We start from the raw sequence: 144179 nt of genomic DNA on the forward strand, positions 1-144179 counted from the left end.
TACAGTCAGTCCCACTGTCGGCACGCTTCCCTCAGCATCCTGCACAGGTAAACTTAGAATCCCTGTCATCAAGAAAATCCGGGGACTGAGCCATGAATTTTTCCTGAACTCTCCCTGTAATTTCACTCTCATGTTTACCTGATCAACTTTGTTCTCAGACGATGTCTCTCTTATTTTAAACTAAATGCTTCTCTCTTGATCTGTGTTTTCCATACAAGAGATGCTAAAGGAGTTCTGCAGGCAGCCCTAAATGGTAACTGGAATCCACGCAAAGAAATAAAGCACACGCTAAAGGTAACTACATAGGTAAATACAAAAGACAGTATTACTGTATTTTGTGACTCCTCTTTTTTAATATAGGACTTAAAACATGACTGCATAAAACAATACAAATCTGTCTTCATGGGCACACAATGTATAAAGGTGTCATTTATGGCAGTAACAACATAAAGGGGGTGGAGCTATACAGGAGCAAAGGTTTTGTATACTGTTGAAATTGTTTGTATTAATCCAAAATATACTGTTATAATTTAACATGTTAGTTGTAATCCCCAGAGCAACCACTAAGAAAATAACTAAAAAATATACAGAAAAGAAAATGAGCAGGAAATCAAAAAGGTAAACTACAAAAAAAAAAAAAAGAAATCAATGAAACCCAAAACAAGGCAGTAATGGAGGAATGGGGGGAGATATAAGACATGTTAGAAAACAAATAGCAAAATGTCAGAAGTCCTTCCTTATCAGTAATTATATTAAATGCAAATAGATTAAACTCCAATTAACAGGCAGAGATTGGCAAAATGGATACTTTTTAAAAAACATGATCTAAATGTATATTGTCTACAAGAGATTTATTTTGGATTCAAAGACTTGAATTGGTTGCAAGTAAAAAGATAGAAAAGGCTATTCTGTACAAACAGTAATTAATTAAGAGCTAGAGCAGCTCTCCAAATATCAAAGTATACTTTAAGACAAAAATTAGGATTAAAAAAGAGGATATTATATAATGTTAAACAAAGGGTCAATCCACTTAGGAAACAAACTTTTAGTTACCAAAGGGGAAAGACAGTGAAAGGGAGGGATAAATTAGGAGTATGGGATTAACAGGTACACACTATCACATATAAAATAAACAAGGATTTACTGTATAGCACAGGGAACTATAATCAATATCTTGTAATAACCTATAATGGAAAAGAATCTGAAAAAAGTATATATATATAACTGAATTGCTTTGCTGTATACCTGAAACTAACACAATAGTGTAAATCAACTACACTTCAATAAAATAAAATAAAAAATTTAAAGGGTCAATCCATCAAGAAGGTATGTCAATTATAAATATATGTGCACCTTATATATGCACCTAACAACAGAGTCCCAAAATACATGCCAAAAGTAGACAGAATTGAGAGGAGATAGAGGCAGTTCTACAGTAAGAGTTGGAGACTTCAGTACTCCATTTTCAATAATTTATAGAAAGACTTGATAGAAGATCAAGAAGGAAATACAAGACTTGAAAAATACTATAAACCAAATAGACTTAACAAACATCTGTGGAACAGTCAAGCCAAAAACAGCACACTACATATTCTTAAGTGCACATAAAAGATTCTCCAGGATAAACCTTTTGTTAGGCCACAAAACAAGTTTCAATAAATTTATGAAGATTGAAATCATACTAAGTATGTCCTCTGACCACAATGGAATGAAATCAAAAATTAATAACAAGGAAATTTGCAAAATATACAAATATGTGAAAATTAAATAACTCTACTAAATAACCATTGGGTCAAAGAAAAAAATAACAAGGGAAATTAGAAAATATGTTGAGATTGATAAAAACAAAAACACAACATACCCAAACTAATGGGACTCTGAAAGCAGTGTTCAGAGGGAAATTTATAGCTACAAATGCCTATGTTTGAAAAAAGAAACATATCAAATTAATAACCTAACTAGCCCACCTTAAGGAATTAGAAAAAGGAGAGAAAACTAAACCCAAAGCAAGCAGAAAAAAGGAAATAAAAATTAGAATGGAGATAAACAAAATAGAGAAGAGAAAAAACAATAGAAAAAAAAGGAAACAATAAATGGTTCTTCAGAAGGATCAACAAAGTTGACAAACAAACAGACTGTTCAAGAAAAGAAAGATTCAAATTACTAAAATCTGGAATGAATGTGGGACATTTACTATCAACCTTACAGAAATAAAAAGAATTATAAGAAAATACTATGAACAATTATATGCCAACGAATTAGATACCTAGATGAATGGACATATTCCTAGAAACACAAAAACTACCAAAACAGATTCAAGAAGAAATAGAAAATCTGAACAGACCTATAAGAAGTACAGAGATTGAGTAAGTAACCAAAAACCTGCCAACACAGAAAAGCCCAGGACCAAACAGCTTCCCTGGTGAATTCTACCAAATATTTAAAGAGGAATTAACAGAAATCTTTCTCAGGCTCTTCTAAACATATAAGAGGAGGGAACACTTTCTAGCTCATTAATGAGACTAGTATTATGTTGTTACCAAAACCAGACAAAGACATCACAAGAATAGAAAACTATAGACCAATATCCTTTATAAATATAGGTGTAAAACTTCTCAACCAAATACTAGCAAATGGAATCCAGCAGCATATTAAAAGAATTATAAAACATGACTAAATGGGATTTATCTCAGGAAAACAAGGATGGCTCAATAAATATTGGTGTAAAACACCGTATTACTAGAATGAAGGAAAAAACCCACATGATCATCTAATAGATACCAAAAAAACTTTTGAAAAAATGCAACACACTTTCATGAGAAAAAAAAAAGAACTCAAAAAACAAAATAGAAAGGAATGTCCTCAACCTGATAAAGGGCATTTATGAAAAACCCACAGCTAACATTATACTCCACGGTGAGACTCAAAGCTTCCCCGCTAAGATCAGGAACAGATAAGAATGCCAGTTGTACCCCTGCTATTCAACATTGTCCTAGAATGTCTAGCCAGAGAAATTAGGCGAGAAAAAGAAAAGCTATCCAGATCGGAAAGGAATAAGTAAAACTGTTTCTCTTTATAAAGGACATGATCCTATATAGAGAAATTCCCAAAGAATCCACAAGAAAGTTACTAAAACTAATAAATTCAGCACAGTGGCAGGGTACGGGATCAACATGCCAAAATCTGTGGTATCTTTGTACACTAGCAATGAGCGATTTCATTTCCAGAAAATTAAGAAAATGATTTCACTTTCAATACTATCAAAAGAATAAAATACTTAGGAATAAATTTAACCAAAGAGGTACAAGGCTTATACACTGAAAACCACAAAACATTGCTGAATGTGAAGGAAACGTTAAGTAAATGGAAAGACATCTCATGTTCATGAATTGGAAGATGTCAAAGTGATCTACAGATTCAATGCAGTGCCCCAACAGACTCTTTTCTTTTCTTGCAAAAATGTAAAAGCTGATCCTAAAATTAACATGGAATTTCAAGGGACCCTAATAGCTAAAACAATTTTTAAAAAGAAAAATAGGGACTTTCCTGGCAGCCCAGTGTTTAAGAATCCATGCTTCCACTGCAGGGGACCCAGGTTGGATCCCGGGTCAGGGAACTAAGATCTCGCATGCCGCGCAGTGCGGCAAAAAAAAAAAGAATAATGTTGTAGGATTCATGCTTTCATGCTTCCTGATTTCAAAACTTACAAGGTTAGAGTATCAAAACAGAGTGATACTGGCATAAAGATAGACATGCAGATCAATGGGATAGAGTTGAGAGTCCAGAAATAAATCTGTCATCTCTGGTCAACTGATTTTTGACAAGGACACCAAGACCAGCCAATGGGGAAGGAATCGTCTCTTCAACAAATGGTTTGGAGATAACTGGATATCCACAGGTAAAAGAATGAAGGTAGACTACTACCTCAGCTCATATACAAAAATTAACTCAATTTTTTGGTTTTGTCTGTTGTTGCTACTTTTTATTGTCATTTTAGTTACTTTTCTAAATTATTTTTGTAAAATTTCCATTTATCATATGTGGCCACTGAAGTCTGTGTTCCATTAGTTTAGTGGTCAACTAGTGAATTGACAGAGTATCTACAAACACCTAAAGCCCAATAATATTTTTTAAAAGAATTTTTAAAACTCTCCCCACTCCCTGAAGATTGTCTGTGTTGGGACATGCCTTCAGTGCTTAGCCAGGCCATTTACAATACTGCCCTCACCTTTACTTCCTGCTTGTGCAGAGCCTGAAGGTTAGCCAGAGGTGAAAGTTTAGGATCTCTTCTGAGGATTAGGCCTTTTCTGAACTTGTGTCCAGTCTTGGGCATATGCATGGCCTTCTCAATTCCCTGACTTAAGCAGGAGCTTTTAAAAACTCTCACTCCCCTGTAGATTTCCTTTCCCAAATTCTTTCTTACCAGGCTTTTTGATCTGTCTCTTGCTTGTCCTGACTGCTATCCCTTGCCCTAAGCTGCTCTGGCCAATACTTTTGCCTTCAAGTGCTTTTGGCAAATGCCATTTGGGAAGCCACCCCAGACCTGGGAATGCTCTGAACCGGGTGAAACAAAGGCAAGCCCTTGTGTACCAGTCCTTCCAGGAGCCACTAGACAGATTGAAATAAACAACCACAATTCTTTGAGAATAAGGTCTGTAATTGCTCCCTCAGGTGCTTGGCAACCTGCACCAGGGGTACAGGCTGCTGTCTTCATGGCTGCCTCCCATCTGGTATGTGGGGAAGGGTTGGTAGACAATTTAAAACACCAGAGAACTCTGTTGCTGCAATGCAGCAGCTTCTTTCTTCATTAAGCTTTCCCCTGGTTGTTATAAGTTTTCAACTAGACTCCAGAGTTCTGTAAAAGTTGATTCTGACAGGTTTTGCCAGCTCATTAGTTGCTTTAATGGAGGGATGGAGCCCTGGGGTTCCCTACTCTGTCATCTTTGGTATAAAGAAAGCTATCATAGCCCCAAACCATTAATAATCCAAGTAAGATTAATTTCATCTCCTTGTCATCTCTCATTCATCCTTCCAGCTCAGCTATCACCTCCTCCAGGAAGACCACTCTACAAGCCATACTGTAATTAGTTTTTTATTCTTCTTTTTCACCAACTAGACCTAGTCGCTCCAGGGCAGAAACTGTATCCTTTCATTTCTGGATCGCTAGCACCTAACATAGTCCTACTTACATGATAGCGCTTATAAATGCCAAAGGGAAAGAACACCAGAATAATGGAAGATGGGGGGAAAGAAAGAGGGAGAAACAGACAATTCCATGACTTCTATAATCCTGTTTAAAATTCAAACTGAAACCTATAAAGGGATGTCCTTGTCATGGTTTCAATTTTTTTAAAAAGTAATTTTGGGAATTCCCTGGTGGTCCAGCGGTTAGGACTCTGTGACGCGACCACCGCCCCCCCAAAAATAGTAATTTTGTTAAAGACATACACATCCCTAAAGAAAAAAATTCACCATAGCCAAACTGATGCATGTATCTTGTGAGGAAGTGCTTTCATACAATGTTAAACTTTATAACAACGTCAAACTATTTTTAAATTAATGCAACAACACTTCATAAATGCCAAGGTATTTTAAAATTATTAAATTTAAGATACATTTGACCTTTAAGACCTTTATGGAATCAATTTCCACTGTATTGAAACAGGAAAGTGATAGATAATGGCCTGTAAAGTGAGATTTTAAAAGTAACCTGACTGAGTTATCATTCTTGATGAAACAATGATAACATCACAAATACCACCACACTTTACTTTGCAGGTGTGCAAGTTTGCAAAGTGCGAATATATGTTTACAAGAGAATAGAACAATTCAATTGCATAAATTAATCAATCTGAGAAACCACATTAAAAACATAGCTAATTTTTACATGATTTTCAGTACGTTCATATACTTTCAATTTTAGTGTAACCTCTGTCACAAAGCCTTCATAACAACTTTAAATGATAATCATTGATGATAAAGGAAGGAAAATAACATTTTAAAGTTCATCATATTAGTATGTATCTACGCTTGTGAAGATTTAATCTCCCAGGAATCAGAGGTGGTAAACAGAATAGAGAAAAAGCATATACAGTAAATATAAGCTATATATGCTGAGTACTGAGGAACAGTTTTATACGGCTTTAGGAAAATTTACACCTTTTATTACATAGGCTTTCTTTTCTTGTACTTTGCACCCACAGTGACCTCTGCGATATAGCTGCCCAGAAGATGCCAAAAGAAAAGAGAGGAGGCACCTGGGCAGTTAATCTCAGAAATACTAGAGCCACGTTCCCTGAATTCTTTTCCCCATGTGAGCACAATACATGGGCAGGAAACCATAGTAGATAATCAACCCAAGTGTGAGCATAGCTGAACACAATATATCACATTGTAAGTAAATATAGCTTACAATTAATTTCATCTGACCCATATTGACAACTTGCATAGTTATTATTGTCTATATGGTAAAATTAGCCACGAAGAGTAAGCAGATTCTGTAAATTCATTTTACACAGACAAACTGGATTTTTGTATTTCCTTTCTCCATGTTAGTTTTCAAGTATCGGTAAGTAACATCACTATTGAACATTTTCCCTGAAATCACTCACAATTTTATGTCTTCCTACCCCCATTCCCACCACAAACACACTCATATACACAACCTCTTACATCTGCTCACATTCCAAGGTGCCCTGGAGAACTCAAGGAGGCAGGAACTCTGGGGCATTAAGCTCCAGCTGACTAACTGACTGGCAAGTCATGCTTGGATCACCACACTTGGAGGAGAGGGCAAAGACAGATGAGCCATCAACCAAGTGCCGCAGTGTGAAACAAAGAGGGATGGACTCTCAATCCCCAAGGATCTGAGAGTCTTAAGGTTGGTACAGAAGGTAGGGGGCTGAAGCAGAAGGGGAGGAACCAAGTAAGTGGCAGATCTGTGAGCAGCTAGTTATCTCAGGACAAGCATAGGCTGACTGGTACAGAAAAACTGGGGATGCAGCCTTTGGGAAAAATCACTGGACTAGAATTGGAGAAAACTGACAGGCCCTTTTTGCCCTAGCAGTTCTTAGAAATAGCTTACCAATAGCACCATCTCCAAAATACATTTATATTATTAATATAAATTCATTTATACTAGAGTGTAAAATGACTACTGCTCTGGTTTTGATCTGAAGGCAAGGAGGAGACTTTTGAGGGCACTGGATACCTAAAGGTCAATAGGCTATAGCTGATGACTGAATAACAGGAAGAGGTGAAGTCAACTTCTGTTCTTCTCTGGTGAGGGTAGCACTGACAAGCCTAACCCCACACCACCTCACAGCCTTTTTTTTTTTTAAATGCCACTTAAGGTATCCCTGTGATTTTTCCATAACCTTTTTGACCCTTGCTCAGTGGATTCCATTTAGCTATTAGAAAGGAATGGGCAACAGGCAGTGCTGATAGGACTTTATCCAGAGTTCCCGAACCTGAGAAGGACATAAAGCCATTGGTAGAAGAAATCAGTTATCCTTCCAGACTTGCCTCAAGGCTGAGAAGAGAGGATGGTGACTTCTTCACCAGCTCTGCCAGGGTCTGAGTTCCACACTCCACTACTGTCCTGCTCTTCACAAGTCAGTGGCTAGGAAGACAGCAGACCACTCTAGAGGCACCACCTCTTTCTATGGAAATTTGAGATTAAAACCTTGTACCAGATAGGGGCACTCATTACCCACCACCCCAAGAAACACAGACTTATACAAACGCTTCAGGGGAGACAGACACTGTACCCAACAGAGCAGCACAATGAGAGGGCAACATTCCTGCCTTGCTCTCTCTGCTCAAGGGCACGCTCGGCACTGTACACTCACCAGAGGTGTTCGTGCTCTGAAGTGCCACCCAGCATCTCTCTCCGGAATGCACTTTTTCCCATCTGCTCTGACCAAAGCTGAGTGAATGCTTTGGACACTTTCTTGCTGGTAATAACAGCTGTGATTTAGGGAATGCTCACGTGGTGACTATGCAAAAAAAAAAAAAAAAACAACTATATATTACCTCATTGAATCCTCATGACAACTTTATGAATTACAGGTACAATTATTATCCCTTTTTACAGATAGGAAACTGGGGCTCATAAAGATTAAGTAATTTGCCCAAGATCACACAGCTAGGAAGTGGTGGATCTAACACTTTGGTGAAGATGGCATACTTGTTTTCAATCTTTTTCTTTAAAGAACTTTAATGTTAGTGATACAACTAAAGTTCTCCTCCATCACATTTTCTCCCTCTCTCCCTTCCTCCTCCTTTCTCTGAAAGTAACCCAAGGTTGGTGTATATCTTCCTGGGTATGCTTTTATAAATATGTATTTACCCATAAATAATATATAGTATTACCTCTGTGGTAAATGATATTAACTGTTTTCAAACTTGCATTTTTCACTTTACGTGATGTTTTCTAAATCCTCACATGTTGATAACTATAAATCAGTTCATTCATTTTTAACTGCTGTTTAATAGTTCACTCTATGAATGTGCATTTTCCAGTTTTTTCACCATTAGCAACAGCTGTGATCAACAACACTGTACAAGTCTACTGGTGTATATATGTGAGTATATGCCTAGAAGTGGAATTTTCCCCATACAGGCACCTCCAATTTTATTATACATTGCTGAATTGTTCTCCAGAATGGTCTTAACAGTTTATAGTTCAGTCTGATTACAAATACAGAATTTCTGCATTTCAGAACTTACTAAACAGAGTCATCTTAAACATAATAGCAGAGCTGAGACAACTGATGCCTAAGAGAAACAGTGTAAGACAGTGGTTCCCAAGCCATTGGTTCCCATCCCAATGTCCAGTAGAATTATCCAGTGGACTTATAGAATGCATATCTCCAGGCCTGGCCCCAGACAAAATGCTCCCAGGTGATCCTGATGCAGTTGATCTGTTAATTAGAGTTTGTAGACCACTGGTCTCAGCTACATTCTGACCATACACTCACTATTCAAGATTTTTTTCACCTTTAACCATATGTTAATTTAGACTATTAGAAAGCAACACATATGGCTGCATTAGCTGCTCCCCTTTACACATTACCACAGAATATGTGTTTGGCTTTTACTAAGGGCTGTCATAGAAGAACCATGTAAGAATTGGGAGGGAAGAGGGTTGAAATTAGGTAATTCTGCTTCATTCTGCTGTATTCTGTATTAAGATTGCTAATTAAGAAAAAACAGTCTTGTTTTCACTGCCCCAAATTCATCAACAGCAGCCAGACAAGGAAAGGAGAAGAACCTTATGCTGTAAATTTTCAAAAGAGATAACCAGGGGAAAAGAGTATCTGGTGCTTCCAAACCCACCTCCATTCCCATAATTAGTACTGAGGAAAGAAGGAGTGTTCACAAAAACCTGACAACTTTTCATGAATTTTCTTCAATTTATAGAGACACGGCATGCAAGGATGAGTAGGAGTAAAATTGCCTAATTTTTCCTGAGTCAGTTTTGATAAGTAATATTTTTCTAGGAATTTTCCAATTTCATCTAATGTTTTCCATATAGTCTTTTATAATACACTCTTATCATCTACTTGATGTCTGTGGCATATGTAGTGATGTCTCATTTTTTGTTTTCGTATTTTCTTGATCAGTCTTGCTACAGATTTGTTAACTTTATTGTTCTTTTTGTAAGAACTTTTGGTGTTGCTGGTCTACTCTGTTGTATTATTATTTTATATTCTGTTTCATTAATTTCTGTTCTTACTGACAATGTTGAACATTATCTGAGCTTTGTGTTCCCACCCTTTAGTACTCCTGCTAACTTGCAAAGGACCACCCTGCCCTCACATATCCCTAAAGAAGACATACCTTCTCCACTCTTCCTCAACACCTCAAGTAAGATCCATCTTCCTCACTCCTCGTGAATCTCATAAGACTTACTTACAATTCCCTTATTTACCTGCTTCTATAAAACCCCAGACCCCTTCCTTTTAAGACATTCTTAAGGAATATTCACCTGATTGCAATAGCTTGTATAAAATTATCTCCTTAAATGTCCAGTGATTTTGTCTTTCACATCATCTTTATTGTTTTCTTCCTTCTGCAATCTTTGGACTAATTTTTTTTAACTTTATGAGCGTAGCTTTTTAAATTTCAAGCTTCTTCTTTTTAATATATACACTTAAGGCTGTAACTTTCCCTCCAAGTACTACTTTAACTGCATCCCACAGATTTTGATATGTAATATATTCATTGTTGTGAAGTTCAAAATATCTCTTAATTTCCAATGTCTTATTTGATCCAAGTCTTATTTCAAAATCTATTTCTTAATTTCCCAAATGTGAGGGTTTTCTGGATATATTTTTGTAATTCATATCTAATTCAATTATGTCAAAGTTGGAAAGTATATTCTCTGTGATTTTAATTATTTGAAATATTAGGCATATCATTACAGCCCAGTTCATGATCATATTTGATAAGTGTTCCACATGTCCTTGAAAAAAATTATATTCTGCAGTTTTTGGTATAGTATTCAATATCCTTTCATTAGCTCAAATTTGTTCATTGTACAATTTGAGCAACAAAGTAAATAATAATATTGGATTATAACTCAGAATAAAATAAATATCCATGAGTCTCTACACATATAAATAAATAATTGAATAAACATATAAATGGGGGAGAAGAAACAAATCTCCCATGCAAAAGAATTTGAAATAAACTATGTAGATACCCTACCCTAAAGGAGGGGGAGCATAACACCCCATTCCTTGAGTACAGGCTGGACTTAATGGCTCAATTCCAAAGAATAGACTATGAAAAAGGGAAAATAGTAACTTCACAGTGGAAAAACCTGGCAGACACCACCTTAACCAAGTGATCAGAGTTAACATCATTGGTGATGAGTCATATTGAAATCACATACCCCCCTCATAAGATGCAAGAGATGGGTACTTCACTTCTATGGTGTTCTTTCCAAAAACCCATAACCCCAGAGAAATCATGAAATTTCAATCATGAGAAAATATCACATCAAACAAACCCAAATTGATGGACATTCTACAAAATACTTGATCATTCAAATTTAGCCAAGGTCATGAAAGACAAAGACTGACAAATTGTGACATACTGGAGGAGACTAAGGACACATGACAACTAAATGCAATGTGGTATCCTGGATTGGATACTGGAAAAGAAAAAGGACATTAGTGGAAAAATAGGTGAAATCTGAATAAAGTCTGCACATTAATTAACAATATATCTACCAATGTTAATTTCTCAATTTTTACAAATGTTCTATTGTTACTTAAGATGTTCATATGCATAGAAGCTTGGTGAAGAGGATATGGGAACTCTCTATACTATCTTTGCAACTTTTCTATATATTTAAAGTTATTCCAAAATTAAAAGTTTATTAAAAACACATTTATTTATTGTATTGTCCAAATTTTATACACACACACACACACACACACACACACACACACACACGGAGAGGGAGAGAGAGAGAATTTTTTTTTCTGCCTGTACTGTCAACTATTGAGAGAAGTATGTTGAACTCTACCACCGTGATTGTGGATTTGTTTAATTCTCCTTGTAGTATTCTCAATGTTTGCCTTTATGTTTTGAGGCTATGTTATTAGGAACATAAATGTTTTATATTTTTATATCTCTTGGTGAATTGAACCATTTATTTGTATGAAGATTCCCTTTTCATCTCTAGTAATGATTTTTACCTTAAATTTTGTATTGTCTGTTATAATATTGAGCTTCCATGCTCTTTACCATTTTCCCTTCATTTTTGACATGATAATTCCTTACTGTGTTGTCAGTTTTCAGTGTTGTGGAGAAGCTGTCATTCATAATGTCAAGACAATTCAATGGGGAAAGAATGGTCTTTTCAACAAATGATGCTGGAAAAGCTAAACACGTGCCAAAGAATAAATTTGCACCCCTACCTCACACCATATACCAAACTGAACTTAAAATGGATCAAAGACCTAAATGTAATAGTTAAAGCTATAAAACTCATTTAGGATCCAATGGGGTGGGTAAAGATTTCACAGAACACAAAAAACTTTCATCATAAAAGAAAATATTGATAATTTGGACTTTGTTTAAATTAAGAACTTCTGTCCATCAAAAGAGACCATTAAGAAAAGGAAAAGACAAGCCACTTGTAGTACATATATACCAGCGGTCCCCAACCTTTTTGGCACCAGGGACTGGTTGTGTGGAAGACAATTTTTCCACGAAAAATTGGTGGGGGTTGGTGAGGATGGTTCAGGCAGTAATGTGAGCGATTGGGGGGATGGTTCAGGTGGTAACGCGAGCTATGGTTCAGGCAGTAATGTGAGCGATGGGGAGCAGCAGATGAAGCTTCACTCGCTTGCCTGCTGTTCACCTCCTGCTGTGTGGCCCAGTTGATATATACAATAACAGACTCATGGCAGACTAAAGAAAGAACTTCTACAAATCAACAAGAAAAAGACAGACAACCCAATTTTTTAAATGGCACGTCACAAAAATACTGAATAAGCACTTCACAAAAAAGATAGCCAAATGACTGTTAAACACGTGAAAATATGTTCAGCATCATTAGTCATCAAGGAAATGCAAATCAAAACAATGATATACCACTAAATACCTATTAGAATGGCTGAAATTTAAAAGTCTGACAGTACCAAGTGTTCACAAGGATGTGGAGCAACCAAAGCTCTCATACATTGCTTATGGGTGTGTAAATTAATGCAATCACTTCAGAAAACTATTCGGCAATATTTTCTAAAGCTTAATACTAGCCTACTCCCAGATCCAGTAATTCTATTCCTAGGTACATAGCCAAGATAGTTGATACCCAAGATAGTTGAGTGCATATGCCCTTCAAAAGACATGCACAAGAATATAATAGCAGCTTTTTTATAATGGCCACAAACTAGAAACAAGTCAAATGTTCATCAGTAATAGAATGAATAAATAAATTGTGGCATATTCATACAATGGAATATGAGCAGCAGCAATAGAAAAGGACCGTCTACTGCCACACACAAAAACATGGTTGGATTTCAAATACATAATGTTAAACAAAAGAAGCCAGAAACAAGAATACTTTCAGTATGATTACATTTATCTGAAGTTTAAGAACAGGCAAAATCAACGAATTGTAATGTGATGGAAAAAAATGGCCACAAGCTTTTTTGCAGCTCCTGCCATCAGGAAGTAGAGTTTATTTCTCCACTCCTGGAATCTGGGATGGCCTTGTGTCTTACTTTGACTGAAAGAATGCAGTGGGGGTGATACTGTACAACTTCTGGGCAATTTGCTGTGCCTTCTTGCTGCCCTGAGATCTCCATGTGAAGCAGCCCAGTCTAACCTCTTTGAGGATTAAATACCCATGTGGAGAGTGGGGCCCAGCTGACAACCAGTACCAAACCACCAGATACATGTATGACACCATCTTGGACCATCCAGCTCCAGTCAAGCTGTCAAATGACTGCAACCAAATGAGTCACCACAGGTGAGACCAGCAGAAGAATTTTCAGTTGAGTCCAGCGTAAATTCCTGACCACAGAATTATGAGCAAATAAAATGGTTGTTTTGTTGTATTGATCCACCAAGTTTTGGAGTGGTTTGTGATAGACAACCAATACATTGATATAAGACAGAATACCGGTTACCTCTTGGGGGTGGATATTGACTGAGAAGGAGCATGTGATAGCATGGTAGATTTATTTCGTATCTTGATTTGAGTGGTGGTTATGCAGGTGTATATTTACACACTACACAGGCGTATATTTATATAAAGTTCATCGAGCTGTACACTTAAAATTTGGGCATGTTTTATATGTTAAAACCAATAATTTGTTTTAAAGGCAAGGTCCAGTTTGGTTTGGATCTCCCTGAGTTTGGTAGGCAGGATAATGCCCCAAAGATGTCCTAATCCTTGGAACCTGTGAATATGATAGGTTACCTAGAAAGACGGAATTAATGTTGTGGATGAAATTATATTTGCTAATCAGCAGATAGGGAGATTATCCTGGATTATCCAGGTGGGTCCAATGTCCTTAAAAGGGGAAGCAGGGGTTTCCCTGGTGGCGCAGTGGTTGACAGTCTGCCTGCTGATGCAGGGGACGTGGGTTCGTGCCCCGGTCCGGGAGGATCCCACATGCCGTGGAGCGGCTGGGCCCCTGGGCCGTGGCCGCTGAGCCTGCGCGTCCGGAGCCTGCGCGTCAGGAGCCTGTGCGTCCGGAGCCTGTGCTCCGCAACGGGAGAGGCCGCAGCGGTGGGAGGCCCGTGTACCGCAAAAAAAGAAAAAAAAAAAGGGGGGGGGAGCAGGATGCCGAAGAGTAGAGTCAGAGGGAGATGTGACTACAGAAGAATGATCAGAAAAATGCAACATAATCTGGCTTTGAAGATGGAGGAAGGGGACCATGAGCTAAGGAATGCAGGTGGCCTCTAGAAACTAGGAAAGACAAGGAAATGCATTCTCTCCTAGAGTCTTCAGTGGGAACTAGCCCTGCCAGTACCTTGATTTTAACCCAGTGAAACCTATTTCAAACTTCTGAATTATAGAACTGGAAGATCCTAACTTCTTGTTGTTTTAAGTCACTAATGTTTGTAGTAATTTGTTACAGCAGCAATAGAAAATGAAGGAACTGACCTCAGTGGATCTAGTTATAGCTCTTAGTGGCCAGCAATCTCATTTTACACCTAACTCCTTCCTCCCTAGTAAGGCAGCTCTAGAGGAGCCAGGGCAAGAACAGTTCTCTTGTGCACAGCCTCAGAAAACCAAGACCATGGGCTGGCTTCATGAGTGTACAACCTGTGCAGTTGCACAGGGCCTTATGCCTAGAAGGGCCTCGCCCTTGGTTTAATGCTTTGCTGTTACTGTCTTGAAATTCTTAATAATTTTTGAACAAGCGGTCCTGCATTTTCATTTTGCACTGGGCGCCACAAATTATATTGTCAGTTCTGCTGCCACTCCCTGCACTCCTCTTTACTCAGTGCCAGCGACAGCCCACCAGACCAGCCTCTCTTTAAACTGTTGGTAAATTTATTTCATGGGTCCTATTATCCTTCCCTGGCATTAGGCCTTAAAAATGGCCACTCTCTCTACCTTGATAGATCCTCCTAACTCCAAATCTCAGGACAGAGAGGCTGGACATATAATTCTCTTCCCTCCCTGGACTTCTCATCGTGACTGGCCCACCCTTGCCCCAGACATATGTACATCTGTCTGGTGAACATCTGCATAACTGAGATGGCCTCTCAAAGATCTGCTCCAGGGTGCCCTTCTGACTGCTTGTACGGAAAGTAACTGGCAGCTTCTTTCTCTGAAGAGGAGAAAATATAATTACAGTCAGCCCTCGGTATCCTCAGGGGTTTGGTTCTAGATACTAAAATCTGTGAATACTCGAGTCCCTTGCATAACTGCCATAGTATTTGCGCATAATCTACACACATCCTCTCATAGACTTCAAATCATCTCTAGATTACTTGTAGTACCTAATACATTGTCAGTGCTATGTAAATAGTTGTAAATACAATGTAAATAGTTGCTGGCATGGCAAATTCAAGTTTTGCTTTTCGGAACTTTCTAGAATTTTTTTCTAATATTTTTGATCAGTGGTTGGTTGGATCCATGAAATTGGAACCTGTGTATACAGAGGGCTGATTGTATATTGGATAGGACACCCACTACATGTAGAACAGTAGTGCTTGGTGATGTTAGTAAGTGTGACAGAAAAAGGAGTTATGTGGCCAAGGAATTTTGTCAAACTGAGTTTAAAAATTAAATAGCTTTTTTTCCTGGAGGACTTCTCAGCTCTCTTAATGTGCTAAAGGACATTATGACTCTCCAAAGTGGGGATTGAGAGAGAACTAAAGTATGTAGTGCTTCACGAACTTATTTGACAAGGGACCTCTTTTCTCCTAGGGAATCATGCAGGACTAATTTTCCACAGAAAAAGGTTAGGGAAATTGTCTCCTAAACAAATTAAGCCCTTACCAGGCTGAAGCTTTAGTTTATCTCCTTTTGCATTAACTATAACCTTGCAAACAAACACATACCTACGTGAGAAGACTTTCTTTGTCTGCAACTCCTCCCTTCCACTGCCCCTCTGCTCACATATATACTCTATACAGAAGGACAGCAGCCTAGAGAGTAGAATTCAAATTCATGCTTCTTGAGTGGGGTGATGATGGTGATAGTGATGGTGATAATGACGATGATAGCTAACGTTTATCAAGCACTCATTCTGTACCAATAAGCTCTGTTCTAAGCACTTGTCACGTATCATTTTATTTAATACCATGGCCTAGTTTTAATTAATACCCTGCAGAAAAAGAGAATACCCAGGACTTCCCTGGTGGCGCAGTGGTTGAGAGTCCGTCTGCCGATGCAGGGGACACGAGTTCGTGCCCCGGTCCGGGAAGATCCCAGATGCCGCGGAGCGGCTGGGCCCGTGAGCCATGGCCGCTGAGCCTGCGCGTCCAGAGCCTGTGCTCCGCAACGGGAGAGGCCACAACAGTGAGAGGCCCGTGTACCGCAAAAAAAAAAAAAAAAAGAGAGAGAATACCCTGCATTTGTAATGCAGGAGCCTCAGTTTACAATTGATAAATCTCAGTGGACACCGCTGATGGTAGACCCGGCGTTTTTCTGTCACAGGGTAGCAGCATTTCCAGTGGCACATCTCCACCCAAAGGATTAGAGAATTCCTTTTCTGTTCATAAAACGAACAAACCAAACCAACCAAACCTTATAAAACCAACAGCAAACTACTGACAGCTTAATTGTAAACCTGCAGGGGATGAAGTTGAAACACCTGGCATTTTTTCCATTCAAATATACATCAGTGAATGACTGATGATACTGCCGTTCAAGAAAACTAAGATTTGTTCTGGAAGCTGGGAAGTGATTACTCGAGCGAGCTCTAAAGCAACTGCTAGGGGAAATATGCTCTCAGCCTCTGAAGTTACACTCAGGTCATAAAATATTTCTGTGAACACATGTAGAGGATGTTCAGCTAATGGAATATTGAACACAAAAAGGAGACCTCGCTTGGTTTTTATCTTTTATATAAAAAAGTAATAATAAAAGCCAACATGATGGCTGTTACTCTTACAACAAATACCTTTAGAACACAAATTTCTTCAGGCCCCTCTAGCCTGTGGATACTACACAACTAAATGTAATCACCAAATTTTACTGTTTCTTCCACTCAGTGCACCCAAAACCCCAACTTCTTCAATTAAGAGCCCTCTAGGCACTCCTGGGGAATGGGTATCACCTGCGAGCACAAACAACTCTAACCACTGTCTAATCAACTGCCATGTGGTTTCTGCCATTTCTTCTGCTTCTACCTTCCGTACCCACTCTCTTCGCTGGGCATTATGGCATCAGCCAGGCACCACTGTCCCCCTCTAGTCATCTTCTGCCATCTTCTACCAGGCTTCTCGATGTCTCATTGAAGCTGAGGCACTGGAGTCTAGAGATGTCAGATCTGCATGGTGCTGTGTGGACAAGTGGGGAAGAAGGCTGCTTATGCCCTATTATTTTTAGTGAAAGGAGGAAGAGTGGATACTATAAGTGAACTAAAAGCCTCATCATTCTTATTGGGAGCATGCAGATATCGTTTTCATCATAAGCTACCAAAGGGGAGCAGAATTTGCAACATGAAACTATACCTCTTTGGCATAAGGATTATTTTAAGTTGGTTTTTTTTTAAAAAAAAACAGCAGACACAGGAGAAGCCCTGAAAACCACGTAGAAGTTACCCTTTTATGAGAGAAATTTACATATATTAGAATTTATTAGGGAAATCTCCATTTGTAAAGCACTCACGTCTCTCTTTCTCTCTGTCTCTCCCCCAAGAAAAGGAGGGGAAGGTGACTAAATCTTTAGAAACTCTTACCAATGGAGAGGGCAATGACTTAAAGTGTCATAACAACCTTACCCTTGTTTACTGTGCTTTTCCTGGCAACCTCCCATAACTTCCCCTGCCCCCAACATCTTTTGTCTTTAGCTGGAGATGGTATTTAAGGTGTTGACTTGGGCCATTTCAGAGTTACTTTGTTTTCCTGGGTCTCTCCCATGTATGCAGGAGGAATACATGCTACTAAACTTCTGTTCATTTTTCTCATGTTAATCTGTGTTTCATTACAGGGAGGAGTCGCAGCCAAGAATGTAGAGGGTAGAGGGGAAATAATTTTTCCTCCCCTACAGTACTCAGTCTCACATTTAAATGGACAGGGAGACAAATCTGAGTGATTCTATTTTCCTTAAATAGGAATTCCTGACCTTTTTGTATGCCATGCACCCCTTTGGCAGTCTGGAGAACTCTATGGACCCTTTCTTAGAATAATGTTCTCATATGCATAAAATAAAATACATCAGATTACAAAGGAAACCAATTATGTTGAAATACAGTTTTTCAAACAATTTGGGGTTTTTTGTTTGTTTGTTTGGCCTCGCTGCGTGGCATGTGGGATCTTAGTTCCCCAAACAGGGATTGAACCTGCGCCCCCTGCAGTGGAAGCACAAGTCTTAACCACTGGACCACCAGGGAGTCCCTATCAAACAATTTTTAAACACAAATTTTATATGGTAATATATATGCTTTTTATTAGCTTGTTAAATAAATGATCTAGCAGCAAGTCTAACACCACAATAATTCAAAGTAGTGCATGAGTAAATAATATTTTGAGACATTTGAAAAAAATCGCAGTGTGGTATAAAAATATCTATGATTTGTTTCCATGACAGAGTGACAGATACTGCTACTCCATTGTGGTTTGTTGCCTATGTTCATAATTGGGGGAAAATGCTAAATTTCAAAGCTGTAATTGTTTTCCCTTCCAAGTTCACAGACCCCATGAATTCTATTCCTGAAGCCCAGGTTAAGAATCACTGCCTTAGAATGAGTTCTCTTTAAAGAGTACTCATGCTAAAAGACTTATAGCTGCCCATCCCTGCAGTTCATTGCATAAGCCCAGACAAATCCAAATCCCAGCCAGGACTCAAGCTGGGAACCCTACTATATTTAGATGAGATGTTTTTAAAACTAGATGGGTCTATTATTAGGATATTTGTACATAATCAAGAGATCTCCTTGACTGGGTCAGTTTTAACCTGGCATTGCTTCCCAGTATCCACAGTCCCTACCAATCTACCCACCACACTGTGACAAGAGTGATCATTTAAAATGCAAACATGATCGTGTCACTCCCCTACTTAAAATACTTGGCTCTTCTGGCCCTCTGTCGCTTTCAGAAAAAAGGCATTTCATAAGCATGTTTCCACATGTTAGCCTACCTCCTTCCCTACCCAACCACAGTTTATACTATAGTAATTCAAAATCACTAAACCACATGCAGTTGCGCATATATACCTACATTTGTACATACCATTCCCTTTTCCTGGAATGTCCTCCCACCCCATCCTCACCCAGAAAATTCCTTCTTGTACTTTAAAATCCAGCTCAAGCACTAACTCCTCTGAGGGAAGGTGTCAGGCCTTCCCTGGCCTCCCTGGGAAGAGTTTATTACTTTCTCCTATGTGCTACCACTCACTGAACCTTGACTATACATATAGTGTGGCACTTAATATAAACTAGTTTATTGAATGAGCTAGACACAGTAGGGTGTAAGCAGAAAGCAATATAGTTCTTTCACACCACTGCTTCACACCACAAGCTCTGTGGAATCATTTTTCCCCACCCCTGCATGAAATTTCAGACAGAGCTCATACCTTTTTCAGTCACTCTCAGATATTAAAAAATAGTTTTGTTTTTTAGGCATTAAAAATTCCAGTCCAGTCTAATATATCACAGCTTCAGTCTGTCACCTATTTCCAAGCTTCTCCCCTCTCCCAGCTCAGGTCTAACTCAGCCAGGAAACTTGCAGTGGGGGAAGGGTATGGAGTGTGGCTGGCTTCCCCCCTCATCCATTTTTCTCTTTTATCCCTCCTCCCCCACTCACTGTACTGCCTCAAACCCTGCCTCCAGGGTTGAAGCACAGGGAAGGACTAGAAGGAAGGACCTAAACAAGCTTTCCTTCATTGGTTCAATTTTAACCTGGCATTGGAGAGTGTCGCAGATGTCCAAATCTGATACTTTCTCCAGGGGGTTACTTGGAACTCCCCTGTCACTGGAGATCTCTCACCTGCAGTTTCCTTGGCCTGGGCAACACCTCCTCTGGCTGGCCTTGAGACTGAGCAGGACCCTGTGGGGCCTTCCTCGGTACAAAAGCCTCTCTGTGTCCTGTTTCTTGTTTGCAGGAAAAAGGTTTCAGCCTCCTAGACCTTCCCTGAGTACCAAAGGGCAAATTCAAACAGTTGCTAATCAGGGAAGGGAAGGAATGTAGTCAAGAGCAAAGGAGAAGCAGTCAAGAAGCAATAGCACAGCAATAAAGCAGAATCCTAGTTCCTCCTCAAGGACTATACATAACAATGTCTTTGAGGGAGTTCCCTGGAAGTCTAGTGGTTATGACTCCACGCTTTCACTGCCATGGCCCAGGTTCAATCCCTGGTTGGGGAGCTAAGATCCCACAAGCTGCCCGGCGTGGCCAAAAAGTATGTATATATATTGGGTTGGCCAAAGAGTTCGTTCGTTTTTTTCCATAAGATGGCTCTAGTAGCGCTTAGTTGTCTTTAACTTCATTCGAAACAATTTTGTTAGATTGTATTGTGACAACTGTCATTTCAGCATTCATTTTTAAAAAACGTATCAAAATTGGTGAATTTTTATGTAGCCATTTTAATATTGAAGATGAAAGAGAAAAAGCAACATTTTTGGCATATTGTGCTTTATTAAAACGCAACTGAAACACAGAAAAAAGATTTGTGCAGGGCTTCCCTGGTGGCGCAGTGGCTGAGGGTCCACCTGCTGATGCAGGGGACACGGGTTCGTGCCCCGGTCCGGGAAGACCCCACATGCCGTGGAGCGGCTGGGCCCGTGAGCCATGTCCGCTGAGCCTGCGCGTCCGGAGCCTGTGCTCCACAAAAAAAAAAAAAAAAAAAAAAAAAAGATTTGTGATGTCTGGAGAAGGTGCTGTGACTGATCGAACATGTCAAAAGTGGTTTGCGAAGGTTCATGCTGGAGATTTCTCACTGGACGATGCTCCACCATCTGGTAGACCAGTTGAAGTTGATAGCGATCAAATCGAGACATTAATTCAGAACAATCAATGTTATACCATGCGGGAGAGAGCCAACATACTCAAAATATCCAAATCAAGCACTGAAAATCATTTGCACCAGCTTGGCTATGTTCATCGCTTTGATGTTTGGGCTCCACATAAGTTAAGAGAAAAAAACCTTCTTGACCATACTTTGCATGCAATTCTCTACTTAAACGTAACAAAAACGTTCCATTTTAAAAACAAATTGTGACGGGTGATGAAAAGTGGATACTGTACAATAATGTGGAACAGAAGAGATCGTGGAGCAAGCGAAATGAACCACCACCAACCACACCAAAGGCCTGTCTTCATCCAAAGAAGGTGATGTTGTGTATATGGTGGGATTAGAAGGGAGTCCTCTATTATGATCTCCTTCCGGAAAACCAAACGATTAATTCCAACAAGTACTGCTCCCAGTTAGACCAACTGAAAGCGGCACTCGACGAAAAGCAACCAGAATTAGTCAACAGAAAACACATACTCTTCCATCAGGATAACGCAAGACTGCACGTTTCTTTGATGACCAGGCAAAAACTGTTACAGCTTGTCTGGGAAGTTTTGCTTTATCTGCCGTATTCACCAGATGTTACACCTTTGGATTTCCATTTATTTAGGTCTTTACAAAATTCTCTTAATGGAAACAATTTCAGTTCCCTGGAAGACTGTAAAAGGCACCTGGAATAGTTCTTTGCTCAAAAAGATAAAAAGTTTTGGGAAGATGGAATTATGAAGTTGCCTGAAAAACGGCAGCAGGTAGTGGAGCAAAAGGGTGAATACATTGTTCAATAAAGTTATTGGTGAAAATGAAAAATGTGTCTTTTATTTTTACTTAAAAACCAAAGGAACATTTTGGCCAACCCAATATATATATATCTTTGAGTTCTTCTGCAGGAACTAATGTCCCCATCCAGGTGGAGGATGGTAACTTCAGGCTGAGCACAGGATTCCTGGAGCACCGCCCTGTTACCTCACCACCAACCAATCAGAAAAAAGTGATTCATCCTATAGCCCTCACCCCAAATTTTGCCTATAAAAACTATTTCCCCAAAAGCACTGGGGAGTTAAGGTCTTTTGAGCATGAGCCACCCATTCTCCTTGCTTGGCCCTGCAATAAACCTTTCTCTGCTCCAAACTCCAAACACTTTGGTTTGGCCCCACTGTGTGTTGGGCACGTGAACTTATTTTGGCAACAGCCTCTTTCAACTCCTCTGTCCCTGGTTTCTGTCAGTCCATTCCTCTGTTGCAGTCACTTCACACCTCTGAGTATTCTTCTTAGGGGACATCCCTTATAAGATGACCCAACTCTAAATTCCTACCATGGGGACTATTTCTGGCCCCTCAGAAATAGACAGCTTTGCCCATATGTTGGTGGAAATACAGCTCTCTGCAAGTGCAGCCCTTTCCTCTGTTATCACAGGCTGATTTAGCCATAGCCTCTCTCACCTTAAGATTTTGTTTTCAGATGTAAGTCAGTAGCCAGTCCCTGCAAATGTCGATCCCCAGAGAATACATATCAAGCCATTGGATTGTTTCTCTTGTAGTCTCATTCCACTTAAGTGAGTAGGAAGTACCTCCTCCACTCCCCCAGGAGCAGAAAAGACTCCAAGGCATTCTTAAAATTCTCTTCAAAATCATCCTTTCTACTACTTTTCTCTCAATCAATTCTCTGGCTAAGGGGCCACAGATCATGTTTTGGAAGTCATCCTTCAGCAAATTCCATAAAGATGGTGTGTCACCTTGCTTTAAATATGTGATCCCTTTGTTTTCAACTTTGCATTCTCATCTAAAACCGAAACAGGAAAGTTCTATCTTAATATTTTTTGCATAGGACTGCATTCACTACTACACTATGAGCTCTTTGACACCAGGAAATAAGTTTAACTCACTTTTATACCCCCAGAACCTAGCATAGTGTCTGGTATAGGGAAGGTGCTCAAAACTATTTGTAGACTCCAGTTCAAGATATTGACCTATGTATATGCATTGTTCACAATCCCTCCTACAGTCCACTAAAATAAAAGTACAGCAGTACATAAAGGACTGAACCTCTAACAGGAAAAAGAATGAGTTGAAGGTGAGGGGACTGCCAACAAAAGAGGTTCCAACAAATTTCTGGGAGAAGGAAAGTGGATATGAGCAAGTTGGCAGGTGAAACAGATGGATGAAACCACAGTCTAGAATATATTATGAGGAAGCTACAGAGGAGATGGGAGCCAGCCAGCCTGGCAGAACCCTGGAGATACTCTGGGCTCTGAGTCAGCAAGTACAGAAGGGAGCAGGAATGCGAAGTGGGGATTTAAACTGGGGAATTAATTGAAGATTTGTAAAACAGAACAGCTGCATCAGTCTCCACCACCAAAATCTTCCCCGAATTCTTTGCCCAGAGTACCAGTTACTGGCATCTGCCAACAAGCAAAAAAATTAAAAACAAAACAAAAACTAGAGGGCTTTTATCTAAAAACTAATGAATGCCACAGAGAAAGTTAAGACTTCTAGTTTGGATATCAGTTTCTCAGAGAAGTGCCCTTTTCACTGGGCATTTAGAGAGCTCATAGCCAGACAATCAGTTCCCAGCTTACCAACCCTGAAATAAAGCTTGCCAAGCCTGCCTTACCTCATAAAGACTTCCCTGTCAGAATTCCCAGTCAGCCGTTAGAGAAGAGAGCTACCTGGAAAACAGACCTGCTTTACCTGGGAAACAGACCTGGTTTCCAAAACAACAAAAAGGAAACCCACATCAGCTACCCAGTAATTTTTCTTTAAAAACAAATGGACAGGGGAGTGACAGCACCAAAAACTGCAGAGTGGGGGACTCCACTGCTCCATCCCTTCACAAAAGCAACTATTGAGCTTGCAAAAACTGTCAGAATCAACTTTTGCAGAACTCTGGAATCTACTCAAAAACTTAAAACATACAGAGAAGGCTTGGTGAAGAAAGAAGTGACTGCTACATGGTAAAAGAAAGAGATACAGCATTTTAAATTGCCTGCCTATCATCCCCCAATCTCCAGATTGGCGGTGGCTCCAAAGATGGCAGCCCACACTCCTGGAGTAGGTCGTTAGTACCAGAGGGAGCAACAAAACTTATTCTCAAAGACTTGTCCATTTCTACCTATCTGGCAGCCCTTTGAAGAACAGGCACAAAGGCTTGTCTTTGTTTCACATGACTCACAGTATTCTCACAACTGGGACAGCTTCTTAGGTAGTATTTACCAAAAGCAATTAAAGGCACAGGTATTGGCTGCAGCAGATTGTGGCAAGGGGCAGCAATGGGGACAAGTAATAGACCAAAACATATAGGAAGGCAGAGGTTATGAAAGGAGCTATGTGTGGATATAACAGATTTTGAAAGCTCCCAGATATTCCAGGGAATTGAGAAGGCCATGCACATACCCAGGGCTGAATGACTAAACATAGAAGGCCAGAGAAGACCGTAAGTTTCACTTATGGCTGACCTTCAGGCTCTGTATAAGCATGAAGTGAAAGCTGAGGCAGAGTTGTAAACAATGTGGCTAATGTTTCAAGGAGTGCCCAAGACAAAGCTAGTATGTCAAGAATGGCAGCAGATTTTTTTTCCTTCTCTGGCCCCAGGCATTTAAGAAGACTGTCAACACACTAGCTTACCACCAAGCTCATAGATTGTAGACTTCATTGGCCACACAAAACAAAGAATAGAATCCATACAAAAATAGTTTAGAAAAGTCACTAAACAACCAAACAACTATAACCCAAAGCAAGTAGCAACAAAAAGCCATGGGAAGGGGGGAGAATCTGACCTCCAGATGTACCACATTAATATTCAAAATGTCCAGTTATCAACAAAATATTTCAAGGCATGCAAAGAAACTAAGTATGGCCCATTCCCAGGAAAAGATGATATCAATAGAAATTCTCCCTGAGAAAGCCTAGACGTTGGACTTAACTAAACAATGACTTTAAATCAACGTCATAAATATGCTCAAAGAGCTAAAGAAAATCATGGACAGAGAGCTAAAGGAAACTAAGAGAATACTGTGTCAAATAGAGAATATCCAATAAAGCAAAATAAATTATAAAAAAGAAACAGGGAGGGTGGCAGGGAGACGCAAGAGGGAGGAGATATGGGGATGTATGTATATGTATAGCTGATTCACTTTGTTATACAGCAGAAACTAACACACCACTGTAAAGCAATTATACTCCAATAAAGATGTTTGAAAAAACAAACAAACAAAAAAAGAAACAGATAGAAATTCTGGAATACAATAAAACAAAAAATTCACTAGAGCAGTTCAACAGATTTCAGCAGGCAGGAAAAACGGTTGAGAGAACTTAAAGATAGGTTCTAAGGAGCAGAAAAAGAAGAATGAAGATAAATGAACAGAGCCTAAGGGACATGTAGGATACCATCAAGCATGCCAACTTAGGCATAATGGAAGTCCCAGAAAGAAAGAGAGAGAAATGAGCAGAAAGAATATTTGAAGAAATAATGGCCCCCAAATTCCAAAACTGGATGAAATATATGAATCTAAACATCCAAGAAGCTCAACAAACACTAAGTAGGATAAACTCAGAGACTCACACCAAAACATATTATAATCAAATTGTTGAAAGATAGAGAATCTTGAAATAAGAAAGAGAGAAGTGACTCATTATGTATAAGGGATTCTCATAAGATCAACAGCCAATTTCTCTTTAGAAACCTTGTAGGCCAGAAGGCAGGACTATAAAATATTTAGAGTGCTAAAAGAGAAAAATTTGTGAACCAAGAACTCTATATATTTGGCAAAACTATCCTTCAACAGTGAAGAAGAAATTAAGACATTTACAAATAAACAAAACCTGAAGGAGTTCATTGCTAGTGCACCTGCCCTCTAGGAAATACTAAAAGGAGTCCTGCAGGCTGAAATTAAAGCACACTAGACAGTAAAAGCCCTATAAAGAAATAAAGAACACCAGTAAATGTTCTTTACATACAGAGGTAAATATAAAATCCAGTATTTTGCATTTGTAACTCCTCCTTTTTTCTTATATGATTTAAAAGACAAATGAATAAAATAATTATAAATCTATGTTAATGTGCATGCAATGTATAAGATGTAATTTGTGCCAATATCAACATAAAGGGAAAAGGACAGAGCTGTATGAGATGGGAGTTTTATATACAACTTTTGCATACTAGTGAAGACAAGTTAGTATTAATTCAATTTCTTTGTTATGCATTTAGCATGTCAGTTGTAATCCTCAGGATAACCACTAAGAAAATAACTAAAAACATAGGGAGAATAAGTGGGAAAGGAATTAAAATGGTACACTGAAAAAAATCAATGAGACGTAAAAGAAAGCAGTAATAGAGGAATTGAGGAGGAAAAAGATATATGGCATAGAAAACAAAATGGCAGAAGTCCTTCCTTATCAATAATTACATTAAATGTAAAGAAATTTAACTTTGCAATTAAAAAACAGAGATTGGCAGAATGGATAGAAACACATGGCCAAATTATATGAAGTCTGTAAGAGACTTACTTTAGATCCAAAGACACAATTTGTAATTGAAAGGATGGGAAAAGACATTCCATACAAATAGTAACCAAAAGAGAGCTGGGTTGGCTATATAAGTATCAGAGAAAATAGTCTCTAAGTCAAAATTTTATGAGACAAAGAAGGACTTTATATGTTGATAAAAGAGTCAACCCATCAAGAAGATATAGCAGTTATAAACATATCATACCTAACATCAGAGCCCCAAAATATATAAAGCAAAAATTGACAGGAATGAAATGAGAAACAGTACTACAATAATAGTTGCAATCTTCAGTACTCCCCTTTTAATTACGAACAGACAAAAGATCAATAAGGAAATGAGGACACCATAAACCAACTAGACCTAGCAGATGTATACGGAACATTTCATGCAAAAGGAGCAGGATGTATATTCTTCTCAAGTGCACATGGAATATTCTCCCAGATAAACCATATGGCAGGCTACAAAATAAGTCTCAATAAATTTGAAAAGTTTAAAATCACACAAAGTATCTTCTCTGACCATAATGGAATGAACCTGTAAATCAACAACAGAAGGAACTTGGGAAAATGTACACATTTGTGGATACTCTCAGATAACCAATGGATCAGAGAAGAAATCAGAAGAAAAGTTAGAAAATATTTTAAGATGAATGAAAATGAAAAAATAACATAACAACTTACAGGATGCAGTGAAAGCAGTGCTCAGAGGGAAATTTATATATGTAAACACCTACAATAAAAAAAGAAGGAAGATCTCAAATTAATAACCTAGCTTCCCACCATAATCAATAAGAAGAAAAAAAAAGAGGAAACTAAACTCAAAGCTAGCAGAAGGAAGGAAATAAAGTTTACAGCAGATATTAATGAAATAGATAATATAAAAACAATGAAGTAAATCAATTAAATCAAAAGTTGGTTTTCTGAACTTTGAAAAAAGATCAACAAAATTGTTAAACATTTAACTCGATTAAGAAAATAGAGAGAAGATGGAAATTACTAAAATCAGAAATGAAAGTAGGGAAATTACTACCAACCATACAGAAAAAGATGCTCAACATCAGTAGTCATTAGGGAAATGTACATCAAAACCACAAAATACCACTTCACACCCACTAGGATGGCTACAATCAAAAAAAGAGAAAATAACAAATGCTAATGAGGATGTAGAGAAATTAGCACCCCCATACTTTCCTGGTAGGAATGAATATGGTGGCCACTGTGGGAAATAGTTTAGTGATTCCTCAATAGAGTTAAACATAGAATATGACCCAGGAATTTCCTCCTAGAAATATACCCAAGAGAACTGAAAACATATGTTCACACAAAAATTTATAACAAATCTTCATAGCAGCATTATTCATAGTAGCCAAAAAGTGGAAACAACCCAAATGTCCATCAACTGATGAATGGTTAAACAAGATGTGGAATAACCATACAATGGGATATTATTCAGCCATAAATAGGAATATAGTCCTGATACATGCTACAACATGGATGAATCTTGGACTCAAATGCTGAGAGAAAGAAGCCAGATACATAAGGCTACATATTATATAATTCCATTTATATGGAGTATCTGAAATAGGCAAATCCATAGAGACAGAAAACAGATCAGCATTTCCCTGAGGCTTGGGAGAAGGGGGAATGGGTTGTGACTGCTCAGTGGTATGAGGTTTCCTTTTGGGGTGACAAAAATTTTCTAAGACTAGATGGGGTGATAATTGCACAACATTGTAAAAGTACTAAATATCTTTCTCAAATGGTAAATTTCATGTCATGTGTATTCCTACCACAACTAAAAAAAAAAAAAGAATGGGCAACTTAACCAATTGATCAAAACTAATATTACCATGGATACAACATAGAAATGAAAATGAACAAATGACAGCTATTCACAATCGTTTGATGAAATCTCACAAAGATTGAATATAAGAAGCCAGACATAAAAATATATTCTGTATGATTTCACTCATATAAAGTCCCAAAATGAGCAAAATAGTTTTTTTTTCAGTTTAACCATACTCATTTATAATTTTTCAAGTATACTGAACATTAATTTTTTTAAAAAACTGCTGGTGGTTGAGGGTTTTTTGAGCAGTGTTTTTTCTGTTTTAACTGAACTAATCATTTTATTTATTTATTTATTTAAAATTGAGGTATAGTTGATTTATAATATTGTATAAGTTTCAGGTGTACAACACAGTGATCACAATTTTTAAAGGTTATACTCCACTTTTAGTTATTGTGAAATATTGGCAATATTCCCTCTGCTGTACAATATGTCCTTATAGCTTATTTATTTTGTGCATAGTAGTTTGTACCTCTTAATCCCCTATCCCTACATTGCCCCTCCCTTTTCCCTCTCCCCACGGGTAACCACTAGTTTTTTCTCTATATCTGTGAGTCTGTTTCTTATATACATTCATTTGTATTATTTTTTAGATTCCACATATAAGTGATATCATACGGTATTTCTCTTTCTCTGACTTATTTCACTAAGCATTATATCCTGCAAGTTCATCCACGTTGTTGCAAATGGCAAAATTTCATTCTTTTTTTATGACTGAGTAGTATTTCCAGTGTGTGTCTGTGTGTGTGTGTGTGTGTGTGTGTGTGTGTGTGTGTGTGTGTGTGTGTAGTATATACCACATCTTCTTCATCCATTCATCTGTTGATGGACACTTAGGCTGCTTCCATATCTTGCCTATTATAAATAATGCTGCTGTGAACATTGAGGTGCATGTATCTTTTTGGATTAGTGTTTTAGTTTTCTTCAGATATTGCCCAGGAGTGGAATTGCTGGATCATACATACAGTAGTCCTATTTTTAGTTTTTTGAGGAACCTCCGTACTGTTTTCCACAGTGGCTACATCAATTTACATTCCCACCAACAGTGTACAAGGGTTCCCTTTTCTCCACATCCTCACCAACACTGGTTATTTGTGGTCTTTTTGATGATGGCCATTTTGACAGGTGTGAAGTGATATCTCATTGTGGTTTTGATTTTCAGTTCTCTGATGATTAGCAATGTTGAGCATCTTTTCCATGCCTGTTGGCCATCTGTATGTCTTCTTTGGAAAAATGTCTATTTGGGTCTTCTGCCCATTTTTCAATCAAGTTTTTTTTTCTTTTTTTTTGATGTTGAGTTGTATGAGCTGTTTATATATTTTGGATATTAACCTCTTATCAGTAATATAATTTGCAAATATTTTCTCCCATTCAGCAGGTTGCCCTTTCATTTTGTAGATGGTTTCCTTTGCTGTGCAAAAGCTTTTAAGTTTAATTAGGTCCCATTTGTTTATTTTTACTTTTGTTTCCTTTGCTTTAGGCGACAGATCCAAAAAAATATTGCTACAATTTATGTCAAAGAGTGTTCGTTCTGCCTGTATTTTCTTCTAGGAGTTTTATGGTTTCCAGTCTTATATTTAGGTCTTTAATCCATTTTGAGTTAATTTTTGTTTATGGTGTTAGAAAATGTTCTAATTTCATTCTTTCACATGTAGTTGTCCAGTTTTCCCAGCACCACTACTGTACTGTTTTGATTACTGTAGCTACAAGCAAAATAATTGTAACGCTAGATGTCTGGACAGTGATTATTTTGGAGGAAGATGAGGAGTGGTAATTGGGAGGCTATATGATGGAAACATTTGGGAGATTAGTAATGTACTTTTTGTGACCTGGTAGTAGCTATGTGGGTTTGTTAACTTTGTAATAAATTTATGATCATTTTACTTTTCTCTACATGTGCTATATTTTAATAAAAAGATTTTATTTATTTATTTATTTTGACCACGCTCTGTGGCTTGTGGGATCTTAGTTCCCCAACCAGGGATTGAACCTGGGCCCTTGGCAGTAAAAGTGTGGAGTCCTATCCACTGGACCACCAGGGAGTTCCCATAAAAAGTTTTTAAAAATTAAAAAAAACCTAACATTGCCAATCATGGGAAGGAAGGAAGGAAGGAAGGGAGGGAGGGAGGAAGGAAGGAGGGAAGGAGGGAAGGAAGGAAATAAAGCCAATATAAAATACCAGAAAAAAATTTTAAATGTACAAGAAACCATATTACAAACATCAAGCAAACTAAATTAGTATAACTTTTATTCAACTGATGTAAGAAAATACTATAAAATACACACATACAGAAAATTCATTTCACCTTGATAGTAGGATCCATAGAGAATGTGATGTACTTTTTTTTTTTTTTTTTTTTTTTTTTTTTGCGGTACACGGGCCTCTCACTGTTGTGGCCTCTCCCATTGCGGAGCACAGGCTCCGGACGCGCAGGCTCAGCGGCCATGGCTCACGGGCCCAGCCACTCCGCGGCATGGGGGATCTTCCCGGACCGGGGCACGAACCCGTGTCCCCTGCATCGGCAGGCGGGCTCTCAACGACTGCGCCACCAGGGAAGCCCAATGTGATGTACTTTTAACACAGATTGGCTTGGCATTTCTTGGCCCAACATTACATGACTCAGTATCGAATGATAATTATATGAACATATGTAATTTTTTACTTAGTTTTCTAATTTTAGAGTTGGCCTACGGACAAGGAATGAAACGTGGTTGTATTTGCAGAAAGGATTTAGTCAAGAAAGCTGAACAATTATATGTATTATGGAATAAGAGATTTGTTGTAGGAATATAACTTTACATAATTGTGAAAGAGGCTGGGACAGTAAGGATCAGAAAGAGAGTTGGAAGATTGGGGAAAGACACAAAACATCCAGGCATGTCCTGCTGTCAGAGTAGGAATTCACAGGATTGATGATGGAGAAGTCTATGGAAATCTGTGTGTGTAATGTGTATAAAGACACATATGTATATATATGTATGTTTTGAATATGTGTATAAAACATACACATATGTGCATGTGTGTATATGTATATATACATATTTTACATCGAAATATATTTTATATTTTTAAATTACATATATATACATATATAGGTAGTGTGCGTGTATACCATGAGCCATACTTATACTAAAAAATTATCCATTGTTTTTCTGAATTCAGTTTAACTGGTGTCCTGATTTACCTGGCAACTCACAGCCCTAGCCAGGGATAGCCCTTAGTCAGCAAGTCTGGCAGTTGGGAAGACGAGCAGGACTCTGAGTTGGGGGAAAGCAAGGACAAGCTGGAACTGGCAGGCACCTCTGCATCTGGCTCTCACTGCATGTGACAACAGCCTTCAGAGAGTGAAATAGCTGCTTCATCTCTCCCTTCCAAATCTCAAACAAATTTCTCTTTTGGCCAATTCTAACCTGGTACCATAAAGGGAAGAACATTCTAAAAAACATAGTTCCAGCTTAGCCAAGCTGATAAAAATTACAGAGAATTGAAACAGGTCTAATATGTTTAAATCACAGGAACTATGCCACTGGTTAACCCAATAGTAGATGAATGTGATTGCTCTTCATAAATCTATTCCAACTAATGAATGGAAAAGAAATTATAAAATTAAAATATCACCATTTTGCAACTTCTACGGCTTAATAGATATAAGCATTAAGCATCAATAGCTGCTAACATCACAAAAAGAGAGACGGCCAGACACTATATGCCTCCCATATTCTTGCCAAACAACACCTATAGTTTTGCCAAAGGAATCAAACCTGAGTTTGATCCAGTCTCTGCATTCACCTGCCAATTTTCCAGAAACACAGAGGACGGAGAAACACGTTGGATTCCACCATGAGTGTGAAATCAGCAAAAACCAGACTGGGAAACGACAGATTTTATTCTCTGAGTTCATTGAGAGTTAAATTGTAAAGAAAAGAGAGGGATAAAGGGTGAGCCTAAAGATTAAACAAACTTAAAAGATATATCAAAATGTGCATATTTTAATGATAAAACTATTTTTAAAACACAAGGAAGCAATTACTCTAGAAGTCAGCACAGTGGTTTCTTAGGACAGGAATGAGGGGGTTGCGGTTGGGATGGGGATCATGGAAGGGCTTCTGGGGGAGCTGGCAAAGTTCTGTTCCTTGATCTGGGTAATAGTTACAAGAATGTTCTCTTTATAGTAGTTCATTGAACTATATGTTTGTTTTGTTTATTTTCTGCATCTTTTGATTTACAATAAAATATTTTTCAAAGAGCAATTTGGAGGAAACAGACTATTTGAGGGAAACTTTAAGAAATATTAATATCTTAATAGAGATAAGAAAGGAGATTGCATCCACAAAACAAAACATGGCTCTATAAAAAAGGAACATTTGGAGAACAAAAGGAAAGGCTGTTAGAAATTTAAAACTGGGTAACAGAGTGAAAAAAAATAATTAGAATGAAAATAAAGCTCAAAAATAAAGCTGAAGAAATTAGAGCAAAAAGATAACTAAGTTCTGGCCAATGAGATATCAGTGGACTATATCCTTTGAAAAGGAAACTGGCTATCCTCCACCCCTCATTCCTTCTTTCCATGGCTAGAGTGAAGAAGTCATGCTCATTATCCAGTTTGAACCATGTAGACATGGACTACACTATAGGCTAAGAATCAGCAAACTTTTTCTCATAAAGGGCCAGAAAATAAATATTTTAGTCTCTGTGGGCAATGTAGCCTCTGTCCCAACTACCCAGCTCTGTCACTATAGCTCAAAAGCAGCCTTGGACAATATGGAAACAAATGGATATGGCTGTGTTCCAATAAAACTTTATTTATGGACACCGGAATTTTAATTTCATCTAATTTTCACATGTCACAAAATAGTCTTTTTTCCCCAATCATTTAAAAATATAAAGACCACTCATAGTTCGTGGCCAAAACAAAGAAAAACAAAACAACAAAAAAACAAGTGGTGGGGAAAAATAAAACAACAAGTGGTGGAGACAGGATTTGACCTAGGACTATAGTTTGTGGCTCCCTGCCCTAGGGAATGTCAGAGCATTATGACAGAGGGACCTGGGGTTCTGAAACAACTCATGGAACAGAGCCAGCTATCTGAACTGAGCTCTAGACTACTACATGAGAGAAATATACTTCTATTTTGTTTGGCCAGCATATTTTGTATCTCCGTTATATTGATTTAGTCTAAACTCTAATACAAGGCACTCTTATAAAGTCTCAGAAAAACTGAAGTTAAATAATTGTTAATAAGCTACTAAAGCATTTGATGAGAAGGAGGGGGAGGGAGCACTAGCAATTCCACTTCTAGGTAAATACTTTAGAGAATCTCTTACATATGTACATAAGGAAACTAGTATAAGAATGTTCATTGCTGTATTTCTTACAATAACAAAACTTAGAGCTACCTAAATGATTATCAGCAGGATAACGGATGAGTAAACTGTGATACAGTCATTCAGTTGAATACTACAGATAAGTCAACATGAGTGAACTAGAGCTATGTGTGTCAACGTGGAAAATTTCTCAAACGACTGAGCAAAAAGCAAGTTGCAAGATGATAAATACACGATGATGCCACTTATGTAGTTTTATAGAAAACTAATACTAAATATCATTTATGGATATGTATACATTGAAAGTATATACTATGCATGGAAATGTTAAATATGAAGTTCAGGATAGTGCATGGGGTGGGTTGGGGGGGCAGGGAAGGATGGAGGAAAATGGGGCCCTGGAAGGGTACAGGAGGTGCTTCAACCATATCTTCCAAAATGATCACCATGAAAAATTTAGTTACCATGTGTCACCATACAAAGATATTAGATAATTTTTTACTATATTCCCTACACTCTACATTTCATACCTGTGACTCAGTTATTTTGTAACTGTTAAGTGTGTACCTCTTAACCTCCCTCACCTATTTCTCTCATGCCCCACCTCCTCCCCTCTGGCAACCACCTGTTTCTTCTCTGTATCTATGACTCTCTTTCTGTTTAGTTATGTTTGTCTACTTTGTTTTGTTTCTTGGGTTCCACATATAAGTGAAATCATGAAATATTTGTCTTTCTCTTTCTGACTTATTTTACTTCTCTAGGGCCATCCATGTTGTTGCAAATGGCAGGATTTCAGTTTTATGGCTGAGCAATATTCCATTTTGTGTGGTGTATATAAATATGTCTCTTACAACTTCTTTATCCATTTGTCTATTGATGGCCACTTAGGTTGCTTTTATAGACCCTGTCCCCACCCTCTTAGAGCTCACAGTTGAGTGAAATGATACCAGGTAATAGTCACATTGAAGGTGGGATAAAACAGAAATGCAAAGCAGAAGGTTAACAGGAAAAGAAAAAGAAGAAATCAAAATGACAGTTATTAAATAGAAAAACAAAGATAAAAATGGAAACCTTCCAGTTTATTTTTCAAAGTAATCATAATCCTTATTCCATGCTGATAGCGTGTGTGCACACAAACATAAGACCAATTTTAGCTATATGTGCAAAAATTCCATATAAAGTACCAGCAAAATGAATCCAACAGCATATAAAAAGAATATGTTGCTAAATATGGTTTATTTCAGGAGTATAACGAATATAATGAAACCTATCCATACTATTCATCACATCATTGAAGCAAAGGAAGAAAATATTGTGTTTATAAACACAATGGCAATAGTACATTTGATTAATTTCACTTCTAAAAAACAGAATGAAAAAATCTCTTGATAAACTTGAAATACAAGGCTGTTTCTTTATTAAGATAAAAATGTTTTTTAATCCAAATGCCAAAATCTTACTTAAGGGTAGAACACTAGAAGCATTTCCTTTAAAGTCAGGGACAAAACAAGAATTCCCCCTACAATCAGCATTATGTACATTTTCTAAAATTGCAATTAGTAAAACATGAAAATGAAGTTATAGTATTTATTTAAGTGTAGTTGATTTACAATATTATGTTAGTTTCAGGTATACAGCAAAGTGATTCAGTTATATATATATATTCTTTGCCATTATAGGTTATTACCAGATATTGAATATAGTCCCCTCTGCTATATGGCAGGACCTTGTTGTTTATCAATTTTATATATAGTAGTTTGTATCTGCTAATCCCAAGCTCCTAATTTATCCCTCCACCACCTCTTTCCCCTTTGGTAACCATAAGTTTATTTTCTGTGTCTGTTAGTCTGTTTCTGTTTTGTAAATAAGTTCATTTGTATCATATTTTAGATTCCACATATAAGTGATATCATATGATATTTGTCTGACTTACTTCACTTAGGATGATATTCTCTAGGTCAATCCCTGTTGCTGCAAATGGCATAATTTCATTCTTTTTTATGGCCTAGTAGTAGTATTCCACTGTATGTATATACCACATCTTCTTTATCCATTCATCTGTCAATGGACATTTAGGTTGCTTCCATGTCTTCACTATTGTAAATAGTGCTGCTGTGAACACTGGGATACATGAATCTTTTCGAATTAGAGTTTTCTCCAGATGTATGCCCAGGAGTGGGATTGCTGGATCATATGGCAACTCTAGTATTAGTTTTTTAAGGAACCTTCATACTGTTTTCCATGGTGGCTGCACCAGTTTACATTCCCACCAACAGTGTAGGAGGGTTTCCTTTTCTGCACACCCTCTCCAGCATTTATTATTTGTAGACTTTTTAATGATGGCCATTCTGACCAGTGTGAGGTGTACCTCATTGTAGTTTTGATTTCCATTTTCTAATAATTAGCGATAATGATCATCTTTTCATGTGCCATGGACATCTGTATGTCTTCTTTGGAGAAATGTCTACTTAGGTATTCTGCCCATTTTTTGATTTTTGTTGTTGTTGTTTGTTTGTTGTTGTTTGCTGCCCTGCATGGCTTGTGGGATCTTAGTTCCCTGACCAGGGCCCTCGGCAATGAAAGCTCAGAGTCGTAACCACTGGCCCACCAGGGAATTCCCAGCTTGTTTGTTTTTTTGTTATTGAGTTGTGTGAGCTGCTTGTATATTTTGGAAATTAAGCCCTTGTCAGTCACATCGTTTGCAAATATTTTCTCCCAGTCCGTAGGTTGTCTTTTTGTTTTGTTTATGGTTTCCTTGCTTTGCAAAAGTTTATAAGTTTGATTAGGTCCCATTTGTTTATTTTTGCTTTTATTTCTATTGCCTTGGGAGACTGACCTAAGAAAACATTGGTATAATTTATGTCAGAGAATGTTTAGCCTATGTTCTCTCCTAGGAGTTTTATGGTGTCCTTTCTTATATTTAAGTCTTTAAGCCATTTTGCATTTATTTTTGTGTATGGTGTGAGGGAATGTTCTAACTTCATTGACTTACATGCAGCTGTCCAGCTTTCCCAACACCACTTGAAGAGACCATCTTTTCTCCATTGTATATTCTTGCCTCCTCTGTTGAAGATTAATTGACCGTAGGTGTGTGGGTTTATTTCTGGGATCTCTATTCTGTTCCATTGATACATATGTCTGTTTTTTGTGCCAATACCACACTGTTTTGATTACTGTAGCTTTGTAGTATTGTCTGACGTCTGGGAGGGTTATGCCTCTGGTTTTGTTCTTTCTCCTCAGGATTGCTTTGGCAATTCTGGGTCTTTTATGGTTCCATATAAATTTTAGGATTATTTGTTCTAGTTCTGTGAAAAATGTCATGGGTAATTTGACAGGGATCTCATTAAATCTGTAGATTGCTTTGGGTAGTATGGCCGTTTTAACAATATTAATGCTTCCAATCCAAGAGCATGGTATATCTTTCCAAGAAATAAAGTATTTTTAATAAAGAAAACATCACATGGAAACTAAGTGGTACAGTCCAAATTAATGTATTAGAAACAATTCCCTGTGCTCTATCCAATTTGAAGATTTGGAAGCATAGGCTGCATTAAAGATAAGAAAATTCAACTTCTTCAGTGGCATGTGCTAAGTGAGGTCTGGACTCCCAGTTGATCAAGAATGTGAGTATATCTTTGTTTATAATGAACCTGGATCTATGGAAGGAGCATCTGTCTAAAAAGCATGCTGCATAAGCTAGAAATGGTCAAGAACATGCAACCTATGTGTGGCACCTCCATGGGTGGATTTTACTTATAATGTTTGATTTTACACAAATGTTTAATATAACAGGACTTTTTATTACATGTAATTATCATAGCAAGTAATAATTCTCTTTATATCTAATTCTAAAGCACAAATATCCTTTATTAATATTCATTTTATTCCAGTGTTATTTGTAAATTACAGATTTATTTAGAAAATATAGAAGATTCATATATACATTATAAATCTACAAATAAATTATTTATTAAATGTATATTTTATAAATCTAATTTATTCCTAATTTATTTTATAAATAAATTTGTAATTTTTATAAATTTTATTTGTAATATTATAAACAGAATTTGTTTATAAAATACTAATTTTAAGTATAAATATATTTTTAACAGATATCATATAGCTTATTTATAGAATTAATTTCTGAATATTATTTCTAAAATAAATTATTTTATAAATGGTTGATAAAAGAGGGAGAAAGGAGGCATTTTGAGGCATTTCTTTCTGGATTCCTGGTTTCCCATTTTGATCTCCAAAAATCAAAGGAAAGATTCAATCACTAAGGAAAGAATAACTTCCTCATTGTGTATGCTTCAGTGGAGTGCATGCCTGATTAGTTCACAACTGTTTTAAAGCCATAGGAACTAGATTCATTCTCGGCACTCACTAAATAGCAGGGGAATGGGGAACCAAGGCACAATTATTTATTACATTTAACTGCTCTGTTCCTTCCACACTAATAGTTGAGCCTCTTTCAGTTGCAGTAATAGAAAGAAGTAACAGCATATATACAGTAGGATAATATATCATCACTTCTCTAAGATTTTGAAGCTCATTAAAAAATATATTGTCCAAATAATCTAGCAATTGTTTTTGTGGTGCATGCATGGAATGAGACATATTCTGACAGCACATCAACAAAGTGTCAGGCCCTGTGAGAGATACTGGGGAATTATTCACACCATTCTGTTCAGTTTGCTGGGGTTTTTTCTTACAAGTTTTTTTTTTTTTAATTTGATTGTAAAAGTTTGCTGTTTCTGAAGGCTCCTTCTGGTTCATAAAACTATGTCACCAGCAGAGAAGAAGGTGCTTGACTTACTATGCGTTTATTCAGTATATTCATTATCAAGTTATTTAAATGGAAGGTAGAGAGAAGGGCATCTAAGACAAAGCCCTGCTTTATTCTACTTCCAATTACAATTTAAACTGTCAGGTATTTCTACTCACTCTGATTGTTGTTAGATTGTCTTTTTTTCTAAGAAATTTAAAATGTATATAAAACTTCAGAGGATAATAAAAAAATACATATATTTTCATTATACAGAACTGAGGATTGTTAATATTGTCATCAATGCTTCAAGTTTGCGCGCATGCACACACACACTGTTGCACTGCAGCCAGTTCATAACTTATTCTCAAGAGTTTTTTGTTAAGTTTTGGGGAATTTTGAGAGCTGACTGCTAAATCTTTGGTAGGTTGAAATTTTCCATGGTGGGAGTATTATACCACAGAAATCTACAAATGCTATAAATCAGGGTTTTTTTAATTCCTGGAGAACCAGTTGTTAGACATTTATCAGCACACTACTGCTTATATATAAAAGAAAGAAAGCCCGTACAGGTAAATTCAGCTTGTCTTGGACCCACACTCCCAATACCATTATCCTTCCCCCTCCTCAGAGGCAACTGCCATCATAAATTTGGTGTATGTTATTCCAGAACATCTTCTATACTTTAAATACATTTACATGCATCCATAAATAACAGAGTATACTTTTGGTATGTTTTAAAATGTACATATATGGCAACTTGCTTTTCTCATACAACATTTTGTTGCAAATGGATATAGATCATTCCTTTCATCTGCTATTTAGAAGTCTACATATGAATATACAGGTTGTTTCCAATTTTTCACCATTAGAAACAATGCTAAAATGAATGGCTTTTGTCCATATGTACATGAGTTATCTAGGTATTTACCCAGAAGTATAATTGCTAGGTTATGTGCACAGTGTCAAGTTTACTATGTATTGTCAAATTCCTCTCTCAAGTGTGCAAAACCAATTTATGCTCCTACTCAACAGGAGTGAGTGAGAATTCTCTTTGATTCACATTCCAGCCAATAATTGGTACTGTCAGACTTTCACTTTTTGTCAGTCTGATGGGTACAAAATGACTTCTCATTGTGTTTAATTTTCATTTCCTTGATCACTAGTGAGGTTGAGCATTTTTTCTCCTATTTATGGGCCATTCGTGTTTTCTACTCTATGAATTCCCTTTCATTTGCCCATTTTTCTATTCGGTTGATTGCCTTTTTGGTCTTGATTTATAGTTCTCAATATACTCTGGATACTAATACTTGTCTTTTCACTTTGTTTATGGTAAGTCATTTTGTTTTTGGTGTTTTGTATGGGGTGAGAGGCAGGTGCATTTCATCTCTGTGAGCTCTTTGAGGACGTGGTCTGTGGGCCTAGTGGTCAGAGGACCTGTCTCACTTTTGGGTGATGACACACCCAAAAGACATAGTTTCCAAGGCCACAAGTTCTGGCTGGCGGCAGATCTAAAAACAATAGACTTACTGTCAGCTCCAACCAGTTTTTTTTCAATTGCTCCACATTGTCTCTCCTCTAGGCCTTTGCACATGCTGTTTCCTTCACCTGGAATGCTCTTTAGTCTCCTGTCTGTGCCCCAGAGCACCTTTTACATTCCCTCTCTTAGCACTCACCACATTGTACTGCAATAACCTGTTAGCTTGTCTGTCTCCTCCACTATCTGCCTTTGTAGCTCTAGCGCTTAGTAGAAGTCTTGATAGAGTTCATTGCTTAAAAAAGAGAAAAAAGGTTGTTGAATGAATGAGTGATTGAGTGAGTGGGTATGGTAAGACATTGTGTGCCCCCCCACACACATATATACACATATATAGGGGCAGCTATATAGAAGTTCAGAGAATGTTTCATTCATTCATCCAGCAACAAATCCCTAACACTTGCCAGGCACCTGCTAGTGATATGGACCCTTCCCTCACCAAGCCCACAACCAGATGGGGAAGACAGACTCATACCTGCCAAGCACAGTACAGTGACATGAGTGTCTTGTTGGAGAGAAGCACAGAGTACCGTGAAGTATGCAGAGGAAGGACACTTATTCCAGCCATGAGTGGGAAGGAGTTTGGAAAAAGATCTCTCAAAGATGGAGATCAGCCAAGAAGAGATGATAATTCAATAATCAGCCTCTTAATTAAAAATGTAAATGAAATTCTCCCTAGCAATCCCAGGGGCTGCTATTTGGCTTTCTTAGATTATGTCAATAAGTGAGTCTGACCAGGTGTTTTACTCCTTGCTTCAGGTTATAGCAGCACCTATCAGTGAATTCCCAGTACTAGAACTCCACCCGCCTTGGATAACAGAGTAAACCCAAGGATCGCCCGCTGCCCCTCCCCTGCTCACTCTACTCTCTCCATTTGTTCCTTCTAGCTACAAATTGCCTCACAGCCCCATCTTTATCTTCATTCTCACCCGCAATCCTGGCCCCTCCACCAACTCTCTGCAGCCCCTTCCTATCACCAGGCCGAAAGAAACACAGTCATCCCGCTACAGTCTGCTCCCAATCAGTGTTTCCTCGGTGCCAGGTACATACTAAGCACTGGCTAGGCCCTGAAAACTGAAGAATGAGTAGGAGCCAGCCATCAAGGATCTTAGGGAAGAGCTTTCTAAGCAGAGAAAAGAGCTAGTGCCAAATCCTGGTAGTGAGATAAAGCCCGGCGTGTTCTAGAAACTGATAGAAAGCCAGGGAGACAAGAGCATAATAAGTGGGGGGTAGAGTGGTATAAGATGAATCTATAGAGATGGGAAAAAGAAAGGAAATGGTAGGTTTTCTACTAGGTTTTTTTCTTTTTTTTCTTTCATGGCATCTGCCAGTTCTCACCATAAAGTGTGTAGTCCAGCCCTTAGGGATAATCTGTGCCCTTAGGGACGATCTGCACACTGTCGGGGATTTCTAGGAGAAATCCACAGATAAGAAAAGTTCTGGGTCTTATCAAAGGGGAACTTCAGTCCAAGGAAAGCAGGGTAAGAAAGCATAAGACTGGGAGAGCTGGAAACCTGTTGCTCAAGGTCTGTCACCAGCCCTCTCCAGCCCTGGTTCGTGGGCTCTTCCTGAATCACATTGCAAAGCTTTCTTCATCTCTATCCCCAGAGTAATCAGCATCCAAGCGTTAAGACCCAGACTGGGCCGAAATGACATACACAGATTGGAGCACGCACGAGTTTATTTGTGACTTGCTGTCTGGGACTTAGGAACGTGCACCTGCATGGGAACAGTCTTTACTCCCAGGACAAGGGACAGCTTGCACATCTCTAGTTAGGAGTCATTTCAATTGAGCATTACATCATTGACAAGGCATAACAGCCTCCTGGGTCCCTTTGCTATTATTCAAACATCTGTTTCCTCCCACCTCCCCTTGCCTTCTTCTGGGGTCCTGGAGCCCTCTTTTGCACATGGCTCCCTTCCTGAAAAATCAATCATTCTTATTTATTTTCCTGGAACTGGAGAAGAGTTGAAAGGTCTGGCCCTCTCCCTTCCCGGCTCTGCCTCTCAACTCTTAAGGCCTCTACAAAGGTGTTGGAACCAGAGGGGGCTTGTCTTCTCTCAGGGACAAGAAACACTGTCAGAACTTTGCTTAGGCTTCTACTGTGCTCACAATCCTACTGTTTGCTTGAACACAAGGTTCCTTGTCCAGGGCCTCATTTCTTGATCTCTGGTCTGTTGAGAGACGCAAGAGCATGTGTCTCTGATGGCCATGTTTTGCAGCCAGCTGAAGTCTCTACTAGTCCAGGGCAGGCAGTCTGCAGCGAGGTGGAGTGCCCCAGATGACCAGCCCAAAGAACCAACCTTCCTCTCAGAAGGAGCCGGTGCTTTGCTGTAGGAAATGTGCCAGAAACCTCTGAGACCTCCTTCTCAGAATTTAGAAAAGGCAAAACCAATCACTGGGTCTTTATTCCTAATAGACATCCATCACTAGAATAACAAAGCTCATACAATTTACCATTGAAATGGAATGTTTAAATCAAACAATAAAAGATGTTTATCTATATTCAATTTTGGATCTCCTTATATAGAAGGAATTATATTTTCATCAGGTGATTTTTTTTCACGTCGGTGCATAGCTCCCTCCAACTTTTTCTAGATCTGATATGAAGCCAATACTTTTCAATACTACTGGGAAAAACAAAGGAAGAGGAAGTCTGAAAAGCATCAGTGGATCAAATATGCATTTGTTTGTGATTCTATGTAGGTAAAATTCTACCTCACCTCTCCCTCTAATTCCTGAATCTGCTGGGAAGACAGATGGCATCAGAAGGAAAAAAATGTAATAGCATGCCCAAAGCATAAAACCCCCATTTGCCTTTCTTTTTCTTATTTATATAAAATAACTTGGTCTAATACTAATGAAAAGGATGTACTCCAAAGCCTTTTTTTCCCCATAAAGAGCTGAAAGAGCCACCTAAACTCCCAGTATGGAATTTGAGATCACTCAAAATACATTTCATTTCAAAGTCCCTTCAATCAATGTTTTTCTCTTCACAGGCACATTTCTTCAAGTCCCTCTACACCCACACATTCTCATAGTTCCCTTTAAGAAATGTGTCATGAAAGAGAAAAGTTATCAAGATTGCATTTTATTTTTTCAGCTTTATTGAAGTATAATTGACAAATACAATTGTTAAGATATTTAAAGTGTACGTTGTGATGGTTTGATATACATGTACACTGTGAAAGGATTCCTCCCATCTAGTTAAACATCAATCACTATATATATGTGTATATATATATGTGTGTGTGTGTGTATGTATATATATATATATATATGTGTATATATATATATATATATATATATATATAAAGTTCCACTCTTGTAGCAAATTTCAATTATACAATACAATATTGTCAACTATAGTCACCATGTTTCACATTAGATCCTCAGACCTTATTCATCTTATGACTGACAGTTTGTACTCTTTTACCAATCTCTGCCTATTTCCCCACCTCCCAGCCCCTGGCAACCACTTTTTTCACTGTTTCTATGAAACACAGTTTTTAAACCTGGGCAATTCTACTTCCTCCAGTCTGCTCCCTTCTCCCTTGGTGGAGCCTCTGTTGGATCTGTCCGGCCTTTTTTTTTCCTTTTAACTTATTGATTGAAAGTCATATAATATAAAATTAGCCATTTCAAAGTAAACAATTCAGTGGCATTTAGTACATTCACGATGTTGTACAACTACCTTCTCTGTGTAGTTCTAAAACATTTCCATCACTCCAAAAGGAAACCCGGTACCCATTAAGCAGTTTTCCCCATCTCCCCTCCCCCAGCCTCTGGCAGCCACCAAGCTGCTTTCTGTCTCTGTGGATCTATCTATTCCGGATGTTTCATATAAATGAAGTCATACAATATGTGACTTTGTGTCTGGCTTCTTTCGCTTAGCATAATGTTTTCAAGATTCATCCACAGTGTAGCAGGTATCAGTACTTCATTCTTTTTAAGGATGAATACTATTTCATCATATGGATGTATCACATTTTATTTATACATTTAGTGGACTTTTGGGCTGGCCTCTCATCTTGAGCCTCCTCCTCTTATAATCATGAAAGTCTTTGGATCCTGTCTGTCAAAGTAAGTGTGGCAGAACCTTGTGATCTATACAGAACTATAGTCAACTTATGGAAACCTGAACCTTTACCATCTTCTAACCCAGTGGTTTTCAAGTGGGGGCAATTTCAACCCAACCCCTTGGCCCCCTGGGGATACTTGGAAGTATCTGGAGATATTTTTGGTTGTCACAGCTAGGGGTGTGCTACTAGCATCTAGTGGGTAGTGGCCAGAAATGCTGTTAAACATTCTACAATTCAAAGGACAGGACCCACAATAAAGAAATATCTGGCCCAAAATGTCAACAATGCCTAGGTTGAGAAACCACGTCAATTTAATCTAAGAGATTAGCTGAGTTGCCAGAGGCTCCAGAGAGATTTGGTAGGATAGACAACTGCTCATAGATCTAATCACTTTGTCTTGAAACTGCAGTTATGTATAAGACATTCATGGTCAACATACATGTACTGAGCACGTATATATGAGCCCGATTCTGGCCTGCCTCAAAGTATTCACAACCTAAGCTTCATATAACCATTCATTTATGTAATATATATTATACACAAGATGTTATAAAGCTAATAAATTTGCTTCCTAAGGGTGTGAGGTTTTTGATTCTAGCTTTTTAAATTGTGGAAACACTGAGAAACTAGTTACTACATCTACAATATATTGTATTAGTATCATTTCAACACAATAAACCAACTTATTTAATTTGGCATCCCTCAATTTACCCATTCCCACTCCTGTGGTGTAGTGCCCCAGGCCTCAGCTACTTGTGTAAGAGGTTTCACAGTGGACTCTGTAAACCTCAAATCCCATCTTTTTAGACTACTGAGTAATTCTTTCATTTCTTTTAAACAGAAAAGCCACACTTTTTCTTGCCTTCTTCTTCTTTTTTTTTTTTTTTTTAATTTTTTGGCTGCACCACATAGCATGGGGGAATCTTAGGTCCCTCACCAGGGATTGAACTCACAGCCCCTGCATTGGAAGCGCCTTATTCTTGTTGTGGTGGTTGTTTTGTGTGTTTTGAGTGTTTTGGTATTTGTTTATTTAATGGCAAGAGGGAGAAGTTTAATGGCAAGGAAGAACAAGACATTATTTGAAAACCCAAACTGTTAACACAGGACACGTCAAAACCGTCTCTCCACTCTCCACCACTGTGAAAGACCATATATGGTCCCCAGGAAATGCAGAATGTTCACATCTATCACCCTCCCTTTTCCCAGCCCATGCCACACTGGTTTATGATTAAGAGGAAATCTTGACTGTCTAGGCCATACCCTAAAGTGTTATTGCAAAGCAGACAGTTGGTCCTGTTGAGATTTATATCATTTATTTTACTGCTGCCATGGGAGATTAAAAATTAAATCATAATTTAAAATATTTTCCTAAAGGTTAGGTAGGCATGTTTGATTTCTTTATTGCTCTATTGAATGTCAGAGGCTAGAGCATTCACAGAGGACTGACAGTGAGGAATGATGGTATTTATAAACCAAATGTCATTAAGTTTACCTTTGAAGAAGATGCATTCTTGACTTTACCTAGAAAATTATGCACAAATTAATTCCTACAATAAACTAGTTTTTTCCACACTAAGATTGTTATACTCTACTTTAAAAACCATAGCAACAAAATATGTCTAAAGCAATGAATGATTGCCACTACAGGGTTTCATCTAAGCTGGGCACATATGCGGTCAGGAGCACACAACCTCAGAAGGCTCCTGAACGGCCCTGGCTTGCTCACACAGCTGAGGATAGCAGCAAGACCCTAAGCCAGACTGTAAAATTTTTCTTCAGGGCCCACATCTCAGGTTTCTGTGCTCTTTGTACCCATGAGGAAAGGTAAAGTCAGCCAGTACAAAACCTGGCCCAGTGACAGAACCAAAACTTTCAGCAAAGCTGGTCACATGACATGAGGATGGGAATCTGATAAAGTTCTTATAATATTCTTGTGAATACTATAGAGTAATGAGAACTGGATGAAAACTGGAGTGTAGGGTTGCCACGTAAAATACAGGACACCAAATATTGCATGGTACATACTTATATTAAAAATGTATTCATTGTTTATCTGAAATTCAAAATTCAAACTTAATTAGGCATCCTGGGTTTCCTGTTTGATTTTGTTAAATCTGGCAACCCTACACTGAGGAGGTTCATGAGTCTCCTAAACAAATCTATTTTTTCTGTCTTCACAAGATACATTTCATCCTTAAGCAGAAGCCTCATTGTTCTACCATGAGGCACAGTCCAGAAAATTAGATCCTGCTCAACATCATGAATGTGGTCAACTGTTAATTTCTTGTATCTTCCATTCTCTGCCAAGGTCATCCCTTTCACCCTATGAAAGAAATAAAAATGCTACCTATAACTCCCAAGCCCTTCAAGTTTCACATCCAACTTCAGAATCACTAACAAACCCGTTCAGTCTCTTGATTATTTCATTTGTTCCCACATGAATCAACAAATGTGGATAGAGGTCAGTGAGCTTGACAAATCTTGGCAGAATCTCTGTTTTGTGGCTGTCCACTCCAGGAAGAAGGAACACTGTGGCGATCCTGCATTGCCCTCTGTCCTCCTCATTCATTCATTGAACAAACAATAGCTCCTGATCACCTAGAATGCACCAGGCACTGTGCTAAGCATTGGTTATACACAGCAGCTAAACATGACAGACATGGTCCCTGCCTGCATAGAGGTTATAGTCTAGTGGGGAGGGAAGAGGGGAAAAATAAGTAATAAACTAGATTATTTCAGATAGTGATAAGTTGCTTCGAAAGACATTAGAGGAATATGATACAGAGAGCGAATAGGCTGGGGAGAGACCAGCTACATTAGAGGGGATGGTCAGGGTAGGCCTCTTTGAAGACATAACCATACATATAACCTGAGGAATGAAGAACTAGGAGTTCAACATGCCAAGAGCCAAAGGAAGAGCAATCCAAGCAGAACACAGGCCACAATGCTTGTTCCCAGAGTTAGTAACACAACCAATGCTGATACGGCCTGGTAAATGCATCCTGTAACCCCCAAGATATCAATCCTCACCCCATGCTTGCTTTCACACTCTTTCCACTAAAGGACAGCAACTTAAAAGGCTGAAGTGAAGGAAATAGCACCAAAAATAGGTCAAGAGAGAACAGAGAGGCAAGTGGCATTTTGCCTCCGTTGCCATTTAATACAAGAGAGAAAACACAGAGGCAATGGCTGGAAAACAGTATTTTTATCACATGTAACCTTTATTTTCGAGGAAGTTCTGGAAGTTCTCACCTAAAACCTACTGTGATCTTTCAGATTCTCTCTCCCTGGCTTGTTCCTTGGGGAAACTATGCAGCAGTGTTTTTTTTTGAACTCAGCACACAAACCAGATGATTTGGCTCTGAGCAGTGGAATGAAAATGATTCCCAAATCATTTTGGGAACTTTCCCTCCCTAGATTGAGTAGCAAAAACAGCAATAGTAATTAGTCCTCAAGCCCATCTTGGGCTCGAGTTTTTTACATGTATTTCTAAATGACTGCCAAATGACCTGCCTTCTGAGGTGACAGAATGAGCAACTGTTTTCTCATATTTTGGTGTGGTTTACTATGAGGTTGCTAAAAGTGAAGAAGGCGGCTAACTGAAAATTTTTGAGTGTCAAATACCGCAAGTAAGAGATACACACTGACTAAGGTAGGTTGTTTCAGAGTGGTACTTACAAAATGTAACACAGTGAATGTAGGCCAGATATGGAAAAGAAGATAAACTAAGATCCAGTGTTTTAATTATGTATGAAAAATATATCAAGTTACTTTAGTTCGCAGATGAGAGGAAAAGGTGTTATTATTGCCAAAAGGTGCTTTTAAGGAAGTTTCAAATAGAAAAGGACAGATTGGGGGCCCTTTAGCAACCTGGCTGGGTGTTTTCCAAGAACTCTTTTGGGGCAACGGCAACTTAGTGAATTTACCATTGTCTGACTTTCAGGCTTATGATCTCGGGAGCCTTATTTTGTCAGCGTACCCAGAGTAAATTGAATCTCCCAGAAGTCTCACCTTTAGTCATTCAACAGTGTTCCTTAAGAGCCTTCTGTGTGCCAGACTCGGTGTTCTAGGCAGTAAGATGTAATGGTGAGTAATACAGATATTAACAAATCCCTTCTGATGGGTGCATTCTTTTTTCAACTAGGTTAGTACATTTACAACCTAATTATCTCTTTTTTTAAAATAAATTTTATTTATTTTTGGCTGCATCAGGTCTTCGTTGCTGTGCACAGGCTTTCTCTAGTTGCAGAGAGCGGGGCCTACTCTTCGTCGCAGTGTGCGGGCTTCTCATTGTGGTGGCTTCTCTCATTGAGGAGCACAGGCTCTAGGCGCGCGGGTTTCAGTAGTTGTGGCACGCGGGCTCAGTAGTTGTGGCTCACGAGCTCTAGAGAGCAGGCTCAGTAGTTGTGGCGCACAGGCTTAGTTGCTCCGCGGCATGTGGGATCTTCCCGGACCAGGGCTCGAACCCGTGTCCCCTGCATTGGCAAGTGGATTCTTAACCACTGCACCACCAGGAAAGCCCCCTAATTATCTCTGATTTAACTGATCTGTGAGGTCACACAACCTTTTAATGACCAAATCTGAGCATTATCCCACTTAACTACAGAAAATCTAATCTTTTACCAGATTTCCCTCTCCGGAGTCTTTGAGAGTCCCTAAGGAATACTTACACATTCCTTAGATCTATCCTACTTATCCAGCACAGCAAGTGTCCAGTAAACCATTATTATATGCGTGAATGAATTTTGATATATATGTAGGTTTACAAAGCACTTTCGTGGTTCTTTCATCTTAATCAATCACTTACTATGTGCTCTGCAGAATACATGGCACTATGGGCAATAGATAACTCTCCCTGCCTTCAGGGGGGGTCAGATCTCATTTGTGGAAAACAAATATACAACATACAACACTTAGCTAAGAATCCGAGCAGTATAGCTAGTGAGCATTGTACAAGAACTCAGTGGGCATTCAGTAGCTAGGCAGAGTGTCACATTTGGAAATGGGAGATCCCTCCCTAGCAAAAGGAAAAGATAAGAATTTGGGTTGTGCATAGTGCTTAGAGCCCAATGGCAAGGCCCATCTGGCTGGAGCAGGAGGCATGGTAGGACACAGATTTGGATAGGTCAGATGTGGCCAGGTTAAACATCAGGCCTTCAGTGCCAGATTCAGGACTTTGGGCTTCACTGGCAAACAGGGAAGATGGTGTTTATGCAGAGAGAAGCATAATGATATTGCTAGCACTGGCCTATTAGGGTTGAAGGAGAGGATAGAGCCAAGTATTTCAAACTTTACTAATAAAAAGTGATACCACTGATGGAAATGGGAAGCTTTTTGTTTTTCCCCTAAAGGGATGAAACGTATAAATCTATGAAAAGAGATGCTGCACTAAGATTTGAGGTTAGAAAAAATTCAGAATGCTGTCCCAGAAGAAGGTATTTTGGTGGGCTGAAGGAGGTAAATTGATTGAAAGTTTCTAATCTCAGCTTGCACTAGATTCCTAAATCAACCTTGTCCTGATATGTCTTTCCCACTATTTCTATTCAGTTCAGCAAGTACTAACTGAGCACCTAGTGTACTCTGATCTCTGTGTTAGGCAGTGTGGGGATAGGAAAGAAGCATAGAGCATCTAGCATGGTCCCAACCATCAGGAGGTAACAATCTGGGGGATAATGCTGTTGTTCTTAAGTACCTGCTCTGTGCCAGATTCGTTACTAAATGCTTCCCATGAATTTACATGAATTTAATCCTCTCAACCACCCTGTAAGATAGGTTTAGTACAGTCGGCCCTCCATATCTGCAGTTTCAACCAGCCATGGATCGAAAATATTCAGGGAACAAAAATTCCAGAAAGTTCCAAAAAGCAAAACTTGAATTTTCTGTGCGTCAGCAAATATTTACATAGCGTTTACATTGTATTAGGTATTGGAAGTAATCTAGAGCTGATTTCAAGTATACGGGAGGATGTGCGTAGGTTATATGCAAATATTACGCCATTTTATATCGGGGACTTGAGCATCTGCAGATTTTGGTATCCATAGGCATCCTGGAACCAACCCCCCCATGGATACCAAGGGACAACTGTATCTTCATTTTGTGGATGAAGGAACTACGATTCAAAACAAAGATTAACCAAAAAATTGGTTAAATTACTTGCCCTAAGTCACAGTCAGCAATCAACCCGTGGAATCAGGATTCAAATTAAGGTCTGTCTGATGTTCTTGCTTTTAACTATTACTCCATTATCCAGGGCTTACGTGCATAAAACAATTAAGGAACAATACCAGATAATACTGCTCAGCACTTCTCATTCCTCTTTGTGGTCTTGTGTGCTTTGTGTGACTGGAGGCAGGTTCATAAGGAGAATGAGACGTGCTGTAGAATATTATCTTGGGATGACCTTTCTAAGGATTAAAGGTGGGTCAAACTGGAGATGGAGAGCGTCAAAAAATTTCAGTCTCACCATACGGCGGTACATTTCTCCGTCTCTGGTTACTGACCCATATTCATTCTCTAGTACCTTCCCAGCTTCTACTCTTTCACTTTAACCCATCTTTAGACCTCCTAGATACGTAGCCTTTCAGTGGTCTACCTTGAGCCAAGGATAGAACACATAATACCTATAGGAGTGGAGGGGGTGGGAGTGGGTAACATGTCCCTCACCTAATGTCAGTTATCTCAACCAGGCTCTTGATAAGGGCTAGGGCAGACAATTCAAGGTTATGTTCCCTATCGAGTGTCTGGAGCAAGTAGGTAGTCTAGTTAGTCTAGTTCAGTGGCCTCCAAATTTTTAACACAATTAAGTTAAAAAAAGGTGTATAGTCCAAAAAAAAAGTAAATATAAATTTATTTACAAATTATATATACATACTACAACTATACTAATGGATTGCATATATCATGATATAAACATACACAAAATATGAATTTTAATAGGATGAGAAAAGATAAAATCAGTCGTATTTAAAATAAAACTTTAGGAGGGAGGGGCAAGATAGGCATAGTATATTAAGAGGTACAAACTACTATGTATAAAGGAAATAAGTTACAAGGATATACTGTACATAGGGGATATAGCCAATATTCTGTAATAACCTTAAATAGAATATAATCTATAAAAATTTTGAATCACTATGTTGTACACCTAAAACTAATATAGCATTGCAAATCAACTATACCTCCATAAAAATAAGTGAAATAAGACTATTTTTATTAATGGTACAAAAATAATTTCTTTCTCACTTAAAAGTATTATTCAGCTTAATTTATTAAATGAGAGCAATATGACAACACAGTTTCTTAATTTTTAAAATCTTATATCCATTTGAAGGACTGGTTCTAAATTTAGGTTATTTCAATACTAGGTTTTACTGGATATCTTGGTTGAAAAAGAAAGGACACAAAGATACACAGATCCAAAGAGAAAAAGTACATCATTGTCTGTGCTTAATGTATCATCACAAAAGCAGTTTTAAAGATTTCATACTCCAATCATTCAAGTGTTTTTGTTGTAATTTGTCTAGCAAATTTCCATATTTCCTGATATTATGCCTGCAAAATTCTTCATCTGGAAGTTTTAAAGAGGTTAGAAATATTTTTTCAATTTTTAAAAATTATGCAGATACCAGAGATCTTTCTTAGGTGACAAAGCAACAAAACCACTTAAAAGACACTTTTTTTTAAAAGCAGTTACTTTTCACTCATTAAAAGTCACCTTGAAGGGATAGATTAAGTCTTTTTCTTTTTAAATAATCTCTTCTGGATATCATATTATATTATTATATATTATATATATAATATTATATCATATTATTGCCAACTACTTAGCAAGTAAAAGTCAGCAAATGTGGAATACTTGTTTTTGTTTAAAAGAAAAGAGTATAACATCTCTAAGTTCAACTACTTTTCAAATCTTTTCCTCAAGATAACTCGTGAACCCTCTGGGTGGTACAAAAGATTTCCAATGGTCATTCTTCCTACAAAGTATTCAAAAGACTCTATTATTTAAGATTATTTGAGCCATAACCTTCTCCCTGCACAGGTGGACCACAGCGTGTTGTAATACACTGAAAGCAAGAACAAGTGAGGCCACTGCTGAGAACCACTTTGAATTGTGAAGCACTCATTCTTCCTTCACGGTGCTGATGGATATATGTGACACATCTAACTCAGAGATCCAAGTGAGGGGAGCAGTGTCAATCCAAAGATTAAACTTTAGTAAGGCTTAATTTCTTTCTTTTTGAGATAAAAATTCAATATAAATTTTAATGTTTTCCTCATACTCAAATAGGTCATCTTGCACACCCCCTGGGGGTCCATACATCTTTCTTCCACTTTGGAGACCACTGGCCTAGGTTACTGATTAAGTGCAAGCCATAAACTTTGAAGCCAAATGACTAAGTGGGTGGTAGGGTGAGTAATTAAGAGAGTTGAGTAGCTCACACAGTGTCCTTAACCAGGGGAAGGCCATCCTAGGTCTGCTCAGAAGTGGGCTGAAGGAGTAGCTAAGACAAAATAGGATCAGTGGCTAAACTTAATAGTATCAGGTGCTAAAACAATATTTTCAATTCCATAGTGTGAGACACTCTTATGAAAGTAATAGACATTTCTGAGAAAGAAAAGCTAATAAAGAAATTTCATATAGAATACAACGTATCTAAAATATAATTGTTAGTAATTACTAACATTTCTAATGCTTCCTATAGACTCAAAGCAGTCTCCCATTTATTAACCTGTTTAATCATCACAGCAAGCCTATGAGATATATGTAGTCTCATGCCCACTTTATAAGTGAGGAAACTGAGGCCCAGAGGGAAGACTTTACTTGCTCAAGGTTGCACACTTACAAAATGGCAAAGCCAAGCTTAGGATTCAAGTGTCGCTTCTCTTCCTTCTGCCCCCAGCCTAACATGGCACACAGCAGCGCCAATCTGGGGCCAGCAGCTCAATTCCAATACAAAACGAATGAATTCCACTTCAGGAACTCCTCTAATCCTCCTTGGGTCCTTGCCTTCAAATCCTAAACAGAATGGCTTATCCTGGACCCCTGACTTCCCAGACACTATTAAACCCCCTGAAAATGTCCACTTTGCTATCTGTGTTCCTCAGTCTTCCAAGGACCAGGAGCAACTCTGGAAATATACTTAGTGCACAAAAGCCACATGCAGCGTGGGATGTTTTCACCTACAGTGTATGCTTAAGTTTATTCTTCCTACCAGACTATAAAGGGTTGCAAAGTGGCCTGTGGTCCATTCACTGGGGCTACGCATTGGTTCCTCTTAGTTACCACATGACATTTCCTAGGACTGGGAGGCAATGCACAGAGTAGGAGCTACTGCAAAATTTTATCAACTATGACATATGTGGATAGAATAAAGGTGAAAATATTAAAATTCCTTTGGATTTAGCACTTTGAAACTTAATGTAGCATCCTTCATAGAACTAATTTGTTCTTCAAGGCAGCTTATTAATGGAAAAAAGAAATGGAATATTCCTGAGGGAATAATTTCAGTACAGATGAAGGTCAGCTAGTCTTTCCTTTAAAAAGTGTTAATACCTCAGCATGGCACAAAGTAGCGTGGCACTCATTTAGCAAATTTACATACATACTTACATATGCACATATATGTATGTGTTATGCATATACACACAAATATATATATATTTGAAAAATTAACATACAAGAAAACCAGAGTACTCTTAATAATCAGAGAAGCTACAGAGCATCACAGAAAGATATGGGTTAAACTGAGTATGTGAACCTGGGCAAATTAACTCTCAGTCTCAGTTTCCTAATCTTTAAAATGGCAAAATAATAATATCTACCCCCATTGGATTATTGGAAGGATAAAATGAACTAATACACGTAAAATCCTTAGCACACTACCTGGCAATTTGCACTCAATAAATGTTAGCTTTTTTAAAAATGATGATTATTAGCTATTATTATTATCATTATTATTGTAAAAGCAAGAAACCTAAAGATTCATTTCTTCTGGAGTGAACTGAGAAAAGCCTATGTTGTCACTACAGAAAGTTATTTAGCCTAGAGAAGGCTTGAGGAGTATGGTCCAATGGTCCATGAAGGGGTTGGATGGGGACAGCACTGAGAAGCTGTTCTCATTGTAAATGAAACACTGATCAAGGAGAAATGAGCAAAAGTCAAGTAAGAGGGACATGGTTGGAAATAAAGTTTCCTGACTTCCCCGGAAATGGAGCAGGCTGCTGAGAAAGCCAGCGGGGCCCCAACCCTAGATACCGCCCAAAAGTTACAAACACCCATTCATCTGGCAGAAAGTAGGTTTCAGGTCCCAAGAACTGTATTTATGAATCGCTTATACATCACATGCCCACCAGCTGTAATGGGAAATTTCCATTATCAATCTACTGGGAAACCATACGGGAACCCTGGCTTCTGCCTTTGACAAAGCCCATTCACATGACCGCAACAGTAGTTCTCTGCCCCGGCACCATAAAGATCATGATCGCCAGGCACCTTCCCAGCACCATTATCACTTTCACCTTTAAATGTCATCATCTGAAGAAATTAATGGGCACATTAAATTTTCCACCTGCAAATGAGCAAATCCAATTTTTTCAGATGACTCATGGAGAAGTAATCTGAATTTTCCATCCAACATTAAACTCAGAAAAGCCAACACCACACCCACATGGGGTTTTGTTGATTTTCTGCACCCCAAACCATTCTGAAAAGTACATGTCTTTCTGAATACAAAAGGCTCAGTTGTAGAATTAACAAAGTGAGATGGGATTGTGAGATGATAAATTAACTATTTTAGGTCAAAGAGGTGTCGATGAACGTGCCATTCCTTCCCCCCCCCCATGGCATTCCTTTTGGCCTTAGATTTTAAGTTCCATAAAGTTCCTTCTTTGTAGGTCCAATGCTCCTTCTATATTCTGAGGGTTAGACAAGACTCTGGACTGATTTTACTTGTACATTTCAAGTAGTCAAGTCCAACATCTTCATAGCTTCTTAGAGTACATTTTCCTTCACTTTCAAACTGGGAGCTTTATGTTTTCCCAGCTTAGTGAGGTTGGACTGATTGCTAAAAATAGCTTGGAAAGAAGACCCAAGAGGCAATTTTGTTTTAAGAAGTAAGGTCAGTTTTCAGGATGCAAGGCTGGGCCATACCTAGAGTACAGAGTATAGAGGACACAATCAGAAAGCTTTGCTTTCCACATCACTTCATTTGCTTAGAAAGGGTGGGGCGTCTGGCAGGCATCACACACACCAGACAGTCCTGCTTCTAACCTAAATTATCTAGGTTATTTGTAGAGAAGTGACAACTTCTGTAATGGCTAATCTCTCCATTCACGTCATGGGCTTCACACTCCTAACTTTGCCCCCACTTTCTGGAAATCATTGAGATAGGAAAGAAAGCACTCATGCTATAGCCACATGGAGAGTGTGAGTTACATATATAAATTATGGAATCTCTTACCAGGTATATTAGTTTGCTAGGACTTCCATAATATATCACCATGGGCTGGGTGGCTTAAAGAACAAAAATTCATTTTCTCACAGTGCTGGAGGCTAGAAGTCTGAGATCAAGATGTTGGCAGTGTTGTTTCTTCTAAGACTTCACTCTTTAGCTTGTAGATAGCTGTCTTTCCCTGTGTCTTTACAAGGTTTTTTTCTGTATACATGTGTGTCTCTGTGCTAATTTCCTCTTCTTATGAAGACCCCGTCATACTGGATTCAGCCCCACTGTAATAACCTCATTACAGTTTAATTACCTCTCTAAAGACTCTGTCTCCAGATACAGTCACATTCTTTGGTATTAGGGGTTAGGACTTGAACATATGAATTCTGGGGAGACAATTCAGCCCATGACCAGGCTTTTAAAAAATGTGTTTTATATGTGTGGGTTTAATAGATAGCTTTACTGAGGTATAATTGACATACAATGACTGAAAGTAATATGTATAATGTTATAAGATTTGACATATGTATATAGTCATGAAACTTTTGCCACAGTAATCAAGATAATAAACTTCTTCCTCATCCTCAAAAAAAAAAAGAAAGCCCCTTGAGATGTTCAGGACAGTGACGCTTCTGTGGGCCATCTTCTTGATCAATTCTTAGCAGATCTCTGCAATCAACCTAATATCTCAGAGAGTAAACCATTGCAGACACCAAACATATGGTCAATGAGTTGAGATATATACATGTGCACTAAATACTATCATTGTAATCTGTATGGGGTCAGCTTTTGCGAACACACTGACTCTTAGCATGCACACACGTGCACACAGATACAGACAAACACACACACACACACACACACACACACACACACACACACACGCCTACCCTATCCCATGGGTCCTATTCTTCCCTCTAGTTCTGCTAGACTAATTAGATAAACCCCTCCCCAGCAAGTCTCTGATAACTGTTTCCACCTTAATGTATTGGTGTCCCTCCCCATCCAGCTCCCTATATTTTTGAGAGGGGCTCCAGAACAAACAATATTTTGTTTCTTTCTCTAATGGGAAGTTCAGGCCTTGGGGCTTGCCTGTAGGGGAAGAATCTGACAAAGGAAGATCCTTTCCCCACACCCTACAAATCACGAGGCTTAGGTGACTGCCTATGCCCTCGACATAAAGCTGGCTCCAAGTCCAAACACACACATATGGTGTCCAGCTGCCTCTCACTTCAGAGTCAGAGACTTGGCCTTCCTCTTGTCTTCCCCAACCTACATTCCATCACCTCCTCATAGATCACTGATGGGAGCCATATGTTCAGAATTTACATGTACTGTATTCATAATGGAAAATTCTAGTTAGACTTCTGCAATAGATATCTGGATGTCAGCTTTGTTAAATTTCTCTGGACACAGAGCAAAGCCATTTGGCAGTCATATGTCTCTCCACGTCTTATAAAAGTAAAATAATAATCTTTTGTACTTAGGTAGACTTCCTTGACTGTAGAGTCTGAAGACTTTTGTAAATATTCTCACAAGCATGTGATTCCCTTTCGTCTGTTTAGACTATTATATCACTTTCAGAGGCAAAACTTAACTCTGCATTTCTAAATACATTCCAACCTGTCCTCACACAGAAAGATACATACATATACAAGTTGTGTGTCATCAATTGCAGAAGCCTTTAGTCCAGCCTAGACAGATGTTTCCCCATCTCCTGATCTGTGCCAGATTTGCACTTGCTTATATAGTGTCTTCTATGGTCCTCTAATTGCTTCCAATGTGTTAAGCTGATCTTGCCAACCATACTGTAACATCCTTGAAGCCCTGGTCTGCATATGATACTTCTTACATAGCCTACAGAACTTACCATGGAGGTGAGCATCTGGTAGGAACTCTAGAGTAAATGAATGGTTGAATCAAATTCATCTTCTTAATGTATTCTCTTAAAATATTGGGTAGAACATTTTAAAATAAAATCAAGGCATATGGGTGGGAGGAGAGTGTGAGTATAAAATGATAGCACAAGGAAGGTTTCTGGGGAGATGGTTTACATAAATCTATACATGTGCTAAAATTCATGTAACTGTGTACTTCCCCAAAAGTCAATTTTACTGTCATACATACAGTCATACTGTATGTATGACTGTATGTATGATAATTTGAAAAACTAAAAAAAATTTAAATCAAATAAGTGAATATATTTTACTTTAAGTACTGTTCTCTAACTAATCTTGAAACTTACTCTAATCCTTGTTTCCTATCCAGAATTGAGTAAAAAGTTTCTTTCAAATCACACACACCTTTTATAAATCAGGGACAATCATCACATAGGTTTCAGATACCTCTCCTCTTTAATAATCAACTGAATGATGCCAGGGGTTACACTATCCAAACTGATCAAAGGGAACTGAAGTTCTAAGAAGTCTATTAAAATGATAGCGCTTAGACTAGAAGCTATTTTAAATCCAGTGCTTTTTCACTATACCACAGAGGTAAAATAATATAGGATTCGTCTGTTTATATGTTAATGTCCTTCCTCATACCACAGAGGATTTGAGGCAACTTATACATACTTATGTATACAAACTTATACATACAACACATTACATGTAAAAATTATATTAACTAAATATCAAAATTGGGAGGAAAAAAAAGCAACAAAGCCAGAGGGCAGAATAGGACATAGATGTTCAAGCCATAGAATCCTACATGGTTAATAAAGTTGGAGCTTCAAATTTGGCTCTGAACATCCTGGCAGCCAAAGCAATATGATCATGCATGGTTATTTACCAGATTTGTATTGTCCATGAGGAATAAAAGCATACCAGTTCCTCAGGATAAAAAAAGATTTTCCTGGCACTTAGTTCTAAAATTTCTCATGTGGGGATATCATATGGAGGACGCTGAATAATAGAGTGGATGGAGTCTTCAACAACATCCTTAAAATGTATTTAACTGTTTCTGCAGGATTCTAAAAAAAAATCCTGTAAAAAATGTTCCCGGGTCAAACAAGTTACACCTTTAGCAAATTAACTGCCCCCCTCTGAGCCTCGGTTTCCCCATCATTCCCTACCAGCTCTGACATTCCTAGACTGTGACTTAATTAAATATTGGCCTTCCACCAACTTATGTGGTCTTTTCCAATCCATCTTCATTGCATGTGTGTATGTTTCTATGCTGGATATATCTTCAGTGGTCCAGGTCATTCAGTTTCTCTTTCATTTCATATCCTCAAACAGGGCCAACCTCAAATGTAGACATAACAGACAGCTTGCAATCTGATATAATTGTTTAGCGATTAAAAAGTCCCCCTCCCAGTCTCCCCCAGTACTACTCCCCAAACAACCCCAAAACAGTAAAACCTTCTCCACAGGCCCTGATGCTGGAAATTCTGCTATCCCTTGGCCAAAGGGTAGGAGAAAGGAAGAAAATTGACAACCCACTATGCGCTAGATACTTTTACACAAATTTTATCTCATTAATTTTTTTACAACAATCCTATGAGTTAGGTATTATTATCCCAATTAAGAAACAGGCTTGTGGTGGATTCGTATTCTGTCAACCTAGCTAAGCTGGAACTAGGGTCTCTAGAATTTCCTTCCTTATTCCAAATAATTTTATCAGGGCCATGAGAGAGATTTTGCATGAAATTTGAAAGATGTAAGTGAAGTGGCAGCCATCATTTTCTTACGCCCAGATGGTAGGGGCAGGGCGCCAGGTGCTATTCCAGCCTAGGCACGCTGCCTCTTCTCTACTGGCTCTGCTTTTGGAGTGGGGCAGTGTCTGAGCCCCCAGCGACTGCTAAGCCTCCTCCTTCAGCCCGTCTGACTCAGGGGCCAGGTGTGAGTTTAGTTCCATAATGAAGCACACCACCTTCTCCTGCAGGACAGCCCCATCTTTGAATTTGGAGACTTAAAAGACTATGAGAGATTGATGTGGATTCCAGTTTGTTTCATGGGTTCCAGCTGGTCCTTATAAGTTCTAGTTTGACCTTGCTGTCCTCTACTTCACATTCATCTTTCCTGACTATCTGTCCTGCTGACTTCAGGCCCAACACCAAATGCAGAAGCAACGGCCTGATGTGAACTGTTTAATCCACTCCCACAATTGTCTAAGGTCAAATCCCCATGATAGATCCTCTGTTTTATATCACTCCTAATGGTCCTGCTTCTCTAATTCAACACTGAGTGATACAAGGCTCAATGAAGTAAAATTATTCGCCCAAGGTCGTAAAGCTGGGAGCAGAGTTGTGAATTCAAATAGGTTTATCTGACTCCAAAGTCCACGCTTAATTGCCTAGGAATTAAGAATTTCCTGTTACCTAACAGAATTTCCTGTTACCTAAGCCCTGATGAGAACCAGCACTGATTTTTCCAGGGAGATAGTAAGCAACTGTACTCAGAACTCCAAACCCCCATCGTGCTTTATTTTCTGCCATAGAACTTATTTAACACACTGTACAATGAACTACTATATTTTGTTTATTGTTTGCCCAGTCCACTAAAATATAAGCTCCATGAGGGCAGAAATGTGGGGGGGGGGGGGGTTTGTTGTTCATTGATATATCTCCAGTACCTAGAAAAATATTTTGCACATAGCAGATGCTCAATTAATTTGTGTGGCTGAATGACTGAATCTATATCATACCAGTCAACAAGGACAGCACTTTGGGGTAATAAAAGCACTAAAGGAATCCAAATTTAGTCAAGAAAAAAGTTATTATAAATGTTGTAAGTGTCCATCTCTCTTAAAACAAAAGCTAATGGTGATAACAAAGCATTTTAATAGTGTCGAGAACTCATATCAACATAATGAAAAACCACCGCTAATAACAACACAAAAACCTAAACAAATATATTGTCCATGGTAACCTGCTGTCTCTGACACTAGCTCAGTTGTACAGTAAAGCTACATTTTGAAATATTCCTACTTGCAAGTCGGTCATTGTTGACTTCTGGCCTTTGTCTCTTTAGGAAACAGCCAGAAAACAGTAGAAAGAAGCGCAGGTGCAGAATCATAGGCTGTCACAGCTAAAAGTACTTAAAAGATAATCTTTCATTTTACAGGTGAGGAAACTGAAGCCCTGAGAGAAGTGATTTTCCTAAGGTCACACAGCTGGATCTGGGTCTGGGTCTCCTGCGACCTAGAATCAAATCTCTACTGTACTGTGACCTCTCTAAGCAGCAAAAGGAGACTGATTGTATATACCTTAGAGTTGACATCAGAATTAAATGAAATAATACATGAAAAGCACTTAGCACGGTGCCTGGCAGAGAGTAAACATGTTAGTTACCTCTCCCTGCCAGACAGGCACGCAGACACACACACCCCGTAGCCCATCAGCATAAATCTTTCCTCTTCTCTCCTTCTGGGTCCCCTACAACTCACACCATCTAAACAAGCTTTTGTACTTATTTTAACTCTCTTCTGTGATGACAGTTCTGAAACCACTTTAAGAATCTAAAGAACCCAAATAAAAATGCAAATTTCAGAAACAGGGACACTTATTTGCTGAATAAACAGATTCATAGCTGCGTTTCTTTAGCTAGCATATTCCACTGGCATATTTAAAATTTGAATTGTTCACCAAAAGTGCATTTACTGACTACCATTTCAAGATGAAGAGCAATGGCAGAGTTCCAGGCACACCTGCATTCATTTCAAGCCATCTGGAAAATTCCTGACGTCCTCATTTCCCTCAGTGTAAGTCTGACAATCCCTGTGCTGTTGTCTGCCCTCCAAAAGTTGATGGAAAGGAAAAGAAGTCACTTTTCGGGGGTGGGGGGGTCTATTCTGAAAAGGCTTTAGTAGAATCTACCGAATTTGGCATTTTGCTAGGTGCAAATTGAGAAATGGTGGAACGACTGGCAGCAGAACTGGGGGGAGTAATGCACTGCCAGCTGTTTCCTCAAATCTCATTTTGTAGATGACCACGTCTTCTGCCACTTCTTAAAGTTAACTCTGTTGGGGTTAACTTGAAGATGTTACCAGAAAGCTGAATATGCTCTCCACAGTCAGTGGAAAGTCCATTCAGAAAACCATAATGAGAACACATACCTGTCTGATACTTCAAGAGCAAAACTGAATTCATGTTCCTAACTATTTCCAGTCAACAATCACTAGTAGTCTGTCCTAAAAGACTGTCCTTCTCCATGTCTATCAAACATAAGTGCATCTCATCTTGTGTATGCTCCTAGGGCCCTGTGACAGGCCAGAGGAACAAAAATTCTCAGCAAGCACTGCAGTACTCTAGTGGCAGGGCAGAGGGGAAAAAGAAAGTTATGCTCCAGTCCAATTCCTCGTCCATTGCAGGACGACACAAGCACGAAAGCCATAACTAGATCCTCCCAGACACCCCCCAATAGAGGTCAGTGCTCCCATTTCCCATAATCTTTCTTTGGACCTGAGACTTGCTATGTGGCAAGCATGTAAGAGGACCAAAGGCAGGTAATGAGGCCAGGCAACCATATTCTACCTATGGGCTAGCCTCCAACCATTAAAAACATTTGGTGTTCAGAAGTTTTTAAAAGCATTCTTCACATAACCAAAAAAATACCATAAAATAGATGCTTTTGGACATAAATACTTAAGATATGTAGAGTCTCAAGGAGCTGGGTTAAAATCCAACTTCTAGCACTACTAGCTGGGCATTCTTAAACAAATAACTTTATCTCCCTAAATTTTAGTTTCCTACTCTATGACATAGGGATGATAATTATACTACTACTTCATGGGATTGTTGTGAGTATTAAACATAATATATGTGGTACGATGTCTGCCATCTCCTTTATAACACTTCTGCATACACAGTGTGATATTACATATGGGACAGTAGGTTTTAGCTTTACTTCTAGGGTCAGTCATTTGCCCTCATCAGGATATAGACGGGGGAAGGGAGCCAGAGCTATAGCAGAAAGGGCCACAATACAGAGCTGATGACCACAAGTGTTTCTGTTACCTATATCTCCGACACGGAACCTATACTTTGGTAATTAGCATAACAAGTGTCAAAAGTTTGTTTCATTGATGCCTGCTAACTTGAATGATAAATATAAAAATTGGCTCTAACTGGTTAAAAAAAATATCTTAGAGACACTCCCACCCTTGCATGAACAGGGTATAAGAATCTAACGAATCTCGTAACCTCTCTGTACCATTAATGAAAGACTTGAAAATATCTAAAGAGCCTTATTCCAGCCATTGATTTAAAATTTTTTTCTTGGTTGTCTAATGTCTACTATAAGGCACAAAAATCCTGCTTCTGGGAGGAATGTCACTGAATATAGAAGAACAGAGGACTACAAGAATCCTCCCTAAATAGCAACTAATGACCCAGCAAAAACTGCCAAAATCAACTTTTGAGGAACTCTTGAATACAAAATCGAAAACTGACAATAACCAGGGAGAGATGTGAAGAAAGAGGAGGTTGCTTTGCGGTAATAGAGTGCAGTGTTGTTTTAAATCACCCACCCACCCCCCCCACACACATCAGACTAGCAGTGGCTGTGCAAACCACAGCCTGCACCTCTGATGCAGATTGCTAATGCCAGAGGGAGCAATACGGACCTTATTCTCAAAAAATTGGGCCTTGACCTGTAAGGCAGTTCTCTCAAGAACCAGAGCCCAGCTACCCTTTGTTTTGCCCAACTCTGAGTTCCCAGTGCTAGGGCAGTTTACTGGGCAAAAGCATTCAAAAAGGTACAGGTATTAGCTGAAGCAGTCTGGGAAAAGGAACATTTGCAACAAGAAAGAGACCAGGAAGTCTTGGAAGGAAGAGGTTGGGAAAGGAGCTACATGTGGGAATAAAGGCTTTAACAAGCTCCCATGTATACCAGGGAATCGAGGAATGCATACACATGCCCTACGTGGGATGCATATTCATAGAAGGCCAGAGAAGACCCTAAGCTTTAATGTCTGGCTAGCTTTCAGGCTCTATACAAGTAGGAAGTAAAGACTAAGAGTTGTAATCAGCCTGGCTAAGCATTGAAGGAGAACCCCAACACAGAATCAACCCGCAAAGACTAGGAGAGCAGTCCTTTTTCTTTCTTTATTATTTTTTCTTCCTTTTATCTTTTGTTGGCTGTAGGCATTTAAGGTAACTCTGTCAGAACACCAGCTGACCACTAAACTAACAGAACAGAGGCTTCAGGGCCACAAATAACAAAGAATACAGACTTTATGAAAAGTTTAGAAAAACCCACAACAGGCAGCAACAACAAATTCTGGGTAGAGTGGAAAATCTGTTTTTCAGAACTGCCACACTATAATATTCAAAATGCCCAGTTTTCAACAAAAAAAATTTCCAAGGAATGCAAAGATACAGGAAAGTATGGCCCATCCATAGGGAAAAAATTGAAACCATTCCTTAGAAAGCCTAAGTGTTGGACTTAATAGACAAAGACTTTAAGTGAACTGTCAAATATGCTCAAAGACTTAAGGAAACCATGGACAAAGAACTAAAGGAAACCAGTAGAACAATGTCTCAATAAATAGAGACTATCAATGAAGAGATAGAAATTATAAAAAAACAAATGGAAACTGAAATGAAAAATCCACTAGAGGGGTTTAGCAGCTGATTGAAGAAGTAGAAGAAAGAAACAGCAAACTTAAAGATAGGTCAGTTGAGATTATTCAGTCAGAGAAGCAGAAAGAGAAAAGAGTAAAGAAAAATTAATAGAGCCTAAGAAGCCTGTGGGACACCTTCCAGTACGTACCAACATATGCATAAACAGATTCCCAGAGGGAGAGTAGAGCCAGAAAGGAGCACAAAGAATGTTGGAAATAATAGCCAAAAATTTCCCAAATTGGATGAAAAACATGAATCTGCATATCCAAGAAGCTTAACTAAACCCAGTCGTGATAAATTCAAGGAGCTTCACAGCAAGAAACATAATAGTCAAATTGTCAAAAGACAAAGAGAGAATCTTGACAGAAGCAGCCCATCACATATGAGGGAGCCTCAAAAGATTAATAGCCAATGTCTCTTCAGAAACCATGGAGGAAGTAGGATGACATATTTAAAGTTTTGAAAGAAAAATAATGTAAACCAATAATTCTACATCTAGCAAAACTATCCTTGAAAAGTGAAGAAAAAAATTAAGGCATTTCCAGATAACAAAAACTGAGGGAGTTCATCACCAGTAAACCTGCCATACGATAAATATTAAGGTGAATCCTACAGAATGAAATGAAAGCGCACTAGACAATGATCCAAAGATACATGACGAAATAAAGAACAATAGTAAAGGAAGCTACATAGGTAAGCATAAAAGCCAGTGATATTGCATATATGATTTCTAACTCCTTTTTATCATTCTTTTCTGTCCCCATATGATTTAAAAGAAAAATGTGTAAAATAATAATTACAAAGCCATGTTAATTGGCACACAATATATAAAGATGTAATTTTTGAAAACAACACAACGCAGGGGCACAAAAATGTAAAGGAGCAGTTTTTGTATACTATTGATTTTATTAATACTAAATTAGGATTAATTCAAACTTGATTGGTATAAAATTTAGATATTAACTGTAATCTCTAGGGTAAACTCTAAAGAAAGAAACTTTAAAACATACAGGGGAAAAAAAGCCAAGAAGGGAATCAAAATTGTACTCTAGAAGAAAAACCAATTAACCATAAAAGAAGGTAGTAATGGAGAAATTGAAGAACAAGAAAGGCCTAACCCAACAACCAAAGGAGAAAAAACCAATGAAAAAAATGGGCAAAGGATCTGAATGGACATTTCCCCAAGGAAGATATCCAAGTGGCCAAAAAGCACATGAGAAGGTGTTCAACATCATTAATCATTAGGGAAATGCAAATTAAAACCAAAATGAGATACTACTTCATACCCACTAGAATGAGTATAATTTTAAAAATATATTAATAACAAGAGTTGGTGAGGATGTGGAGAAATGGGAACCCACATAGACTGCTGGTGGGAATGTGAAATGTGGCAGTCCAGTGGAAAGCAGTTTGGCAGTTTCTCAAAAAGTTAAACATAAAATTACCATATGACCCAGCAGTTCCACTACTGGGTATATACCCCAAAGAATTAAAAACAGGAACTTAATCAAATACTTGCATGTGAATGTTAAAAGCAGCACTATTCACAATAGCTAAAATGTAGAAACAATCCAAATGGCCATATCAATAGATTAAAAAATGTGGAATATACACAGGGAGCTACACTCAATATCCTATGATAAACCATAATGGAAAAGAATATTTAAAAAAGAATGTAGCAAGAGGCAGGAGATATGGGGATATATGTATATGTATAGCTGACTCACTTTGTTATAAAGCAGAAACTAACACAGCATTGTAAAGCAATTATACTCCAATAAAGATGTTAAAAAAATTACGTATAACTGAATTACTTTGCTATACAGCAGATATTAACACATTGTAAATCAACTATACTTCCATAAAAATTAATTTTTAAAATGTGGAATATGTATACAGCAGAATATTACTCAGCCATAAAAAGGAATGAAGTACTGACATATGCTACAGTATAGATGAACCTTGAAAACATTATGCTGACTTTCTGGACCAGCGTCCTGTGAAGAAATCTGTGCCTTAGTTGTGCCTGTGCAGAGCAATGATTCCTTCACCTTTTCCTTTTCTCCAGTTACCTTTCTCCATGCTTCCCAGTCTCAGCTTTATCCTAACAATATTATATAGCAAATAAAAAGACTGTGACAACAGAGGGAAAACAGCAGAAGCAAGAAGAACTACAATCCTGCAGCCAGTGGAACAAAAACCACATTCACAGAAAGACAAGATGAAAAGGCAGAGGGCTGTGTACCAGATGAAGGAACAAGATAAAACCCCAGAAAAACAACTAAATGAGGTAGAGATAAGCAACCTTTCAGAAAAAGAATTCAGAATAATGATAGTGAAGATGATCCAGGACCTTGGAAAAAGAATGGAGGCAAAGATCGAGAAGATGCAAGAAATGTTTAACAAAAACCTAGAAGAATTAAAGAACAGACAAATAGAGATGAACAATACAATAACTGAAATGAAAACTACACTAGAAGAAATCAATAGTAGAATAACTGAAGCAGAAGAACCAATAAGTGACCTGGAAGACAGAATGGTGGAATTCACTGCTGCAGGACAAAATAAAGAAAAAAGAATGAAAAGAAATGAACACAGCCTAAGAGACCTCTGGGACAACATTAAACGCAACAACATTCGCATTATAGGGGTCCCAGAAGGAGAAGAGAGAGAGAAAGGACCAGAGAAAATATTTGAAGAGATTATAGTCGAAAACTTCCCTAACATGGGAAAGGAAATAGCCACCCAAGTCCAGGAAGCACAGCGCATCCCATACAGGATAAACCCAAGGAGAAACATGCCGAGACACACAGTAATCAAATTGGCAAAAATAAAAGACAAAGAAAAATTATTGAAAGCAGCAAGGGAAAAACGAAAAATAACATAGAAGGGAACTCCCATAAGGTTAACAGCTGATTTCTCAGCAGAAACTCTACAAGCCAGAAGGGAGTGGCATGATATACTTAAAGTGATGAAAGGGAAGAACCTACAACCAAGATTACTCTACCCAGCAAGGAACTCATTCAGATTCTATGGAGAAATCAAAAGCTTTACAGACAAGCAAAAGCTGAGAGAATTCAGCACCACCAAACCAGCTCTACAACAAATGCTAAAGGAACTTCTCTAAGTGGGAAACACAAGAGAAGAAAAGGACCTAGAGAAACAAACCCAAAACAATTAAGAAAATGGCCACAGGAACATACATGTTGATAATTACCTTAAATGTGAATGGCTCAAATGCTCTAACCAAAAGACACAGGCTTGCTGAATGGATACAAAAACAAGACCCATATATATGCTGTCTACAAGAGACCCACTTCAGACCAAGGGACACATACAGACTGAAAGTGAGGGGATGGAAAAGATATTCCATGACAATGGAAATCAAAAGAAAGCTGGAGTAGCTATCCTCATATCAGATAAAATAGACTTTAAAATAAAGAATGTTACAAGAGACAAGGAAGGACACTACATAATGACCAAGGGATCAAACCAAGAAGAAGATATAACAATTATTAATATATATGCACCCAACATAGGAGCACCTCAACACATGAGGCTACTGCTAACAGCTCTAAAAGAGGAAATCGACAGTAACACAATAATAGTGGGAGACTTTAACACCTCACTTACACCAATGGACAGATCATCCAAAATGAAAATAAATAAGGAAACAGAAGCTTTAAATGGCACAAAAGACCAGATAGATTTAATTGATATTATAGGACATTCCATCCAAAAACAGCAGATTACACTTTCTTCTCAAGTGCACATGGAACATTCTCCAGGATAGATCACATCTTGGGTCACAAATCAAGCCTCAGTAAATTTAAGAAAATTGAAATCATATCAAGCATCTTTTCTGACCACAACGCTATGAGATTAGAAATGAATCACAGGGAAAAAAATGTAAAAAACACAAACACATGGAGGCTAAACAGTACGTTACTAAATAACCAAGAGATCACTGAAGAAATCAAAGAGGAAATCGAAAAATACCTAGAGACAAATGAGAATGAAAACACGATGATCCAAAACCTATGGGATGCAGCAAAAGCAGTTCTAAGAGGGAAGTTTATAGCTATACAAGCCTACTTCAAGAAACAAGAAAAATCTCAAGTAAACAATCTAACCTTACACCTAAAGGAACTAGAGAAAGAAGAACAAACAAAACCCAAAGTTAGCAGAAGGAAAGAAATCATAAAGACCAGAGCAGAAATAAATGAAATAGAAACAAAGAAAACAATAGCAAAGATCAATAAAACTAAAAGCTGGTTCTTTGAGAAGATAAACAAAATTGATAAACCATTAGCCAGACTCATCAAGAAAAAGAGGGAGAGGATTCAAATCAATAAAATTAGAAATGAAAAAGGAGAAGTTACAACAGACACCGCAGAAATACAAAGCATCCTAAGAGACTACTACAAGCAATTGTATGCCAATAAAATGGACAACCTGGAAGAAATGGACAAATCCTTAGAAAGGTATAACCTTCCAAGACTGAACCAGGAAGAAATAGAAAATACGAACAGACCAATCACAAGTAATGACATTGAAACTGTGATTAAAAATCTTCCAACAAACAAAAGTCCAGGACCAGATGGCTTCCCAGGTGAATTCTATCAAACATTTAGAGAAGAGCTAACAACCATCCTTCTCAAACTCTTCCAAAAAATTGCAGAGGAAGGAACACTCCCAAACTCATTCTATGAGGCCACCATCACCCTGATACCAAAACCAGACAAAGATACTACAAAAAAAGAAAATTACAGACCAATATCACTGATGAATATAGATGCAAAAATCCTCAACAAAATACTAGCGAACAGAATCCAACAACACATTAAAAGGATAATACACCATGATCAAGTGGGATTTATCCCATGGATGCAAGGATTCTTCAATATACGCAAATCAATCAATGTGATACACCATATTAACAAATTGAAGAATAAAAACCATATGATCGTCTCAATAGATGCAGAAAAAGCTTTTGACAAAATTCAACACCGATTTATGATCAAAACTCTCCAGAAAGTGAGCATAGAGGGAACCTACCTCAACATAATAAAGGCCATATACGACAAACCCACAGCAAACATCAAACCAATGGTGAAAAACTGAAAGCATTTCCTCTAAGATCAGGAATGATACAAGGATGTCCACTCTCCCTGCTATTATTCAACATAGTTTTGGAAGTCCTAGCCACGGCAGTCAGAGAAGAAAAAGAAATAAAAGGAATCCAAGTTGGAAAAGAAGAAGTAAAACTGTAACTGTTTGCAGATGACATGATACTATACATAGAGAATCCTAAAAATGCCACCAGAAAACTACTAGAGCTCATCAATGAATTTGGTAAAGTAGCAGGATAAAAATTAATGCACAGAAATCTCTTGCATTCTTATACACTAATGATGAAAAATCTGAAAGAGAAATTATGGAAACACTCCCATTTACCATTGCAACAAAAAGAATAAAATACCTAGGAATAAACCTACCTAGGGAGACAAAAGACCTGTATGCAGAAAACTGTAAGACACTGATGAAAGAAATTAAAGATGATACCAACAGATGGAGAGATATACCATGTTCTTGTATTGGAAGAATCAATATTGTGAAAATGACTACTACCCAAAGCAATCTACAGATTCAATGCAATCCCTATCAAATTACCAATGGCATTTTTTACGGAACTGGAACAAATCATCTTAAAATTTGTGTGGAGACACAAAAGACCCCGAAGAGCCAAAGCAGTCTTGAAGGAAAAAAACGGAGCTGAAGGAATCAGACTCCCTGACTTCAGACTATACTACAAAGCTACAGTAATGAAGACAATATGGTACTGGCACAAAAACAGAAACATAGATCAATGGAACAAGATAGAAAGCCCTGAGATAAACCCATGCACCTATGGTCAACTAATCTATGACAAAGGAGGCAAAGATATACAATGGAGAAAATACAGTCTTTTCAATAAGTGGTGCTGGGAAAACTGGACAGCTCCATGTAAAAGAATGCAATTAGAACACTCCCTAACACCATACACAAAAATAAACTCAAAATGGATTCGAGACCTAAATGTAAGACCGGACACTATAAAACTCTTAGAGGAAAACATAGGAAGAACACTCTTTGACATAAATCACAGCAAGATCTTTTTGATCCACCTCCTAGAGTAATGGAAATAAAAACAAAACTAAACAAATGGGACCTAATGAAACTTCAAAGCTTTTGCACAGCAAAGGAAACCATGACCAAGACCAAAAGACAACCCTCAGAATGGGAGAAAATATTTGTAAACGAATCAACGGACAAAGGATTAATCTCCAAAATATATAAACAGTTCATGCAGCTCAATATTAAAGAAACAAACAACCCAATCCAAAAATGGGCAGAAGACCTAAATAGACATTTCTCCAAAGAAGACATACAGATGGCCAAGAAGCACATGAAAAGCTGCTCAACATCACTAATTATTAAAGAAACGCAAATCAAAACTACAATGAGGTATCACCTCACACCAGTTAGAATGGGCATCATCAGAAAATCTACAAACAACAAATGCTGGAGAGGGTGTGGAGAAAAGGGGACCCTCTTGCACTGTCAGTGGGAATGTAAATTGATACAGCCACTATGGAGAACAGTATGGAGGTTCCTTAAAAAACTAAACATAGAATTACCATATGATCGAGCAATCCCACAACTGGGCATATACCCAGAGAAAACCATAATTCAAAAAGACACATGCACCCCAATGTTCATTGCAGCACTATTTACAATAGCCAGGTCATGGAAGCAACCTAAATGCCCATTGACAGACGAATAGATAAAGAAGATGTGGTACATATATACAATGGAATATTACTCGGCCATAAAAAGGAACGAAACTAAGTCATTTGTTGAGACGTGGATGCACCTAGAGACTGTCATACAGAGTGAAGTAAGTCAGAAAGAGAAAAACAAATATTGTATATTAACACATGTATGTGGAACCTAGAAAAATGGTACAGATTAACCGGTTTGCAGAGCAGAAGTTGAGACACAGATGTAGAGAACATATAGACACCAAGGGGGGAAAACCACAGTGGGGTGGGGATGGTGGTGTGCTGAATTGGGCGATTGGGATTGACATGTATACACTGTTGTGTATAAAATTGATGACTAATAAGAACCTGCAGTATAAACAAACAAACAAACAAAAACAACTAATACTAAACTTTCTTTGGGTTATTTGTATGGAAATATGTTAATATAAATGTTTTAGACCTTAAAAAAAAAGACTGTGACAAGTTGAAAGGCACAGCACAGAATAAAGGAAAAATCTTTTTAAAAAAAAAAAAGAAAACATTATTCTAAGGAAAGAAGCCAGACACAAAAGGCCACATGTTGCATTATTCCATTTATATGAAATTCCCAGAATAAGTATATCCATAGAGACAGTAAGTAGATTAGTGGTTTTCAGGGGCTGGGAAAGGGGGAGGGAGAAAGTGAGTAGGGAATGATTTCTTAATAGGTATAGGATTTTCTTTGAGGATGATGAAATGTTCTGGAATTAGTGGTGATGCTTACACAATACTGTGAATGCACTAAATGTCACGAAATCGTACACTTTAAAATGATTAACGGTTAATTTTATGTTGTCTGAATTTTACGTTAACCAAAGGAATAATTTTTTAAAATCCTTCTTCTGAAGTGTGGTTGTACCTTCTTTCTGTGACCTTTCTTAGGCATGTTGTGGTCAAAGCCTTTTAAATGACAGGGATATTAATTGCTGGGACATTATCAAGCTTATAGAACTGGTTGCATGAAATATTTTGTCACTGCTATTAATGAATATTCATTTAATAAATGTTAATGTGTATGATAAAATTTCATCATCCAAGACTTTCTTTCATTATAACCTCATAGGGAGATTGTGAAAAAGTGAGACCGTCATCCATCTCAAACTCAAACTTCTTTGACAGCTCCCATTATCTCCAAACAAACACAGATACAGTTAAATTGACTAAGGCCAGTTTACAATACATGGTAAGTGTTCAAAGAATGTTCATTGTTATTATTATGTTTTGAAATGAATTTAATTATGACATTAAAACCTGCAAAAACAGTGAAAAGGGCGGGGTGTGATTTAGTTATAGTGCAAAAAAGAGGATTTCTAAATAAATCACATCTAACCAAAGTACAATCATATAGAGTACAGGTTCCAGAAGCCCACCACCACCACACATGCAGAACTATAAACACTGTAAGGAAAAGGTTGCGGAAGCCATCAAATACCTTTAGACAATAATATAAATATTATGCTTAATCACACAAGCAAATTTACCAACTCCCAGTGGTTAAAGAATGTTCCCCCGAAGCCAGATTGTGTTTAAACTCCATTTAAAATAACACATCCTAAGCTGTTAAGGCTTTTCACTTTCCTAGGCATGCTCACACAGCTAATCATCTTATTCTCTCCATACCAGTGTGAGATAGGTAAGGCAGGCATTATTCTTATTTTACTGATGAGGAAACTGAGGCACAATGAAAGGGAGTAACTTGGCTAAAGGTACACACAGACTCAGGTCTTCTAATTCTCCTCCCAGAGCTTTTTCAACTCAACTTCCAATTATGTAGATTCAGGTTCAAACGGGGTTCCATGCAAGGAGAATATCACAATTGAGATAAAGAATCAAACAACTAAACAAAAGAAACCAAACAGTGTAAAGCCACAGAGCAAAATACATGACACATTTTTCTCCAAAGAGTCACTCACAGTTTTTTTTGATGTTGTTTTTGTTTTTTTGTTTTTTTGTCCGTGCCGCACGGCTTGTGGGATCTTAGTTCCCAGACCAGGGATTGAACCCGGGCTCTCAGCAGTGAGAGCGTGGAGTCCTAACCACTGGACCGCCAGGGAATTCCCAGAGTCACACTTTTCTTAATCCCCATTTGCAGTATCATCTTGCAACAACTTTGGTAACACTCAGAGGCAACAGCCAAATAGAGATTCAAAGGAGAAAAATCATACCACTACCACATAAAACTACTCCACCCACCCTACCGGAAGGCAAAGCCATTGGCCTTTACTGATGTGATGAACAGGTCGCTGAATGCAAGTTCAGTGCCACAGCAGTTCAGGCCTCCACCTTGCCCCAAGGGTGGAAGCAATACAAACTGGGGTGGAGATTCTTCCATCCAAATAAGATTCTGGCTTGAAACTCAGTGCCGGGAAGCAAGCATGAGGGAAGCAAGCATGAACGTTGCTGACAGGAAGGGAGGTAGCAAAAAGGAAGTAACTCTGTATGGAAGCTCCATCCCCTTAAGCTGCAGACAGTTCTTTCCTCCCAGCTCCTATAGTACTTTTAGTTTGTGCTACTAAATACTTACAAAATTAGCAAGCATGTGTGGAATATCTTCTGTGTTGGCTCAGTGTACCATAGGAGAATTCAGAGGGCAGCAGAGACAAGTGGCAAGTACGGTGCCTGCCCTTAAAAGAGCTTTACTATCAAGTTGGGGAGAAAAGATACTTATATCCATGAAACAATGAGGCCGGGTACAGGGCATTAGATAATAAAAGGCAAAGTTATGCAGTAAAGAGTAGGCAACATAGGAGGTCAGAAAAGAGGCAGGGAGAAAAGGAACTCATTTAATCCTTCTAATAACCCTACAAGGTAGAAACTAGTATCATCCCCACTGTACAGATGAGAATCCGTAACTCAGGTTATGCAAATTGCCCAGGAAACATAGGTAGTAAGTAGCAGAGTCAGGAGTTCAACCAAGTGCTGTCTGAATGCAAGAGGATTGGAGTAAACAGAGAATGCTTCCTGGAGGAACTAGGGCTTGAACCAGGCCTTAAAAGATGTGGAGGGCTTGAAATTTGAAGGGCCTTGAAAACAGGTAAGAATCTGTAACCATCAAAAGGCAGAACCACATGCAGAAGGCACTATCTTAGGAATATGAAGCTACAGTGATATGCAGAATGACCCAAAGAGTGAAAGACTGGAATCAGGAAACCGGCTAGGTAGCTGTTACAGAATGCAAGCATGCAGTGCTGTAGGGCAACCTGAACAAGGATAGAAGGTGATGTGATGGAGTAGAATTAAAATGTTGCAGCTTAACGGTGAAAAAAAAAAACCAGGGTGACTTTAAAAATAGGATGGATAAGAAAAGATTCCAAGAATTTGAGCCTGAAGTACGCTGAGAATGCTGGTACCACATGATGGAAATAATGTCATCAGGACGGAAAGCAGGCTGGAACACTTGGTTTGGAACAAATTGAGAGTGAGGTGCGGACAAAAACTCCAAGTAGAAATGCCAGGAGACAGTTGAAATAGGTCAGGAGCTCAGATGAAGTCAGAACCAGAAGCGTCAGTCTCCACATAGAAGTGCTCGTTGAAATCACGAATGTTGATTAGTTACTGTGGCAGACATTGTGCTTTGCCTACCACAAAGCTTTTCCTCATTTCTTCTTGGCTTACAGAATCCCAGTTTTGTCCTATAGCAGATACTTGTGCTCTTAAGGGAGCCTAGGCATGCCTCTGCTGCAGAGGAAAAAATCAGAGGGAGTGGTCTAGGCCAATGGTTCTCAACCTTGGCTGCACAGGGGAGTCATCTGGGGAACTTCAAAAACATTGATGTCCAGATCCTACAGTCAGATTCTGATTTGATTGCTCTAAGACATGCTGGGGCATGGGCTTTTATTTATTTTTCCATAAATTTCTTTCTTTCTTTTTTTTTAACCTCTTTATTGGAGTATAATTGCTTTACAATGGTGTGTTAGTTTCTGCTTTATAACAAAGTGAATCAGCTATACATATATCCCCATATCTCCTGCCTTTTGCGTCTCCCTCCCACCCTCCCTATCCCACCCCTTTAGGTGGTCACAAAGCACCGAGCTGATCTCCCTGTGCTATGTGGCTGCTTCCCACTAGCTATCTATTTTACATTTGGTAGTGTATATATGTCCATGCCACTCTCTCACTTCGTCCCAGCTTACCCTTCCCTCTCCCTGTGTCCTCAAGTCCATTCTCTACGTCTGCATCTCATAAATTTCTTTCTTTCTTTATTTTTGGCTGTGTTGGGTCTTTGTTGCTGCATGCAGGCTTTCTCTAGTTGCGGTGAGCAGGGGCTACTCTTCGTTGCAGTGCGTGGGCTTCTCACTGCGATGGCTTCTCTTGTTGCAGACCACAGACTCTAGGCACGTGGGCCTCAGTAGTTGTGGCACACAGGCTCAGTCGTTGTGGCTCGCGGGCTCTAGAGCGCAGGCTCAGTAGTTGTGAAGCACGGACTTAGTTGCTCCATGGCATGTGGGATCTTCCCGGACCAGGGCTTGAACCCGTGTCCCCTGCATTGGCAGGCAGATTCTTAACCACTGCGCCACCAGGGAAGTCCTGGGGCATGGGCTTTTAAAAGGCTCTCCAAGGTGATTCTCATATGCAGACAAAGTTGAGATCCACTCATCTAAACCAATCATGGTAGTTTCATTCCCCTTGTCAGTAATTGACTTAGGTAACTATAGCTGATGGGTCCCAAGGGGAAGTTGGGTGGGGGTATGGAAGATGGGTTTTCTTACTCATAAAATTAAACACACTGCAGGAAACACCTTTTTTAGATGAACATCATCATTTCTACATGTAATATGTGGAACTGCTACAACCGTCTTGCAATTCTGCAAGGGATATGCTAAAGATAGCAGATGAAAAGATGGAAAATGACTGGGTTCTTAATGAGGTCCTTGAGCTACTGAACTGAGCAATTCTGGGACCTCTCTACCTTTAGATATACCTTTTTATAAGAAATAATATTTGTTTTTATGGTTTAAGTCATCTTGAGTTTTCTGTCACTTGCACCTGAAAGCGTCCCACTTGGGAACACATATAGATGCCTCTGCCATGGATTTCCATTAAAAGATTTCACATATATTTCATAGTAGATATTACACTATATTGTGTTCATTGATTTCCTGTCCGTCTCCTTCCCTAATCTGAGTTCTCAGAAGGATTGTATCTAATACATTTCTGTATCCCCAGAGTGCAATTTAAGTCTCCAAACATAAATAAATAAACATTAAAAACGTTTGATGGATGGATGAAAGAACACATAAAGAAAAGAGAAGAGTGCCAATGACTGTGTCTTCAGGAGAATTCATAGTTTGAATGAAGAAAAGAGAGAGGGCTTCCCTGTTGGCACAGTTGTTGAGAGTCCACCTGCCAGTGCAGGGCACACGGGTTCGAGCCCTGGGCCGGGAGGATCCCACATGCCGCGGAGTGGCTGGGCCCGTGCGCCACAACTACTGAGCCTGTGCTCGGGAGCCCGCAAGCCACAACTGCTGGGCCCATGTGCCGCGGCTACTGGGGTCTGCGCGCCTAGAGCCTGTGCTCCACAACAAGAGCAGCCACCCCTCGCCACACTGGAGAGAGCCCCGCTCACAGCAACGACAACCCAACACAGCCAAAAATAAAAACAAATTTTTTTTAAAAAAAAAGAGAACCGGGAAGTACAAGAGGTGTGGCCAAAGGGATAGAAGGAAAACTAGCATAGGGCTTGGTCACTGGAGCCAAAATATTTTTAAAATCTAGTAAGTTAGGGTAGTCAGTGGGAACAAGAAAAACATGGGAGTGAAGAAAAGGCTATTGAGATTTGGTGAGCAAAAATGTCTGGGAACTTCTGGCATGTATTTTCCCAAGCAGACCCAAAGCCTCATGTGGAATTATTTCTCAACAATCTGAGTTACTTGCTCTCTGCAATGGAATCTTTTTTTTTTGCAGTACGCGGGCCTCTCACTGTTGTGGCCTCTCCCGTTGTGGAGCACAGGCTCCGGACACGCAGGCTCAGTGGCCATGGCTCACGGGCCCAGCTGCTCCCCGGCATGTGGGATCCTCCCGGACCGGGGCAGGAACCCGTGTCCCCTGCACTGGCAGGCGGACTCTCAACCACAGCGCCACCAGGGAAGCCCTGCAATGGAATCTTTAGCACAGTCAGGTGCTTAAGTAGTCAAATTAGTGTTTAACGGAATTTCAGTAACTCCATCTTCAGTTTGGTTTCTGGTGACATCATTAGCTTTGGGGACCCTATACCCAACAGAAACTAGATCAAAGTCAAGAATTATTACCATCATGTGTTAAAATTATCTTTAGAGGAAGAGAAAAAGAGATCAGATTTTCTCTGCAGGAAAGTGAAGAACTTTGGGTGTCAATTTCTGCAAGCGCAGAGCAGCACCTGTCACAAATATGTCTGGGTGGCATGAAAAGGTCACCTGCTTGCAGCCTTACTTTCTGGCTCACAAGTCGGCAGGGGGTTTCCCAGCGTGGTAACACTCTCATTTAAGACATTCTGGAGCCCTAATTTCCATTTCAAATAATAGATTATCTCTACTTTCGATTAAACAAGTAACTTTAACTCATTGCCATGGAATTCCTTTACATGACTTTAGTCTCTGAGAACTGCATGTTTCTGGGAAGGAGTCTTGGGGAAAGTCCCCTTCTTCAGTGCACAAGCCCTTCCTTTTTTTCCATCCAGGAGCTTTTGCCACTGCCCGGCAAGAAGAGAGCATTAGGTCGTACAGGTAGTAAGTACCCTTTGAGAATTCTGTGAGATGTATAGGAGCCCATTCTAACCTCTAAACAGTTAGCTGAGATATGTCAGGAACTCCCCCAAATTCAATGAAGTTTGACCTTAGCACAGTCTCCAAAGACTATGATTGTATTAGCGTGTTTAATACCACAGTCCAGTGTTTCCCATTGTTTCCTGTGGTAGGTAAAATAATGACCCCCACCCCGCAACAAAGATATCTACATCCTAATCCCCAAAACCTATGAACATGTTAGGTTACATGGCAAAAAGGACTTTGCAAGTGCAATTCAGTTAAATATCTTGAGAAGATTATCCTGAATCACAAGAGTCCTTATAAGAGTGAGGCAGGAGTGTCAGAGTCAGAAGATGTGATGGCAGAGTAGAGGGGAAAAAAGAGGGGAGGGATTTAAAGTTGCTATTCTGTGGACTTGAAGATGGAGAGGGTACGTGGGTGGCCTCTAGAAGTTGGAAAAAACAAGGAAACAGATTCTCCCTTCGAGCCTCCAGAAGGAACAAAGCCCTGCTTACACCTTGATTTCAGGACTTCTGAACTATAGAACTGTAAGATAATAAATTTGTGTCATTTCAAGCCCGGAAGTTTATGCTGATTTGTTAACAGCAATGGTAGGAAACCAATATACTTGCCGTCATGACTTCTTTTGAAAAATACAACTAAGTGGTCAAATAAATTTGTGATCTCCAGCCTTCTATTAGAAATTCTCAGTGCATGTTAGTTCACTAAAGGCTCTGAGAAATCCTATGGAAAAGAAACCTACTTAAGTTTAACTCGTGTTGACTTGGAAAACATTTTTAGCTGCAACCATCAGTTATCATCCGGCAGAACTAGGTTCCTTTCTCAGAACACTTGTTTGAGGTAATTATTGCATGATAATTTGACTGAAGCTGAGGATAGATGTGTTAACCAAAGAAGAGCTTAGTGTGGAGATCTAGAAGGTGGTGAGTCAAAGAACAAGAAGCTCTCAATTGTTGCTCAACTGGTCCAGAAAAGCTCATTCTCATAAACAAATATGAGTATTTAGTCTTTGTTCTCTGATCTGTTCCTAGGGTGGGGCTATCACAGGTGGATGGCAGATGCCGTTGAGATAATTCAAGGAATTCCCCTAGTTCTCATTCCTTTCTCCCCAAACAACCTTCTTCTACCATTAAACTTCCCTTTCAAATCTGGCCTGACAGGCTGACATGCCAACTCCAGTCTGATTAACAGTATCTGTATCCCTGAAAATGAATAAGTTGGAATTCTGGCTTTGGATCGCTATCGCTTGTGATTTAAATCTGGTTAGCATGAGTCCATCCCCAGGAGATTACTGACCTCTAAGCATCTCTAACAAAATTCAGTTTCTGGGCCTAATTATTACCCTATGAGGTCCTGCCTAAATTGCCAGACAGACAAACGTTCTTAATGACACATCCACCCTGCCTCACTCCTCTAATTGCCATATCCCTCTCTGGGGTAATTTCCTTGTCCATAACAGCTCTGTCACCATGTCTAGGAAAAGCTCATTGAAAGTGCATTCAGTTGACTGAGTTCACCTGCAGGGTGAGATCAAGCAAGATTGGACATCAACAGAAAAGGGCCACAGGGGCAGAGAACAGGGCCAACTTGGGACAGATATGAGGATCCTCCCTTTGGACCAATGCAATGAATGTAAATGAGGCGACCACATTCATTACCTATCCTAAAGGGAAGACGTCAGAGGAGAGATGACAAATAGTACCATGTACCAGTTCTGATCACTGGGTAGAAGGCAGATGGAATGGTGAGTTAAGATTTTGTGAACAGCTATTGTCTTCCCCATACTTCATTTCAAGGACTTTTCCCTTTCCTTCGTCTTTCCACATGGTATCAGTAGGAACTACTTGTTCCTACAACATGACTTGCAGCCCTCTGTCCATGGTTTTGTAAATCCCTCTTTTATGAGTTACATTTGGTTAGCCAAAGTTTATCCCCAAGAGACTGAATCCAGGGCTGGACACCTAACCCAAACTGAGCTAATAAGTTCCCTCCAAGAAGATGTGTGAATTAAGAGAGAGATCAGTTTCTCTCTCTGGATGGTCAGATTCAAAACATGTAAAACTTGGGTGGTATTAGCCACCAGATTTTCCTCCATATGGACTAGAAAGAGAAAGCTGATCTAATATAAGAGAGAAGAATGAACACAGTACAAAGAGGTAGAGAAACAAGTGGTAAAGAGAGAACCCAAGCAGTATTTATCCCATAGTCCCAGTTCATCTCTGAAGTTCACTTACATTCACTTGGGTTTTGTGAGACACCCCTGAATCCATACTAAAAAAAAAAAAAAATCCCCTTTTTGTTTAATCTATAAAATTGGGATAATAACTCTACCTTCTATGGTTTATTTAAAAGAGTCTGTGAATTTGAAAATTTATAAAGCCTTTAGAACTGTGCCAGGCACATAGTAAGTGCTAGATAAGGATTTAAGTTTTTCTGTCACTTGCAACCAAGAACACCCTAACTAATAACAGAGGCATGCCCAGGGTCAATCGGAAAGAGGGCTGTGATCGCATAACAGTGTCTACCATGAGAGCAAAAGAGAGAGGTGACAACATATATATATATATCATGCATAAGAAGTACTTGCCACTTCACCAACTCAAAGTACAAATTTTAACATTTCTTTCAGTGTTCAAATTATTATGACTGGATTTTTATATGCCCATATTGACAGAAAATTCAGCCTTTATCTTGGGGTCCCTTAGAACACAGGGTATCAGACACACTCCCTGAGACCACGATCGTTGGCCCTCTGTATCAGTGAGTTTCACATCTGCACATTCAACCAACCACGTATTGATAATATTTGGAAGAAAAATTCCAGAAAGTACCAAACACTACAACTTGAATTTGCAACGCCTTGGTAACTATTTACATAGCATTTACATTGTATTTACAACCATTTACATAACATTTACATTGTATCAGGTATTATATGAAATCTAGAGATGATTTAAAGTATGGGGAGGATGTGCTAGGTTATATGCAAATACTATGCCACCATTTTATATAAGGGACTTGAGCATCTGAGATTTTTGTATCCGTGGGGGTCTTGGAACCAGCCCCCCATGGATACTGAGGGATGACTGCATACGACCTTGACTGCTGGGCCGGTTATGTCCCATAAGGATGATGGGACTTGATTGCCCCAGACAAATGTTTCTATCTTCCAACTCTTTCATACACATGGATCTTTGCTTGTGGCTTAACTTTGTTCCCGGGAGGGGCTATGTTGAGGCAGATTTTGGTATCAGTGGCTTCAAAGACTTGGCAGAAATGTCTCCCAATCCCCCTTGTACCACAGGACCTCCAGTGCAGAGGCCAGCCACCTGGTTCTGGCTCCTTCTACCCTCATAGTGCTTTTTATCTCTGGAGCTTTGTTACCCTTTCTCGAACCCTGGAATGGGCCAGGGCCACCCTAGTCCATCCCAATTATGTTACAATAACTTTGGGCCTCAAGTAGAAAGGGTCAGGATCTCAGTCAGAAATTCGGGATCTCAATCTCAAATAGAAATCCTGATACTCCTTATACAAATTTCCCCTGACAAGTGTCAGTACCCTATGACAATGGGCATGTAGTCATCTCTATTTTTGTAACTAAAGGGCCATTCTGGTGACTTGCCCAGAAGAAAGGAAGAAAGCCTCAAAGTGAATCAGTGTCTTCACATCCCTGGTTTAGAGAATGGAAAGACACTGGCACCTAGAGGAAGGGACAGAGGTAGAGGAGTTAAAGTTGATGTAGGTACAAACAAGACCAGAAGCAACAAATCCAAACCGCAATTTTGCTTATCATCAACCTAACACAGTCAAGAGGGATTATGCAGGGAGGTAGCTGAGGGCAGCACGGGTGACTACACTCCCCTTGAAGGAGCACTGCCTGGGAGCCCCCAGACCTGCTGCAAGCAGTCTGCGAAGCTTTCTGCTTGCATAGTATCAACTTGGCAACAAGAGCTGCATTCCCATTGGATGTATTTATTGAGGCTGTGTTAGAGCAGTGGTTCCTCAAGTGTGGTCCCCAGACCAGCAGCACCCAATTACCTGGGAACTTGTTAGAAATTCCAATTTGGGGGCACCTCCCCAGACTTGCTGAATCAGAAACTCTGGGGGTGGGAACCAGCAGTCTGTGTCTTAATCACCTCCAGGTGATTCTGGTGCACACTCAATGTGGTAACCACTGGCCTAGATGTATTTTAATCCACAAGCTCTGTGCTCTGTGCTGAGGTGGGGTTGCCAGATAAAACACAGAACACCAAGTTGAAGTTGAATACCAGATAAACAACACTAATTTTACTGTAAATATGTCCAAAATATTGCATGGGATATATTTGTTTTATTGTACGTTTATAAAAGCATTTGTTGTATATCTGGAATTCAAATTAACTGGGCATCCTGGATTTTTATTTGCTAAATCTGGCAACTCTAGGTGGGAAGACTCCAGGCAGGATGATGATGACACAAGCCTAGCCCTTGAAGGGAAGCACAATGTGCCACCCCGAAATGTGCCTCTTCAGCACAAGGATTATTTTAGGCTGATTATTAAACAGCAGACACTGGGAAAACTCTAAAAACTGAGCAGAAGGTACCCTTTTGTAACAGACATTTACATTTATAAGGGAAATCTCCATTTATAAGGGTGTCTCCCTCTTTGTACCACAAGATGACTAAATCTCTAGAAATGCTCATCAATGGAGAAGGCAGTCACTTCAACCTGCATAACAACCATACCCTCATTTACTGTGCTCTTCCTGATATCCTCCCCAAACTGGCCACCCTCCCCTCAGCATCTTTTGTCTTTAGCTGGAGATGGTATTTAAGGTGGTGGCTTGGCCCGTTTCAAGGAGTTAGTTTTCCCGGTCTCTCCCAGGTATACAAGAGGTACACATGTTATTAAACTTGTTTTTCTCCGGTTAATCTGTTTTTATTCCGGGGTGGGGAGTCTAAGCCAAGAACCTAGAAGAACAGAGGGAAAATGATTCCTCCTACACACACCCTCAAGGGTCCCCCAGCTCAGTTGGGTGTGCAAAGCTTTGACATGATAGCAATTACAAAGAGCAAGCACTCCAGAGTGTAAAACCTAGATCTCGGGGAATTCTAAACAAGGGGGGTGGGGGGTGGGGTGCTGTAGGATAAACCAGAAAATTTAGGAATTATATTCAAGTTCACAGTTCAGACTCCAGAGGTCCCAGCTTCTGTAGTTTCTGGCCATGAGAATTTTTTTCCTCTCTTTGACCAAACTCCTGCCTTGTACCCATAAGGCACCTTTGTGTGAACTGGAAAAAGGCATCCTTTCCTTGGGTCACCTGGTTGTGCAGCTTGGTGCATGGATCCTGGGCTGCAGTTCAGCCCCCATGGGCCCCCTCAGCTAGGCACAAGCTGCACAACCCTTTGTGGCAGCTCTGAGCCTACTGCCCTTGTGACAGATCCGCCTATTTGCTGGCTGACTTGGATTCATTCCAACTGCTTACTTTCTGTCTGCTTTGTTTCAGGGTCCGGGCTATCAGTGGTGGTGGGGGGGTGGCCCTGCCCCCCACCACCCAAGGCTTGCTTTTCTAAAGCCATGTTTGTCAAAAGCATCCATGTGCAAATTCCTTTGTTCATAATGGTGGCATTTAAGTTGAATTGCGCATGAAATTGTCTTGCTAAAGAAGCAGCTTTCTCTATATAAAAGGGGGCAAGAGAAATTGAAGGATCTGATTAGTTAATAAGAATTCTGAGTAGTGAAATTCCAAATTAGCATAAAACAATTTCTCGTTCAGAGCACATGCAGCACCAGAGTAAAAGAATTCTTTTCTTCCTCTTTTTTTGTTAAAGCATTTTGTTCTAAAATAGTATAATCACAATAAGACATTCCAATGTGTGAATTATAGTATATTAAGTCATGACTAATTGCATTGATTTGCATTCAACGTTTTTTTTAACATCTGTGTGGTAATTATCCTAATCCAATTTGTTATGCAGAATACAATCAATGTTATGTATGTTAGTGTTTAGGGCCCCCTCACAATTTCCTGTAATAAAACAGAATGAAATACAAAGGTAGCTCAGGTGGAAAAACAGGCACATCTTTTATAGATATCAAGCTCCCTTTCTTGATCTCCAAAATTAGCTAGGGGTGGGGGGCAGCAGAGATCAAACAAATTTAATTAGCATTTTAAAAGGAGGCCCAAGAAAAGAGAGAGCACGTGCGCTCCAGAGAAGAGCAAGTGAGAGCAAGCTATATTAAACCCTCAGGAAGACGACTTTTTTCTAACAGGCTGTGGCTTTCAGAAGCTGCCAGAAATAATGTCCTGACCTTGCTTGATAATGAACCAATGAGACCGTGTTCTGCTGACATAGTGCTATTTCAGTAAGGGTTGCATCTTACCTGAGAGTCAGTATTTAGCTTTAAACCTTTCATTTTTCAGTTCTTTTAGGAAAAAGATAGAAGTCTGCCTGATAGCTCCCAGAAAGTCCTAGGAATCTGGGGCATAGACAACGTATCTGAGCCAACCTTAGGCACAGGAAAAGAAAGCAGCTACGTCTGTGTCAGTTGTAGGGATACTAGAGAGCCTTTCCCTCACCACCTCTGGACACACGCACGAACACAAACACACACGCGTGCGCGCGCGCGCGCGCGCACACACAACACACACACACACACACAACCTTGCTGCCACCTCTCAGATGTCTGAATTTCCTACTTTGGAACATTCAGTTCTTTAACTTCTGGATCTGCCCCCTTTAAAAAATGCCAATCTGCCTCATCAAAAGTACGAACCTTAGTGAACAGCCTCTTTCAGAAAGAAGACAATAGAAAGAAGGTGAGGGTACCAGATGTCTGAGGGGGAACAGATGCTCTGAAGGGGTTAAAGAGAAAAACAAAGACCTGAGAAGCAAAAGTGGCAGACATTACAAACACTGTTCACCTACTTTGCTATTTTGCTGAGTACACAATTCCTGGCACCCTGCAAATGTGGAGAGAACCCAAGTCTATGGGGAGAGGGGGCAAAGTAGACATCGTATCCCCTCCAGCATTCTCCCCACCCCCTCCCCAACAATCAGTTCCCATTCCCTTTCTATCACTCTCTTGGTCAATCCATCATGTAAACCTCTGGGTCCCCAACCTGGCTGATAATGAAGGTCACCAGGAAAGCTTCTTAAATATATAGATGCCTCATCCCCACATCAATTCAGATTTAGCAGATGTGGGGCCCAGGCATAGGTATTGTTAAAGCTGCTCCGCAGGTGATTCTAATGGACGGCTCCACCTGGCAACCACCAGCATCAGCTTAGGTTTCCCACCAGGTGTGCCTACCCATGCAAAATTTGCCTGGGCAAATGGAGGTCACAGTGGTGTGGCAGATGCCAGACATAATGAGCAAAGGTATGCCCCAGCAGACTAGGCCTGAAAGAGACTCCCTCCTTGACCAACATTTAGTCAGGCTCCTCTAAGCCCTCTTTTCAACTAGACCTCCTCTTCAGCCCTGTCCTTGGCCTGTCTTTGGCAAAGAATCCTGCAAAGTCAGTTTAGCGGAAAATTCCCCCACCTGAGATACCCGATCACCCTTGATGTCTGATCAAGTTCCTACCCCTCACCTTTGATTTCTAAGTCTTTGGTTTCCCTTTAGTAATAATACTGTTAAGCCAGCTTAGCAAGAATTCCCTCACCCTTAGTCTATCTTAGCTAGGGCTGCTGTAACAAGCTACTACAGACTGGATAGCTTAAACAACGTTTATTTCTTACCGTTTTGGAGGCTGGAAAGTCCAAGATCAAGAAGCTGGCAGGTTTAGTTCCTGATGAAAACCCTCTTCCAGGCTTGCAGATGGCCTCCTTCTCACTGTGTCCTCACATGGGAGAGGGGAAGAGGGAAGAGGGAGCAGTCGGGGTAAGGGGCTCTGGCCTCTCTTCCTCTTCTTATAGGGACACTAATCCCATCATGAGGACCTCACCCTCATGACCTCATCTAAACCTAATCACCTCCCAAAGGCCCCACCTCCAGATACCATCACATTGGGGATTAGGGTCTCAACATATGAATGGGAGAGACACAAACATTCAGTCCATAACAACATCTAATCAAACTCCTCTTAGTAATTTTGCATCCACTTACCCCCTCACCCTGCTCATTGGCTTTAAATCTCCACTTGTCCTTGTTATATTAAGAGTTGAGTTCAGGGACTTCCTTGGAGGTGCAGTGGTTAAGAATCTGCCTGCCACTGCAGGGGAAACGGGTTCGATCCCTGGTCCAGGAAGATCCCACATGCCGTGGAGCAACTAAGCCCGTGTGCCACAACTACTGAGCCCACGTGCCACAACTACTGAAGCCTGCACGTCTAGAGCCTGTGCTCTGCAACAAGACAAGCCACTGCAATGAGAAGTCCGCGCACCACAACAAACAGTAGCCCCCACTCGCCGCAACTAGAGAAAGCCCACGCGCAGCAATGAAGACCCAACGCAACCAAAAATAAATAAATAAATAAATTTATTTATTTTAAAAAAAAGGAGTTGAGTTCAGTCTCTCTCCCCTACTGCAACAGTCTTGAAGAAAGTCTTCTTTACCATTTTAACAAGCCTCAAAAAAACTTTTAACAGGCCCTTAAGGGAAAAAACTACCTCTGCCAGGCACCAGGACTCCATTTTAGCCAACTATTCTCTGGCTAGTCAAGGCCTGCTTCAGCCCACTAAGCAGGACCCCAATGGCTCTACCCAGGTGCCTGATATATAAGTAGGAAAGACTGCTAAGGATTGGCAGCCCTTGATGGGCATTTGTTTGCAGTATCTGTGAGCAAAGTTATGAAATTCCCATCATTCAAACAAGCATTTACTCCAGGTCTTGCCCTGTGCTAGGAAATGGGGAATAAAACTAGGCCCCTTTGCTCTCAAAACTCATAGAAAAGCAGGGAAGGCAGACAAGTAAACAGATAATTACAGCACACTTGAGAGCTGTGACCAGCTTTCTGTAACCATTTGCTGGAAGGTGGGGAACCAGCTATCGTGATTAATTGGCACAAAGTCTTCCTTGGATCATCCCTCTGAGGTGACGCCTTCACCTTGTTTACCCTGCAGAGCTGCTCCTGCTTCCTGCTTATCTTTCTACAACAACATCCCAGAGCACACCTTTCCCCCAGAGTTTCCTTCTAACTCCCAGCACACCGACCCTTCCACAGCTAACCTCTGCCTACAAGATAAAGCTCAAATTTGTTAACCTGCCATTTCAAGTACCCCATGGTCCTGAAAGGATGGCTTAATCCCCATAAGCATCAGAAATCAGCAAGGCATGCTGGACATCTAGCTCAGGAAGATAGAAGACAGGGCAGCACAGAACATTCCCTGATTCCTGCATCTATGCTGTCCTCGCTGGACTTTGGCCAGTGGTGGGAGGTGGGTTATGCTGGAGGTGAAACAGCAGGGAAGGGGACAGGGCACAACCTTTAAAAGAATGACATAGCCATAGGACATGACAAAAACTGGTTAGAACCAACTAGGTACAAGATGGCGGAAGATTCGATTTCCAGTAGACCTTGAGCCTCATTATATGCTCGTTGTAATACAGTAGCATGTGCTAAATGACACACCCACAGGTGCCATGACAGCCTCTGAAGAGGCTAACCATAAAAGGCCAAAAAGTGGGCCGTGACCCAATTCCTGGAAATCCCCACCCCTTCCCCCAAAATATCAATAGTTGGAATAATCCTTCCACTCATTAGCCTATGCAATTACCCAGGCCATAAAATCTAGCCACCCCATATTTTGGGGCCTCTCACCTTCTAAGATGGCCCGCACTCTGTGGAGTGTGTTTCTCCAAGGGCCATTCTCGCCTTTTGAGATGGATGACATTCCGTTTATGGAATGTGTATCTCTCTAAATAAATCTACTTCTTACCTATCACTTTGTCTCTCACTGAATTCTTTCTGTGATGAGACATAAAGAACCCAAGCTTCATTAAGTCCTGAGACCAGGTGTGTGATCTGAATTAAAAGACCGTGGGTTCAAGTCCCAATCTGGATTGCATGGTTTTAGAGGGGCTTTCTGACTCCAGGGAAAGAGAGACTGGGCTAGAAGGGAGGAGCTAAGGAAAAAAAAGTGAGGCAGAAGACAGCCTACAGAAGCTACTAGTGCTGTCAACCCTATAATCACCTCAATGCCATGAAGAAGCACATCATGCCAGCTGTGGTGCCTCCCCTTCCCAGCAACCAAACTTCTCTACCTTCTCCCAAAAGCAAAGGAGACAGCAGGATGGGCTTACTAGAACCTTTGAGAACCAGAAAGATAGCCAGATGTCTGGGATTCCAGTCAGGCACCATTCAAACACTACCTTGCAAAGAAACCTTGAGGCCTCTCTCAGCCTCCATCTCCTCACCATTAAAGTGGAGATGGGGATGGGCTTCCCTGGTGGCACAGTGGTTGAGAGTCCGCCTGCCAATGCAGGGGACACGGGTTCGTGCCCCAGTCCGGGAAGATCCCACATGCCGCGGAGCGGCTGGGCCCATGAGCCATGGCTGCTGAGCCTGCGCGTCCAGAGCCTGTGCTCCGCAACGGGAGAGGCCACAGCAGTGAGAGGCCCGTGTACCACAAAAAAAAAAAAAAAAAAAAAAATGGAGATGGAGAATTCCTTGGAGGTCCAGTGGTTAGGACTTCCTGCTTCCACTGCACGGGGCATGGGTTCGATCCCTGGTCAGGGAACTAAGATCACACATGCTGCACAGTGAGGCTAAAAAAAAAAAAAAAAAATGGAGATGATACTGTCATCCTCCCAACTTCCTAGACAGCAGGTGAGAGTAAAGACAGACCAAGGGCTCAAAAATGCTCTATCAACTGCAGCTGACCAATCAGGCATGAGAGCTCATTATTTCTATACAGATGGGCCAGCAAGGCATTTTGAAAAGGTTTTTTTTTTAGATTTATTTATTTATTTTTAATTTTTTTTTTTTTTTTTTTTGTGGTACGTGGGCCTCTCACTGTTGTGGCCTCTCCCGTTGCGGAGCACAGGCTCCGGACGCGCAGGCTCAGCGGCCATGGCTCACGGGCCCAGCCACTCCGCGGCACGTGGGATCCTCCTGGACCGGGGCACGAACCCGTGTCCCCTGAATCGGCAGGCAGACTCTCAACCACTGCGCCACCAGGGAAGCCCTAGATTTATTTTCTATTGAGGTAACATTATATGTTTCATATGTACAACATTATGTTTTCTCCTTCTGTATATCAGCATGCTGACCACCAAAAATTTAGTTTCCATCCATCACCATACAGTTGATCCCCTTTACCCATTTTGCCCTCACCCTCACCCCTCTGGTAACCACTACTCTGTTCTCTGTATCTATGCCTTTGTTTTTGTCTTGTTTGATTTTTTTTTATATGCCACATATGAGTGAAAGCATACAGTATTTGTCTTTCTCTGTCTGACATTTCACTTAGCATAATACCCTCTAGGTCCATCCATGTTGCTGCAAATGGCAAGATTTTGTTCTTTTTTTTGTGGCTGAGTAATATCCCATTGTGTATATATATATACCACGCCTTCTTTACCCATTCATCTGCCAGTGGACACTTAGGTTGTTTCCATATCTTGGCTACTGTAAATTATGCTGCAATGAACATAGCGGTGCATGTATCTTTTTTAGTTAGTGTTTTTGTGTTCTTCAGATAAATACCCAGCAGTGGAATTGCTGGATTGTGTGGTAGTTCTATTCTTAGTTTTTTGAGGAACCTCCATAGTGTTTTCCATAGTGGCTGCACCAATTTACATTCCCACCAACAGTGCGTGATGTTCCCTTTTCTCCACATCCTTGCCAGCACTTGTTGTTTCTCGCCTTGAAAGGTTTCATAACAACACACATGAGGGCAACAGGTTGCTTCCAAGAATAAGAACGAGGAGAGGGGACAACCCTGACTCAGACATAGTCTCTCCAAGTCACCTCTCACCCAGGTGCTGGGTACTTGGTAGGATACTTGCCACCACGCTCCCTCACCTCCTGTCAACATGACAGCAAAGCACCTGCTGTATCAACCACAGATGCCAAGACCTAGCCACAGATAACCATTCCGTGGCCTCCCCATTCTTTTTGAAAACTTGTCATTATCATTCTCGAAGTTCTGGTCCTGGCAGACCCTGAGAAATATCCATTTATGAGAGGCATTGTGCTGCTGAAGAACCCTTGCAAACCTTCCTTGCAACTGAATTTGAACCTGCAGACAAGACCACAGGCTAAAGAGAGAAGTAACTGGAGTGTGTCTGGCGTATTTATAACTTTTCAGCAAACTACTCCCCACTCATCAAAACATCCCCACCCTCATCTCAGGGCCCTGCGGGGGGAGAATAGGCAACACTCTGCCCCACTGACGTTGACATGATGTGTTGGCCAACGACTCAACAGCACACTCACTTTGAAGGGGAGGAAACATCACAGACTTCCTGCAAGGTCCAGAGGAAGATTTATTTTAGGGGTGGAGGGACATAGAGTTTTGTCTGTTTCCCTATAGATAGCCACCTGCTAATAAGGAGGACCCTACTTCGTTAGGCCTCTGAAAACCCACAAAAATCTCCTTTGGTAATCACTGTCCATCACTTGACTGCTGGCCCCAGTCCTGAGGAATTTTGTGGTATTGCCTATAAATCAGTGTAGCGGAGGAGAGCTGCTGCAGACTTTGACACTTCTTTGGAAGCTCCTTTATTTTTTTCTCCTCCTGTAGGCAGCACTGATTTGATAAGGGCCAAGGTCTAGAGACAGAAGTAGCAAGGGGCTTAACAGCCAACACCCACTTGGCATCTTTCCTTTCACTGCCATGACTTGAGGCTTCCAGAGGGGTCTGCAGTCTTAACACAAAGTCCCGAGCAGAGGCTGTGGCTTTTCAAACATCAAAGCCTAAGTAGGGGTCTGAGGTCAGGTGAGCCTGGTTGGGGTGGTGGAGGGGGCAGCGGGAGTGAGTCAGCAGACAAGACTTAGCTCAGAGTTTTTAAAGGGGCTGAAAATACTCCCCTTTCACCAGTCAAGCTAAAAAAAAAAAGGGGTGGGGGGCGGGAATGGGACAGAAAATTGGAGAGAAAGTTAAGAGGAGACCAAGCCAGGAACAAAGGGAGCTGTACTCAGGTTGTTCTCTGAGAGGGCCATACCATTTAAATGCCTTTTAGCCATTTAAAAGCACAGAATCTAGCTGAGTGCTACACAATATAACTCTCTGTGATGATGGAAATGTGTTACAAATACACTATCCCATATGGTAGCCACTAGCCACGTGTGGCTGTTAAGCACCTGAAATGTGGCTGGTATGACTGAGAAACTGAATTTTAAATTTTATTTCATTTTAATTCATTTAAATTTCAACTTAAATAGCTACATATGGCTAGTGGCTACCATGGACCAGCACAGGTCTAGAGTTACCAAACTCTCTGGGTTCAAATCCCAGAGCTGCCTCTTATTAGCTGGGAGACTTTGGCAAATTATTTAACATCTCTGTGCTTCAGTTTTTTCATCTGTAAAATGGGAATAATAAGGATTCTCACAGGACTGTTATAAGGATTCTAGGAATTACTATGTATAAAGGGATTAGAGAAGTGTCTGGTGCTTAATAAGTGCTATATATAATTGTTTTCCAATTAGAGACACTCAGTAGAGCAGCATTCCCACAGCCACTGAGAGGCCTCTGCAGAGAAAGACCTTTCTCTGCTACAGAGATAGCAGGTGGAACTCATTCATGCTTCTTAAGCCAGACTTCAGAAGAGATGCACTTCAAATCATGGCCCTTCTCCTGAAAGACTGGGAACAGTGTGTGTGTGGTAGGGTGCAGAAGGAAGTGCTCAACCCTAGTCACTGTCTGCAACTAGGTCCTCATCACAGACACACAGAACACTCCTTGTCCTTCCAAGCTCATCCCGTTACGGGTATGTGAGAAAATTCAGACAGATGTCAGCATCCTCAGTATTGGGAGACAGTGAGGTGTAGCCATGGAAATCTGAATTCCAATCCCAGCCTAGCTGTTAACTTACCAAGGTGAGGTTGGGCAAAGGACTTATCTTCTCTGAACCTCAGTTTCTCCATCTATGAAGCAGGGGTATATTAATTCCTCTCTTCCAAGATTGGTATGATGATTGAAGGAAATGATATAAGCAAAGCACTTAGCACAGCACGTGGTAGCTACTATTTTTATTATCCATTCCTGTATGTTGGAATGAGAACCAATCTAAAGTAAATAAGTGAGTGGAATTCTTTCACAATCCATCACCAACAATTCTCTGAGCTCAGTTGGGGATAAGGCAGTCTACTTCCTGTTGCCCAAAAAAGTGGAAATTAACTGTAAAGCCAGGGCTAAAACCCATTCCTACTGCCTCCTAGCCCCAGGCCAGGCAAGCACCACAGAGCCCTTTCAAAGGGCTGCTAATTTCTGATGGGGTTATAGAGTGTTTTTTGCATCAATCACTCTCAGTGTAGGAAACAGAAGTGCAAGTTACTTCATTAAAAGCACTCACACATAACTGGATACATTTACATATTAAGCAGGGAACTGAGACTCTAATCTTTCTATTTTTTGTACGGCTGTAATCATTACTCAGCATCAGAATGCTTGGTAAATACTTAGGATACTACAGAGAACTCTCAAACCTTTGCTAAGTACAGGTGATGATTTGAAAGTGCTCCCATTCACAAGCTGGATGCAATCTTCCCTCGACATCCCTTGCATCCTGGTGACCATGTGCACAGGCACCCCTGGAGCGCATTCAAGTTGACCCGAAGCATAGACAGAGATATGACTACGGGTCTCTTGGGCCTCTGATGTTTGATGTAACTGATTAGGTAAATATTACACATAGGGAGCAGGTCTCTATTGTTTTGTGCATCATGTTGTTGGTTTGGAAATGGAGCAGAGAAGGGAGACAGAAAATTCCAGCGCTCTGAGCAGCACAGGGACTATTGAGGGTCCAGCACCATCTGCAGTTGTGGGAAGGTCAGTAGTGTGTCTCAGCAGAGTAAAGGAAGGCAAACTGAGTGCCTCTGAGAAACTTGGCCTTCTTATAACACTGTTGCATCAGACCAGCCCTAAATTCAGTCCCTCCGCTTGAAAAATAACTCCAATTCAAAACGCAATCCAGACAAATACCAAACCAGAGAAAGGTGTTATAAGAAAACTATAGGCCAATATCCTTTGTGAACACAGGCCAAAAAATGCTCAACAAATTATCAGCAAATCGAATTCAGCGATACATAAAAAGGATAACACCTCATGACCAAGTAAGGTTTATCCCAGAAATACAAGACTGGTTAAACATTTGAAGATCAATCAGTGTAATTTAGACTTCTCTGGTGGCACAGTGGTTAAAAATCCTCCTGCCAGTGCAGGGGACACGGGTTCAAGCCCTGGTCCGGGAAGATCACACATGCCGTGGAGCAACTAAGCCCGTGCGCCACAACTACTGAGCCTGCGCTCTAGAGCCCACGAGCCACAATTAATGAGCCCACGTGCCACAACTACTGACGCCCGCACGCCTACTGAAGCCCGCACACCTACTGAAGCCTGCATGCCTAGAGCCGGTGCTCCGCAACAAGAGAAGCCACCGCAATGAGAAGCCCGCGCACAGCAATGAAGACCCAATGCAGCCAAAATAAATAAACTTATTTTTTTTTAAAAAATGGCACCAGGACAATTTGACATCTATGTGCCAAAAAATGAACCTCAACCCTTACCTCATATCATATACATATACAAAAATTAATTCAAAATGGATCATAGACATAAATGTAAAAGCTGAATCTATAAAACTTCTAGAATAAAACATATTCAAAAAGAAAACTGTGACTTCTGGTTAGGCAAAGATTTCTTAGATACGACCAAAGACAGAATGAACAATAGAAGAGAAAAATTAATACACTAAGTTGCATCAAAATGACAAACTTCTGCTCTTCCAAAGGTAGGCTTAGCAAATGAAAGGTGAGCCACAGACTGGGTGAAAATATTTGCAAAACACACATCTGATAAGGGACATATACCCAGACTATATAAAGAACTCAAAACTCAATCATAAGGACACAAACAACCCAATTAAAAATTGGGCAAATGACTTGAATAGATACTTCACCAAGGAAGAGACACAGGTGGCAAATAAGCACATGAAAGGACCCTCAACATCATCACTCATTAGGCAAATGCAAAGTCAAACTACAGTCAGCTAACATTCACATCTATTAGAATCACTAAAATTAAAAAGACCGTCCAAGTATTAGCAAGGATGCAGAGCAACTAGAACTTTCATGCATTGCTAAGGGAATTCAGAATGGTACAGCCACTTTGGAAAGTCTGGCAGGGATTTTTTGTTGTTGTTAGGTATACACTTACCCTATAACCCAGCAATCAACTCCTATTTACCCAAGAGAAATGAAGATATATATTCATGTAAAAACCTGTATATAAATATTCATAGCAGCTTTATTAATTATCACTACAAGCTGGAAACAACCCAAATGTCTATCAACTGATGAATGTATAAAATTATAGTGCAATCATACTGTGGAATATTACTTGATAATGAAAAGGACTGAACTAAAACATGGATGAATCTCAAAAGCATTATGCTAAATAAAGTCAAACTCAAAAGTATACATATGATATGATTCCATTTATACAATATTCTGGAAAAGGCAAAACTACAGAAATAGAAAATAGATGAGTGGTTGCCAAAGGTTGGGTATAGGGGCAAGGGATTGACTGCAAAGGAGCTCAGAGAACTTCTGGGAGGTAATGAAAATATTCTATATCTTGATTGTGTTGGTGGCGACACAACAGTAGACGTTTGTCAAAACTCATTGAACAGCACTTTAGAAAGAATTTTACTGTATGAAAATTATACCTCCATAAACTGGACTTTAAAAAACATGAATCATATTGTGAGCCTATGGTAGAGAAAAGGTCTACCAAGCTTGTCTTCCATACTGAAGGTATGCGTGTTTAGGGGGAATGTCGCACATTCAGGAAGGACCTCCATCCTTGCCCTGCTTGCCAGAATGCCATCCTTGGGAGGTTTGCCTTTTGATTAACAGTAGGGAAGAACGGAGGAAAGGGAGGAGAGTCAGCGTTGCACAGTAGTTTAGGGCACAGGTTTTGACATCAGACCGATGTGGGTTCAAATCCTAGCTTTGTTATTTCCAACTTCTGTGACCTTGGGTGACCCACTTAATGTGTCTGAGCCACAGTTTCCTCATTTCTAAGACAGGAGCAATAATACCCAGTTATCTCCCTGGGTAACTAAGAAGCTCAAATAAGTAACATAAGTGAAAGTGCCTGACGCCAGGTGTAACATAGTGATAGGACATAACATAGGAAGTAATGTATATGAAAGTGCTTGATAAATGATAACCAATCTTATTCCTAAATCAAAAGATGATGTGCAGTAGAAGGAGAGCAGTCTGGCTGGTAGGAAAGTTACGTGGGAGGGGTTACTGCCTCCCACCTGCAACCACACTCAACCCTGCTCTCCACTTGTGACATGACCCATTCAGTGGGTGACCTCTATTCTGGAATTTCCGGGACAGCCACAGCTCTGGTCCATCCACTCAGGGGACCACATGTCAGAGTTGGGGAAAAAGGGGGACTGTAGTTAAGGGACACATTCCTAGCCTCTCCCTTTCCCACCCTCTTCTTTTCTTTCGTCTCCACCCCATCAATGGGGATTCGCTTAGACTTCTTTCATATGAAATCAAACAGAACTAGGAAGGTAAATCTCCTGGGGGCGCGGGGGGGGGGGGGGAGAAGGCAACAAAAAAGCCACCCACCTCTGTACAATACATTTGAACACCACCAAGTGGAAATGGTTGAAAGATCACCGCTATTCCAGTTATCTGTGACGCGCTCCCCTCCCCGCCCATACCTTCTCCCGTCCTCCCTCCCCCTCTGCCCTCCCCTCCCTTCTCCAGAGGTGGCTACGGTTGAAAAAACGACATTTGTCTCCCAGCTGATCAACTGGGACTGAGAGGAAGGCAAATGAATTATTTCGGTTCAGCAGCAAGTGCGAGCGTGGGTTTTTCAGCACCCGCCCCCCCTTTTTAATTAATGAACAATCTGGCCCATTGCCGCTCCCGTAGGTATGCAAAACAGCTTCTTCATTTGAAATCCCTGTTGTTGAATGTACTCCGTGGGGCACAATCACATTGCCGCCCCCTGTTTTGCATAAGAAACCGCTGTTTCCAAGATAAGAATCTTTTCATTTAGCCGTCATGAGCTCATCCTTTTTCCTGTGCATTGTGTCTCTGGCTCCTTTGAGTCAATACCCAAACAATGACTGCCTGCGCTCGCTCGGGCATCCTCCTGCCCCCAGCCCCTGAAGACAGAAGCCTGTGGCCTCCGGAAGCCTGCCTAGGCAGGCAACCCAAGTTCTTTTCAGGCCTCAGATGTCAAGAGGGCAAGAAGTAAGAAGATTCGAGAGCTCTGAAAATCTTCCTCTGGCTTCAAAGCAGACCCTGGGAAAGAAACCCTGAATGGCATGGCGTATATGGCAGGGGGCGGACAAGCAGTGCCCTGGGATCGTGAACTTAAACAGCCTGGGAAATCTAAGGACGGGGAGCGAGGCACCCACAAATGTGCAAAGCTGCTCAACCACTCCTCCTCTGTCCCTGGTTATCAGACTGCATCCTGTCCCTGCCCTTTGGTTTGGAACAACACGCACAGCAAAAACCACACAATGGCGCTGCACTCAAATTAGAAACTGGAAGGGGCCTCAGATTCTGTGGAATCCAAACCCTTTCCTCCTTCTGCATGTAGGTAAATTGAGGCCCGGGGAGGGGGAGCATCTTGCCTAACGACACTCAGATAGTTGAAGGGGTATGTGCTAAAACCCCAGTTTTAATGCTGTTTATTCCACCACACATGGCTGCCTCTGGAGGGAATCAATAACATTTGTGTACAAAGCAGCTGAGGAAAAAGATAAGATAGAAGATTAACTGAGATCAGGTAAACTACAAAGCCTATACAAACAGTAGGGGTTTTATCGTTAGCCTCCTCATTTGTAGGAGAGGAAATAGTGCAACAAAGAAGCTTTAATCAAACCATAGATAACGAACATGTATCCAGAAGGAGGCCAGGTGCACTGAGGCCGGCTAGAAATGGGGAAGACAAAGGCCGTGCCTTCAGAGAGGTTGAGAGGATGGAACGTTTTGTCTCTGCAATTTGATCATAAATCCCTTCAGGGCAAAGCCTATGTATCCTTGGTAACTTCTAGCATAGAAGAGCTCACAGTAGGAGTCTAATCTATCCCTGACGATTGGTTGGTTGACTAGGAGAGACAAGACCTCCCACGCTGACTCTGCCGTGTTTCCAGCATTGCTTTTTCTCCACGTTTGGCGGAGAGGAACCTTTATTACATTTCAAGCAAACAGTTCCCCCAGGGCCCTGAGAAAGCTCCAGTGATTCCCAGTGTGTTTAGCCCTCTGTGGCCCTCAAGATGGGAGGGAGGCCGTTTTTCCTCCTAGGCACCAGAAGAAGTAATGTTTCAATGCCACGAATGATACTGCTGAGAAAAAACCACTGCATGGAGTCAGAAGGAAAGATTTCCCTCACCTGCTTATCAGTTTGGGGGAACATAAATCTTATATCACAGATCTAAAAGGAGCACTAGAGCAAAAGGCAGGAGACCTGGGTTCACATCCTAACGTGGCCCCTCATTAGTGTCAGGGAGGAGAATATTTCCCTCTTCCCCTCTTGGTTCTTTTAGTTGGTCAAATAATTTAAATGACATAAAACAAATTAATAGGAGGAGAAAATCAGATTTAATTTTGTGCATATGTGGGCTCCGTAGGACTATGAGGCCCACAGGACAGTCAGGTAAAATAGGGTATATGTGTCATCCTGGACTAAGGAGAAGGGGGTAGGGGTCTGGGACTTCAAAGGGAAGGAAGGCAATTCACAGGAAGATGAAAAAGAGCAAATGTTTGTAAACAAACGATTGCTGGGCCAAACAGAAACAGTGGGACACAGAGGGAAATTTTAACAGACTTTGCTAGGTTCCTCCCTGCCCTCCACACCTAGTTCATATTATGCTGTAGTTATCCGTGGTGATATCTCCCTTCCTAGAACAGGTCCTCTATGTAAATTCTTTTAGGCAGTTAGAGGAGAGCTCAAAAGTTCTTCCTGAGGCTTTGGGGCCTTGATTGTTTTCAGCTCAAAATAATCCGCATGCCAAAGTGGCACATCTTGGGATGGCCTGCCCTGAACCCCATCAGTAGTTGTGAGATTTTGGCGAATCACCTCTCCTTTCTGGGGCTCAGTCTCATCTGTAAAATGAGGGCTCTGACTAGACCATAGTTTCTCAAACTGAGTTTTGGAAGTCTAACTCTTTTCAAATATGGGTATTTGGTGAGGGAAGGTGAATATATAATAAAAGAGGTACCTGGTGGTAAAAAGACAAGGAGTGGTACATCAGACAATGGGATATTATTCAACACTAAGAATAAATGAGATGGGACTTCCCTTGTGGTCCAGTGGCTAAGACTCTGCACTCCCAATGCAGGGGGCCCAGGTTCGATCCCTGGTTAGGGAAATAGATCCCACGTGCTGCAACTAAGAGTTCGCATGTTGCAACTAAAGATCCCGCATGCTGCAACTAAAGATCCTGAATGTCGCAATGAAGATCCCACATGCCGCAATGAAGATCCCGCACATGGCAACGAAGATCCCGTGAGCCACAACTAAGACCCAACGCAGCCAAATAAATAAATAAATATTTTTAAAAATGTTTTTAAAAAATAAATAAAAATAAGTGAGCTGTCTAGCCATGAAAAGACATGGAGGAAGCTTAATGCATATTACTAAGTGAAAGAAGCCAATTGAAAAGACTACATACTGTATGATTCCAACTATATGACATTCTGGACAAGGAAAAACTATGGAGACAGTAAAAAGATCAGTGATCTCCGGAGGTGGGGGTGGGGACAGATGAACGCAGAGCACAGAGGACTTTTAGGGCAGTGAAAATACTCTGATTGTTATTATAATAACAGATACATGTCATCATACATTTGACCAAACCCATAGAACGCACAACACCAAGAGTGAACCCTAAGGTCAACTATGGACTCTGGGTGGTGATGTGTCAACCAACGTACATTCATCAATTGTAACAAATGTACTAATACTATGGTGGAGGATGTTGGTAATGGGGGAGGCTATGCATGTGTGTATCTTCCTCTCAATTTTGTTGTAAACCTAAAACTGCTCTAAAAAATCAAGTCTATTAAAAAAAAAGAACCACTGGGCTGAATAAGTGTTTCTAATTATAATATAATATTTCATGATTCTATGAAATCCAATTTGTGTTCATGGAATCTGCTTTAAAAGGAACCAGGGTGTTTGCTATTTAAGACAACTCCACTTCCAGTTAACTTTGGTGAATTGAACACATGCACTTAGCTCCTTCCTGAGACCCCACAAAAAAGACAGTAAAGGAATTAAAAGGCCAAACACCATGAGGACAAAGGAAATGGGAAGAGAGGCTACAACAGGCAAGACAACACCCTCCCCCTACCTACCTCGAACAAAATGTGGAAACTAGAAAATGGATAAACGAGTAGTAACTAATTTAGCAGACTAGAGAAAGCTGAAACCTAAGGAAGCTATTTGTACTGCAAACCCCAAAAGTCTCAAGAATTAAATGTACCAGGTATCTCTGAAAATGGGAGTATGCAGTTGGAATCAGGATGATTGATTGAACATATTTATAAGGAGCAGCTAGTTCCCAGATCCCTTCCTCCATCTGAGTAAAGGATGAGACACTTAAACCAACCATGAGATGACATTCTGAAACTAGGGATTAAGTTAAAGTCTGCATTCTGATCATTGAGACCTCCGGGCCCTTTCCTTGGCTCAGTTCCCCAAAATACTGGCAGCCAAAGTTTACACACTCCAAGTTGGAGATTGGAAGACTCTGCTCTGGGAAACTGACTGAACCCAGAGAAATAAAACAGAGATTATACTGGAAAAAATAGGCGGTTGGTCAAATTATGTAGGGTCTTGTAGGTCATATTAGAGTTTTTGGATTTTAGCCTTAGGGCTGGGAAATCACCCAAGGGTTTTAAGAAACAGAACAGCAAGATCAAGTTTGCATTTTTAAATGATTCAAAAGGAGCTAGTGTGGATGTTCAAAGACAGAGGACTCTGGACCACGTATTGGCCAGTTTCAATCATGTTAAAACACAGTTGCTTACTTTCCCTTTCCATCTTCCCTTCCAAGCTTGGAGGAGTCAGTGGCAGTGAAGAGAGCTGCCACGTGGAGACACATCAGTGGTATGCCTGCTGGTGCCTGAGGATATAGTGCTAGGGAGGGATACAGGAGGTGCTGTATGGAGGGATGTCAGTATTATCCCCAGTGGCACCCAAGGGCATGGGATGGTAAGGGGGAGGAGAGGGGAGCTGCACAGAGATGCACTGGAGGTGTGCCTGTTAGTGCCCAAACATATGGGTTGTTGAAGCAGTACAGGATGCCACATTGAAGCACATTGGCAACGTGCCTGCTGATATCTGAGAATGCAGAGTGCTGGTGGCAGGGTGCAGGGGTGGTAGGTGGAGGAGAGAAGCTAGCGTATTTGCGAGACTGGTTATATTAATTGAGCAAATAAGTGAGGATTATATTGAAGATAATAAACACCAGGTTTCTTACTGTTGGAGAATATAGAAAAATCATGGAAAGGAGCAAGACCAGACTGAACCCCAAGATTCTGAGTTGAAATTGGAGGTTTTGATATGAACCCATGTTTTTTAACATTTATACTCAGAGAGATGGGGAAATGTATTTATCTATGTGTGTGTGTGTGTGTGTGTGTGTGTTTATTCTAGGCCCTCTTACAGACTAGCTCTATCTATAAGAGGACCTAGAGACAATGACAGCCTGGTAGCAATGAGCACACCAAGTACCCAGATCATGGTTTATATGTACCACCTTCCACCAAAGAAAATGCGCAAAAAATAATGGCAACATGTCAAAAGAATGCAGCTACCACCTTGGAAGAGGCTCCCAATAGTCAAATGTGGGACAGTTTGAGCATCAAAATAAATAATGATAGTCATGGATTACAACCGATTATGTAAAATTGGAATCCATGAGTCCATATTGATATAAACAAATGAATAAACAAATGGGGAATGGGGCAGACTGTATTTTACAAAGAAGCCCACCACAATATATTCTATCCTACATGCCATTCTTACAATGTGATGTTAACAACTTTCCCACTGAGTGGTAAATGCTATGTCCCCTCCCCTTGAACCTGGGTGGATAATTGTAACTTCTTTAAACGAGAGAGTACAATGAAAGTGAAGCCCTGTGACTTCTGAGGTTGTATCAGAAAAAGGCCAAGCACTTTCCCCTTACTCTCTTGGGATGCTTGCTGTTGAATCTCAGTCACAGTGCTGCAGTGGAAATCAAGCAGCCACATGGAGAGGCTTCATGTAGTGGTTCAGGCTGACCAACTGAGGTCCCAGCCAAAAGGCAGCACCACCTTGTCAGCCACGTGAGTGAGCCACCTTGGAAGTGGATCCTCCAGACCCAGTCGACTGCACTGGTTGATACATCACCTTGCCCAGATGCAGATTCCTGAACTAGATCAATGATTATTGTTTTAAACTACTAAGTTTGAGAATATTTTGATACACAGCAACAGATAGTTGGAACAGGAGAGAATCCTGTTTTTTCTTTATAGTAGAATGCCAACTGATAAATGTAGAAAGATTGATGGAACTAGAAAATCACTATTTGGCCACCATGACAAATAGTGGTTGATTCAGGAGGCTAAGGGTGGCTGGTGGAGGATGGATGAGGAACAAGACGTTGGCATAATCTGGGAATATCTCCCCACAAAATGCTAGTTACAAAAAGAAAAAAGTAGTGTCTTTATGGTGGTGAAACCTGCAGACACCAACATGACCAGGTGATCAAGGTTAATGGTACCAGTGACAGGACAGGTTGGCATTGTGTGCCCTCTGATGTGATGCACTGAGAAGAAAACATGGCCTGTGTCTAGTCCTAAGGAAACATGTGGGTCATCCTACAAAATGTAAAACCAGAAGTTTCTAAAACTGCTAAGGACATGAAAGATAGGAAAGACTATGGAACTATTTCAAATTGGAGGTCCCTGGGGACTTCCCTGGCAGTCCAGTGGTTAAGACTCCACCTCCCACTGTAGGGGGTGCAAGTTTGATCCCTGGTCCGAGAACTAAGATCCCACACACTGCGCAGCATGGCCAAAAAAAAAAAAAAAAAAAAATCAAATTGGAGGAGCCTGAAAGATATGACAACTCAATGCAACACATGTTCCTGGATGGAATCCTGGACCAGAGAGGAAAATGAAACATTGCTGGGTCAGTCTGGGGACTATAGAGGGAGAAAGAGAGCAAGTGAGCACAAATGCAGTGAAATGTTAACACTTAGGAAACTAGATGAAAGGGATGTGGAAGTTCTTTGTACTGCACTTGTGACTTTTCTGTAGGTTTGAAAACATTTCAAAATACATTATTTTTCAAAACCACACAATTGCTTATTTTACCAAACCATTTCAGATCAAAGGCTCATTGCTTAATTTCAACCTCTCAACCAATTGTATTCGTCAGGGCAAAGAGGTAAAGATATGGTACGCCTAACCCCAAACCACAGGTATGCAAATCACATTGCTAACCAGGCCCCAATTCATCAACTAATTCATCAACATTTCCATGCCCAGTGCTGCATCAGCTCTCTCCAGTCCAACTGAGACAGCAGGGTTTGCAGACTTCACTTCCAATGTCACAGGTGCTCATTGCACAAAACAGCCCCACCCCTGCTGTGATGTAACAAAGAGGTACTCCTTTGTGGTAATAGTCTTTATCTGTCATCTGTAAGTCTTTGGCAAAAATGTAACACATCTCTTCAATGTCCCTCTGATTTATTTTCTGCATCACTCTTCCTCTGTCACCTCATTCTCTGCTCCTGCTGGCCTGATGGCTTAGGGGGTAGTTTTGAGGCTCGCTCTGCTCGATTAGCATCCTACATGTAGGGTCTTCCCTGTCTTCCCCCCAAAGTGTCCTGCCCCTCAAACACATAAGGTTTTTTTTGTTTTTGTTTTTTTATAAATTTATTTATTTTATTTATTTATTTTTGGCTGCGTTGGGTCTTCATTGCTGCACGCAGGCTTTCTCTAGTTGCAGTGAGCCGGGGGCTACTCTTTGTTGCCGTGCGCAGGCTTCTCATTGCAGTGGCTTCTCTTGCTGTGGAGCATGGGCTCTAGGCGCGCGGGCTTCATTAGTTGTGGCATGTGGGCTCAGTAGTTGTGGCTCACGGGATCTAGAGCGCAGGCTCAGTAGTTGTAGCGCACGGGCTTAGGTGCTCCATGGCATGTGGGATCTTCCCGGACCAGGGACAAACCCGTGTCCCCTGCATTGGCAGGTGGATTCTTAACCACTGCGCCACCAGGGAAGCCCAAACACATAAGTTTTACAACAGGGATATCCAAACAGTAACTATATGAAAGAACTTAGATAATATGAATAATTATAGAATACAGATTAAACCACAATGTGGTTGTCATTAATTGTAAATTAGTAGTCTTCATGGCAGCATGATGGTAATATATATTGAGGATCATGAAAATATTCATGCCTTGTGTCATGCATTTTGATATAATAACCCTACTTTTAGAACTTTTCCCAGAAAGATTATTCAGAAGCTAAAGAGTATTATTTGTGATAATGAAAAGATGCAAATAATATAAATGTGTGGTATTCATGTCTTCTTTCAACAAATATTTACTGAGAACCTGCTATGAACCAAGTATACAATAGAACAGAGTCACGTTTAAATATTATGATAAATTGACACAATGAAATATTACATTACTGTTAAAATACTGAGTAGAAAAGAAATGTTCATAGGAAAACGTTCATGAAAATGTAAAGTAGAACACAAAATTTTATTTATTTTTAAAGCAGCATTATTTTTTAATGTTTCTTTCTTATATTATTTATTTATTTATTTTGGCTGCACCGGGTCTTAGTTGCGGCACACAGGATCTTCGTTGCGGCATGTGGGATCTTTACTTGCAGCAAGCAGACTTCTTAGTTGTGGAATGTGGGATTTAGTTCCCCGGCCAGGGATAGAACCTGGGCATTGGAAGCATGGAGTCTTACCCACTGGACCATCAGGGAAGTCCCAGACACAAAACTTTATAAACACTATGCAAAGCTGTATACAAACTGTAAATTATAATAAATCCAGAAACTTCATTAGATGTGTAAGTATCTCATTTAAATGCTCACAGAAACTAGTATTATTGCCCCCATGGTACAGATTAGGAAACTGAGGCTCACAGGGATTATGAAAATACAATACTAGAATGTTAGTTCCAGAAGCTAATGTTTTTGTCTGTCTTGCATCCCCAGTGCCTAAAACAGTGCCTCGCATACAGCAGACACTCAATAAATAGTTCTTGACTATCTGAACTGACTGAGCCATGATTTGGACACAGTGTCCCTATCTGAAATAAGAACTTCACTCAAATAAGCTAGACCCACCAGGACCATGGGGGAGTGAGTACAGAAATGGGTTTAGGTAGCTTGAGTCCTTCCTTGTGTCGTGAGGGCCTCACGGCCAGGTCTCTCCTTTCCTTTCTCGTTTACTGCCTGCCCTCTGGTGGAGTTACTAAGGAGTAGCAGGAGTCAAGGAAAAAAGGGCCAGAGTCATCACTGATTGGACAGATTACCTATGTCTTATCTATATGTAATTAACATCCAGTTTTGTCTGTTTCTTTGTGGTATGGAGACAGCTACACAGATTTTCACCAAATTTGCAGGCTATGTTTAGGATGGTGTGATTTAGAATGCATTGTATTGACAAAACTAACTTTGGGGACCCTGGAGGGTGCCTTGGTTATTTTTTCCTTTCTTAGTGAATTATGTGGCCCATAATTTGAAAGGTTTGTATGAGTTAAGAAATGTACACCTTATGAATTTTGCTAAAATAAAATGTCATGGATGAAGAGGACATTCCAAAATTGCATTAGTTTTTCAAATTTATTAATTTTAATTTTGTTTTTCCTCTGAACACAAAGAAATTAAATACCACAAAATCCACACCAAAGATTTGTAATAAATATTAGCTTCACGTCACCAAGAGCATTTTAAATGAGAATTTTAAGAGAGATGGAAACCCAATTTGAAAGGCATACCCATGTGAGGGCCAGTTGGAAAGATAGGCTCTTTCAAGGGCACATGAAAGTGCAATGAGAAGAATGCTTGGTGGGTGATCAGGAGTCATGTTCTTTCACAGGCAGTTGAAACCAAAGTCCAGTTCAAAGAGACACTTGGCCACTGATCAGGAGATATGTGAGCTGTGAATTCAGATGCTTCTGCTAGAGAAAATAGTGCCTTTAAATTTGAGCTCCAAATCAATTATGCCAAGGAATCTACACCAGTTCCATGTCTGGAATCTGAAAGGAGAGCCTAAATGTTCCAATGAAAAGGTCGTGTCGGAGCCAATTACTAAGCCCCCAAAATTGCTAAAATCTTTATTAATGAAGCAGCATTCAGAATTCCAAGATCTTTAAGATAATATCAGAGCTTAAACTGTATATTTCCATGGGGTGCAGTAGAGATGAATCAGTATTTAACTCCCCCAAACCACCCGTTCCCTCAAACTACCCCTTCATCTTTTAAATGCCTGAAATACTGAGTATCTTTCGCCTCATGGCTATTAATAAATCACAAGCACAGATGCTTCAAATAATCAACGTTGTTTTGTGATGGAGCTACTTCTCATACAGGCAACACAATGTACTGTGTTCCTGAGTGGTTAGCAACAGGGATCTACTCAAACCTCACCAGAATATAACAATACATATGACGTCCAAAGAAACTCATTACAAAGTTAAAAATTATTACAGCTCTGAACTAAATATTTCAGTTAGAGAAAAGTATTACAATTCCAACATTCACGTTTTTATTGTTTCTATTAAACTTTATTTAATGGTAGTTAATAATTAACTCTCAGTGAAGCACTGGGAGTTTCCTAGAGTCTCTTTCTTTTCTGGCACCTAAAATGAAGGCGTGTAGAGTTAACCCCGGGTTTTCTCTCTTATTGACAAAAAGAGATCAGCCTGTTAAGCACTTGGAAAGCCCTCCCCTCTGACTAGCACAGTGCTTGAAAAATAGTAAATACTTAATAAATATCTGCTGAATGAATGAATGAATCACCTTTACTATATGAATTGGGGATTTTTGGTTGTGAATAACAAAATCCAATTCTGGTTAACTTAGGGAAAAAAGAGGGATTTAATTGAAGGATAGATACAGGGGAGCAAACAGGTTTAAGAAAAGGCTGGCGAACCAAGCTCTCCAGAAACTAGGGCAGAAACCAGGCAACTCCAGAAGGTGTTGTGCAAGAACTGCTTAGCATTTTGTCTAGTCTCTATCACTCTACTCACTAGCCAAATCCAAGTGGAAGCTTCTAACTGACCCAGCTTGGGTCCACATCACTGCTCCTGAGCTAGGAGAGGACAAGGTATCTTTAATATTCCTGCCAGACTTTATCTGTTACATATAGAGAGAATTTCTCAAAATGAAATTGACGTCCTCTGGCCAAAAGTAGGTAGAATGGATGCAGGAAAGGAAGGAGAAAGGAATAAAGTATTTTTCTAAGGGCTAAGTAAGAAAGTACTTAGGAAGAAAGTACTTAAAAAGTAAGGTCTTAATAAGAAAAAGTACTAAGTAATGTTTTTAAGTATTGCCCTAGAGGTCAGGCCTCCTGGGACTCTCTATGGGGGACAAGTCATTGACCCCAAAACAGGGAAATTGCATTCAAAGGGATATTAAAGCGAAAGGGGCTTTTGCTATCCAGTATCAATATAATGCAAGGAACTGAGAGGAGGTTTCATTGCTTCAGAAGAGTTGATACACTATAAAATGTAGGCAGGTACAATGACCTTCACCATGTGCATTCTCAGTAGGGATACTGAGTAGACAAGAGGCTGTGACCTGAAAGACCTAGTCATAGTTTGTAACTCATTTAATGATCTTTATTTAGTAAGACTTAACCACTCTTGGGCTTTAACTTACCCATCACCAAAATGAGGTTAATAATACTTGCTTCACCCACTGTATTAGTCAGGGCTTGCGGGAGAAACAGAACCGAGAGAGAGAGAGAGAGAGAGAGAGAGAGAGAGAGAGAGAGAGAGAGAGAGAGAGAGAGAGTGTGTGTGTGTGTGTGTGTGTGTGTGTGTGTGTGGGGAGAGAGAGAGAGAGAGAGAGAGAATGAATGACAGAGAGAGATTGATTATAAGGGACTGGCTCATACCATTACGGAGGCTGAGAAGTCCTAGGACCTGCAGTTGGTGAGCTGGAGACCCAGGAGACCTGAAGGTGTAGCTCCAGTCTGAAAGTCAGCAGGCTCAAAACCCAAGAAGAACCAGTGTTTCAGTTTGAGTCAAAAGGTAGGAAAAAACAGATGTCCCAGCTCAAAGGCTCAGGCAGGAGGAGTTCTATGTTACTCACACAAAGGTCAGCCTTTTTATTCTATTCAGGCCTTCAATTGATTGGGTGAGGCCCACCCACATTAGGGAGGGCAGTTGTTTGTTTCTGTTTCTCTGGAGAATGCTGACTAATACAGATTTTGGTACCAAGAAGTGTGGTACCTCTGTAACAACTACCTAAAATGTGGAAGTGGCTATGGAACTGGGTAATGGGTAGAGACTGGAGGAGTTCTGAGGTGCAGACTAGGAAAGGCCTAGATTGCCTTAAAGGGACTGATGGTAAAAATAAAGGCGATTCTGGGGAGAGCTCAGAAAGAAAAGAGGAGAGCTGGAGAGAAAGCCTCCATCTTATTAGAGAACACATAAATATTCATGAACAGAATGTTAGTAGAAATATTATTAAAGTTCATGGTGTTGAGGTCTCAGAAGGAAAGCAAGAAACAGGTTATTGGAAACTAGAAGAAAGGTGATCTCTGTTATAAAGTGGCAAAGAATCTGGCTGAATTGTGTTCTACTGTTCTGTGGAAGATAGAATTTATGAACAATGAAATTGGCTATATAATTGAGGAGATTGCTAAGAAAAATGTTGGAGGTGTGGCCCAGGTCCTCCTGACTGCTTATAGTAAAATGTGAGAGGAGAGGGAAATTGAAGAAGTTGTTAAACAAAAAGGAATCAGAACTTAAATATTTGGAAAATTCTCACCCTGCTCATATTGCAAAATATGAAAATGGATGTTCTGAAGAGAACATGTACGGCGTGCCTAGACTATCACTCAATAAAGAGATGTTGGGATTAGACAAGCAGAAACACTGCCAGTTCCCACTGAAGGGGGAGAGAGGCTTCAAAAAGAAAGAAGGCCGGGCTTTCCTGGTGGCACAGTGGTTGAGAATCTGCCTGCTAATGCAGGGGACATGGGTTCGAGCCCTGGTCTGGAAAGATCCCACATGCCGCGGAGCAACTAGCCCCGTGAGCCACAACTACTGAGCCTGTGTGTCTGGACCCTGTGCTCCGCAACAAGAGAGGCCGTGACAGTGAGGGGCCCATGCACCGCGATGAAGAGTGGCCCCTGCTTGCCGCAACTAGAGAAAGCCCTCGCACAGAAACGAAGACCCAACACAGCCAAAAATAAATAAATAAACAAATGTGAGGTTTAAAAAAAAAAAAAAAATTATAAAAAAAAAAAAGAAAGAAGGCCGTTGAACTTCTTGAGTTCTATAGGGTGGGATCATAGAGCTACCTGACTGTGAAACATGTGTTATCCCTCCACAGAAGAGAAGAATGGCTAGAGATCATAAGGGCCACCACTCCCACCACAGTCCCAGGGGACAAACTTGATTCCTCCTCAGTTTTTGAGGGTAGGCCCACCTCTCAAGTTTCAACAGACCAGGTTGCCACAACCTGGAGCAGAGCCACAGGGGCTGGAACACCACCCAGCAGAGCTTCATGGGTGAGAACACCACGTAGGGCCATGGGAACAACACTGCAAACCCCAGTTGGTCTGGATGGCAGGCTTATTTTCAAACCTCAAGGTCTAATGGAATTTGCTAGCTTTCAGACCTGCTTGGGACCTGCCACTCCTTGCTTCTTTCCTATTTCTTCCTCTTGGAATGGGAATGTCTGTCCTATGCCTGTCCCACTGTATTTTGGAAGCACATAACTTGTCTAGTTTCTCAGGTTCACAGCTGGAAAGGAATTTTGCCTCAGGATGCTCATACCTAGCCTCACCCATATCTGATTTAGATGAGATTTTGGAATTTAGAGTTGATGCTGAAATGAGTTAAGACTTTGGGGGCTATTGAGGTAGGATGAATATATTTTACAAGTGAGAAGGACATGAATTTGGGGGGACAAAGAATGGAATATCATGGGTTGAATGTTTGTGTCCCTCAAATTCTTATGTTGAAACCCTAACCCTCAGGGTTGCTGTACTTGGAGATGGGGCCTCTAAGGAAGTAATTAAAGTTAAATAAGGTCATAAGATAGGGCTTTGATCTGATAGCATTAGTGTCCTCATAAAAAGAGACACCAGAGAGTTCTTTCTCTCTCTCTCCCCATGCACACACCTAGGAAAGGCTGGGTGAGCACAGAGGAAGAAGGCCGCCCAAAGGGAAAGTCCACATCAGACACCTACCCTGCTGGTACCTTGATCTTGGATTTCCAGTCTCCATAACTATGATAAAACAAACTTCTGTTGTTTAAGACACCAAGTCTATGGTATTCTGGTTTGGCAGCCCTAGCAAACAAATACACCCACCATGAAAAATGTTGAGACAATCAAATAATTTAAGAGATACAAAAGTGCCTTGTGGGGAAAATAGTTAAAATAACTGCATAGGTATAAATATCATTGTTTTTATGTCTATAATTCAAATAGAATAGGCTACACTGACCATCAGTTGTTACAGAGGAATCTCTGAAAGACCTAAGTGTGAAAGACGACTACATTTTCAATGTTATTATCAAAATATGTACAGGGAACATTTCAAATCAGTGGGGAAAGCATGAATTATTCAATGAATTGTGTGGGACCATTTGAAAAAAATAAAGTTAAACTCCCACTTTATGCTAAACATATAAAAATTCTACTTTTAAAATCTACATTTTATAAAAGCTCAATAAGATTAGAGGGAAATGTTGAAAACATTTTTATAATCTTGGGATGGAAAATATCTTCTTAAGTTTCAAATTCAGAAGCCATAATGGAAAATATTAACAGATCATGCTATGTAAAAATTTTCAAATTCTGTACAGCAAAAAATAATGCAAACAAATGTAATGGACAAGCAACAGACAGGGAGAAAATATTTGCAGCATATAAAGCAAAGGATAAATATCCACCAAATATAAAGAGTTTCCACAAATTAATAAAACACCAACTATACAATAGAAATATAGTCAAAAGATGTAAACAGGCAATTCTTTTCATTAGAGGGTTTTTAATACAGTCACAATGTTGTGCAACCATCACCACTATGCAAATCCCAGAACACTTCATCATCCCAATAAGTAACCCATTCCTCTCTACCCCAAGCCCCTTGCAACCATTAATCTACATTCTACATAAATCCACAATCTACATAAATCAGGGATCCCCAACCCCAGGGCCACAGACCAGTACCGGTCTGAGGCCTGTTAGGAACCAGGCCACACAACAGGAGGTGAGCAGCGGGCGAGCAAGCGAAGCTTCACCCGCCGTTCCCCGTAGCTCCCCATCCCTCACATTACTGCCTGAACCAGTGCTCACATTACCCTCTGAACCATCCCCCCACCCCAGGTCCATGGAAAAGTTGTCTTGCACAAAACCCGTCCCTGGTGCCTAAAAGGTTGGGGACCGCTGACATAAATGTATGGATTTACCTATTCTGGATATTTCATGTAAATTAAATCATACAATGTGTGACCTCTTGTGTCTGGCTACTTTCACTGAGCATAATGTTTTTAAGGTTCATCCACATTGTATTATGTATCAATACATACATCATTTTTATGGCTGAAATATTCCTATTGTATGGATATACCACATTTTTTCATCTATTCATAAGTTGATGGACATTTGGGCTGTCCAAAAACACAAGTTTTTGTGTGAACATATATTTCTAAATCTCTCAAAGATATACCTAGGAGTGGAATTGCTGGGTCATTTGGTAATTCTGTTTAATTTACTGAGGAGCTGGCAAACTGTTTTCAACAGCGGCTGTACCATTTTAAGTTCCCACCAACAATGTATGAACGTTCCCATTTCTCACATCCTTGCTACAACTTGTTATTTTCTCGGATTTGTTTGTTTGTTTGTTTTTATATAGCTATCCTAGTGGGTATAAAGTAGTATCCCATTGTGGTTTTGATTTGCATTCTCCTAAAAACTAATGATATCAAGCATCTGTTCATGTGCTTATTGGCTGTTTCCATATATTCTTTGGAAAAATGTCTATTTCTTTGCACATTTTAATTGGTTGTTTTTCTTTCTGTTGTCGAGTTGTAAGAGTTTTTATATATTCTGGATGCTTATCAGATATATGATTTCCAAATATTTTTTCTCATTCTGTGGATTGTCTTTTCACTTTCTTGGTATTATCCATTGCAGCATAAAAGTTTTTAATTTTTATGAAGTCCAATTTATCTCCTTTTTTTCTTTTGTTGCTTGTGCTTTTGGTATCATATTCAAATAACCATTGCCTAATCCAAGGTCACAAAGATTTACACCTGTGTTTCTTTCTAAGCATTTTATAGCTCTTACATTTAGGTCTTTGATCCATTTTGAGTTAACTTTTGTATATGTTTTAAGATAGGGGTCCAGTTTCATTCTTTTGTGTGTGTGTATCCAGTGGTCCCAGCGTCATTTATTGAAGACTATTTATTCTCCATTGAACAGTTTTGGCAGACTTGTCAAAAAGAATTGACCTTGGGCTTCCCTGGTGGCGCAGTGGTTGAGAATCTGCCTGCTAATACAGGGGACACGGGTTCGAGCCCTGGTCTGGGAAGATCCCACATGCTGCGGGAGCAACTGTGCCTGTGAGCCACAACTACTGAGCCTGCGCGTCTGGAGCCTGTGCTCCGCAACAAGAGAGGCCGCGATAGTGAGAGGCCCGCGCACTGCGATGAAGAGCGGCCCCCGCTTGCCACAACTAGAGAAAGCCCTCGCAGAGAAACGAAGACCCAACACAGCCAGAAAAATAAATAAATAAACAAATGTGGGTTTTAAAAAAAAAAAATTAAAAAAAAATGAATTGACCATAATGTATGGGTTTATTTCTGGATTCTCAAATCTATTCCTTTGGTCTCTATGTGTGTACTTATGACAGTACCACATTGTTAAGATTACTGTAGCTTCGTGGTTTTGGGTTTTTTTTAAGAGTTTTTAAAAATTTATTTTAAAATTTATTTTTCTTTATTTATTTTTGGCTGGTTGGGTCTTCGTTGCTGCACACAGGCTTTCTCTAATTACGGCGAGTGGGGTCTACTCTTCGTTGTGGTGCGTGGGCTTCTCATTGCGGTGGCTCCTCTTTGTTGTGGAGCACGGGCTCTAGGCGTGTGGACTTCAGTAGTTGTGGCACATGGGCTCAGGAGTTGTGGCTCATGGGCTCTAGAGCACAGGCTCAGGAGTTGTGGCACATGGGCTTAGTTGCTCTGCGGCATGTGGGATCTTCCCAGACCAGGGCTCAAACCCATGTCCCCTGCACTGGCAGACGGATTCTTAACCACTGCGCCACCAGGGAAGTCCTATCCTTCATTCTTTTAATATGAGAATGTTAATTAGAGAATATTAACATCCTCTAATATGGCATATTACATTGTTTAATTTTCATATGTTGAAACCACCCTTGCATACCTTGGATAAATTCCACTTGGAGTATAATCCTTTTAATATGCTGCAGGATTCAGTTTGCTAGTATTTTGTTGATGATTTTTACATCTGTATTCATAAGGGATATTAGTCTGTATTCTTCTTTTCAGTGGGATGTTTGTCTGACTTTGGTATCAGAGTAATACTGGCCTCATAGAAGGAGTTAGGAAGTGTTCTCTATTGTTCTATACTTTGGAAGAGTTTGAGAAGGGTTGTTGTTTCTTTCTTTAGTGACTTTTCTGAACTAATTTTGTAAGGTTTGTATTCTTTGTCATGTGTGGCCACTGAACTCCTTCTTCCATACACTTAGTGGTCAGCTAGTGATTTAACAGAGAATTCCTTAAATGCCTGGAACTACAGCAACAATCTCCTGGTCTGTGCAGAGGGCCTCTGTGTGTGTTGTGCTGAGCCATCAACTAGCTCAGGCACTTTACAGCTCTGCCTGACCTTCCCTCCCTGTTTCCAGATCCTCGAGGTGAGCCATAGGTGAGAGCTTACAACCTTCTCAGATCTTTCCTGAGCATCTGCACAGCCTTGGGCATACACGTGGCCTTGTAGATTCCCAGGAATACATAGCTTTTCAAAGGTCTTTTCCCCCAAAGCATCTCATTTCCCAGCCTCTCCTCCCAAGCTTTTCAGTTTCCTATTGTTTGCTACTACTGTTATCCCTTACTCCAGGGAGCAGCAGCTGAAAACACTTGCCTTTAAATATTTTCAACCAATATCCCCTGGGTAGCCACCTTAGCCCTGGGAAAGTTCCAAGTTAGGTAAAATTAACGCAAGCCTTTTGAGCTAATCCTCCAGGGAGATACCAGATAGGTCAAAATATTAACCACAGTTCTTTGAGAATAAGGTCTGTTCTACTTCCTCCAGTACTGGGTGCTTGTAACCAGGAATATGGGCTCTTGTTTTCAAGGCCACTGCCAAGCTTGGGGTAGGGAGTGGTACCAGGGTAAGCTTAAATGCCACAAATCTCTTACTGAGATTCAGATACAGTTTCTTGCTTAAGTATTCCCCTGGTTGTTGTAAGTATTTGTTTAGTTTTCAGAGTTCTGAAAAAGTTTATTCTGACGGCATTCACAGGTTTTTTCATTGTTTTTACGGAGGAATGGACTTTTGGAGTTCCCTGTTTTGCCATTTCAGTGATGTTTCAGGCAATTCTTTTTTTTTTTTTTTTTTTTTTTTTGCGGTACGCGGGCCTCTCACTGCTGTGGCTTCTCCCCTTGCTGAGCGCAGGCTCCGGACGCGCAGGCTCAGCGGCCATGGCTCACGGGCCCAGCCGCTCCACGGCATGTGGGGTCTTCCCGGACCGGGGCACGAACCCGTGTCCCCTGCATCGGCAGGCGGACTCTCAACCACTGCGCCACCAGGGAAGCCCTAAGGCAATTCTTAAGATGAAAAATAGGTGATCACTTGTCATGAATACCAGGTGTTCAACCTCACTAGTTATTAGTGAAGTGCTGATTAAAATGAAATTATCCTTGGTCTATTAGTTAGCAAAAACTAAGAAGATTGAGAATATCTAGTATTGACAGTAATGTGTGAGGAAATAGGCCCTCACATGCTATTGGTGGTATATGAAATAATAACTTTTAGCGTGTAGTTGGTAATAATCTCTCAGATTTTTCAATGTGAATTCCTTTTAACTCAGTAATTCCACTTCAAGGAATTTAGCTTATGGATTCACTCACATGCATAAAGATATATTTACAGGGATGTTTTTTGCAAGATTGTAATAGTGAAAATCTGAAGGCAAACAGGGGTGCCCAATAGGGGAGTGGTTAAGTAAATTATGGCGTCACAGACCCTGCAATATATACCCTATGGTGACAGAAATTCCAACCTAACATCATCGGCAATTGGCTTCTTCCTCTGCCCAAATCTCAGATGGGGAGGCCAAATATTCTTATCTTATAGTGTCAGGGGGGAGGGTGAGAGGATTTGGGACTTGGAGGGGAGAGCAAAATCAGACAGCAAAATAGCCATGTAGAGGGAAATGGGGCATTGAAGATGAGTCCCTTGTCTCCACTATTGTTCTGATTCGATATCCTCAGATTTAGCCCATGAAAGCAAGTAATAAACCAAGATGTGTAGTATAATCCCATTTCATGTGTGTGTACTGCATACATGTATATGTATTTATGTATGTATGTAAATTCATTTTAATAGAAGTGGATGGAAACACACAAACTAATAACCATAGCTACCTCTAAGAAGAGAAATGGGGGAATGGGGAAGGAATGAAGGACTCTCACATTTTACTCTATGTAACTCTATGTTATTTGAACCTTTAGAACAGCAGTGAATTCAGCTCACTAAAAAAAATCATCTAGTTCAAAAACTTGTTTAAGATAAGCTTTTAGACAACATTAACACACATTGGGATGGGGGAAATCAGTAGTAGCCCCATTACTCTAGCAGCAACAAGCATAATTAGAGAATGCCAGAGCCCAGCATGAATTTATAGATCACAACCTCAAGAGACGCGACTCGCCCAAGTTGACATAGTGAGTTAGTGACAAAGTTAAGTGTACAACCCAGGTCTCCTCAATGCCATAGGAAAACTGTATTCGAAAACCAGAAAGAAAACTGGAAATGACAGTAGGAACCAGTGAACCACTAAATCTGAGACGTGTGCTACCCAGTCCTCCACTCTCAGCGAACAGGGAAAGAGAGAAGGACAGAGGCTTGTTATGACACCATGGAATGCATCAGGTTGGAGGTGTGAAAAAAAAAAAGAAGAGGCTGTGCATTTTGCCTTCTCTGAGGCCTCCAGTGCTGGTACCTGTCACTTAGGATTCCCCCAAAGAGCTGTTTGACAATTAGAAAAGGAAATTAAGCACTTTAACGGTATCTACGGAGTCACCGACTCTAAAAGAGCCCCAATGCCATGTTTAGCTCTTCAAAGCAGCAGCAGTAACAAGCTGTTCTCTCTCTTCGAGGTATACCTTTTTACTAACTGTTTTACTCGGAGAAGCTAGGAGAGGGGTGGCAGAATCCAACTCTGGCTCATTTGAGTAAAAAGGGAATTTACTGGAATGGTCTGGTCGGTGGTACACTGGTAAATATTTAACAACCAGCTCTTCAGAACAACAACAACAAAAAATCTGACTCGTACGGTTTACTTATTTCCATCATATAAATACTCCCACCATGGCCAATTGCAAGCTACTGACGTGACATTATCTGGTTCCCAAAATTCCTGAAAAGTTAACAATAGGCCCTCAGAGCTGATAGGGAGAAGCTCACAGGATGGAAGGGAGACAGAAGAAGGTCAGCAACTAGGCAGTACCAGAGGGTCTTCATAGCAAGAACTACTCAACATCACTGTCGGGCCACCACCATATTAGCCTCTTTACGCAGACCTCTATACTGCCCCGACCACCTCTCATAGGCTTTATGCCCTGTAGGGAGAAAGTCACTCATTCACTTCAATATCCATAAACTATGCAATCCAAAACTAATGCTCATGGCCACACACTTACAGCTCAAAATACCCTTACTTCTGGGCCCCAGTTCATACTTGCAAGCCCCAACTTGCAAGGTCCCTTCCTGCTAGCTCCTAAGCTGTAGAAAACAAGTTTGTAACAAGAAATTGGGACAACATCTAAATTCAGGGTTTCTTACTGTTTTTTGTCTTTTTAAAACATTTGCTTATGGAAAACTCCCACACACATATAGAAAGTAGAGGGAAGAGTACAATGAACCCACGTTCTCAATAATCATCAACTTATGGCCAATTTTGTTCCATCTATATTCCAATTCTTTTTTTTATGGAAGAAAAGCATCACAAGAAAGATCAGAAGAGTGGTTAAGACTGTTACTTGGAATTGGAATAACCTGGTAAAATAATAATAGTTACAATTTTCAGCGTAACTATGGGTTAAGTGCTTTACATAAATTATCTTGTCAGATCTTCACGACAGCCCTGCTAGATTGGCATTATTATCTTAGTTTTTCAGATGAGGAAATTAAGGCTAGGAAAAGTTAAAAACTTGCCCAAAGTCAAAAAGCATTAGCAGAGTCAGAATTCAAACCTGGAAGGTTATAAACTATATTGTACCCAAAGTATTAATGGTGGTTGCCTCAGGATGGCAGAATTGTGGGATTTTACTCTCTTCTTTTTGCTCATTTTCCCTTATTTCTCTAGAATTAACATTCCTGGGCAGCATATCGGTGCAGGCACGCTGGTGGGCGCTAAGATGTTTTCTTTCACAGGTACAACTGGTTTACTGCCAGTGCATCCCTTTGAAGCAGTTTCAAGAAAATGCAATTAAGCAAGCTTCTGGACTTTTTTTGTGGGGTTTGTGAGGAGTAGAAGTGAGCTCAACAGTCATCATGGAGCTATTGCTATCATGTTCTCAAATGTGGTCTGAGCTCAGTGGACTACGTTCAGATAAGCATAGCATCCCAGCCAAAGAAAGAATCCCTCCAACTCTCTTCTGCACCAGTCTGTGTGCACGATTGAAACCAATGACAATTTGCCTCCAGAAGACTGACCAGGAGAGTGATTAGTATAGAAACCACGTTAATGGATCAATGACTAAGCACCTACTCTGTGCCAAGCCTTAAGGTATAGTTCCTGCTGTCAAAAAGCAGACTTAAAGTGGACCATGAAAAAGAGATGGCTCCAAGGTAGAGGGAAGGAACGAGGTCAAGCAGAGTCTGAAGCTTGTTTTAAACTCTTGAAAGGAATGTTGTATAAAAGAGGAATTGACTTATTCTACGTTATTCCAAAAGGCAGAATAATTCATACCTTGAGAACACAGCAAAATGTAGTCCACAGGGCTTCCCTGGTGGCGCAGTGGTTGAGAGTCCGCCTGCCGATGCCGGGGACGCGGGTTCGTGCCCTGGTCCGGGAAGATCCCACATGCCGCGGAGCAGCTGGGCCCGTGAGCCATGGCCGCTGGGCCTGCGCATCCGGAGCCTGTGCTCCGCAACGGGAGAGGCCACAGCAGTGAGGCCCGCATACTGCAAAAAAAAAAAAAAAATGTAGTCCACAAACAGCACTGGGAAGGGCTATAGTTGGAAATTTGCTAGGCCCCCTGTGATGGGATATACATAATTGAGGAAAGGTGAACTTCTGGATTGAGCTGAAGGTCTGGGGATAAACTAAGCTGGCAGACATGTGATGAACATCTCACTTCTGTCCACCGAGGATCTGCATCCCCTGCACTTCTTAGGATTCTGTTGTACTGCCAATCACAAGGATGCGCATGTGACCCAAGCTAGACCAACTTAACTCCCTCTTCTAGGAATCTGACTTAAGGGGAGACACATAAGTGCCGAAGGAGATGGGAGTTGTGTAAATCAATGACAGCGCTTCTAAAGATGTGGTTCATGAGTCCCCACTCAGAAGCTTCTGTGGTTTCTATCCTCTTAGTGCCTCATATGTGGGCTGCAGTGAGAACATGGTGAGAGCAAAAGTGTACCTCACTCAGGCCCCAGTTATCAAACCTGGAGGAGACTGGGTCTCAAGAAGAAGGCAGCTGCCCAGTTATCAGAAGTGGGACCTGAACTCGAGGCTGGCCCAGAAGCAAGAGTGACCTGAGGAAGAGTGTCAGAGTGCTGGCTTACCATCACCGACTTCCCTCTGGCCCGTGGTCAGGGTGGGTCCTAGAGCCTGGGACAGAGCTGACACTGTAGCTCAGGAACTGGATGATCCCCTAGTAAATGGTCCCAGCAGGGGGAGTGCATCAGTCAGGGTTTAATTCAAGAAGCAGAGGCGCTAGGAGTGGCCCTAGCCACTAGGAGCCACTATACCTACATATATATCCTGTATATATGTAGGTTATATGGGTTTGCTGCAGAGATTTGACATTATATAATTGTGAAAGCTGATTAAGCATTCTCTGGATCTCTATCAGGCTGTGGTCTTTGCATCGGATATTCCAGCTTGAAGTCCACAGGGCAGGCAGTTGGCAAGGGAAGATGGATGTAAAATGCAGCAGAGCAAGGACACGCTGAAACCCACGAGCACAAGCTGAAGCCCGGGAGGACAAACCAAAACCCACGTCAGTTCTGGTCACCACTGACTTTGGTAGTATGGGTGTCCTGAGAAACACACACACCTGTCCCAGGAGTTGGAGATGCTGAAGAGAGATCCGTGGGAAGGTAGGGCAGTGGCAGGCCCAGACTGCCTCATACCAACAAAGTGAGTCAACAGATGAACAACATGTATGAGCTACAAAATGGCTACTGCTTCATTTCCACCTTGCAAATGTCACACAAGAATCTGTCTTCCCTACACAAGGAAGGAAATTCTGGGAAAGGTAGTTCAGCTTAGCCGAATGAACTGCACAGTAAGGACAGAAGTAGAGGCTGGAAACCAGGAATGGCCTGATGGGTAGACTTCCGGCTAATAAATGTTACAGGAATAACTGTCAAACAACTTGAGTTATCTGATAATCGTTTTGACTATATCATAAGTCAGGAAGCTCCTCGTCTCTGGATGTATTCAAGTAGAGATTTACAGCCAAAATATTTGGAATACTTAAGACAGCTAGGATCCACACTTTGTTTTTAGAACAAAAAACGTCATTCGTCTGGTAGATGCATCGGAGGAGGTAAGACTTAAGAAAGGGAGACTAGGGACTTCCCTGGTGGTGCAGTGGATAGGACTCCATGCTCCCAATGCAGGGGACCCGGGTTCGATCCCTGGTCAGGGAACTAGATCCCACATGCATGCCGCAACTAAGGAGCCAGCGAACTACAATTAAGGAGCCTGTGAGCCGCAACTAAGGAGCCCACGAGCCACAACTATGGAGCCTGTGAGCCGCAACTCAGGAGCCCACCTGCTTCAACCAAATAAATAAATAAATGAATAAATAAATATTAAAAAAAAAGAAAGGGAAACTAGCTAGAAAGCTATTTCAGTAACATGGGGGAAAGGTCATGAGAACTTGAACTGGGCCTTAGTGGTAGCCATGCTGTGGGGAAGAATGGATTTGGAAGACAGGTAGAGGGAGACTCAAAAGGACTTAGCAGTGGATTTGAGGTAGGACAGTGTACTCATTTCCTGTTACTGCTGTAACAAACTACCACTAATTTAGTGGCTTAAAACAACAGAAATTTATTCTATTATAGTTCTGGAGGCCAGAAATCCAAAAGGAGTCTTATGGGTCTAAATTCAAGGCTTAGGCAAGGCTGGTTCTTTCTGAAGTTTCCAAGGGAGAATCTGTTCCCTGCCTCTTTCAGCTTCTGGTGGCTGCCAGCATTCCTTGCCTTGTGGCTGTGTCACTCCAATCTCTGCCTGCACAGTCACATGGCATTCTCCTCTTCTGTGTCAATTTTCCCTCAGCCTCTCCCTTTTAAGGACACTTGTGATTATATCAGACTCATCCAGATAATTTTCCCATCTCAAGATTGTTAATCATATCCACAAAGTCCCTTTGCCGTACAAGACAACATTCACAGGTTCCAGGGATTAGGGTGTGAATATCGTGTGAGGAGCATTATTCACCTATCACAGGTAGTAAAAAGAAGGAAGGCAACTGTAACTCTGGGACCTCAAATCTGCATGACTCAAATCATGATAGAATTATTAACACAAGTAAGAATATCAACAAGAAGTGAAAACAGTTTGGAGGCGAAGAGTTTAGTTTGGGCTATGTCATATATAATATGAGGGATTGATGGGACATCCGTATGGAAAAAAAAGCTAGAAGCTTTGGAAAAGTATCTAGGCTGAAGATAAAGATTTGAGAGCATCTGCAGAGATATGATAGAGGAAGAGTATAAAGCCTTTGAAGGTAGGGCTTAGACACTTATAGTTCTATCCTTGGTGTCTAGCATGGGGTTTGGCACATAGTAGATGCTCAACAAATGTTCACTGACTGAATGGATGAAAGTAAGCTCCCAGAGGAGAATGGCAGGGATGGGTAGAGAGTATGGATGAAGGAGTGAGCTTTGGCTGGAAGGAGAAAGCTTTCTTCTTTGAAACAAGAGGTAATAAAAGGGGGAAGAGGCAGCTATGCAAACTAATTTTGAAATGGACAGGATATATTGCAAGATCTCACTGGACAATTTGGGGATTACAAAATGGAAGGTGTAGTCATCAGTTAGAAATGTGACTGGGATTGGATTGAGGTTTGAGGAAAGTAAACCCTAAAATGTCAGGACTTGAAAGGACCTTGGAGAGTATCTACCCCATAGCCCTCATTTTACAGATAGGGCTTAAAGAAAGGAATGTATTTTCTTGGGTCACCAAGCCAAATAGAGTTTGGTTCAATTCATGCAATAAATATATATTGAGGGGACTTCCCTAGTAGTCCAGTGGGTAAGAATCTGTGCTCCCAATGCAGGGGACCTGGATTCAATCCCTGGTTTGGGAACTAGATCCCACATGCCACAACTACAAGTTTTCAGGCCGCAACTAAGAGTCTGCATGCCACAACTTGGAGCCTGCATACCACAACTAATACCCGGCACAGCCTAAATAAATAAATAAAAATACTAAAAATATATATATATGTATTGAATGCTGACTCTATGCCAGGCAGAGCCTACGCCAGGTGTGGCAAGTACAGTGGAGAACAAGGCAGATTTAAGCCCTGGACTCATGGAGCTTTTAGGATAGTGGGGAAGACAAAGTAAGCAGGGTGCTAAATGCTATGGTGCGAAAAGCTTAACTTGCTTAGGGGAGCATAGAGGAGGAAGCATGAGGGTCAACAAGAAATGAATAGTGCAATTGGTGAACTGGAATACCTGCCCCGCTGACGGTAGACGGTATCTTGGCTGCTTACCGGGTAGCAGTTTCATGACTTAAATGATATTTATAATTCCGAGGAGAAGAAAAGAAGGCAACTCTCAGGACCTTGACTCGGTGCAACATTCCTTTGTACTTCGCTCTTTTCTTCTCGTTCTCCAGGCACGCCAGAGCCACAGAATGGGGAGCACTTCAGTACATTGAGTGGTCAGCTGGTGGACTAAATCCTGTACATCTGAGCAGATGAACAAATAGGAAAAAAAATTCAAAAGTTTTGTTCTACTTGTCCAAGGACACCCAGGATTAAAGAAGCTGACAGAGCAAGGACTAGCTTCCCAAAGAAAATGAGGTTTGGAATGAGATTTGATGTCCACAACAGGCAAGATTAACAGAGAGGGCAGCCCATTTTGTTCCACTCCTTTAATATGTCATCACATCTCCCTTATGGCCAGTTGTGCCAGAAGCCAATAATAACTTAAGGCAATTATGTTTTGGAAAATAACAAATTAAAAGTGTAAAAAAAAGTATATACCATTTATCTAGCGTGAAGTAAAACAATTAAACTTCTATTACTTTTCTAATTAAATTCTCCCTAGCCCCTCACTTTACCTATCATTGGAATACACTTCTGCCCTCTCTAGGGTGCGTCCTCTCACAAGAGTTCAACAAATCTCAGGGCTACATATTCATTTCAAAGGGTCAGTGCTGGTTTCTGTTGCTTTGAGGAAAGAAAGCTGGAAGCCTGCTCGGTCCACCTAGGAAATGTTTTCTTCAGCTGTTGTCGCTGTTTCTACAACATGGCATTGCTAGGAGTCCAGCAGTCCAACCCCATCCCTGGTGTCATGGTGGTTGAAGCTTGCACAGGCACAGAAGCTTCTCTGGGTATTGGAGGGGGTAGCAGCAGAAGTCTTATATTCAGGTGTGGGCAGGTCACGCCACCCGTAGGCCTCAGCCTCAGCTGTCAAGCCGGAGTAGTAGCAAGCCTCCATCTGCATTCAGATGAAGAAACCAGAACACTCTGCAACTCTTTCTCTTGAGGAGATAAGTTTCTCAAGGAAGAGGGTTAGAATGCTGGAGGGACTTCAGAACAAGTACTGGGGGGACTTGAGAGACAGAGGGGTTGAGAGAGACAATGCAAGGGGACACCCCTCTTCTGAAGGCCTAAAATGGTGAGACTTCCTCCTATCCTCTTGTGTAGTTCTTGTGAAAGATAAAGCAGAGCTTCCCAACCGACGGGCCTTGGCACACTGGGTGCTGCCAATGGGTGAGAAGTGGGCAAGAATTTTTTATCTTCTCGGGGTTTGGAGCAATCAGACAGGGCTTGGGGGAGCCAGAGCCCCCAGGCCAGTCACCACCAGCTGCTAGCAGCCTTGATAGAGCTTTTTTTCCTTCAGAAGACAGAGCCAGTAGAACAGAATCTGGGATTTTGTCCTACAGTCTTCACGGGCAGCCAGCACTGAGGGCACTTCCGGCTGCTCCACTGTTTCTCGCTGAGTGCACCCAAGGAGGTGCTGCACCACCAGACAGGGATTTGAAGGAGGTTAGGGGAGAGAGTGAGGAGGGGGGCTGCTGGGTGGCACAGCTCTAGGTACCAGACTCAAATCCGTATCTTCACATGCCACATACTTAACATCTGTTTGATACACCCTTTTAGTTGCATCCAAGTTAGCCACATGTGACTGCACGTGTGTGCTGCGAATTGTAGCATCATCGTTATTTTGAAATACCTCACTTGACATGAAAAGGTTCGATTGCAATTGAAATCCATTTGTGTCATCATAAGATATTTCATCATAGTATTTATCAGTGAAAGAAAATGAAAAGCTGTTAGATTCTAAAGATAATTTCAACTGTTGTAAATTTTGGAAATGACTGTAAAACACAGTTGAAACTGTCTTTATCACCCATTTGTGGGAACAAAATTCCTTGTCAGTGGTGACCTGGAAGAATTCAAAGAGTCACCACTAAAATCTTGATAGGGAATTGTACATAATCATTTCAAGCACAACACCAGATGTAAAATGTTATATTGAAGGAAGCAACCTCAAGTTTTTCATGAAACGTTTTTGAAAATATTTTACTTAGAAGTTTGACATACATATTTAATATCTTCTTGAATATTTTCTATTCATTTTTCTTACCGTAATTGAATGATACAAACAAGTAATGACTGTTGTCCCACATAGACACCCACAAATCCCCTCCAGCTTACCCCCAGGTGCCATACAAATGTAATCACTTTCCATTTGCGTTGTGATGTAAAGGAGTTGGGAAACACTGACATAAAGTCACATTAAAATAAGAATAAGAAGAGAGAGAGTTGCTTAAACCACTTTACTAATCAGGACTCATTTAGTTGTAAGTGGTAGAAGTTCAACTCAAACTAACCTGAGCCAAAGAAGCAATGGGGGTGGGGGAGTACCTTTATTGACTCAAGAACCAAAAATGTATAAATGGCAGGGATGGAGCTGACCTTAGTGATGACTGGCTGAAGGGACACGAATACCATTAGCTGGCTCTCGCTCACTATCTCTAGATCTCCATTTCTCTATTTCTCATCGCTGCTTCTCTTGGAATGTTTACTTTTCTACCTCCTGCTGTCTACCTTTTCTACACACAAGGTAGGGAAGAAGGCTTTAAACAGATCTTGGCTTATATCTTTACAGCTCATGTCCTATATTAGTATGAAAAATTCTGGGGAAGGATTCTGATTAGTCCACTTCAGGTCAGGCGGTCACCTCTTCACTAAGGGTACAGGATCTGTTAGCAAAAGAACAGTCACTGAAGGAATCATGACTCAGATAGCCCTCGAATTTTTGTTTTACAAGACCTACAGTGTAGTTCAGTATGCCTCTGGTCTGGAAGAGACAGGATTGGAGGGTTTCTGGAAGGGAATTGTATCAGCTTACAGATTACCTTCCAGGATTCCAATTGTTATAGAGCTGAGAGGGCAGCAGTCCTACCTGGGTTAATTATTAGGTGAAGCCACCATAGGTTCTCTGGGGTTCATGGTTAGTTAAACTCCAGGAGAAGACTAAAAGGCACAGTAAAATCAAAACTGTGACATTCATTATACAGAGGGTACGACAAGAGTAATCTCTTCCTCCAGATGTAAAGCGCCCCTTTTTCTTTTCAGAAGTGGCTGGTGGGATTTTCCAAGGAGACTCCGTAGTTGACATGTTTACACATTAAAATGAATAACAAAGACCTGGGGAGAAACTTTGTTCCCACAGCAGAGTTGTTATAACAATAACCCAGTATTAGCATATGGCCGTGCCTGCACTCAAGAGGACACCCCACACCACTACAAAACAAGGGCAAGAGCATGCTTCTCATCGGTTATCTTTGCCAGTGAGCCTCAAAATCATCAGCAACCAATCAGCAACAGCAAAACTTTGCTACCTCTGGCAAGGTGAGCTAAACAAAGCATTCAATCAATCTCCCTGCACACAAACTTTCAATCAGCCCCTGGGGCTGCTGCCTTATCTACTGGTAAGCACTGGACCAGCAAAGTCAGAGGCCTCCAAAAGTAGCAGAAAACTTGGCACCAGTCCTCATGGAACTGGCATTCCACTTGAGAGAGACAGATGTGATATTAAGAAAAATTTTAGGAATCACTATGTTGTGCACCTAGAACTAACATAGTGTCATAGGTCAATTATACTTTAATTTAAAAAAATCTCTGTGATGCAAGAGGCAATGGCCATGACACTGAGGACCCAAAAATGAAGAGGAAATGCTGTAGGTAGTGTAAATGAATAACTATACTAGTGTAAATGAATAACTAATCACTAGAAAGTGATTCCTGCACATATCTTTATGATAACATTTATTACATTGTGTTGAAATTGTCTAAAAAATTTTGTAATTACAAGTATGAAAAAATTAGCCTTCATCTACACAGGCAATACTACTAACCTACCAGGAACACAAGTACCACCACTGCCCTATTGCTTCATCCTCGAACCCCTGAACTTGGCTGCTTTGCCCTGTGTGTATCTGGAAGATAGTGCTGCATATATGGGTCAAATTAAACAGGAAAATCGGTGGGAGTTCCTTCCCAGGAAAACTCAGCAATTTCTTTGGAGGCTGAGGTACCGGGAGAATCCTGACATCAGGAGTTACAGAATGTCTGACATTCATTCACTCCTTTACTTAGTAATTCATTCACAAACGTTTATGAACACCCATTAATTGCTAAGCCATGTGCTAGGCATTGGACAAGACAGACATGGTGGTCTCTGCCCTTATGGAGCTCACATCCTGGTGAGGAAGACAAATAAACTGTCTTTTCTCCAGGGGATGGAGAGAGCCCACATGACAAATGACCTTGTCAGTGCTGACCAGAAAGTTCCAGACTGGGTGATGAAGATTACATTTCCAGTGAATGTCAAAATTGCAATTATGTTAGGCATTAAATCTAGGTTTGGTATCATAGGCCTTAGCACAAGTGACGCTATTTTGGGCCTGGAGCTTTTCTTTTTAACAAGGTAGTGGAGAGCCTTGCAAACCATGAAATCAGAACTTGGACTTTATCCTAATGGCAGTAGGAGTGGGAGTGAGTTTTTCTAAAAACAAATGGCTCCTTCCTCTACACTGTGTGCCACAGCCATACATCTGACAGGCTTGTATCTTGTGGCTAAGAACCATACATTCCCACTTATGTTTTATGACACAATAACTTGCAAGACAGGGAAAGCACCTCAGTTGTGCACCTCTGTGGTAGAGACTTCTCACGCTCATTGATGTCTTATTCTCCTCTCCTTCCAAGCACATAGGAGATTACACTTCTCCATCCATCATGAACTTGGTCAGGGCCATATGACAAGTTTGGCCAGTGGCTTACGGGCTGAAGTGGCATGTATCACTTCTGGAACAGAGTATTTAATTGCTTGTGCAAGATCCTCAAACTCTCTTTCTTCCAATATTACATCAACTAAGGTTAAAACAACCAGATGTTTAAGAGGGTACGATTATCAGATGGCAAGGTCCCCATCAGTCTGGAGGGAATAGTTACCACATAGAGGTACAGTTGCGCTAGGAAGTCCCTCAGACCTACACTGGATATGAGAGACAAATACATCTTTGTTGCATTAAGGCACTAACATTGGGAGTTATTTGTTACCATGTCATAACCTAGAATATCCTCAACTAATGTCCCTACAGACTTGGAGGGACAGGAGGAGGCAGGTGGCCAGCTTTAACCAAATTGTCCATTCTTCTCCTTTGCCTAAGAAGCAGCTGACTCCCTCCCTCCCTCCCTTCATCCTTTTTTCTGATGGATTTTCTATTACACAGAGACACTCTCCCTCCTTTTCCCATCTATGCCCACTATACAAAATTCCTCGTGTTAAAACGAATTGTTCTAAAACTCAATATTTTAAGATGCTTCTTTGAAATATCCTGTACTTATATCAAATAATGACTGAAAACTTGCTGGACAGTGAGCACTAATTTTCAAATTTAAAAACCAATAGAGAGGGCTTCCCTGGTGGCGCAGGGGTTGAGAGTCCACCTGCCGATGCGGGGGACATGGGTTCGTGCCCCGGTCTGGGAAGATCCCACATGCCACGGAGCGGCTGGGCCCGTGAGCCATGGCCGCTGGGCCTTCGTGTCCAGAGCCTGTGCTCCGCAACGGGAGAGGCCACAACAGTGAGAGGCCCGCGTACTGCATAAACAAAAACAAAAACAAAAACAAAAAACCAATAGAGAGCCCCTTCAAGTACCACCCTCTTTCTTATTCATATTCTTCCTATTCAGTAAACACCTCAGCTTGGGCTTCTTAGCCAGCCAAAACACAAGACCAAAAAATGTAAAGCTAAACAGTTGATTCCATTGTACTAAGGGCAACTAACCAAAACAATTGCATTTCTGGCATGTACTGGTAGAATGGAAATAGCATCATTGGAATAACATATTGCCACAGAGGTGCCTGGTTTTTATAAACAAATGTGTTGGCAAGACCTATTCAGCAACAGGCAGCTTTTATGAAAGGCAGCATTGCAGGTTATCAACTTTTGTTCCATTTAAACTATCCAAGGTTGGGAACATGAACAATGGAGGAAAGAGTCAGTTGGACTCTGCCTGTTATGATGGAAAGTTAGCAAGGTGCCTAGAATGAATTGTGAGGCCTAGGAATTTTTTGAAAATATTGGTACATAAAAGTTGAGAAGGTTGTTATTTACAAAAAACAAGCACAGAGCTCGGAAACTGGAAATGTGAATCCATCTTTAGTTCAAACTGCTCCTTCCTGGGGAGAGGTTGGGGAGAACCCTTGAACGGGCCCTTCAGTTCCATACATGCAAAGCAAATAATGATACGTTGTTTGTTTGTTTTGGTTTGGTTTTTGGCTGCATTGGGTCTGCGTTGCTGCGCACGGGCTGTCTCTAGTTGAGGCGAGCGGAAGCCACTCTTCATTGCGGTGCATGGGCTTCTCACTGCATTGGCAGGCGGATTCTTAACCGCTGCGCCACCAGGGAAGCCCAGATGCTTTGTTCTTGAAGGAAACTATGAAGCAACCTGAATGAAGATGTTTTTAGACTGATGAACTGAGTTCTGTTTGGTAATGTAAAGTGTTGCAAAAATCGTTGGGTGTAGTTGAACTACAGTTACCTTATGTTTCTGCAGGTTTTTGTTTTTTTGCCCTGGGGAACTGTCCTTTGCCTTATAACTACTGCTTATTCTTGTGGAAATATATCTTCACATACAGGAGATGAGAAATTGAGCCTGAAAGAACAGACAGGAATGGCTCTCACCTTGCAGAAGAGATAGAAAATAAAATGGGATGGAATTAAATGCTAGCTTCCTAATTCTGGTCATTGAGGGCTAGATTATTTGGACAACCCTCCTACTGAAAACAACTGAAAACCCTGGATAAAAATATAAAAATCACCATCTTAAAAGCATAAAAGACCCAACAAGACAGTGTGGAACTACCAGACCAAAAGTAAAGGGAAAATATTCACCAGAGAGGTGAATAAGAACAAAAGGAACTTTTTCCCTGGGGGTTTTTGACAATTCCAAAAATTTCAAATTTTCACATTGGAAACTCACAGAACAAGTGGCAGCAGGACATAAGTCAAAGCCCAGAGCCCTCACAAACAGGAGACTCTCCCCACAATAAGCTTAGACCCTAAAATGCTACACCCTCAGGGAAATGGTGAACCAGAATTGGGACAGTCCTTACATAGGAATACAGCCCAAATCTGACTCTCTGGGTCATTCTGAGAACTTCAATCCTTGAACTAGACTTAAGGCAGTCCCATATTGCTGGTACCCCCAAGTGCCTAACAGAAACAAATCCATATCCTCTTTGGAGGAAGACACCTTTACTCTTTTTTTTTTTTTTTTTTTTGTGGTACTTGGGCCTCTCACTGTTGTGGCCTCTCCCGTTGCGGAGCACAGGCTCCGGACACGCAGGCTCAGCGGCCATGGCTCACGGGCCCAGCCGCTCCGCGGCATGTGGGATCTTCCTGGACCGGGGCACGAACCCGTGTCCCCTGCATCGGCAGGCAGACTCTCAACCACTGCACCACGAGGGAAGCCCTTTTTTTTTTTTAGTTGAAGTATAGTTGATTTACAATGTTGTGTTAGTTTCTGGTGTACAGTAAAGTGACTCAGTTATATATATATATATATATATATATATATACACACACACATATATATGTATATATATATTCTTTTTCATATTCCTTTCCATTATGGTTTATTACAGTATATTGAATATAGCTCCCTGTGCTATACAGTAGGACCTTGCTGTTTATTTTATATTTAGTTGTTTGTATCTGCCAGTCCCAAACCCCTAATTTACTCCTCCTCCACCGCCTTTCTCCTTTGGTAACCATAAGTTTTTTATATCTGTGAGTCTGTTTCTGTTTTGTAAATAAATTCATCTGTGTCATATTTTAGATTCCACGTACAGGTGATATCATATGGTATTTGTCTTTCTCTTTCCGACTTACTTCACTTAATATGATAATCTCTAGGTCTATCCATGTTGCTGAAAATGGCATTATTTCATTCTTTTTTAAGGCTGAGTAGTATTCCATTGTGTGTGTGTGTGTGTGTGTGTGTGTGTATAAATATAAATATATATAGACCACATCTTTATCCACTCATCTGTTGATGGACATTTAGGCTGCTTCCATGCCTTGGCTATTGTGAATAGTGCTGCAATGAACATTGGGGTGCATGTATCTTTTCAAATTAGAGTTTTCTTTGGATATTATGACCAGGAGTGGGATCGCTGGATCATACGGTGGGTCTATTTTTAGTATTTTAAGGAACCTCCATACTGTTTTCCATAGTGGCTGCATCAACTTATATTCCTACCAACAGAAAATACCTTTACTCTTGATCTCAAATTATTCTTACAAAAAAAATTAAATACAATGAGCAACACACAGTCCAAGATGACCAAGCACACAAGGAAACTAGACTCCAAGAGCAAGAACTAGTAGAAATAACCAACAAAATCAACATTGCATTTTAAACAAAGTGCAAAAAACATGATACTAAATAGGCTGAAAAAAGGACACCTGTTTATAGCAGAAGAGCTGAAACAAGAAGGCAGAGTATCACCTTGTTTGACGTCAGCTGGGAACACACACGTCAAGTGACTCAAATTTTTTGCCACTCTGCGCATGTCCACGAATGCCCACAAAACACTACAAAGTATTGATTTTGCGGTTACAAATAAATTTTAGCCAGTAGGTGAATTTGCAAATATGGAATCCACAAATAATGAGGATTTACTGTATTTCATAAGAGTTCCAGAGAGAGAAGAGAGAAAGATTGGACAAAGACAATATACAGGAAAGTAATGACTGAGAATTTTCCAGAAACTATGAAGGACAGCAATAAACAGATTAAAGAAACCCGATGATTCAGAAGCAGAATACATATAAAGAAAGATACTTCTTCACACATCACAGACAGGACAACTAAATGTACGATGGTCCTGGGGTGGTTCATGGATTTTTAAAAAATGTGTAAAGGACATTATTGGAATAATTGGGGAAATGTAAATGTGGACTTAATATTTGGTAATAATATTGTATTAATATTAGCATCCTGTAACAATTATTTTGTGGTTATACAGGAGAATGTCTATGTTCTCAACAGATACATACTGAAGAATTAGGGGTGAAGTGTCATAATATCTGCAATGTACTCTTAATTGGGTTAGTGTTAACAAGAAAGAGAAAAAGAAGAGGAAAAAAAGGAGGAGACAGGAAGAAGAGGGGAGGAAGAGAAAGAGGGGGAGAAAATGAGAAGAAGACAGAAAATGTAGCAAAACATTAACAGTTAGTGAATACAGGTAAAGGGTATACAGGCTGTCAATTTCTCTATAGGACTGACAGTTCTCAAAATTAAAGGAAACGGCCAGGTGTCTCTTCCCTCCGCCGTCACGGAACTGCCCCGGAGCCCGAGGGGAGGGCGGCCTCACTGCGGCTGCAGGCTCTGGAGGGGCCCCGGCAGCCGAAGCCACGACAGTCGTGGGGACGGCGGGCCGGTTGTTTCAACAAGTAACTTAAAGACAAAATGGAAGAACAAGGAGGTTTGTGCCTGAGATCATGTTGATGTGAAACCAGGGATGGCCACCTTGTGCCAGCCGTGTGGATGAAAGGCTCTTGGTGCTCCAGCCAGGAGTCAGTGCTGTGCCTCTGAGGTGGGAGAGCCAACTTCAGGACACTGGTCCACAAGAGACCTCCCAGCTCCACATAATATCAAATGGCGAAAATCTCCCAGAGATCTCCATCTCAACACCAAGACCCAGGTTCACGCAACGACCAGCAAGCTAAAGTGCTGGACACCCTATGCCAAACAACTAGCAAGACAGGAACACAACCCCACCCATTAGCAGAGAGGCTGCCTAAAATCAAAATAAGGCCACAGACACCCCAAAACACACCACCAGATGTGGACCTGCCCACCAGAAAGACAAGATCCAGCCTCATCCACCAGAACACAGGCACTAGTCCCCTCCACAGGAAACCTACACAACCCACTGAACCAAACTTAGCCACTAGGGACAGACACCAAAAACAACGGGAACTAAGACCCTGCAGCCTGCAAAAAGGAGACCCCAAACTCAGTAAGATAAGCAAAATGAGAAGACAGAAAAACACACAGCAGATGAAGGACCAAGGTAAAAACCCACCAGACCTAATAAATGAAGAATAGGCAGTCTACCTGAAAAAGAGTTCAGAAAAATGTTACTAAAGATGATCCAAAATCTTGGAAATAGAATAGACAAAATGCAAGAAACATTTAACAAGGACCTAGAAGAACTAAAGAGGAAACAAGAAATGATGAACAACACAATAAATGAAATTAAAAATACTCTAGATGGAATCAATAGCAGAATAACTGAGGCAGAAGAACGGGTAAGTGACCTGGAAGATAAAATAGTGGAAATAACTACTGCAGAGCAGAATAAACAAAAAAGAATGAAAAGAATTGAGGACAGTCTCAGAGACCTCTGGGACAACATTAAACGCACCAACATTCGAATTATAGGGGTTGCAGAAGAAGAAGAGAAAGGGATGGAGAAAATATTTGAAGAGATTATAGTTGAAAACTTCCCTAATATGGGAAAGGAAACAGTTAATCAAGTCCAGGAAGCACAGAGAGTCCCATACAGGATAAATCCAAGGAGAAATACGCCAAGACACATATTAATCAAACTGTCAAAAATGAAATACAAAGAAAACATATTAAAAGCAGCAGGGGAAAAACAACAAATAACACACAAGGGAATCCCCATAAGGTTAACAGCTGATCTTTCAGCAGAAACTGTGCAAGTCTGAAGAAAGTGGCAGGACATATTTAAAGTGATGAAGGAGAAAAACCTGCAACCAAGATTACTCTACCCAGCAAGGATCTCATTCAGATTTGATGGAGAAATTAAAACCTTTACAGACAAGCAAAAGCTGAGAGAGTTCAGCACCACCAAAACAGCTTTACAACAAATGCTAAAGGAACTTCTCTAGGCAAGAAACACAAGAGAAGGAAAAGACCTACAATAATGAACCCAAAACAATTAAGAAAATGGGAATAGGAACATACATATCAATAATTACCTTAAATGTACATGGACTAAATGCTCCCACCAAAAGACACAGATTGGCTGAATGGATACAAAAACAAGACCCATATATATGCTGTCTACAAGAGACCCACTTCAAACCTAGAAAAACATACAGACTGAAAGTAAGGGGATGGAAAAAGATATTTCATGCAAATGGAAACCAAAAGAAAGCTGGAGTAGCAATTCTCATATCAGACAAAATAGACTTTAAAATAAAGACTATTAGAAGAGACAAAGAAGGACACTACATAATGATCAAGGGATTGATCCAAGAAGAAGATATAACAATTGTAAATATTTATGCACCCAACATAGGAGCACCTCAATACATAAGGCAAATACTAACAGCCATAAAAGGGGAACTCGACAGTAACACATTCATGGTAGGGGACTTTAACACCCCACTTTCACCAATGGACAGATCATCCAAAATGAAAAAAAATAAGGAAACACAAGCTTTAAATGATACGTTAAACAAGATGGACTTAATTGATATTTATAGGACATTCCATCCAAAAACAACAGAATACACATTTTTTTCAAGTGCTCATGGAACATTCTCCAGGATACATCATATCTTGGGTCACAAATCAAGCCTTTGTAAATTTAAAAAAATTTAAATTGTATCAAGTATCTTTTCTGACCACAACGCTATGAGACTAGATATCAATTACAGGAAAAGATGTGTAAAAAGTACAAACACATGGAAGCCAAACAATACACTACTTAATAACAAAGTGATCACTGAAGAAATCAAAGAGGAAATAAAAAAAAATACCTAGAAGCAAATGACAATGGAGACTTGATGACCAAAATCTATGGGATGCAGCAAAAGCAGTTCTAAGAGGGAAGTTTATAGCAATACAATCCTACCTTAAGAAACAGGAAACATCTCGAATAAACAACCTAACCTTGCACCTAAAGCAATTAGAGAAAGAAGAACAAAAAAATCCCAAAGTTAGCAGAAGGAAAGAAATCATAAAAATCAGATCAGAAATAAATGAAAAAGAAATGAAGGAAACAAAAGTAAAGAGCAATAAAAGTAAAAGCTGGTTCTTTGAGAAGATAAACAAAATTGATAAACCATTAGCCAGACTCATCAAGAGAAAAAGGGAGAAGACTCAAATCAATAGAATTAGAAATGAAAAAGGAGAAGTAACAACTGACACTGCAGAAATACAAAAGATCATGAGAGATTACTACAAGCAACTCTATGCCACTAAAATGGACAACCTGGAAGAAATGGACAAATTCTTAGAAATGCACAACCTGCCAACACTGAATCAGGAAGAAATAGAAAATATGAACAGACCAATCACAAGCACTGAAATTGAAACTGTGATTAAAAGTCTTCCAACAAACAAAAGCCCAGGACCAGATGGCTTCACAGGCGAATTCTATCAAACATTTAGAGAAGAGCTAACACCTCTCCTTCTCAAACTCTTCCAAAATATAGCAGAGGGAGGAACACTCCCAAACTCGTTCTACGAGGCCACCATCACCCTGATACCAAAACCAGACAAGGATGTCACAGAGATAGAAAACTACAGGCCAATAACACTGATGAACATAGATGCAAAAATCCTCAACAAAATACTAGCAAACAGAATCCAACAGCACATTAAAAGGATCATACACCATGATCAAGTGGGGTTTATTCCAGGAATGCAAGGATTCTTCAATATACACAAATCAATCAACATGATACTAACAAACTGATACATGATATTAACAAACTGAAGGAGAAAAACCATATGGTCATCTCAATAGATGCAGAGAAAGCTTTCGAGAAAATTCAACACCCATTTATGATAAAAACCCTTCAGAAAGTAGGCATAGAGGGAACTTTCCTCAACATAACAAAGGCTATATATGACAAACCCACAGCCAACATCGTCCTCAATGGTGAAAAACTGAAAGCATTTCCACTAAGATCAGGAACAAGACAAGGTTGTCCACTCTCACCACTCTTATTCAACATAGTTTTGGAAGTTTTAGCCACAGCAATCAGAGAAGAAAAAGAAATAAAAGGAATCCAAATCAGAAAAGAAGAAGTAAAGCTGTCACTGTTTGCAGATGACATGATACTATACATAGAGAATCCTAAAGATGCTACCAGAAAACTACTAGAGCTAATCAATGGATTTGGTAAAGTAGCAGGATAAAAATTAATGCACAGAAATCTCTTGCATTCCTACACACTAATGATGAAAAATCTGAAAGTGAAATCAAGAAAACACTCCCATTTACCACTAAAACAAAAAGAATGAAATATCTAGGAATAAACCTACCTAAGGAGACAAAAGACCTCTATGCAGAAAATTATAAGACACTGATGAAAGAAATTAAAGAGGATACAAATAGATGGAGAGTACACCATGTTCTTGTATTGGAAGAATCAACATTGTGAAAATGACTCTACTACCCAAAGCAATCTACAGATTCAATACAATCCCTATCAAACTACCACTGGCATTTTTCACAGAACTAGAACAAAAAATTTCACAATTTGTATGGAAACACAAAAGACCCCGAATAGCCAATCTTGAGAACGAAAAACGGAGCTCGAGGAATCAGGCTCCCTGACTTCAGACTATACTACAAAGCTACAGTAATCAAGACAGTATGGTACTGGCACAAAAACAGAAAGATAGATCAATGGAACAGGATAGAAAGCCCAGAGGTAAACCCACGCACATATGGTCACCTTATCTTTGATAAAGGAGGCAGGAATGTACAGTGGAGAAAGGACAGCCTCTTCAATAAGTGGTGCTGGGAAAACTGGACAGCTACATGTAAAAGTATGGGATTAGATCACTCCCTAACACCATACACAAAAATAAGTTCAAATTGGATTAAAGACCTAAATGTAAGGCCAGAAACTATCAGACTCTTAGAGGAAAACATAGGCAGAACACGCCATGACATAAATCACAGCAAGATCCTTTTTGACCCACCTCCTAGGGAAATGGAAATAAAAACAAAAATAAACAAATGGGACCTAATGAAACTTCAGAGCTTTTGCACAGCAAAGGAAACCATAAACAAGACCAAAAGACAACCCTCAGAATGGGAGAAAATATTTGCAAATGAAGCAACTGACAAAGGATTAATCTCCAAAATTTACAAGCAGCTCATGCAGCTCAATAACAAAAAAACAAACAACCCAATCCAATAATGGGCAAAAGACCTAAATAGACATTTCTCCAAAGAAGATATACAGACTGCCAACAAACACATGAAAGAATGCTCAACATCATTAACCATTAGAGAAATGCAAATCAAAACTACAATGAGATATCATCTCACACCAGTCAGAATGGCCATCATCAAAACATCTAGAAACAATAAATGCTGGAGAGGGTGCGGAGAAAAGGGAACACTCTTGCACTGCTGGTGGGAATGTGAATTGGTACAGCCACTATGGAGAACAGTATGGAGGTTCCTTAAAAAATAAAAATAGAACTACCATGTGACCCAGCAATCCCACTACTGGGCATATACCCTGAGAAAACCATAATTCAAAAAGAGTCATGTACCGAAATATTCATTGCAGCTCTATTTACAATAGCCAGGAGATGGAAACAACCTAAGTGTCCATCATCGGATGAATGGATAAAGAAGTTGTGGCACGTATATACAATGGAATATTACTCAGCCATAAAAAGAAACGAAATTGAGCTATTTGTAGTGAGGTGGATGGACCTAGAGTCTGTCATACAGAGTAAAGTAAGTCAGAAAGAGAAAGACAAATACCATATGCTAAGACATATATATGGAATTTAAGAAAACAAAATGTCATGAAGAATCTAGTGGTAAGACAGGAATAAAGACACAGACCTACTAGAGAATGGACTTGAGGATATGGGGAGGGGGAAGGGTAAGCTGTGACAAAGCGGGAGAGTGGCATGGATATATATACACTACCAAACGTAAAATAGATAGCTAGTGGGAAGCAGCCACATAGCACAGGGAGATCAGCTCGGTGCTTTATGACCACCTAGAGGGGTGGGATAGGGATGGTGGGAGGGAGGGAGATGCAAGAGGGAAGAGATATGGGAACATATGTATATGTATAACTGATTCACTTAGTTATAAATCAGAAACTGCACACCATTGTAAAGCAATTATACTCCAATAAAGATGTAAAAAAAAAAAAAAACCTGAGATTTAGAAAGAAATGATGTTCAAAAATATATATATACATATGAGTACATAGGTAAGTGTAAGTGAATATTGACTATATAAAATGATATTAATAATTCTTATGGAGATTTGTGAAAATTAAATAATAATATTTAGTAACATGATACATTTATCCCAATAAGAAAAAAACAGGCTAATTTCACCAACAGAACCCAATATGCCATAGTTGGATATAGTCATGAGGTATAGTGAATATCAAATATGAGTAATGGAATTGTTTAGCATATCAACTTGTTTAATGTATTATAAAAGGAAGAGCTAAAAGGAGAAAGTTTAAAATACAAGTTTTTTAGGATTAATATTATGTGAAGCAAAATTCATTTTAAGCATGAGTCTCTAGAAAAGGCAAATCTTGTTTTTAGATTTTTGAAACATTTTATTTTGACATAATTTCAGACATAAGAAAGTTGCAAGAATGCTAAAAAAGAATTCCCATATACCTTTCACCCAGATTCCTCAAATGTAGATGTATTACCACATCTCTCGCTCTTTCTCTCTCTTTATTTACACACACACACGCACACAAAGATAACTAGAAAATGTCCATATGCTTAGGAATTTGAAAATAGACTTCCAAACAACTCAAAGGTTAAAAAAGAAAGAAAGAAATCGTAAATTATATTAAAATAAGAAAATATATTGAACTGAATGATAACAAAAAGTATCAAATCTTGTGGGACTGTCCCAACAAAATTAAACAGATATTGATAATTTACCTTATTTGCTTTACATCTTTATTTATAGTTTAAAGTTTTCCTTGTAAGAAATAAAATATTACACATATATCCCTTTACCTCCTTTGCTTCCCAGAGGTAATTACTACCCTGAAATTGGTGTGTATATTTCCCATGTATGACTTGCACTTTTACTACCAATAAATGCACTCATAAACAATAAATAACTCTGTAATATCATTTTTTTTAACTTGTGAGAAATGTTGCTTACAGCAAACCTTTTTAGCCTTAAGTATTAGAATGAATCACATTAAACTGCCAATATTTGATCATCATGTTCCTATAAAAAAGACAATTTTATATAGCCCAGCCTAATATATATATGTATATATATACAAGGTTGAAAATCAATGAATTAAAACAAAAACCAAAGTGCAGAGGAAAGAGAACAAAAAAAAATAGAGACTAGTGACATAGAAACTATACATAAAATAGAAAAAAATCAACAAATCCAAATTTTTTGAGATTAATAAAATTGGCAAAGTTTTGGTGAGATTATTCAAGGAAAAAAGGAAGAAGACATAAATAAGGAAGACAATATCAGAAATGAAAAGTAGATTTCATGCATATGTTGAAAACACTTTTAAAAGGGACTTCCCTGGTGGCACAGTGGTTAAGAATCCACCTGCCAAGGCAGGGGACACGGGTTTGATCCCTGGTCCAGGAAGATCCCACATACTGTGAAGCAACTAAGCCTGCGAGCCACAACTACTGAACCCACGTGCCACAACTACTGAAGCCCGTGCACCTAGAGACTGTGCTCTGCAACAAGACAAGCCACTGCAATGAGAAGCCCACACACTGCAACGAAGAGTAGTCCCTGCTCACCACAACTAGAGAAAGCCTGCGTGCAGCAATGAAGACCCAACTCAGCCAAAAATTAATTAATTAATTTAAAAAATAATACTTAAAAAAAATAAGTAAGATAAAAATTACTGGGCTTCCCTGGTGGCGCAGTGGTTGGGAGTCCACCTGCCGATGCAGGGGATGCGGGTTCGTGCCCCAGTCCGGGAAGATCCCACATGCCGCGGAGCAGCTGCGCTCGTGAGTCATGGCTGCTGAGCCTGTGCGTCCGGAGCCTGTGCTCCGCAGTGGGAGAGGCCACCACAGTGAGAGGCCCGAGTAAAAAATTTAAAAAAAAAGACAAAAAAAAATTACTGAAACTGACTTGAGAAGAAATAGAAAATCTGAACAGATCTATAACAAGTAAAGAAATGGTATCAGTAATCAAAAACCTTCCAGGGACTTCCCTAGCAGTCCAGTGGTTAAGACTCTGTGCTTCCAATGAAGGGGGTGCGGGTTCGATACCTGATCAGGGAACTAAGATCCCACATGCTGCAGCATGGCCTAAAAAACAAACAAACAAACAAAAACAAAGGAAAAAAACCAAAAAAACCTTCCAGTAAAGAAAAGCCCAGGACCAGATGTCAATACTGGTGAATCTTATCAAACATTTAAAAAATAATTAACACCAACCCTTCTCAAACTCTCCCCAAAAAATAGAATTAGAGAGAATACTTTCTAATTCTTGAGGCTAGCCTTACCCTGACACCAAAGCCAGGCAAAGCCATCACAAGAAAGGAAATTTACAGACCAATATCCTTTATGAATATAAATGTAAAAATCCTCAAGAAAATACTATCAGACCGGATTCTGCAGTGTATCAGAAGGATTATAAACCATGACCAGGTGAGATTTATCCCGCAAGTGCAAGGGTAGTTCAACATAAGAAAATCAATCAATGTAGTAATACGCCACATTAGTAGAATGAAGGAAAAAGTCTACACAATCATCTCAACTGATGCAGAAAAAAATTTACAAAATTTAACACTCTTTCAGGATAAAACACTCAGAAAACTAGGAATATAAAGGAAATTTCTCAACCTGATAAAGGGCATTTATAAAAAATTCACAGCTGACATCATACGCAGTGGTAAAAGACTGAAAGCTTTCCTCCTAAATTCAGGAACAAGACAAAGACATCTCTTCTCCACTGCTATTCAACATAGTACTGGAAGTTCTAGTCAGGTCAATTTGGCAAGAAAAAGAAAAGGCATCCAGGACTTCCCTGGTGGTGCAGTGGTTAAGAATCTACCCACCAATGCAGGGGACACGGGTTTGAGCCCTGGTCCGGGAAGATCCCACATGCCACGGAGCAACTAAGCCTGTGCGCCACAACTACTGAGCCTGCACTCTAGAGCCTGTGAGCCGCAACTACTGAGCCTGCGTGCTGCAGCTACTGAAGCCCACATGCCTAGAGCCTGCGCTCCGCAACAAGAGAAGCTACTGCAATGAGAAGCCTGCGCACTGCAACAAAGAGCAGCCCCCACTCGCTGCAACTAGAGAAAGTCCACACACGGCAACGAAGACTCAACGCAGCCAAAAATAAATTAATTAAATAAATCTATTTTTTAGAAAAAGCTACAGTTTAAAAAAAAGAAAGAAAAAGAAAAGTCATCCAAATTGGAAAGGAAGAAGAAAAATTTATTCACAGATGACATGATCCTGTATACAGAAAATTACAAAGACTACAGAAAAATCTACTTAGGCTAATAAATGCAGCAAATTTGCAGAATACAAGATCAACATCCAAAAATCAATTGTATTTCTATGCATTAGCAATGAACAATCCAAAAAGAAAATTAAGAAAACATTTGCATTTACCATAGCATCCAAAAGAATGAAATCCTTAAGAATAAATTAAACCAAAGAGGTCCAAGACTTGTGTACTGAAAACTGCAAAACACTGCTGAATAAAATTAAAGAAGATCTAACTAAATGGAAAGACACCCCATATTCATGGATTGGAAGGCAATATTGTTTAAGATGGCAATACTATCCAAAGTGATCTGCAGATTCAAAGCAGTCCCTATCAAAATTTCAACGGCCTTTCTTGAAGAAATGGAAAGGCCAATCCTCAAGTTCATATGGAATGGCAAAGGACCCTGAATAGCTGAAACAATCTTGAAAAGGACAAAGTTGGAAGACTCACACTTCCTGGTTTCAATACTATGAAGTTACAGTAATCAAAAACAGTGTATTATTGGCTTAAGCACAGACATACAGACCAACGGGACAGAACTGAGAGTACAGAAATAAACCCACATATCTCTGGCCAATTGATTTTCAACAAGGGTACCAAAACCATTCAGTGGGGAAAGAATAATCTCTTCATCAATTGGTGCTGAGACAACTGGATAGACATATGCAAAAGAATGAATTTGGACCCCTAACTCACACCATATATAAAAATCAACTCAAAATATATCAATGACAAATATAAGAGCTAAAAATCTTAAAATTCTGGGCTTCCCTGGTGGCGCAGTGGTTGAGCGTCCGCCTGCCAATGCAGGGGACACGGGTTCATGCCCCGGTGTGGGAAGATCCCACATGCTGCAGAGCAGCTAGGCCCGTGAGCCATGGCCACTGAGCCTGCGCTTCTGGAGCCTGTACTCCGCGACGGGAGAGGCCACAACAGTGAGAGGCCCGTGTACCGCAAAAAAAAAAAAAAAAATCTTAAAATTCTTAGAAGGAAACATAGGAGTAAATCATGTTCATTAGCAATGTTTTCTTAGATATGACACCAAAAGCACAAGAAATAAAAGAAAAAAATAGATAATTTCGACTTCATTAAAATTAAAAACTTATGCTTCAAAGAATACCGGCAAAAAGTGAAAAGAAACCCTAAAGAATGAGAGATAAATATTTGCAAATCATATATCTGATAATGGTATTGTATTCAGAATATATAAAGAACTCTTAGAACTCAACTGCAACAACAACAAAAAACAATTTAAAAATGGACAAAGAACTTGAATAGACATTTATCCTAATAAGATATACAAATGGCCAAGTAGCATATGAACAGATGCTCAACATCTTTAGTCATCAGGGAAATGAAAATCAAAACCACAATGAGACACCACTTCACACCAACTAGGATGGCTATTAAAAAAATAAAACACAGAGGGCTTTCCTGGTGGTGCAGTGGTTGAGAGTCTGCCTGCCGATGCAGGGGACACGGGTTTGTGCCCCGGTCCAGGAAGATCCCACATGCCGCGAAGCGGCTGGGCCCGTGAGCCATGGCCGCTGGGCCTGCGCATCCGGAGCCTGTGCTCCGCAACGGGAGAGGCCACAACAGTGAGAGGCCCGTGTACCGCAAAAAATAAAAATAAATAAAATAAAATAAAATAAAATAAAACACGGAAAGTAACAAGTGTCGGTGAGGATGTGGACAAATAGGATCCCTCATACATTGCAGATGACCATATAAAATAGTGTAGCTGCTGTGAAAACCAGTTTGGTGGTTCCTGAGTCAGTTAAACATAGAGATAGCATATGATCCATCAACTCCCCTCCTAGGCATATGCCCAAGAGAAGTGAAAACATTCACACAAAAACTTGTAACACACCTTCATAGTAGCATTATTCATAATAGCCCAAAAGTAGAAACAACTCAAATGTACATTGACTGATAACTGGATAAACACAATGTGGTATATCCACATAATGGAATATTATTCAACCATATAAGGGAATGAAGTACTGATACATGCCTCAACATGGGTGAATCTTGAAAACATTACGCTGAGTGAAAGAAGCCAGACACAAAAGGTCATATATGATTCCATTTATATGAAATGTGTTTTTATGCTACCCTGAGGTGGTTTGCGTTCAGCAATTTTTCACTCTTTCCCACCCCATCCCATTGGTCTAGTACACTTTACTGAACTGGGCAGGGGTGAGGATGGGGACAAAAGAGGGAAAAGCGGGGAGGGGTAACTGAGCAGTCTCCTTAATCAGCAGAACCATATTAGACAATATCAGTGGAGGGTAACAGGGTTCTATTTCCATGTGTATTTTTCCGAATTCATTGCTATTGTAAAATAAGGCATACCATAAAAGCAGCAGGGTATCAATACTGTAATAGCAGGGTATTGAAATTCTTATAATGGAATTAAGTCAGATACGGTGCCGTTTTGACTGGACAAATATTAAAAAATAATTGAACTGTTTTCTTATACTGATAGGTATATTATGGTATAGTTTCAAAACTAGAGACAGTTTCTCTCATAAAATAATGTTCATTTGGGCCCAAAGAGACCTTTATTTGCATGAGCTACATTTCTAAAAAATAAAAATTTTAGTAGCAAATGTGAGCTTTAAAGTCTTCTCAGAATTTTACTAAAAATATGGGCTGACATAGAAAAGTACTTATGCATTCAAATCCCTTCTCTCCAGGGCCTAGTCATTTTATCTGGTTTAGACACACGGTCCTTGGAGTCAATTGTACTGTATTATAAAATGACAAAGGTTGATTTGAATTCTGTCAAGTTGTTCTCCAAGTTCTCCGTGTAATTTTTTAATCTCAATATTTCACTTTAAAATTAAAAAATTTTTCCTCTTGATTTATCAGCATACTTTCCACCATATACAACCACTATCTAATTTTTTAGAAACAAAAGAAGGCGAGGTTATTACCAGGTGATGAAGACATGGTTGATTTGTGTTAAAACCGGCAGTGAAAACTCCATAATTCATTTTGTTTCCCTTAAACATATTTCTTCAAAGTGGAATATATAAAGACTTCCTTAAAACCTAGTGTATTTACTTTGCATGACCTTTTCTGATGGTATTTTTCACAGAATGATGGAGGAAATAGGAAGGTTTATCTGGATAAATTGCTTTGAACCAGTCAAAGCAGGCAATCTAGCCACTGAGTTATTTCCACCCTCTGATGATTTGTTTGGAACAGCTGAGGAGGGATAAGCAGTAGCTTTGTATATTTCACGTTGGCAGAGCTGTTCAGCCTCCACCACTGGTCTTCTTAGCAGACATCAATCGGCAGGTGGCTAGGATGTCATTGAAGAGAAGGGAAGCAATGTGATGTGGTAGTGGTAAGCCTCTCTCTGACATTGTGCTCGTGGTCCGTTTTTACTTTCTATTTTGGTCTTTTAAAATGTCCTATGTTTACACTGTCATAGAATAAATAGAACCATGACATATTTTACCAGCTTTCCCCCACCCAACATCTTTTATATGGGTAATCTGATCTCATTAAACTGAGAGACATTCATGCTAATCCCTGATGTCATCACCATATCTTACAACAAATACTACTGAACACCATCTTGGCCAGGCTTGGTTAATAATACACCAAAGCAAGGACTCTAATAAGAAATTTCCTGGCATCAGACCAGTCAGAGAGCTATTTTGGGGTGGGAGGAAGAGGCTACACAGATGACTGGCTCTTCTGACGGAAGTATGTTCCCTAATCTTGATCCTTCAGTCAACTGAAGATTTATTTACAGGATTCTGCAAGAATGAGGAAAGTTGGTATGAGTATAAGCCTTTATAGGACTTTAAAAAGAAAACAGAGGATCACATAAAATAAAAATTAAAAAAAAGAAAAAGACAACAGAGGATTTAATCTTTGCCATTAAGACTTTTACAGAAGCTTTCTGGGAACCGAAGTTAGGGGAGACTTCAGAACACTTGGCAACAACCTGAACTAAGTGAGGTAACTTCCAGTGGCCTCTCACCATCTCATTCTACACCTCATCATTCACCACCACAGACCCCCAAAGGGGCTATTGCCCATACTCTATACTCAAGATCTTTTCAGATTTCTCATCCAAGTTTACCACTCTCTAGGATAAGATAAACCAATCTATGCTAAGGTATGCTTGATCATACAGTATTCCAAAGAGCAGTTGCACTCAAATAGGGTAGTCCAGATAGCATATGCTTTTTTCAAAAGGAATTTGTGGAGCAATGTTCATAAAAATGACCAGAGGAGATGAGACTGTGTCTTTTGGCCCACCT

General features: G+C 40.1%; 1 long non-coding RNA gene and 1 other non-coding gene across 2 annotated transcripts; one reads left to right on the forward strand and one right to left on the reverse strand.

Moving 5' to 3' along the window:
* Positions 1-7597: 7597 nt before the first annotated feature.
* On the reverse strand, positions 7598-73152 carry LOC141277551 (uncharacterized). Its single transcript, XR_012329123.1, has 3 exons — positions 72993-73152; positions 7851-7997; positions 7598-7661 (listed from the first exon to the last, which is right to left on the reverse strand). It is a non-coding gene; the product is annotated as an uncharacterized lncRNA (long non-coding RNA).
* A 25095-nt stretch (positions 73153-98247) lies between these two features.
* TRNAG-CCC (transfer RNA glycine (anticodon CCC)) lies at positions 98248-98320 on the forward strand. The gene has a single exon. It is a non-coding gene; the product is annotated as a tRNA-Gly (tRNA).
* The last annotated feature ends 45859 nt before the right edge of the window (positions 98321-144179 follow it).

Source organism: Tursiops truncatus, chromosome X (assembly GCF_011762595.2).
Source record: "Tursiops truncatus isolate mTurTru1 chromosome X, mTurTru1.mat.Y, whole genome shotgun sequence".
In the NCBI taxonomy this organism is placed as follows: domain Eukaryota; kingdom Metazoa; phylum Chordata; class Mammalia; order Artiodactyla; family Delphinidae; genus Tursiops; species Tursiops truncatus.